We start from the raw sequence: 144,179 nt of genomic DNA on the forward strand, positions 1-144,179 counted from the left end.
ACCATTGGATGATATAGAGTCGTGATAACGACCAGTTCGTCATTATAATCAATTTTGACTGTATTTTAGATTCTCCTATAACATTATTTATATAATCAAGAAGAATAACCAACCCTATGCTATATGTGTTGACAATATTTTTGACATAATAATTTGTAACTGTTTTTCTTTTTGCAGTTTTTTAGGAAAAAATACTAAAAATAAATAGAATAACCTTTAGCATATTATGTTCGTTTGAATTGGCACACATTCATTTTATCATGTCCATAAACAAAATACGAAATAACAATACGATAGAAGATTATTTCCCACCGCCGTTGTATTTATCATATCTATAATAAATAATAATATCAAATGTCCTTTGTAGGTTGAGTTGGGGTGATTCGCCAGTTTATCTTTTCTTTTTTTTAGATGAATATAATTTTATGTAGAAGCTATCTTTTCCTATTCGTTAGAAAAATTTTATTCGAATTTTTTTAGAAACCTTTACATTTGGATAACCGTTCCACTTAAAAATCTGTATTCATAATGTGTATAATTATCTACTAAAAGCGGTCACACATTTTCAACTTCGTTGACATTCTTTTAAAAGGTATTTTCTAATTAAAATTTTTTTTTTAAATCAATATTCTTTACAGATCCGGACTATCATATTTGGAGAATGGCTTTCGTTGAAATGTCGCCATAATTAAAGAAAATATTTTGCTTGTCATTCTGACCAAATGTCTCAGAAATGTCTGCATAAATTTGGCTAACCGTTTTCGAGGTGTTCCATTTTAAATTTATCGATTTCCATTGAATTTCAAGAGGTGCTATATCATCTTCAATCGCATAATTTACGTCTGAAACGATGACAGGAATGAATTGGTTTCTGTGAAAGTTACAGATGAGGTTACCCAAAACTATTCAAGCTATCCTCACGGCTATTAATATGTTGCAACAACGAATAAAATGGATTTGAATATAATAGCTGTTAAAAATTTTTGAATTATGTTTGCTATCCCATCAACTAACCAAATTATTGAATAAAGTAATAAATGTCCAAAATCATGAAAACGGTCCTGAGGGCAGCAAAATGTCAAATGCACTTTTTATAAAAATTGACCAAAAGTGTTGCATATATGTTAACTGTTTTTTTTCGAAATATTAAATGAAAAAGTTCTCTTAATTATTTGATGAGTGCGTCATAATCTCTTAATGAGCTGTAAATTTCACCAATGGCACACACAAATCTCGTTCATTGACCTTTCAGTTCTGTACACGGTAAGAAATGTGGGGCGTTTTCCACAATGTTGGTATGGTATAGAGAAACTATAGACAGATACATATATCCAATTGAAAATAGGCTCTTCACCAGAAGGATTATGGGTATCGCCAACCATTATAGGCCTGACGCCCATACTGCATTGACTTGTCCGCCATAACTATTGCTAATGTTACAATTCCATCAACAGTCAAATCAGTAAGGCATTCACACCGATACTGACCTAGGGATATCCACAAAAAATTTCTTATCGTGTATCTGTCATAGTTGGCGTAGCTTTTAGAAAATCTGAAAGCAAATATTTGCATGGGTCACTTAGCGATTTTCAGCTGTAAAATCAACAGAATGAATAAAAATTACCCTTGGTGAAATTGACAGACCAACAAGTCATTCATCAAGTATGTCAAGAAGTCATTCATCAAAACTCAAAAGAAAACCGCTAGATTAACTGGCGAGCCTAAAATTGCCGAGTCTCTGATTTTTTTGTTATTTTAATTCAAAATAAATTAAGTGAAAAATATATCTATCCAACATCAGGCAAAACCGATGCCATTTCGTCGAGTATTGGATAAAAGAAATTTGCATTTGTTTTCGTTTTTTTTCTTTTAATATACCAAAAAAATTGGAAAATTATCAATTTTAATCTTTCTCATTAAATACTCTTGGTAAAAGTGTATTGGGCTGCTTTAGTATTACGTCAATTAACGAAATCTCAAAGAATGTAAAAAAATTTATAAAGCCCTCGGAATTAAATCATTAACTGTACTGGTCGATTTAAAATTAAAGTTTCCAAAATAGATATCCGTTATTGTATTATTATCTTTCAATGATTCACATCGGGAGTATTTATTCTATTCACTCTCGACTTCAATGTTATACATTACTTTCAAAATAACAATGTTTTACGGAAATATCAAAAAATGCTGATAAAAAAATTCGTATTCATAGAGAGAGGGTTGAGGGTTGAACATTAGTTGACTTCTTTATCAATTGAATAAAAACTATTGTCATTTGTGAGTTGAGTTCCACATCTATTTTTTATATTTCGCTATTATTATTATTATTATTATTAAAATGAATGAATCGAAAATTTGGAATGAGATGAACATATTTGAATTGATCTATGCATTAGAGTGAAATAATATTATCATTTAATAGTACCGGATGAAGGAAATTGCTCATTGAAGTGTATTCATGACATCGATTTGATTGTCAGAAATGGCATCGTATATACATATATACGATTGTTGGTCGTTTCCCTTTCCCTAATTTCAAACTTACATTATTACAAGTATAATTTTTTTTAACTTTTATCATCATTCTTTGTGCATGATTTTTTTATCTGTTTCTTGGAAAATTGATATTTTCCATAATTAACTTTATAAACATATGACATTGCAAGCTTTAATTTAAGGATGTACGAGCGCTAGGGCAATTTTGGATAAAAGGCTTGATTTTTTTTTATGAAATTGTACAAAAAAGTTTAAATCAATTCTAAAAATTTTAGGAGGATTGCCCGATTATTTAAATAAATATATAACTTTCAAAATGACATGGCATATTTATAAATCGATGTCGATGGAAATTTAAAACAAAAAAAAAACAATTTAAAATAAAATAAATTATTGAAAACAAATGAAACCCGTTGTGTCCGACTAATTAACGATGTATGAGCACGGTAGTGGGGACACAAATTTAAAAAAATACCTATATATTTTCATTTTTGATGGAGAATTATGTTATAGCTTGACAATATGAGACGAAAATTAGGAATTCAATTTTTCGATATTTGGAGTAATTTTTAAAATATCGAAAATTTTGTATATTTATTTAGCTTTCGATATTTCGAAAACCAAGATAGATATTGAAACAAGTGAAAACAAACAATTGACTGAGTTAATTGTTGAAATACCATGCATAGTCAGTGTTGATTTCTGTATCACATTACACATACAAACATGTGACACATACATAACTGATAATCAAGTATAGTACATATTATAAAATTTCCGCCTAATTGGCGCCCTCACGGGTTAACAGTGATGTTTACGAAAAATGTTTCAAACAAAAATTGTTTAATTTTTGATAAGGAACATTTTTTACATTTAAACTTTTGTTCTATCTCTAACGGTTTACACGATGGGTCCTACGGACCGAAGACCCAGTTGACCTATGATGCTCATTTACGTACTTGACCTCACTTTCGTCCTGAGTACGCTGTAAAAATTCGATAGCATCATTATTTTTAAGCGTTACAAACTTGGGACTAAACTTAATATACTATGTATATTTCATATATACATGGTATAAAAGTGTATTCTTACTTTTCGTCTACATTCATGAAGTTATAATAAAATTCATCCTCAAAGTTGAAAATGAGGTACAAGAAATTTCAACCACATGTCTAAAGTTGCCTTGGCGCTCCCGTACTATCTTAATTCACTTTGTTGCTAATGTTTTCTTTGTACATTCAGTTCAAATTTTTCAAAAGCTCAATTTTTTTCCTTTTCTACGACCTTTATGATCCTCTACACATTCAACTTCCAAAGTGTGTTAGAAATACTTTTCATTAACTGCCTAAAACACTTCAATTATGATATTTTTATAATTATTTTTTGTAAATTTATAATAACTTCTTAATATTAATTAATGTAGGTAAACGAAAGTGTGTATTGTAGGTAGAGGTAAAATACTCACCGTCTACTAAGATCAAAACCTATAGCCTGTGAATTTTTGTTTAAATCCCGTTAGTCCGCAGTGCCATAACCTTTTTGTTAAATGATTAATACATACTTAAAACTTCGTGAGTGGCTTACTTTTGACGAGTCAACCAAAGTTTCTCTCTACGAAGATGCTGCGTTTTCAAATGAGCATGATAACGTTATATTTAAACTATCTATCTGAAAAAACTATGACCAATTGATAACATAAATTATTAAGCAATAAAATATTTTCGTCGACAAAAATACTGCACCGATAATCTTGATACCACCTCGAACATTTCGTCATTAAGTATCTTTGTTTTTCATTACATACATAGTTCACTTTTCTGAATTATTAATGTTATGAAGTGGTCATAGTGTCCGAAAAAATCCCTGCTGTGTTTTTTTAGATCGATAGCTAAAATATTATGCTCATTAAAGCCACTCGCGAAGTTTCAAGTATGTATTGATCATTAAACAAATAGGGTGCTGTCCCGCGGACTATATACAAGTTTATAAAATCAATAATCGTAAATATTTCTGTAAATATTACTTTTATAGAAAAGCTTTTCGTTCTATAAATTATTGTTTAAGTGATTTTCTACAACTTTACTTATTATCAAAATTTCCTGTTTCTTCTCCAAAAACTAAACAAATAGAATTTACTCTACCAATCTGCAAATATAATTCAATATTTTAAAAGTATATAACTCGTTTATGATTAATCTCTGTATCCCAGCTTAGTAAATTATTTGACAGGTCTTTACAGTGTTTTAGCAACAATGACTTGTCTTATAAAGCAATTTATATTTAAAAGTCGATGATCAAATATGAATTCAGTATATTGTACTGTATCAAAAATATTTTTATAAATTAAATATAATTAATTATGATTAAAATTATAACCACTGGTCATTAAAACATCTTGAATAAAAGATTAAAAAAAAAAACCTTTTGGGCTACTTTTTATACACATAATAAAACGGAAGTTCTTGGTGACTATTACAATAATTCGGTATTTGTAAGCATCATCAATTCAAAAAGGTGTTAAGAATAAGACCTTAAAAATTGTTATTATTAAACTGGGTGGCCTGAACTAGTCTCATTCAACTGTTAAGTGTGTGGATCCCAAGGTGGATTCATTATGAGTGAATCATTTATATGACTTATATAATAGCGTTCGGAGATCTATTGATGTTAATTTCATCTATTCAATTTCAAAACTTAAAAAATGAAATATGATGTTTCTTTAATATTAATTTTCATTTAATTTATTTAATAATCTTTCTCTTTTAATGGCACTACGTGATGATCTATCCGTAGATTAGTAAACGAAAACGTAAGAAATACAAATGTCTTAGCAGTTTAACGTAAACTGTATCGAAAAAATCGTTAAATTGTCAATTCTACTCTATTTTATCTATTTTTTAGCTCTTAATTATCTGTCTGAATAAACTATTTTTTTCGTAAAAGTTAAAATGAACATTTAAACACAAGCTTTGAGTCACTCAAGGAACTAGGAATAAATGGACCGCTGCTGTTTGTAATAGTATTAGAAAAATAATTGTAAATGTAATTGTAATAGGCCCTTACTTTTGACAATTTGTCACTCAAAATTTCTGTAATTTTACCGTATTTTGGTGGTTCTTAAGAGAAGAGCACAAATCTGTAAAAAGGGAAAATTCACAGCAAGAGTTTTATCAACAAAAGTAACTTGCAAAATAGGAGAATCGAAAAACAAGATTCTATCCATAAAGTTTTCGATTGAAAATTTTTGTTCCATGTATAGGTAGTTTAGTTCCTTCGCTTGACAACTGTAAAACCCTCTTTTCGACGGAATTTATCGAAGTTTGTTCACTGTAATATTCACCTTTTAAAACACGAAATAATTAATGCCTAATATCCCAGTTTTTACCAATTTACGTCAAAATTACGAACTTTGGCATTAATTATCTCGTGTTTTCAAAAGTCAACATTTCCGAAACTTTGGAATTTAATAGTAATCCCTATTCTTAGCCTGTGAAAAATTCATTAAATTCTGTCGAAAAGTGGGTTTCACAGTAGCTCAAATAAAGGAACTATCTTGATTGAATTTTTTTTTTGTATTTTAAATCGAATTTTTTTGAAATTATGAGCCAAACAGGTTCCTAAAATTCTTTTTCTAATGAAAAGTAAAGAATATTCTTGAATGTCATAGATCATTAATTACACAAAAATAACCGAAAATTATATGAATGGATGAGTTAAAAATTTAATCAAAAAATAAAATACAAACAACGAAAGAATTTGAATATACTTTACTTGAATTGAAGGTCAATTTAAGTAGCATTTTAAAGACAGCTCTTAATTAATTATCTATTTTTAATGTTTTCTGGAATTCGTCATCAATCAGTATTTCAATATGATTTCAGTGTGGTGGTAGAAATCAAAAAATGTTACTCAAAACACAAGAAAAATATGTAAAATATAGTGTTTCTCAATTCTATCATATCTCTTTAAATTATGGCGAATTTATAGCAATTATGTAGGGGCTTTGCATCAAATCTCGGCAAGAAACATTTTAACCATTAAAAAAATACAAAATGCTACAATAAGTTTTGTTTAGTCAAAGCTAATTAAAATTTTAACATCATGCAGCTTTGTACGTATTCATTAATAAGAAAACTCTGGATAATGTATATTTTCTTAAAAACTATACTTCCTCTATTTTTATTATATATAATATCACAAACCCATTCTATCATCAGCTAATTTAATGATCCACTGACTAAAGTTTGATGTATAAAGACTAAACTGTGTTTATTCACTCGCTGTCGTGTTGTATATCCTTGCCCTCATACTATTATCCAATTTTTATCTATACAATATCGAAATTTATTTTCTGCTTTAGACCCCACGACTGAAGTAAAACTTCTTTAGCTCCATACATGTTACAAAGACAATAAATATTATTTATAAGATCATTGAGTAATAAAAGAAAAAAAAAATTTTTAATTTACATGAGCTGGTTTTAAACGATGGACTTCGGTATCGGATTACAATGTGCTGCCACTAAGCTACTGCGTCTCTCAACACTTTTCTAAAAAAGCTTGATCACACATTTTCGTAACATTCTGATTATACATTCTAAAGTTTACTCCCCAAGTCAAGAGTGCCTAAAGAAGTTTTTCTTCAAAAAGTATCCAGTAAAAGAAAGAGGAAACAAAAAAGTTATGAATTATGAATGAATTTTGAATCTTTTTTAATTTTTTTGGTCAAGCTAAGGTATAAATAGTCTCGATGACCTCCGATGAACGGAATTAAAACATGTACAAACTAACCAAATAGTAATGAAGTCATAAGCTGAGTATAGTTCTCATAATGCTTATATTTCTATCAAATATCGCCGCAAGATCTCCGATGGGAAGTCTCTTTTACTCCTCCTGCTACTTCTGCGTCTTCTGAATTGTCTGCAGTTGTTCTTTCCGACATAACAGTTTCCTGTGATCATTAGTTTTTCATACATGATCATTCTTATGTTTTAACAGTTGCACAGTTTCGTAGTATTCATTTTGTACTAGAGGGTAATTTTTGGTATGGTAATTCATCTCATTTTCTTGTTTTACCATATCCAAAAAAACAGCAATGACTCTAAATCACGACAGAACTTCCCGAAAGCTCCTCAGGGTCCGTGATCTTACAGAGATTAGGATAATGGCTGCCTCTTTTACAGCTACTATTTAATTTTATGGCTGCAACCATCCTGTAATCTGTATGACTTTGAGATGTTCCGCTTTTGCTCTGGATACTTGGTATAGATTCCGCCAAACTATATGATTGACTCACCTATGAGCAAACTTTCCTTCCAGTCTTCGGTAGGAGATTTAGATATTAATATTAACTTTATTGTCACGCTTGCGTGTAAATGGGTATGATTTAAAAAGAACGAAATAAATAAAAGGGATGATGCAAAGAAAATACATTTATCAAGGAATTAACACCCTGCAGTGTGGCTTGCAACTGTGTTACACAAACACAAACAAATTCCCATCAAATATTATTGAGACATTGTATTAAAAAGAGGTAAAATATCATATTTTTCATGAGTAAGAGTGAAACAAATATAAAATTATATTATATATTTTCTCGCGATACAAACTAAGCATTAACCGTCCTAAACTGTCCAATGCAACAGTTGAGATTAAGGGACATACACAATCACAATTTAATTTATTTTTTCCGTTTCACACATTTTACGATCTTAATCGTCGTCAGTTTTGTATTTTATATATTAGACCGTGAGCCTATATTCATGTGGATTAAATTTAACAAAATTTTTGACAGTATAAACGTGAAAAAAATAACAGTAATTGTAGAAATGTTTGAAAAATAAGGTATAATTGTAAAAAACAAAACGGTTTTCCAACACTTTCGATAGTTTTTGGCTTCCGGCTAATTGCTTGTATCTATTTTGATGTCAATAAAAATCTAAAACACGATTTTCATAAATTCAAATTTAACTTCATTATGGGCTCAAGATCCATAATGTTTTTATCGTCACTGTATACAGTTGTAGACAAGTTTCTGTAAAATTTAATTTAATATGTTTGTTATCTTTTTAGCTAGTAAACAACTTAGCGGAGTGGAATGAATGCTATTTTCGATAAGAAAATATAAGATTTGTTTCAAAAGCTTCTTTATTTTCAATTGTATTTTAACAGAACAATTTTTAAAAGTAGAGTGGGTTCACAAACTACAAAAAACTTGTGGAGAATATGGCCTTACATGCCTTCCGATACAAAAAGCTTTTATTTAGGAGCGATTCAGATTACCTGAAATATGTTCCTCTAATCGTCAAATGAGCTCTCTTAATATTCTTTAGGGTTCTAATTACCCTAAATAATCCAGACATGATAATGTGATACCATTTGGATGTATCAAAAGCATCCGATTTTTGTATTTTGTAAGTCAAAATTACCTCAGTAAATAATTTTTATCCAAATCAAAGATAGACAACTTTTCTTAATATGCAATTTCCTTAAAGAGTACCCCTTGTAAAAAATCGAAAAAATAAAAAAAGATTAATTTGACCCAAAGGGTACAAGAATTGAATTCAATTTTTGATTGACTGGATATTTTTTGAGATATGACCTAAAATCCTGCGTAAAAAGCCTTTATTACGGAGTGATTTTGAAAATATCTCACTAATAATAAATATTCATCTAATCGACATGAGATCGTTTTTTATGTTTTTGGGGTCCTAATCACTCGAAAGAATCATAGGGTGCAAAAATCTGATATATTTTGTTTTTGAACGACAAGTTTTTGAGATATCGATTGAAAAAATTGCTCCAGGATGCCCACTCTCGAATAGGATTCTAGTTGATTTCTTATAAAACTGTCAAAAGATTTTTGTATTTTTTGGGTCAAAATTACCCTAGTAAATGTTTTAAAAAACTTAATTTATAGAAGGAAAATTTAAAAAAACTTGTTATATAGGATAATTTTGATCCAAGAAAAGCAATAATCGGATTAATTCAACGATTGAGTGAGTAGTTTTTGAATGTTTACCTAAAAATTTGTATACAAAATTTTTTTTGGAGCGATTTTGAAATTGTTTCAAAAAATACACACCAAATCGTTAAAAGGACTGAAATTTTATATCGTCCAATCATTAAAGGGGAGAATTCTGTATTTTTGAGTCAAAAATGCTGTAAAAAATGATTTTATCGAAATCGGAGGCATTAAAAATTGTTGAAATATTTCAGCTATGATCTATGCTACTACATTATACATTTTTTTTAGAATCTTCGAACTATTCGATAATTACTTAAAATATTTAAAATTCTTATTTTTTGAGAGGGGAAATTGCCACAATTTCTTCTTTGTGGATCTGAGTTTGTATTTGTAACTATAAATAAAAGCTTGTACTTTGACCACAAGTAATTGTTAATAAAAGAGACTTGACTTTTTAGACAGATTTTTAAGGGTAGATTTTTTTTAAACATTTTTTTTTCTTTGAATATTTATTTCTGTTATGTAATCTCTAACTGTCATGTTTACAAATTTTCAAGAGTGTAATCAATAAACAAGTACCTAACTGTCGAAATTAAAGTCAATGAATTTTTTGTTGAATATTTTGAAGTGAATAAATAAAATACACTTCAAATTACGCCTCTTAAACCGATTTTAATAATAAAATACATATATTGTTAGAACATTAATAAATTTTCTTGAAAAAAAAATCATGAGTAATTTTCAGTCTCTTAAAAATATTTGTACAATTCAAAATTCTTAGAAATAATGAAAAATTTCTATACATTAAATTTTTTGAAACAAAATACTCCAAGCAACCTCTATATATACAAGGTCAGTGGCAAACAGCATATAATACAGCCTTTATAAATTTAAATACTTAGCATTGTAATAAGTGCTGCCTATTTGTAGTTGCTATCGTAATATAAGACTATAAATTCTTACTCTTCTTGGGGAACTTTCATGTTATCCTCATATTTCTACACAACAAGACATCATAATGCTATCTAATCTAGTACAAATTATAAATTTTTACTCTATTTTCTCTCGTTTGATCTCTAGTTTTGAGCGTTTTTTGAATTTACAACCTTAAAATATTTTGTTCCGCTGACTTTTTTTAACTCAGTGACAGAACAGTGCGAAAATTACAAGACATTACCTCCTCAAAAGTCAACATTGTGCACAGTAAAAACTACTGTATTGAAACAAGCGCATTGACCTGTTCTGTTGATGTTCTTATAATAAGTAAACAATTCTTGAGTCAACGATCTTAATACTACTTAATTCAAGAAAATAAGTATTTGACTGTTTAAAATTTAAAGTATAGCATGTAAATATTTTTTTAACCAAGATATTTTCTTGCAACTAGTAGCTTTTTTTTCAGTGTACATGGAAGTAAAAATAGCTTCTTTATGAAAAAATAAATAATCTAAATACCATTTATAATTTTTGTGTACACAAAAAATTTCAAAAAAAAGAGCAATTTAAAAACTAGGCGTTCCTCTAAACCACTAAAAATTTGTAGTACAAACAAACTTGAATATTTTTACAATATTTTTGAATTCATTGATAAAAGTACCTCTCACAAAAACACTCTTCTACAATAGCTTATGTTTGACAAGGATTGCATTGCATATATTCTTTCTTTTATACGTTCAATGAATATCCAAATATTTATTTTTATTTATGAATGAAACACACGGTGTTAGGTATGACTCTCAGTGACTAGATCACTAATGCCCTAAATGTTACTTATCCTAAAATTATAAATCTTGTATCATGCAAGGTATACTAAGTTTAGACCAAGTTTGTAACGATTGCCCGTCCGTCTGTGAATACGATAACTCAAAAACGAAAAAATATATCAAGCTGAAATTTTTACAGCGTACTCAGGACGTAAAACGCATCTCAATTGGGGCTTGGGTCCGTAGGACCTATCTTGTAAACCGTTAGAGATAGAACAAAAGTTTAAATGTAAAAAACGTTCCTTATAAAAAACAAATCAACTTTTGTTCCATACATTTTTTCGTAAACATCACTGTTTACCAGTGAGGGCTCAAATTAGGCCTAAATTGTATAGTATGTATTATATGGGAATATCAGTTATATTAGTTATATATGTGAGGCATGCATTTATGTGTAATGTGACAGAGTAATCAACACTGTAAATGCATGGTATTTCAACAATTAACTCAGTCAATTGTTTGTTTTCACTTGTTGTATTTAATGTTTATGCATAAATGCTTCAGACGATAAATGATAGTAAAAATTTATTTTTAATTCCCGGATCTCTGTGTATCTGTGTACCTATTTGTGGAATCGTAGCTTCTAAACAGATAACCCTATTTTAATTTTTTTTAATGGTAATTAGATTCAGAGTTTTCTTAGCTAGGTTTCAAGTGCAAGCTTAAGGTTTCATGCGCGATAAAATCTAGAAAAGGGGTGTTGATCTTCAAACGGCTCAGCAAATTTTCTCGAAATGAAGCTAAGAACACTGCGGCCCAAATTTGTTTTAAAGCAAACCAAAAGCAAAATTGGTTCTTCTATTTAGGAGCTACGATGCCACAAACGAATAGATGAGATATGATTTTATGTTGGAGGTTTCTTTAAATTTTTAATTTAATATTATTTAACGTTTGCTTATGAATTATTTTCATTTTTTAACAATAAACGAGAAAACCAAATAAGCCCATTACTTTAAACCACCTATCAATGTCTCAATTTTACAGTAACGATTAAGAGTCAAAAATTTAACCGAAAATCGGCTGGCACGCAGACCGAGTCAGAATTTTGCACTCATAAATTTTTTAAATTGTGTTTTATGCCATTGCAAACTTCTCATAAAAATATTCTAAAATTTTGCTTTTCGTTATTCATGCTGAATCCAATAATTTTCTATCAGGAAATTGATAATTGTATACAAATCAAAGAATGCCAGTAAGGCCCCTTACGTATTCCACCCACACTTTTACTACTTATGAGCACACTGTTTCTTATCTATTTGTGTGGTTTTTTTAGGTGACAAATATGGTTTTTTTGGGTGATATGACCGCTATTTTATCGTGAAAGGACAATTCAAATATTTGCAATTATGTTTATAAATTATTACAATAAAAAAAAAGGTTTTGTTAAGGCAGTAGTAGGCAAGAGTATGATAGTTGGGATCATCTTATTCATAAAAAATTTTGTTATCTTATCTCATTCATAAAGTCAAACTTTATTTTGAAATAGTCCTGCGGCAATTTCATTTAACACTGAGTTAAAGTACTATTAAGAACACTTCATAAACATTTCATAGATGACCGAAAAGTCGAATTCAACACCAGTAATTCTGCGAGAGACAAGGAGACGTGGCGATTCGATAATACTTCAACGGGGATAGACACAACCTTAGTAAGAATCCCGATTTTTGATAATTATTCAAAAGAAAAACAAAAAGCATTCCAGAGATAGTCGATAGGTAAACGGTAGATTTTTGGTTATTTTCAATTTTTGTTAAAGGAATAAACCGATTTTATTGGGATACCAACATGGTTAGGTTAGGTTAGGTTATATGGCCGTCCACGAAGTACACACTTAGGCTATATATGTACTTTACCACCTTTCCGCTGATAATTTCATTAATCAGCTCCTTAATCTTAGAGGCTGAGTGCACCTACTTCATACATATACCATGCACTATACAACTATTAATTAAATTAATTTTGTTGCGACGACAGGAATCGAACCCACTACCGCGGACGGAATTGGTAACGCCTTAACCATCTGAGCTAATAGGGCGACAAGAGATTTTACAAAAAAAAAAGCGATACGGCAACCAGGGCAATAGAAAACATTCAATGAATGAAACGAGGCGAGACAAAACGATAGCAAACTTTTAATAATCGATACAATATAAGAGACTTGATACTTTTGTCTCGGCTCATCCCATGTTATCGAACTATCTAAGGACTATGTGTACAAATAATGTTTTGGTTTCTAAAGTAACCAAAAGTCGCCCTATTAGCTCAGTTGGTTTAGGCGTAATTAATTCCGTCCCCGGTAGGCTTAGGGTAGCCAGTTCGATTCCCGCCGTCGCAACAAAATCAATTTAATTAATAGTTGTGATGGGTTGGTGTAGTGCATGGTATATGCATGAAGGAGGTGCACCCAGCCTCTGAAATTGAGGAGCTGATAAATGAAATTATCAGCGGAAAGGTGGTCAAACACATATATGGTATCACAATGGCCTCTATAGTCTAAGTATGTCCTTCGTGGACAGCCAATATAACCTAACATAAAGTATCCAAATTGTAAAAAGACATGAATGAGTACATGAATATAAAAAATCTTTCATTATGATTAATATTTTCTGGCCATATTAATCGATTGTTTTTTTTTAACTATATTTATAAATACTAAAGAGATATTTGCAGATGTTTTAATAGATTTTCAGGATGTTTTGTGGTAAAGTTACCACCCACGTTAACTATTGATCTAATTGATATTGCTAGCAAACTAACTAATCGATCTTTTTACAATGCCAGGTGTGAAATATTTCACAATATACAGACAACAATATCATTTATTTTAAAAATATTGAATTCGGTATCAAACTGTGATTTAGCACGAGACCAATAAAACTCTTATTATTGATAATATAAACCAAATATTCTATATTAATAGTCGATTTGATATTTTGTGACTCCGTACCAAAAAAATAACTTTCAGTTTGTATACGAATCATAGATATTACTAAATTTTGATGACGATATATTAATTGTATTGAATAACACCGTGAAACGACTTTGATCAGAGAAGCGACTTTCTTATTGGAGCTTGTAATTCCAGTAGAGATCTTGTGTGGAAAGTGAAAGCTAAAAATTTTAATAAAAAATTCTTTTTAAGGGACAAACTTTTATTGTATTAGGAAGTAGAAAATAATTTTATCAATAAGTTACTCATACCCGACTATTTGTAAATGCTTGAGGTGGTTAATTTAAAATATCAAAAATGAATCGGAACGCCTCATCTACTCCACATGCCTAATTACTTTTCGACAAATAGTCGGGTATGAGTGACTTAAACTATTAACTTACTTACTTAACTATTTGGACCTCTTTTTAAAATCTTTTAAGATACATTTATTCCATTCCATTTATTCCACTCCTTCCCCCCAACAGCGCAGGGGTTAAAACTTAAAAATTTTGCTTTAAACCATACAGACCTCTTTTAAAAATAGTTTTCTGAACCCACAGCAAAAAACACCCCCCAAAGCCAGTCCATACACCCCCCAAACAATTATTTCCAGAAAGTGTTAAATTTTCCGTTTTTCGCAAAAATATGGAAGAAGGAGTCATTTTACGAGTAAGCCACTTATTATAAAATCAAAAGATAATAAAAAATGCTATAATTTAAAAAATAAATTAACCTCGTAGGACAAAATGGCATAAAATGGCATAAAATTCACTAAATTGGAAATTTTGGCCGAACTATTTAACGATTTTCGCTAAAATTTTAACCGACAGTTGTAAGTAATAAAATCAACTATTGATATTAGTTTCATTAAAGTCAATCAAATATTTTTCAAGTTACAGTCAATTGAACTGTTTCTGTTTTACCATATGTATGTATACATATATATAACTGAGAGGGGAAGGGACAACCCCCCCCCAACCAAAGAGGGGAAGGGACAACCCCCCCCCCCCACCCAAATATGAGGAGTAGTTCTTAACATTGACTAGAAACCTACCAAATTTGGATATGCACCGATGTCTCCTTTTGCGAATATAAAATAAAAATGATAAACTTTCTGAAAAAAATTTTGACGCCATTTTGTTGGTTAAACATGTTGCACCACTCCGGGAAAGTAAAAAGTTTCAAAAAATACTAATTTTGATGTGAAAAGAAAAACCCCATAGGGTCGTTGCCCGAACTTTTAATCCATACACAAGGCGTAATTTTATTCTACTAAAAACTTTTCAATAGCGCTGAGATCTGAGATTAATAATTGCTTTTACCTCGAAGCTGAAAAAGATCCTAATCAACGTAAAAACAGTAATGATTCAACTTCAAAAATTTCCCAAACAAGGGCACATTGTATAAATAACAGAACACCTGGCTCGATAAAAGTTAGATAAAAGTTAGAAAGAAGATGTTAAAAGGCAAGCAAATAAGTTGGAAAAACTTTGTTTTGCTAAAAGAAGATAGGCAACCTTTGAATGCAATCTTTGATTGCTTATAACTTCTTTGTTTTTTAATCAATTTCTAAATCTGTTTTTACTAATACTTGTAATTTATTGAAAGTCGCAATACATTTGTATAGTATAAAGCATGTATATTTCATTAAATGAATAGTAAGTGGCACATCGTATCGTATGATATTGCTTTCAAAAGATAATTTTTTTGGCGTGATGTCGCACAGCAGTCAACCAAATATTGATTTATTTAATTTTATATGTGTCATCAATAAAGCATATTATATTACTGTAAATGGTTTTAGAACATCCATAATACCTTTTTTTCCTTACATATATAGCATAATATATATCCATGTATCTATTATCTACAATGAAAAAAATTCTTAATATCAACCGACATGAAGTTGTCTCAACCTCATCGCTAGATCAAATATGGCGAATGGGGCGACGAATGTGATACAAATACCTTACGAGGTTGAGGGGTGAAGTTGACACAAACGCATAAGTTGTTCGTATGAAAGTTATATACTGTCTAACAAATTTCAAATATTGTTGTTTTGAAATGCAACAATCTTTTTTAGATTGGTTCTACCTCTTATAAATATTATAACAAAATATTGGTGTGATTGTCCCAACCACATGAGCAAATTATAATTTTTATTTTAAAAAAACAATTGGATTATTTCGAGTCGGATTTGAACCAGCGACAAATTGATTGCTATTGATTTTAGTGTCCACTACTGTATCGACTGCTCAACTGATGGTTGATACATAAATATGTTCACAAATATGCTATATATTATACAAATGATCAATACGTTTATATTTTTTCAAACTCACTGAAAGTTAGTAACAACAATCTTCGTGTAGTTGTTACAATCACATATGAGAAATAACAGCTATGTGTTAGTAATAAACAAATCCTTTATTTATAGCAAACGCAAAGAAATTTTCTTTTAAATCATCGATTCGCTTCATTTACACGATTATATTTTCCAACTAAGTACAATTTTATTTTCCATCAATAAAATGCATGACTTTATTTAACTAAAATCAATCTCTTTCATAGAAGTAATGATTTTGTTTATTTAACTTCAGTGATTTTGTATCAATGAATTCCTATTTTAAATTCAATATAAATATTTAGCTGTACTTGTTCCAATCGTTAGGAAAATGTTTGAAAGTATTTTCTTTATTTCAATATGAAACGGCCAACTTCGGGATGAGTGGTGGAAACGCAGATAACATTCCATAATATGATTAAATATAATAGTAAAACTAAAACTTTTGTAGCTAGATGAGAACAAAATCGAGTTTTAGAAAAAAAAACCTTATACTGTAAAAAAACGTGGGGTGCTATTTGATATATTTAATAATGAGTCTATAAGATATTTAATAAAGTATTTCCAATGATTGAATTCTAAAACCCCACGATTTTTTACGATATAATGCTTAAAAGTAAAATTAGAATAAGATAAAACAAATTTAAAACACAAATAGAATTTATTTAAAATTACTTAACGACACTTACATATACAATTTTTTAATTATCTTAATTATGTTATCATTTATGAATGCATGCATTACCTAGTTATCCAATAGATATCTCTGTCGAGTCGTGCATACACCCAATATTTGTTTTACTTACAAAGTAGCTAATCATTAGTGACCTACAATTTTTTTTCTTTATCTTTTATTATAACACTTATTTAATTTTAATCCAAATGCAAATAATAATTACAAATCTTATAAAAAATATGTTTTTTTTTATTATAATTATGGCTTTGGGATGTTATTTATAATTCTATTGATTTTAAATAATTTTTTTTATCCGAAGTCTAAGACAGTAGAACCAGAAACTTGATCTGAAAGATGTTAAATCTCTTTATTGAAAATGGACTTGGAAATGAATAGAAAAATCCATGTGAGGCCCCCATTATACCCTTTCTCATTTTAATACCAGTCAAAAATACCGTCATACCTGTCGCTATGTACCAGGAATTGATATCGTACCCCCATTCAAGGATCCTACTAAATTTCGTTCATCCACCTTCAGAGGAAATATATACAGAATATTTTGAAGGTAGATGGATGAAATTTGATCCATGGTGGTTGATTGGTCCATCAACATTTATCGGCCCATGTTTCGTGACGCAACTATGATGAAAAAGTCGCCCTGAAATTATTTTGGGAGATTATAGCTCCTCCCTAATTGGGGCTACGAGGGCGAGTGTTGATGCAAAACGGCAGATAGGACGATATCTTTGACCGACATAAAAGTATCGCACGAAGTGAGTGAAATCCGCTCATAAGATACCCGATAGGTACGCCACTAGAAAATTAAAATACCACTGAAAAAGCGTGGTAAAATTTACTTTGTCCACATTATAATGGCAAAAGAAAAAATTTAACGATTTCGTAATAATCTTAAACCACAAACTTAATAAATCATTGCAAGTTTGAGTTTGTCATTTTTGTTATACTAATGAGATTCAATTTTAAACTGTGCTTCCAAAAATGAATGTTTAAATTTAAGTCAATGATTTATTTATAATTCGACGTTATATTCAATTTGAACAAGTTTTGAACCACAGATAAGTAAAGACGAGTATGTTATTAGTTGTATTAAAAATAACAAATGGAGTTGTTTTAAAAGAACTAAGATCAAATTCTTCTGGTATTTATAAATTTGGCCTTTCAAGCTCTTGAGTACCATAAATTATCATCTAGAGAAAACATATAAGTAAGACGTTGCATGCCTTTTTCGGTGGGATTCATTCTTGACAAAGTTTGTGAGCCTTTATTTTGAAATTAGTTTTTAATAAATTAAATATAAATAAGCTAGTAAAATTGTAAATTTATTTCCCTTGGAGAAACGTGTGACTTATGATCCTACATCCAAACGTTTTTCTGTGCGTTCATAGATAAGCCTTCCTACTTTCATATATAAAAGTATTCCTTCCACAAAAATTAGTCACGCCACCTTCTTTCAAGGAATACTTTTCGTATTATGTCTAACTGTTATCCTAAGTTACAAATAAAACTAAAATTTAAACTAATGTTTCTAATTCCCTGGTTTACGCAATTGTTTCCTATTTTTATCCAAATAAAATATTACGAACAATATCTGGACTGTATAGATTATACGTTTGGTATTGTTGCTGCTGTTGTTGTTGTTGCTGAAGGTCATATTGTTGTCGTTCCAATTGTTGCTGCTCATATTGTTGCCGCTGAATGACATATTGTTGTTGGGTATATTGTTGCTGTGATTTGTATTGTGGATTGTTACCATTATCATAAGATGATAGTTCTGACAACGATGGTGATGTATAAAATGTAGGCGATTGTTGTATTGTAGTAGTTGGAATATATTGTTCTTGAATAAATGGTGTAATTGCTGTATATGCATGCCCTTCAATTGTACTATATGCAAAATTACCACCAATACGATCACTTTGAAATACAGCACTATCCAATGATGGTGTACGTATTAATGTTGTTGGTCCATATGGTGCACGGCGTCCAGCAAATATAGGTAAAACTGCTGTTGCAGATCGTGTACGAGCAAATGATGTGGATGTTAAATATAAAACCACAAAATATGCAATTATCACTAATTTATTAAATAACTGAAACAAATGACAAAACTATTTCAACAAAAAACTAGGGCTTAGGATAGATTATCTCTTGCGAAGAAGCAAAACGAATCCAAACACAGAATAATCCAACAAAAAAATAGCCTATTAGACCACAAGTCGATGTTGAAATTTTTTGGGTGAAATGACCCACCAGGAATCATGTTAATCAAGATGCTCTTATATGTAAAAGTAAGTTTAAGCACCATGGCGCTATTTTTGCGCGGTATAGGTAAGTACAGGTAAGAATATGAACGTCACACTCCTTGCAGTCGCACCCTTGCGCCACCAAATATGTATGGAGTTGCTGGATATTCTTATTAGGTATTCGAAGCAAATTACATAAATGCCGTACAGAAATACGAAGCCTTACATGTTTATTTCTGTACGACATTTATGTAATTTGCTTCGAATTCCTATACAGAGATAGCATCCAGCAAGGGGACTGAAACTTACTTTTACATATAGGAGATCTTTTTCAACATGATTACTGGTGGGTCATTTCAGCATGGGCTTGTGGTCTATATACCAAAAAAAATTTTTGATTACAATAAGCTTATCAAGAACATATTTTTTTAAATTGCCCGTAACATAATAATCCACGAACTTTGTAAATTTGAAATACCTAACGCGGCGTAGCTGAGCCCAATCATAGACAAAATATTTTCTATAGGTCTTTGTTACAAAGCATGAGGCAAATTACCTAGGCAACAAAATCAGCAGCCAGATTAAACGAAAATAAATCTGTAGATAGTTCCTTAATCTCTAAATATAGTCAGAAAGCTCTCTAAAGGTGACCTATAAGGTAAATGCTTGAATAAATGTAGATGATCGATATCTCTACTGAATTTCGGAACATAGGTTTATGCGGGGCGCGATATTACGGCAAATGCCAGTTAAAGTGTTCATACTTGCCGAAAGGAGAAAAACTACTTCAGTTAATGCGGATCAATTAAACAACTACTAAGCAACGGTCCTTCAAACCAAAGGACTATAAAATAAATATTGGGTTTTATGAAAATAAAGATAAGAGGAGTGGACCATAAGTACATTTTGCTCGGCATTGGATAGTCACAGAGAGGCATAGAACCCCCGCGAGATTATTCTGAATACGAAACTATATCAGATTACACGGATACTGTCACGTATTCCGAAAATCATGCCATTTTTGACCGGAAATTTGAATTTTCTACAAAAACGGCAAACTAAGTATATTTATCGCCCAAACTGTGCTCTAAGAAATATTTTTGGTCGCTGATTACGAATCCGGTGTCAGATTAGCCACGTCTTCCGAAAATCGTGCCATTTTTGTCAGTAACTAAAAATTTTATTCAGCTACCAAAAGTAGATACGAGATGACAATGTGAAGCCAAAATAAGGATTTTCAAAAAAATTTTGGGCTACATATACCCCCCTTTTCCAATGACTAGTTAAAGATGGCTGAATGTTTCTTGGGGTATTTCCTAACTTTTTCGACTTGCGAAGAAGTATAAAACCTATTATAGCTTTAAATGTTTTAAATTCAACTAATACGGACGAACTTAAAAAGATTTGAATGCAAATAGACCTTAAAACTACAATTTCAAATATTTAAATTTACCTTCATATTATACCAAAACAAATACTGAACAAAAAACTTTAATTATTAATATTCAAAAAACTTTAATTATTAATATTATTTTAAAAATTAACATTTAATAACTGTTAATCTTTATTATAAATAATAGACAGTCACTGTTTCAAAATGATAAATAACTAAAAATGGGACAATCAACTTAGACATCCTTTTATTTATAATGCTCTGATGTAGAATTGTAGATGTAGATGAAAACCTTTTTAAATAGAAAGGTTGTAAACCTTCACACTTTAATAAATTTACTTACCTTGTCTGGTCACTAGGTATATAGATGGGTGAATATTTTATTCTTTACAATCTAAACTTGTTGCTTAAGTTTACTGATATAGACCAGTCTTTAACTGGAAAAATGGGTCGGAAATCTTATGTAGATACCACTATATAGTTCTCAATCATCTTTAAAATTTTTTTGGACTATGCTAATCGAATCTTAACGCCGCACCGTTTATAGTGCAGGAGATGGTATAAGATAACCAAAGATAAGATAAGATAAGACCTTCACTCATCTGATAACCAGATGAAACATATTTTTATGAAATTTTATTAATTGACAAGTACTCCTATGATAGTTTGTCTATTAAAAAATGTTCATGGCTATTTTTTTTTGGCACGGCAAGCCTATGCTGTTATTTTCGAAATTAAATGACCTTTCTTCCAATTTCGATCGGTTAACATTCATACCGCATGAATAAGGTTTGCTGCAAAAAACCTTTATGAAAAAAAATTGATTAAATTTTATTTTATTAAAAATAGCCATGAACACTTTTCGGTAGACAAGATATCATTGTCGTGTTTATCAATCAATCAAATTTCATAACAATTATATCTCATCGAGTTTCAGATGGGTGAATTGATTAAGCAAAAGTTTATGTATTTACTAGAGTGATACCCACCCGCTTCGCTGGGTTTAAAAGAAAAGATTGATAAAGATTGCTCCCGCTTATCCATTTTTTATAACACTCGAAATAATGGTGGGGATTGTTTTACACAGGTAAAATATATTATATTTTTAAATGAATAATAGTAATTATTCATTGAGTATATCAGAGAACATGTCCTTAAAATATTTTATATTGACTATTTTTACAGAATGTGTTATGTGTTATTCTGATATATCAGCTATATTGCTGCACAGTTTCATTAAAAATCATTCGCTAGTTTAAGCGTGAAAGCGTAACAAACAAACAAACAAACATGCATACTTTCGCATTTATAATATATATGGAAGAGATATAGAGATATCACATTCTCTGCTCTTTTTCGACTCGTTTTTAAACTAACACATATGGCGTAAAAGAAAAAGTGGCGTCTTGGTAAGAGCCTAGACCAATATTTTGGGAAAGGGACTGGTCTATACAACTTACAATTAGTTGAGTTTATTGTATTCTCAACTGATTCATTTTTATTTCATTCGTATATACTAAGATAACAGGATCATTAAAACAAAGCATGTAATACGAGATTACCCAGTTAAAATAAATTATAGTTTAAAAAAGTCTAAAAAAACACGCTTTATTGCAATAAAAAGTTTATTATAATTGTGTTTGTAATGTAAAATTTAAAGCGTGGGGTGTTCTCTACATTCATTATTTAAATTAGCTGATTTGACAAATACCGATCATCCCATTTTTCAATTTTCTAGAGTATATTATTAGAGTAATAACAAGTGAAATTTACAAAATTTATAAAACCCCCGACAAATGAGATTTATTCCTTGTAAACCGATTATTGGAAACTTAGCTACAATCAAGTTCTCAATCAAGTCGGTTCGACCGTTTAGGGGCTACGATGCCACTGAGAATCACATAGACGCGCAGATAAACACTTTAAACTTATAACACTTCTTCTTAAATCAATATCAAAGTGATTGTCCAGGACATTAGATGAGATGAAAAGGATACTTAGAGATCTATCATTTTTTGAGAATAATTCATGGAAATATTTTAATTAAAATTGAAATATTTGAGTTGACTTTGTTCTTTTGGCATTTTTGAAATGAATTGAGCCAGGTTTATTTGATCATTCATTTCCATAGTTATTATTTATATGTTAAAATTATACGTCATGCCTTTTCGAAACTTAAATGATTTTGAAGATAATTGCCAATTTTTAAGTTTTTTCGAAACCTAGCTTAAAACACTCTCCATATCCATAAAATATGTTCATATTTACGTGTTTACGCGGCTGGGTTCAGCGCCAGTATATTTTAATAACTTGTGTAAGAATAAAATCTCCAGAATAGGAAGATATTATTTTTATATTGAACATTTTTTATTGTAATTTTATAAACTACGATTGAAAATGGTGACAATCAAATAAAAATTCCGTGACTAAATTACATTCAAAGAATTTAAATATAATCAAACAAATATATAGAATTGTCGTATATCACGCAATCTTATTTCTAATTATTCGATGAATTCTACTTTTTTTTTTTTACTAAACTGAAATATTAAACTTATTATGTTTGTTATGAAATATAATAGTTCGTTGGGTATAATATAAAAAGTCGTTTTTATTTGTACATGTTACGACACACCCCTGTAATATTATAAATGAATTAAAAGTTGTTTCATTCGTAAAAGAATTTTCATAGATTTTTATACCATGTATATGAAATATACCAAGGTATACTAAGTTTAGTCCCAAGTTTGTAACGCTTATGCTCTGAACAAAATTTTGGTATAGGTGTTCATAAAATCACCTAATTAGTCCATTTCCGGTTGTCTGCCTGTCGTCTGTCGTCTTTCGTCTGTCCATCTGTCATCACGATTACTCAAAAACGATAAGAGATAAAGATATATCAAGCTGAAATATAGATATTATAGCGTGCTGAGGACGTAAAAAGTGAGGTCGAGTTCGTAAATGAGCAACATAGGTCAATTCTGTCTTGGGTCCGTAGGACCCATCTTTTAAACTGTTAGAGATAGAACAATAGTTTAAATGTAAAAAATGTTCCTTATAAAAAAATAAACAACTTTTGTTTCAAACATTTTTTCGTAAACATCACTGTTTAACCGTGAGAGCGCATATTATGCGCCAATTGTAGTATTATATGGGTACTAGCGGCCCCGACGGACGTTGTCCCGTAAAAACGTAACTCCAATTCATGAATACCTATACTACGTTTAGCCTGTCCGCTAAACCCATCCCGCTAAACCCCAATTTAACTCCTATTTATTGGAGTGGCCTGACCTTTGATAGTAGAGCTCGCTGCGCTCGCATATGGCTCTAATAAATGCCTATTGACAATACCTGAATACTATTAAAAATTCATAGTACACATAGTATACATAATGTGATATGATTTATATGCGCTCCCACCATTTAATGAAATTTCATTTTTTTGGTACGGAGCCCTCAAAAACAGTTGTACTGGACCAAATTGTAAATCTAAACCATCCTCGAATCCCCTGGAACTCACACAAAAAATTTCATCAAAATCGGTCCAGCCGTCTAGGAGGAGTTCAATTACATACACACACACACAAGAAATATATATATTAAGATATCAGTTATATGTGTGTGACATTTATGTATGTGTAATGTGCCAGAGTAATCAACACTATCTATACATGGTATTTCAACAATTAACTTTTTCAATTGATTTTTTTCACTTGTTTTTCTATAATGGTTAATTTGTATTGAGATTGTATAGTTTGTTTAAAACCCCCAACATTATGCAATTGCAAACTTCTCTAGTAGAAACTTGAGTTTCATTTCAGCAAATAGAAAGTTCCTTTACAGCCTTTCTTTATTATAAGTTCCATTTGCTGCAAATAGAAAGTTCCTTTGCCACTTTAAATGGGTAGCAGCTTTCATCTGCTACAATATGCCTGATTTTGGCAGAATATCTCAATTCAAAAAGTGTTGTTAAATGAAGCAATATATCAAGGTTTATCTCCAAAATATAAATTGCCAGGGATTTCAAAACATGTTGAGCTAAGAATATTGTCGGCGACGTTTTTTGTCAAAATTTCTTATCAACTATTGTCGAGTAACCAATCACATCCTTCACACTTTACGCTTAGGCTACATTTTGGAATTTCAAAAGTTGCATTTTTTTATCAGATTTATGATTTTTTCAGTGAATGACTATTTTGCGTGTGTTTCTGTTCTCGAAACATTATAGCTCTCTGCATTACATACCAGTAAAATCTTTCAAAAATCCAAAAAAAAAAAAAAAAAATTAAAAATTATAATCGCAAAACGCGATGTAAAGCTGCATTTTTGTGTGCAAGCATCTTTTACATCGCCTTTCGACCGCCATTTGTACCAGTTTTCGAAAAGTTTGAAAAATATTCGAAATGTTTTCTAGAAAATTTCTTTTTTTTAGGTACAGAAAAATTTTTATCTCTGTACCTTTTATATTTTTGGAGAAATGGACATTAAAGTTTTGCCCTTATTTGCCCCCTCATGAGAAAACAATGATGTTTACGTATTTACGAAAAAATGCTTCGAACAAAAGTTGTTTATATTTTTGCAAAGAACACTTTTTACATTTAAATTTTTGTTCTATCTCTAACGTTTTAACAAAAGCAAAACTAAAAATTTTAGCATAGAACAATTTAAATTTTTCAAGTATCGTATCTCAAAAACTATTAGACAAACGGAGCTGTGAGTTGGCTTCAATTGTTTCGCCATGCGCTTTGAAGTGAAGTGGTGAGTCCAATGCCTGTCATGCTATGATCTGGAGAAATTTCTAAGGTCAAAGAAATCAAATTAGAATAGAAAATTATTTTAGAGCACTTAATTTGATTCTGGCTAGTCGTGAGCTTCAAAACTTGTCTAATTTGCTTGTGCTTTAGGTAAACATAAGCTGCCATATCATACGACTAGAGTGTTGTTAATTCCAGACTTATTATATTAAAATAACAACTCGTGGTGTAACCCCCTTGAAAGGTCTAAATATCCCAATCTTAGGCACTATAAAACCTTTAAACCTACCATCATCACAATTTTATGAATTCATACGTTCAAAAAACATATTGTTTAAATTAACAACTCAATCTGTAATTTTGGGTAAGTGAAAATTGCCATAACATATACTGCACCCTTTTAAAGACATTTACATAATTTTCTTGGTAACAGTTAAAATTATGGGGTAAGTGATAATATATCATCATTATTTAATATATTAGGTAAATTTTTTGATAATATTGTTTGAAAATCGTCAAATGAAAAAAAAAAAACAAGTAATTTAAAAAGAACTTCCCATAGATATAATTAACATTACAAAGGTCATGAGAATGTAGTATATTTTAATGTTATATACATACATAGACATTAAGTGAAAACTAATAAACACGAATAAATGTATCATCTGATAACTGCTTAAACATTTTAACGTGGATATTTTTTTTTCAACTTTGTGTTTATAAAATAAAAAAATGTTTTTATTTTTGATTCTTACCATCTCACAATGCCGGCAAAGGCCAACTCAAATGCGGTCAAAACTCGAAAAAAAGACCAAATGGAATCTGAAGTGCAATATGTAAAAAATTTATGAATATCAATATTGCAACAGAAAATTGGTAGAAATCAAAGTATAAACTTTTTTTTTTAAACAAAATTGAACTTGTTAAGTGAAACAGTAATAACACGCTGTTGGATGCTTCCTTTAAACTTATTGAAGGTTACTGAGAGAAGCATTAACCATGGAATAAATCAAAATTCAGTTGCAAAAAACCGCTACTTGAATTTCATATTTTACCCCAGGGGGTGGGCGATAGGGGTTGAAAGGGGTAAATTTGCATTAAAATTGGTAATCAGCGACCGCAAAGACACCTGCGATTTAATTTTGGAATGAATTACTTTCGAATTTCGGATACTTCTTTGGCCTTTGGCTGCATCTGCTTTTTATAAATTTTAGCCCCAATAATCGGGTACTTTTTTCTGCAATTTATTACTGAACAAATTTTGGATAGAATGTGTTCAGGGGTGTCCCCGAACGTAAACTCAAGTTGGCGGGACGGAAAGCGTAAGCATCTTCTGCCATATTGGAGATCATTTTCGTAGATAACAACATTTTCTATTATTTTTATTCAAAACTTTCCTGTATAATAAAACCTATGTTTAATGCATAGTTTTTTATTTATAGCACCCCAAACTTTTTCAATATGGTAATTGCTAAATATATAGTTAAGAGTTCATGATACATTAAAAATGGTAAGATAAAACTTGCACAATGAAAGTAGTTTATAAGTATATAACGAAATCGGATCCTCTCTTCTATTTTTGTCCATATTATAATATTTGTACTGTATGTCAAACTACCCATATTACAAACCAAATAAATGTAATTTAGATCCATCTATACGCTACCTAACTAATAATAAATATCAAATATAAAAATCACAAAATTAAATACATGTATTAAAAAAAGTGGTATTAATGTGTACATGACGCGTGTCATTATGTACAGCCACAGTCAATGTCATATGACAACAATGACAAATATAGGAGATACAATATTTACTAACCCTCTTTTAAATGAACTAGGAATATACTCAGAGCATGTAATATTGTGACTATTACATAGTTTCTATGTGTATATAGTTAATTACTACCAGGGTTTGTTCAAAATTAAGACCTTTAAATTTAGGGAAGCTGCAGATTTAATATCAGAGCTAGAAACCAGCGCCTTGAAAAAATTTATTTTAAGACTACTGAATTTTTGATTTTTTTCCTCTTAGGGATAGGGAGGGGATAAAGTACGCCTAGAACACGAGGATGGCTACTTTTACTGTGTTTATTCATACTCTTTTCGAAAAATGCTGCCGTATTTACTGATTTTGAAATAGTTTTAAGGCAGGCAGTTTTTGTGCAGAGTACAAAATTTTAAATTTCTTCTAAATAAAAAAATTACTCTTGTGTTTTTTTTCTATACGCTTAGTTTTCGAAATAAAAATTTTTGAAAAATTCAATTGCAATATTCAATTTTAGTTCATATACCGACAAGGTTTTTAAATAAACTAACATTTATTTCAAGTAGGCGCATGAAATTTTTTTGTTTACTTTTATTCGATTTAGATGAATTTTGAATAAATTTTAATTGCTTGGATAAGCTATCGAATTGGTCTCACATGAATTACATTTCTGATCACAAAAAAAAATTCGAAAATAATGAAAATATTATTATGGTGAGAACGAATTTTAATATATCTATACTTAAATATAAAAATGGTGGAGGGTCTGGGAAACTTAATTAATTTTTTTTTAAATAAAAGATTTCATTTTAGGTAAATACAAAAGATATTTATTTTTTAACTCTTAAAAAATCAGTCTTGAAAAAACTACGCCAAAAGAGTGAAAAAGCTTATATATATTACGGTTGTAATTTGTAGCTCACCAGATATTCAAAGGTAAAGAAAATCTGTTCCCGAATTCCGAATTAAACAAAAAGGTGTTATAAAGGGTAACCGCAATGTATGTGTGTCTATTTGTCTGTGTATGACACCGTAACGCCTAAACGGATTAACCAATTTTGATTTTTTTTGTTCGGTTGAAAGGTAATTTAATGGAAAATGTTCTGAGCAATGTTTCAAGTGCTAGTTTAGGGTTTCGTACCCGAAAAATTTTTCGGAGGTTTTTTAAATTTTGTAAATTTCACTTGTTTCCGATAAATTCGGAAAATTTAGTATTCCCGACTTCAATACTTAAAAACGATAGAATAAACTACTTTTTCTGTTTATAAACAGCATTTCATATGTAATATTTTGATACATACCTCATACAACTATAATTTATAATAATAAAATAAGTTTTATTTTTAATGATTTAAATAATATTTTTAAGTTATGGTTATATAAATCAGTTCAACAGAATAACACGTAAAATTCACATTAAAAATTTATTTTAGATAGTTTGTTGTTAGATTATTAATTTTATGTATGACAATTAAAACATATATAAATAAATTGATGGTAGTTTTAAAAAGAAAATTTTAATTTTAATTACCACGTAGTTTTACGTATAGTACGAATAAAAACTCAACTAAATGTTGTACAACTACCCTACTGTAGAAAATGTTAGATCTTAATAAAATATTCATACAAAGTTAAATTTAAAGTTTTTAAAGGCTTTAAAAGCTCCTTGAAATATTTAAACGAAGCAGGAATATCTTCCCATATTTAATTGCAATTATACAGGGTGGGTTATTTTAATCCATACACCTAAATATCTAGTTTTGCAGTTAACCAATCAAAAAATAACTTAAACATTTATTCCTTTGGAATAAGTTCCTCGGGTTTCTTTAGTAGCCAATAAAACGGTAAAGGAGATAGAATAATACTTTAAATTAGAAAGATGATCCTCATAAAAAACTAATAATTTTCGTTCAGAACATTTTTTCGAAAAACGTGATCCATAAACTTTAAGTGTATTTTCTTTCGATTAAATGCAATAATGACATATTTTTAAGTCGCATTTCCTCCAAAAGATTACGTTTTTCAAAAAATTATTAGTCTTTTTATGAGTATCAACTTTCTAATTTAAAGAATAATTCTATTTCTTACCGTTTAGGCATTAAATTGGCTATTAAAGAAACCCGAAGAGTCCAATCTGATGTCAGCACATGATGTATCCTAACAACCGCTACAACTTTTGTTGAAGTTATTTTTTGATTGATCAACTACAAAACGAAATATTTAGGTGTACAGATTAAAATGTCCCACCCTGTATATGGTCTAAGAGACCGTATAAAGTCGATTCTCACCTATCTGATGACCAGATGAGAATGTTTTTTATGAAATATTGATTTATATACAAGCCTACTTATCATACGTTTTTTAAAAGTGTTCATAGCTATCTCTATATATTATTAATTGCGAAAGTAAGCATGTTTGTTTGTTTGTTACGCTTTCACCCTTAAACTAGCGAATGGTTTTTAATGAAACTGTATGGCAATATAGCAATATAGCTGATATATCAGAATAACACATGAACTATAATTTATTAAGACATATTTAAAAAAAAATAAACAAATTTAATTTAATTTCACATTTGAAATTACCATAAATTACAGATTTCTGTAAAAATAGTGAATATAAAATATTTTAAGGCCATCTTCTCTGATATACTATATGAATAATCTGTGTAAAACAATACCCACCATTATTTCGGGTGTTATAGAAAAGGGATAAGCGGGAGCAATTTTTATCAATCGTTACTTTTAAACCCAGCGAAGCTGGTGGGTATCACTCTAGTTTTTATATAAATTAATTTTAATCAATTTTTTCCATGAGCAGTTTTTTACAGGCAAGTCTATAACATTTTTTCGTCATTAAATTATCTTTCTTCTGATACCAATTTCGATTGATTAACAGATGGTGTTAATGCCTTATATACGAATATGTAAATATTATCTTATTTTTAACAGTATTGTAAAATATATTCGATATAAGATAGTTTAGAGAGACACATAAAATTAAAATTATCGTCTACAGTAAGTAACTATAACGGGTATCTCGTTAATAATTTAGTCTAGTTAATAAATTAAAAAAGCTTTCAAAAAACTTTTATAAAATCGTAATCATAAAAAGTATTCTAATAAATTTTAACTTATAAATAGACATTAAATAAACCTTCAACAAAACAATTATAAACATAGAATAGGTGTATTATAATATAGCTTTTTATTATTTTAAATAATTATTTTACTTACTTTTACATGTTCTTCTTTTTGTTTTTAGTTGAAATTTTTAATTATAAAAAGTTTATTCATAATTTATTTAGATTTAACTATCATTAATGATACTAAAACTTTTAAGCAAGTAAAAATGTTGGAACACAAAATAGCCTAACCATTCTACTTATAACTTAAATAAATTGAAAAAAAAATTTTACTAAACAGTAAAATTAGAAGTGGTCAGCATTTTAAAAGACTTTCTTTTAGAAACTCTAAAAATCGAAAAGCTATATTATTCAATAAACTTAATCCATGGTTATAACTTCAATTATATTTGTTAACAAACTTACCTTTATCAATCCTGCAAAGCGCACGAATCAGAATTTTCGCTTCATTATAGACACACGGTCTATATAATAAAAGCGCATAACTCTGATTTAGTAGGAAGATATAACGTAGAGTTGTGAAGACATGGGCGCCGAAAAAGGGGTGCACCTGCACCTCCTGTCTAGGGCAGTAATAGAACAGGAAGAAATTCGTTTCAGTCGTATTTCTATAAGTCAAATTCTCCATAGATCTCGACATTTTGGGGATGAAACTACTTAACCCATGAGCTTCAAAATCAGATTCAGCTTTTCCTGAGTTCATTTGAATGGCGTAAAAATAAAATTTTCCTCACTTCTTCAAACTTTCTCCTTCAATATCTTTTAAATGTGGAGCTTTCAATTTCATACAATAGTATGGGTTCAGATTCAATTAATTAATGGCAAGATACGAATTGAGACTGAGGTAAAAAAAGGAAAACTTGATGAGGAACTTTTCGATACCGGAAGCTTAAAAAAAGACTAATTTTTTGGTACCTCCCCCCCTTCTGTGGTGATGCAGATGTATAGGCCATATTTCAGCGACCGCCTTCTTGAATTAAAAGTGACATTACGCTCATTAAATAGTAAAATAATTTAAATTTAACTCGTAGAACAATATTTTCTTACACCATTGTTTTTTATGGGATGCTATATTTTGATGACTACCATATTGGGTTATAAATGACAATGGTCGTAAGATCCTTTTCATTCTATACTCATACCAAATATGTCCTAATTAGAGAGATAAAGAAAACCAAGCATTTTAAATATTCACTTTATGTTTTTCTATGGGTCGGACAAATTTTTGCTTAGGCACCCAAGCTTGGTATTTAAATTTCTGATACCGATATGAAAGTCGCTGGTGTCATGATGGGTCTTGCTCACTGAAGAAATTGTTTTGAAAATTAAACTCACCTAATGAATCCGAATTATATGGAGGATTTTGGACAGATGTTACTTACGCATTTGATTTTCCAAAATTTCATTCACTTTTCTTTTTATTTCGAATTCGAAATAGGTAGGTTATTTAAAAGAAACTATGATTTCAAATTAATTTATAATTTTATTTTTTCATAAATAAAAATTTCACATTATGTTTTTTTAATTTTAATTTTTTTTTTTCGTTTTTTTGAATACGATATATTTTTATTTTTAACTAACAAATAAAAATTTATTTTAATAATAATTGTTAATAATAATAATACATATTTATAATATTATACAATTGAATTATTCTAATATTTTACAAAATTATCTACAATTTATTTTATTTTTTATCTTTACATTTATATATTTATAATTTTTTATATATAATAATTTTTTTTATATAAATTTATTGAACACATTTAAATAAAGAATAACATTTTTAAATCTAAGATCAAAATGTTATTTTACAATTAAGGTATTTAAAATAATATACAACTTGTAAATAAAATCATTTGATAAAGCAATTTTTTACATAGACAAAAAATTTTAATTGGAAAAGAGAAGAGAATTTTAGGAAGGAGTTCCTCATGGCACAAATACGTGTCCATTTAAAAAAAAACTAAAATATAAAGTTAAAAAAGAAACACATTTTGTTATTTTAAAAAAGTGTTATGTATAAAATAAAATAAATTTTGTATCTTACATAATCAAATGATTTTGTTCACAATCTATATGTCATCAGGCTATTCGTCAACAGGTTTGAACAGATTGTGGGCGAGTATATTAAAGAATTACCTATCAACTCAAAGTAATATTCGAAAAATAATTGAAATATTTCATTTTAAAAAAGAGTTCGAATTCTCTTAGTTAAAAGGTGTATTTTTTTGCATTTTAAATGTAGGTGCAATTATGAGACGATTCATTTCAGTTAAATTTCAAAACTATTTCGAAGTGGATAGATAGTTCCGAGGGTTCTCACCAAAACTTGTCAATTTAAAATTATGGATTGCATTAATACTTGCATTCGAAATTTGATTAGCTAAACAGTTCAATAAAACATAGAAACTTGATAACATTAAGTGCTCTCTCACTTTGAGTAAAGTCCGTAACCAGCAGTTACCCAGCATGGACAGAGCGAAAATTAGTATACACTAACTATCAAGTGAAAAGTTTAAAAATTTCTCACAAAAACATGAATATTCTAAGATAATTAGAAGTCTACAAAGTGCAAACTTTCGCAAACATACAAGACTCTCAGGGTATTTCGAGAAAATGAATATTGAATCAATTGCCATGTAGATTCGCCAAAGTTTTTTATCTTCTCTAAATCAAAATAAAATCGTCTGTTTTTTCGTAGTTTTCTATGTTTGTTTGAACTATTCAGTTCGTTATAATGACCAAAAGCGATAATTTTGAAACGGTTAAAGTATATCAAAAAATATTACTTAGGAACTTTACCGTCGACTGTGAGGTTGGAATGTTAAATTTCAATTGGTGGAGATCAACCATTAACTCATCAAATACTTCCATTTTTATCCACCTCAAAATAAACTCACTTTGGTCATTTTTTTAACAACATTTTAAACCATTTTGTTTTTAATAAATATTGCATTATTAGTACCGAGAAAATGTCTTTTTTTAATGGAACCTTCATGGATTATACCACCAACTTAATCGAGGTTGTCCATGCATAACTGCATGACTATATGGATTGACTAGCGATGCGGCTCCAGGTGGACCTGGTGGCATTGGACCTCCAGGTACACCATGAGGTAGATGATCCATGCCACCAGTGGATGATGTTGGTTTATTACCACCAGAACATGGTTTTCCATCACGAACTAATACAGGTACAGCAACTCGCCGTGGTGATGGTTGCATACCAACACCTGTGTTTCCATGTTGAACATCATGGATGCCTTTTTCATGTTGGGCACGTTTTGTCTTATACCTGAAACAAGTGGAGAAATTTTTTATTAGAAAATATACTTTTATAATAAACCCAGAAAGGAGGAAGTTAGGATTTGAATGAAGTTCTCGAAGTTCATTCGCAAATTAAAATTTAAGATATATTTACGAAAAAAAAAAGAAGTAAATAAAACACAAAATGCATCGATCACTGAAACCAAGGGGATTATTTAAACGAATATTAGAATCTAATATTAGAATCTATTAAAAATTTTTATCATATTTAAGAAAAAATACAAATTTTGAATTTTTCTTAATATGTACTGTACTTTATTTTGACGATACAATTTTGTTCGAAAAACTTATAGAAAACAGTTTATGAAGTCAAATAACCAGAAAAACAAAAGATTTGATCTAAAAACACAATGACGTTAATCGGAAACTAACTATATTGCACAGAAACTTTAGTGATGGCGTCGGAAGTTGCATTGTGTTTTGTTAAAAGTATATTTCATCGGTCAAAACATACATCTCAGTTGCAAACATAGGATATTGTAAACGTTTTTAATACAAAGTGTCATCCTATTAAAATAATCTAAGATGCCCTAATATTCCAGATAACTATTACAAAAATATCGCAAAATAGTTTGAGTCTTTTAAGGATGTACAAGCACCAAGCAATTTTAATTAAAAAGCCTGATTTTTTTATATGAAGTTTTGTTGTCCCATTATTTAATTTTTTTAAATTGCTTGGTGTTTGGATTTATGGTAAAACAGTAGATGGATGATATGTTTTCATAGATTTCTCCAAAACTAGTCGATGTTAATGTTAAAACCTTAATAAATTAAGGAAAACAAAAAAAAATCCGTTGTGCCCGACTAATTAAGGATGTATGCGAACACGATAGTGAGGACACAAATTAAAAAAAAAATTTTTTTCTATTTTGATGATTAATTATGTTATAACTTGAAAATATAAGACGAAAAGTAAGAAGAAAATTTTTCGATATCTGGGGTAATTTTCAAGATATTGAAAATGGAAAATTTTATTTAATTAATTAGCTTTCGATATCTCGAAAACCAAGACAGATATGGAAAAATTTTATTCTTATTCGTCTAAAAAATAAGGTACAAATATTTTCAACTCTAAATCTAAAATTGCCTTGGTGCTCGTACTACCTTAAAATAAAACCACAGAGAGTTTTAATAAATTTTCTCCATAAGCTTGAAATTGGAAAAAATACAGAGATAAAAATTTAAGAATATTCTCAATTATTATAGATATAAAACTAAATCTCAAATGTTAAGGCCAATTTAAAACCGATCGGGACTATATTCTAAAAAGAGAAGGTATACCAGAATTTTTGTGTACATACCTATGATTTTGGAACCAAATTTTTACTTGTGTTGGTGTTAAACGTATCAGTGATGCCAAATGTTCACGTTCTGGTGCCGATAAATAACGTTGTTGTCGAAACCGGCGTTCCAATTCATAAGTTTGTGCTTTTGAGAATAATACACGTCGTTTACGTTTCTTATGTCCAGTCGTTTGTTGTGTACCATTACCACCATTTGTGCTCCCGTCACCACCTCCTTCCCCGCTACTATGTTCATTTTCATCATCATCGATTTCCTCTTCGATACCATCCTCAATTTCACCACCACTATTTATTGATGATGGTACGGTTTTCGTTGAATCTGGTCCGGGTGATATTTGACATTGTGGTATTTGGTATGATGAATCACTAGCGGCGGGTGATGTACTATCGGGACTAACTTGCTGTAATACTACTGAAACAAAAGAATATTCGATATTTAGTTTATTTGCACTGAAATATTTATCTAAGTCGGAACATAGAAAATTTAATCGCCTCGCAGAAACATAGAAATAATATATCAAATAGTACAATTATTATATTCAAAAAATTTATTTGCTAAGAGTTTAGTCGTTTTGGCAACACCAGAATTTAACTTCACAAATTGCAGATTAAGAAAAATATGCCTGATAGTTTGCATTGAGTTTGCATGGTTTTCAGAAATGCATGATTTTCAGAAAAGTTACAATTTTGAGTTTTGCTTATGTTAAACCGTTAGAGATAGTATAAAAGTTTAAATGTAAAAAATATTCCTAAAAAAAAAACAGTTGTTGTTTGCAACGATTTTTCGTAAACATCATTATTTTCTTGTGACAAAGCAACCTAGGCCAAAACTAGGTTGTCAATTTTCTCCAAAAATATAAAAGATAGAACAATGAAAATTTTTAGAAAGTTCCAATTAGTAAACCTTATAAAAAATTTTTGAAAAAAACTAAACAAAAGTTTTCTAGAAATAACTAGTTCGAATGTCGGCCGGAAAGCGATGTGAAGCTGCTTTTTTGAATGTTACATCGCGTTTTGTGATTTTAGTGTTTTTTTTAAGGTTTTACTGGCGTATTATATTAAAATTATATTTTTTAAGCACTTTTTGTTTCAATTTTTTGAATGATAATTTTTTTTATAATTCCATCCGTTGTGACGAGAAAGATTATTAGAAACTCTTGTATGATCCTTTATAGTGTATCGATGAATTTTTGAATAATCATTGGGTTTTTTTTTAATCTGTTAAAATTTTTACTTAAACACTGATCAATCATTTAAAAAAATTTAAATCTGCGCGATATTTTTTATCCTAAGGTTTGTAGAGATAGCTTAATGAGATTAAATTATGTCTAGATTATAAGCATGAATTTTTATTGAATTCGAGCTAAGTAAGTTCGACATAGTTATTGAAATAAATCAAAACAAAATAGGTTTAGATTTTTTTAATTTTAGATTTATTCTAAGAGCTACGAAGATGAAAAAAATAAATATTCTATTCCTGACTTGTATCTCAAATTTAAGCTCTTTATATATTCGAGTGCAATATGGATAACATTTTTGTCCTTACCCCCTAGCAACTCATATCAGCATTACAAAGTATATGAAATAATTTCTATTTTTTTATTTTACAAGTAAATGATAAAAATTGTCAGCCATTATTATTTAATTCATTTGTTTAATTTAATTACGTTATCTCCTAATTTTTTTTTTTTTTTGGTGATTTTAGTCATTATTACAATGAATTTTAATTGATAAATGTTATCAAAACATATAATATTTCCTCCAATAAATTGTAATTTTATTTGTTCAATAAAATTTAAATTTTTTATCTAATTTAGTTTTTATTTTATTTTTTAAATTTGTAATTAGATGAGTCAGATAAAAATATTTTGTTGTTTATTTATTACACATCTCGAAAAAGTATTTAATAAAATGGTCGTTTATCAATACTTTACAGGCCAAAGGCATTTGCAACAATTTATCGAAAGACAATTAGCATTGTATACTAATCTTTCAACTTATTTAGACCTCGTTTTGGTTATATTAAAAACAAAAGGAAATTTTAACAAGCAATACTCGCAAATGCACTACGAAACACAAAGTCATTGTTTTTACCGAAATAAGTTTTTCATTTTATAGATGAAAACTTGAGGAATATTATTAATAAAAGTTTTTTATGTAAATGTTAACATTTTTAAAAGCACTTATTGACTACAAACCAACATTTATTACGCTTTCTTCAAAAAGCGCAGTTTTTAATAATTAATTTTTCGCAAACCGTACAGAAAATCGATTTGAAATTTATACAGAAAGCGTATTAAGCTTCAATTATGCAGATGTTGCTCAAATTAGCAAAACAACAATCTAAAAATTTTCGGTTGGTATATTTATTTAATCAAATTACCCAAATTGAGTGTATCATTATTTTGGAACCCCTTCCAAAAATGTGAAAAATTTAATTAATTACGATTATAAAAATACTTTACATCCCTTTTCCATTTTATTCAAAGCGCACGAAATAAAAAGAGACGATAAATAATATTTAAAATAAAATTAAATAATAATAACTGTCATAAAAAATAAAAAAATTGTCATCCATGACAGATAACCTGGTGACAAATTAAAAAGACAAACAGCAGCTGGTTATTGAATACAATGTCCCCATCCATACACATGAAAAGATACATCTGCTGGAGGAACCAATCCTTAATATTGAATTTGGTACAGGCGGAGTTATGTATGTTTTTGTTGGTTTCAAAACAATTATTTAAACATTTAAATGTAGGGTTTATGTTTTTAAATCAAGGCGTGAGTATCTCTCACAAGGCTCAATAATGATAGGGTAATGTATAGTACCTCGAATCATGTCTACCTTGAACAAGTCATAGTTTCTTCAATGATATTAGAACCTTATGAGTCGACAACTATATGAAGGCAAAGTTTACTAACTAAAATATAAGTAACCCAGAGAATGATTATCCATGTACATTTGTTTTCAAGTAACATAGAAATATCATTTTTAATGTTCGGTGTCAACTTAAAGAAATTTGCTTTTTCTATTCATTTACTTACAAGTAGACTAGTTAGTTAATTGTGTTTTTAATAAAATTAGATTCCATCTAAATTACTGCTTATGGATGGCTATTTTATTATGCTTTGGGTGAACATAACATAAAATGGTAAGGAGGCAAAGTTTAAAAAGACATACGGTCATATACCTTGGTTCAAACAATGTCATTGAAATAAACAATGTAATTGATTTGGTATCGAAAGGGATTTCGATACCGAAAAAATGAAAGTGATCCAAGAAATTTTATTTACCAATTAATCACTCTTTTATACATCTTTTGCGAAAAATTCATATCGAGTCTCTGAACGATTCAGGAGAAATTAACTATCTAAGTCACTGTTTAAACCAAAAAAAATTTCATTTTTATGCACAGTTCTTAATTTTGGTATGACTTCAAAGCTTAAAATTTGAGGAATATTGATAAAAGATTTTTATATAAATGGTAAAACATTTTTAAAAACACTTATTGACTAATAAACCAACATTAATTACGACTTCTTCATATATCACGATATAAAAAAGGCTGTTTTATATACATTCCATATATTCAAACATTTTTTTTTCTTTTCGTAGACTACCATGTATATGTTAGTAGGAAAAAAGAAGAGAGTCTCTTTCATTCTATGTCACTTATCTATGATTCTGTTCCTTAGAGGAAATGTTAAGAGAAATTTTGAAGAAGACTCCCTCAGATACAGTCGATGAGGATGATCCTAAGTTCACTACGCTGTGATCCATGGTAAATTATTATCTTCGAACATAGAACACAAATCGTGTTTAAAATGGCGTTAAAAATGCATAGATGATGATTACTGGTACTACACTCTCTCCTATATGTAAAATCAAGGCGTGAATAGCTCTCACACGGCTCAAGAATATAATATTACCTAATTCACAATATATTTAATTGTACAACCCTGATTGATAGTGTAACTTATACCCTTGTATTGTTAATGTTACAGAGTATCCCTTTTTATCCCTATATTTATTTATAATACTGTTCAAGGTATTATTTGAGGGGTTAATTTGTAATTCTTCAATTGATAAACAACTTGATTCGATTGACTGTGTTATGTTGCTTTGCGAAACGTTAACAATTTGTTTATTGAAAATATTTAGGGGATTGTATTTCGACATAGAAAAAAATTCTTTGTCATTGTGGTTATGTTCAACTAAAAATGTTAAATCATGTTTAATTCATTCAGAAAATATTCTGATTCTGATTTAAATCATGCGTTGGACTTCTTGTTTTAGATAATTTGTAAAGGGTTGTATTACAAATTACGAAGTTCGACAACTATATTAAAATTTGAAGTTCGTTACTTGTATCTTCAAAATATCATTGGTCGCCTCATTTAAAATAGCACTCATGATATTCAAAAAGATTTCAGGGATCGCTTCGAATTTTATAGAACAAAAATGATTCAGAAACAAATCTATCGAAATTAAGACGAATATATAACCAAACGATATTTTTAAGACACATAATACTCTTATTAAATGGCAGGTCAGGCTTTTGGTAAAAACAACGTTGATACCTATTTGTTAATAATTTGGGTTTAAAATATGGAAATTATAAGATGAAGAATAGAAAAAAACGAAAACTTCAATTTTCCAGGGCACTATTTATAGATATTTGCATGGTTTCAAGTAATGCTTTTAAAGTAACTTTATATATTTCCCACTCTTGTAGTGTAAATTTGATATGTAAAGGAAAATTTCCGAAAAGTTTTCTTGCTTCAAAGTTCTTTTTAATTTTTAATTGATAGACTCATTTTTTTGGTTTTGATGAAGGACATTTAAATCGATACGAAAAATTGATTTGGATAGCATCATTGTTATAAAAATTTGACATTGAGAATTAAAAATAATTATTCGTGATTATTTTGATTGATTAAAAACAAATCAAATTAATTAATTTTTTATCTAATCATATAATTTTTTTGTTATAAAAAAAAGAGACGCATATTTTGTAAAAAAAAATGACGCCTCAATATAAATGGGACACAAAGAAAATAGGTCGTTTGGTGATATTAACGGTCGTTTGGTATAATTAATTTTTTTATTTTTATTTTTATTTTTTCATAGCAAATTTGAGTCACATACAGCTTTAAAAAAAAGTTTCTAAAGATAAACAAAAACGCCGGAAGAAAAGGTTTTCGTAAAACATCGTTTAACGTAATAATTTTAATTTTGCATCATGTTATTTACAGACTTTTTACTACCAAATAACGTTTGTAATCTGTGAATTCTTTTACATATTTTAATTATTTTAATTAACTTATAAATAGCTTTTAAACAAGTTTTCTTGGCGAAGTTCAATATTGTTTATAATAATGAATTGAAATAAAATACAATAATTGATTATTTTTTGTTCAAGAACCCAATTACATACAAAAGAATTATAAGTTGGCCATACTATACGGCGGAAGAACGCTTAATGGGAAACATACCTGAATCGGATGATGGTTCAATTGGAGAATGATTCCAATTATTTAATGGCAGCCTTGAAACGGGATGTAATAATGGATGTTGTGATAGTGGATCTGTAACACCAGGCGCACCGAACATCATGTGATGTGGTGTGGACGTGTAACCTGGATTGAAGTCTGTGGTTGATGGCGTTGATGATAGCATACTATTTATTGTACCTAGAACAAAGAAATTTTCCAAAATATTATTATAATTCAGATAATAAAGTTAAATTTTTAAGAAACGTGGACAAGTTTGTAAATGATCCGAATAAAGGACGTAAAATCTGGTTGATCGGAGGAAGACTTGTATGATTGAAACAGAACTATTTATTTGTTCATGCTTGGGCGGTATATCCGACGGAAATAATAACCGTAATTCCGTCCAAAGGATAAATGCAAAGTAAACGTTCTTATAACGAGTAAATATTTTTCAAGTCAACGATTTCAATATTAAATTCAAAAAAATAAGTATTTGATTGCCCAGACTATTTAAAGCATTCAAACTTCTTTTCGGAAATCAGGATTAATATTTTATGTATGCTTTCAATAATTCTTTCCCCAAGTTAAGAAAAATTTCTTAAAATTTTCTTGCTTTAAACAAACTAATTTTTAGAAGTATATTAGTTTACCTAAATTTTTTTCACTAGAAAAGAGAGCGGAATTTAAATTCACATCTCTGTAATAGGCAACCAACTCTTGCATTTAAATCATAATCGAGAATGAATTTTTCAGTAAATAAAAACACAGATATTAGGAATTCAAACTTAGATCTAATTGTAAACAAAAATAAGACTTATAAACAAAAATTTTTTTAAAATTAATACAATTAGAAATAAAACAATTTCAAGTAGGTATACTTGAAATCTATAATACTGAATGCATTCTTTAACCGCAAATCTTGAGTATTTGTATTTGTAATCCAGAAAATCATTCTGATTTATTTACTTGCAAATTTTTGAAAAAAAATGTTAATCATTATTAAATAAGATAACAAAATTCATTCGAAATAGTTTCCTCAAAAAAAAAAAAAAATTATTCGAGTGGACAAATTTGATTTAATTTAGATAAAAATTTAATAATTCTGTGATGCCATGAGCTAGTAATTTTTCTTAAATTTGAAAGAAAAGGATCCAGAATTTGATCGACTTCGGTACAAGAATATTTAACATCCCGCTAGTGCTTAGTTTGTTCTTTAAAAAGAAGGCTTTTGCTTTAAAATTATTATAGTTGTAAAAATTGAATGGTGCAATAATTTATTGCAGATTTGCGAAGAATCATTTTCGAAAAACTTAAAAATTTTCGTATACAGAGTGAAAGAAAATATTATTTAATATAGTCAAAGAATGATACAGTTAGATAAAGATTTTCTTTTTTCCAACTTAATCAATGAAGTTTGTAGGCCAAAAGACTAGACTTGAAATGTTGGAAACTCATTACAATCCTTTTCGTACGAATTACAAAGTGTGTCAAATGTCTTCAAACAAAATCAATATTATTAATAACAATAAATTTTTTAAAAATAATCTTTGTTTATTTTACAATCTGTTTTCAAACGTATATAATTTCCATGTTTTAATTGTAACAGCGCCATACACTTAAACAAACGGTTTTTAATCAATAATATAGTAAAATATTATTGGAAAAAAAATGATATAATATTTTTTTTATTTTTTTAAATTCTATATAAACAATAAATTATCAATTATTTATTTGCCCTAAAAACCGTAATTTATTATCTAATATTGTTTGTTGAATAAAAAAAAAAAAGTTATTAATATAATGTTATGATTTGTTTCTCGATTGGTTTGAGTAATTTTATGCGTAAATATAATTAATAAAGTGTGGATATGTCAAAGTAAATATCTTTTTAATCCAATGATTTACATGGAATTTTTTTTTTCAAAATGACTCTTTGATGAATTCTTTCTCTACTTATATTATGCATTCAAAAATTGATTTGTTAGTCGGTTTATACCAAAATGAAGCGAAGAATTGATGTAATTTTTTATACAAATTTACCTGGAGTGCAAAGAAACTTTTTCTCCCAGGAAATAGGCTGGGCAAGTTGATATAATGAAGAGAAAAGAAAATTCCTTGATTCTTTTTGGCTGCCCTTTTGAGAATTGGAATAGGATTCAACTTTTTTGATTTTCGTGTTTGTTTTTTTGCCATATAAGTTAAAATAAAATAATTGATAAGAGATGGAATAAAATATCAAAAACTTTGTAACTGTCAAATAACTTTCATGCCTTAAAACTTTGTTAGATATATTTTTTATAAATCGAAACTTAAAAGAAAGACTTGCAAATTTTGAATTACGTAATGATTTCTTAACCGAATCGAATAGATCGGTATGTCATCCGAAAAATTATAGAAAAAAAAAATAAAAAACACGCTTTTGTAACTAGCTAAATTCAAAAAAATCATGTTATCGTAAAAAAGCGTTTGGTGCTAAATTTCAATTATTGTAAATATTTGAAAGACAGATATTACTAAAAGTAAAGTAATTATAAAAAATCTTAAAAAGCACCCTATGCTTTTTTACGATAAAATTTTTTTTTTAATTTAAAGAAATTATTTTCTACCTTCTAGTTCAGCTAGTTACAAAAACGTGTTTTTTAGTTTTTTTAAACTAATATCTATTTTATGTTTTTTAGTTTTTTAGACTATTATTTATTTATCAAAAATTCAGTATAGATATGGTGGGAGCGCAAATAAATGTGTATTTTTTCAGAAATGTAAATCGCTAATCCTGAAAATCGTGATCAGGATAATCAATTAAAATTATTAAATTATTGTAAAGTCAACGGTTCTTGATAAGTATGCCAAATTTCGAGTTAATCCACCGTTTTGAAGGGGGTCACAACTATGTATATATGTACGTATAAAGCTAATAAAAGCGTGTTAAAAATAGAGCGGAGTAGCAATCAAATATTGAGAAGAATCAATAAATCGAGATACCTACATAATAATTATGATAATTATAAATTTTAGATTAAATAAATATTTCATAATTAATTATTAAGAATAATAATTAATGATATAGATATTATATGTAATTAAAGAATTTTCTTTCAAGTAGTTACCTATTTTACCTACATTGTTTAATCATTAAATAAATCTACTTCATGTTATTATATTAAATAAATATCAATAAAGAATTTTAGTCGGTAGTTTAGTCACAATTATTAATCAAAAACATAAAATTCCATATTTATCAATTATTATTGTAATCTTTACTGATACGTAAGCGTCTAATAAATGTTTTAAATCAATCAATATTTCAATCCGCTTAGATTTTAATTGTTTGAAAAAAAGTTTCAAGAAAACTTAAACTTAATTTTAAGCAATTAGTATAATTTTATTAAAATTTTGTAGTAAAGTTTTAATCTTTTGCTTTTAAATTAATAGTAAATTGCAAATTAAAGCTGATGTAAGCTGTAAAGAAACGAATTTTTTTTTTTTTTTTTTGTAATAGGAAAGCAGTCAAAACCATATACAGAGCTTTGAACTTGTGGAAATATTGCTATATGTGTGTTAAATACAAAAAAAAATTGAATAGAAAACTTACCATTTGGCGATAGACTAGTTTGTTCTGCATCATTATGTGTATTGACACCTACTTTTGGATCATTTAAATCTAATATATCACTAATATGAAATCCTGATGAACGCTGAACACCAGACATTTTCATTGTATCCAAAAATCTGGAAATAAATTAATAAAAATTAATAAATTTGTCATAATGTTATTATAATGGTTAGAAATATTAATGGCAGAAAAATCTGTTTGTCTGTGGAAGCGCGTAACATTAAATTCAAAAAGATATATTCGTAAAGTTTTTTGCCTAAAAAATATATTTCCTAAATCGCAAAAGATACCAAAATAAAGTGTCAAAGACAAAAAAACAATTCTTAAGCAATAAGTTATTTTCTTATAAGGAAATTCTTAAGCAATAAGTTATTTTCTCGAATTAAGTATCGGGATCATTGACTCAAGAAATATTTACTAGTTATGAGAAAATAAAGAGCCTAAAAATCTTTACTAGGTACTATGAAAGATATGAATGTCTAAAATTCCTAATTAAACAAAGAGGAAGATACCCACTAGTGACGTCGTACGTGGGTATCGCTATAGGGTTTACATATAAAACTTTGTTTTGCTAAAAAGAGATGGGCAACCTTAGAATGTAATCTTTGATTGCTTATAACTTCTTCGTTTTCTAATCAATTTTAATTTCATTTTCAAATTTTGTCATGATATCAAATCTAGTTTTATATTTTTATGGGTAATATGGCCAATTCGACAGCAGAAGTATCCCCTATTCAGTAGTTTTTTTTTAGCATGTATCTAAATTAATTTATTCTATACCTCTACTATACCTTTTACTACGCGTAGTACACATACTTCACTCAGTAAGTAATTTTTAAATGAACGCGTCAAAAAAAGTTATAAATTTTAAGTGATTGTATAAATATAAAAGTAGGTATAAAAAAAGCTTCAACCACTCCTTAACGGAAGTCAATCATATTGATGTAATGATGAAGCCTGGTAAAATGTTTTCATCAAATAAATGACTATGATCCACGTATTATATATAGTGAACAACAACATCAGGATAACAAGAAGGTAAGCGAACTGTTGGTATATAAAGTGCAGGAGACGCTTTATAACGGAAATTAAATAAATATGTATCTAGAGATTGATTGAGTAATTAATACATGCCAACAAAGATATTACATACGTTCATAAAAATATTTTTAGAGGTTCAATATTTTTATACCCTGTAGATACGTAATATACACAAGTTATGCTAAGTTTAGTCTCAAGTTTGTAACGCTTAGAAATATTGATTCTATTAACAAATACTTGGTACTGGTGTGTATAAAATCACCTAATTAGTACATTTCAAATTGTCTGTCTGTTTGTAAGTCTGTCTGTCGCCACAATATTCAAAAACGAAAATATCATCGCTATCAAGCTGAAATTTTCAATGACAACATATTAGGTCTTGGATCCGTGGAACCCATCTTGTGAACTGTTAGAGAGAGAGCAAAAGTTAAAATGAAAAAAATGTTTTAACAACTTTTGTTAATATTTTCTCCAAAATTATGGCGTTGAAAATTTTCCGATAGCTTCGACTAATGGTCTTGTGAAACATGCTTGAAAAACGAAAAAAATTATAGAACATACTTTCGAAAATTTTCGAAATTTTAGAGAACCAAATAAATGGCGACCGATAGACCTCCATGTAATTGTGTTGATTTTCAACTCTTGTAATTTATAAAAAAAAATAATGCAAGCACTGACATTCAACACTTTCTATACAGAGTGTTTCAACAATTAACGTAGTCAATTATTTATTTTCACTTGTTTAAGAATATTAATTTTGTAATTTTTTAAAAATTAATTCTATTGATTTAGATTCGATAGTTTTTCTCACTTCTTGATTAGAACGCGAACTGATTTTTCACTAGACGGAATGGTCAAGACGACATAAGAAAGAAGGTATTCTCTACTGTAGTATAGTACAGTAAAAGATGGTATAAATATCGGCTAATAAAGGAAAATAAAAGAAACCTAATGTGTTTCTTAGGATTCAAATATCATTAGTAACGCATGAGTGGCGCAAATGTTATTATATTTGTTAATAAACAATAAGTTTTTTTATTCCATAAAACGATCAATGTTAAAGTTCACTTAAAAAATTAGTAAGTAGGCAAACTTGTATGGCGGTAAATCTTAAGCGTTTGTCAAATAATCAAAAACTATTATACATGTATAACGTATACGTAATTCAAGTTGCCTATTTATTAATTTTGTAAGACAACTTTAACATTAACGAAACCGTTCCATTACACCTACAAATATAAATATTTGCGCCACTAACTCATGCGTTTCTAATAATATTTGAAATCTAAGAAACACATTCCATGAGGTTTTAGCAAAATACGAGCGGTTTCTTTCATTTTCCTTTATTTCTAACATCATTAACTGTACTAAAAAAGAATTGAAATGTTATTTTCGGGAAATGATCCAAGACTTTTGTTCCAAACATCTAGACGCTTTTAAGCAAAATAGTAGAAAAACTCAAAAAGCCTTTTATAAACAATATCAAGTTGTTAAAATTTAAAGAATATATACAGAGTGGTTAAACTATTTCGTATGTTAGTTATTTCAAGACTTTAGCCTATATTTTCTAGCTTGTATAGAGTTAATATTGAATACATTTTGAAGGACTTGTATGAATAATAATTGTGTTTGTCAAAAAGGAATTTCCTGCGGGCAATTGACTTTATAGTATAACAGAAAAATAACTACTAATATAAACATATAAAAAAAAAAATTTTAGAAAAAGGTAAAAGCAATATTATTAAGTGTACAAAATACTTTAACTAATATAACCTATCACCTGTTACCTGTGTACCAAAAACCTATCATTGACAAAATCTGAATCTTGTATTGTTTGATCACGTACAAAACTCATTATTTGAATCACGTATTTATGTTGTAAACTAATTACGAACATAACACAAAATACTTTGTAATTCTTTAAGGTTCACTTATATTTATTTATAATATGGGCTATCTATGAAGTTGAAGTTTTTATTCAGAAAAAAGGTGACAATATAATATCGTTTTTTTTTTTTTTATAACTGTAAAGGTGTGTGTAATGTAGTTGTATATCCTTTCTTTTTTTTAAATTATTTTCAAAAAAAAATTTTTTGAGTTTGGTTTTACAAGTTTCTAAAATGCATAAATTTGACACGATATGGAAATTAAAGTTTTGTTCTCACTGAGATGATTAAGAACCTTTGCAAGTATGGGCACTTTCAGAACAAATTAGACCTTAAAGCACTAAAATTGTTCTGAACCAATGTTTAAGAACATGACATGAAGTAACATTATAATAATCAACGGAAATTCCTTCTATAAAACATTCAGAACAAGCGAAAACAATTGACTGAGTCAATTCTTGAAATACCATGTAGAGACAATGTTGATTACGTTATCGTTTGTTTTTTACGTTATGTAATTAATGAAAGATAGGCACACACATTGCTGGTATTCCAGTAGAATAAATACTAATTGTGATTAGTTTGATCCCTCACGGGTTAACAGTGATGTTTATGAAAAAGTGTTTCAAACAAAAGATTTAATTTTTTCTTCTATCCTTAACGGTTTACAAGATGGGTCCTACCGACCCAAGACTCAATTGGCCTATTTTGCTCATTTATGAATTCAACCTCACTTATAAGTGATATGAGCAAGCTATAAAAATTTCAGCTTGATATCTCTTTTCGTTCTTGATTTATCGTGTTGTCGGATAGACGGACGGACGGATATTCAAACGGATAACCGGAAATGGATTTTATGAACACCTATACCAAAATTTTGCTTGTAGCACTAATAGTTTTAAGCGTTTCAAACTTGGGACTAAACTTATTATACCTTTATATATTTTATATATACATGGTATACAAATTAATAGAGTAAAATTATGGTGGAAGAGTTGAGAAATTCAATTCTCTTTATTTTTCATTATATAATTCTTTTTATTCTCTTTATTATGTTAAAAATCTAGTACACCGTGAGTTCCATCGCCTAATAAACTGTACGAATACCGTGAAAATAGTTCAATTTTCCTCTTTTTCAAGCGGTAAAAAAACTCGCTATCGCGGCTTAAATTAAAAATTTGTATAAGGATAGTAATTTTTCAATTAAAAATATTTGCATTGTATAAAGGAGATTGTACCTACAGTAAACGAATTAAAAGATGGCAAAATAAGTCAACTGAAGAAAACTAATTGAACGTTATAGGGGGTAAGTTTGAAGGGATTCTGTTAGGATATAGCATTTATATTTTTGATGGATAGAAAAAGAATGTTTATAAACTTCGGCTTCGAACCAAAGATTTCGTTACTTATATTTCTGTTTTATCTTTCCTTTTTCAAATAATTAAATTTGTTCTTATAAAGTCTTGTATTTACATCAAATCGGAAACTGAGTCAAAATCCAGCAATAAAACCGCTTTTGATTAAAATATATAAACACGTATAAAGAATGTTTTAGAAAAGCCTTGAAGAAAAAAGGTAATAAATTATCTTAATTCTAAAAAAATCTTATTAAGCATTTTATACGTGCTTTATAAGTGGTAATCATTAGGGAAAATAACTATGTGTCTTTTATGAATACATCAAATTTAAAAAAACATCCTGTATATGATATATCAATCAATTAATAATAGTCAGATTAAATATTAATAAAAATATTTCACAATATAATTTTTTTTTTTTGTAGTTATTTACCGACAAAGTTTATATCGAAAATTAAACACATCATACTTCATTGATCAAGTCACGTTCGATATTTCACGCTTCACTGTGTATACTTTAGAAGACAAGTGTTTGTATAGACTTCTGTATTATATACGGAACCTGTAGATTTAGAGAATTTATAATCCCTTTAATTTCTGCTATAATAATAGCGCTAAAAATTAGATTATATTTTTAATCCTTGAATTAAAAAAAATTTGATTGATGAATTTTTTTTTCTTGTTTATTATTTTCAAGTTTTTTAAAAACTGTGATTTTGAATTGAAATTATATAAAAAAGGATTTTGCTTAGATTAAAATTAGTATTGTAAGCGAAAACGAAACCGATATATACCTTTGTAAAATTTGTCCGACGGAATATTTAACATAATGCCACGCGGCTTGGCTTTAAAGGCTTAAAAACACTGTACGATCGTTATAATATGCTTTCTATTAGATAAGGATTAAATTAACAAATCAACCTTACAAATAGCAAGGCTAATCTTGAATCAATAATTTAATATACGCTAATTTTGATTTTGTGTTAATAATGCCAGAATACAATAATATCATCAATAAATATTACAAAACAAAGTAGCTTCCCATGTCTGTCATTTTGCTTTATGTATGCTTATATCTTTAAGACTATACAACGAATTTTGATGCGATTTTTTCTAATAGAATGAGTGATTCAAATGGAAGGTTTTTAAGTATAACATATGTACAATATAGTAGAGAAACACTAATAATTTAAAGGTTGAACGAAATTTTGGACAAAAGGAGAGTAAGTGACGGCATATGAAGTGAATGATATTGCACAATAATCTTTGTATTTAGAATTAGAAGATACTTAGCAAAGCGGGTAGTTCACACCTAGTATATAATATAAAATCTAACGATAGTTTATAAGGTGTGTTCACACAAAAAGATCTAAAGAAGGTGAAATTCAAAACAAGCAAATATTTTTGCGTCAGGTGTAAAAAATTAATATGTTAATTATGAAAACGACCCAGAAAGGAGGCAATAATCTTTAAAAGATTTTATTTCCCTTAAAATAAGAATCCGATTTAACCGCAGCAATAAAATTCATCAGAATATATTAATTTTATATTTTTTATAGTTGTTAAAATTTACATGTGATTCAAGCAATGACGTTAATTCAATCAAATATTCGAATTTTCCAGTTTTTTGATTAGAAGAAATTATTTTCTTTATAAAAAGTGTTTTAACTGTGTTATTTTCGTTCAAATAATTTTTCTGACTTCCGTTTATTCTAGTTTAAGACACAATACATATTTAACGCACATGTAATATTAATTGCATAAACTGACTGAAAAATAAAATAAATACGGACGAAAATGTCATGTAGAGTTACTAAATTTGGAAATGTCACGATTACATCAATTTTTATGCTCTCGGAATCTATAAAAAGTGGATTACTCTATAAAACTTGAGCATATCATTTCCAAATAAATAACACAAATGATATATATAACAATTACACAACAATAATATATGAAATAAACATAAACACAAACCCAGCATTTCCGAGTGCTGTCCTAATCGCAGCTGGATTACACCAGGAAGCTGATAATAATGCCGGCGCCCATGGATGTATTAATAATGGGGACCATGCTAACAGTGGCGCAGCGGCCGCTACTGATACAGGGGGCATGTTTAAAGGGATACGATGATCCCCTTTTCGCCCCTGTGTTGAAGATTTTCCTTCGGCCACGATTATACTGTTTATATCAAAATTTCACTTTAAATTAATCTTTTTTTCAAACACCGCACAGAATAGTTATACACAGAAACACTAAGCACAGATAAAAAAAAAAGTAAAAATTTTCTCAAAATAAAAATTACTTAAATTCACATATAAATCAGTCCAAGTGGCTTATCTAAGGTTGATGATTAAAAACTTGAAATAGAATTAAGTAAGTGTGCTCTCAAAGCATGATTTAAATAAACTAAAGTGTTATAATGTTGTAAGGCTTTTGAAATATTCTTCAAAAACTCTCGTCAATTGTGTGAGGGGTAATGTTATTCAAGAACAACCCCTCTTGAATAATATGATGTTATTTTGTATTTGCACCCTCGAACATTGCCAGAGCATAAGCATACATAGTATAAACTCTTATAAAAGAGTTTCGTTGTAACCAATCCGGTGGTAGTTTTAACAAGGAGGAGTTAATATTTAAACCAATGGTAGAACGCTGGATAACACCTTTCTATTGATCTTGAAGAACTTCAATACACTCTAGAATGTGAGTGGAACTACTTTTGAACAACATAGGTAAAACGCTTATTATATTGAATTGAAAGTGGCGGATCTTCAAACATTACATATATACCAGAAAAAAACGTATAACAAAGCATTATTAAAAGTTTATGGATCTCATTATTAGCTTGTATTCAGTATTATCATTATTATCGTCAACGATTTATACTTCTAAATGGGATACGAGTTTTCTGGCTCACATATTTTGTGTTTGAATATGTGTATGTGGGTGTGTATGTGCCTTTTTTTAATTTTCTTTTGTTTTTCCTTCGGTTCTAAAAAAAGTTTTCCTATTTATAACTTTAGTTTAACAATAAATTAGCTTCTCTTACAAAAATTAAAATTCTCCTTAATTTCTAGAAAAATTTTGTGTTGTATAGAAGCGTTTAAATTACAATGTAGCCATCATCAGCAGAATTTGTCAAATCGTAATTTTTTGGCAGATATTTTATTGACTGTTCCCAAATAAGTATCGAGTAAAACATATTTCCCGCCTCTTCCACCAAATATATTTTCTTAATGTATCTATTTTAGCGCTTCTGATCATATTTGCATAAAGTTTGATTTATTATTTTTTCCTATTAATAACTTTAGTTTTGCAATAAATAAACTTTTCTCTTTTAATATTTCAAATCCGTCTCATTTTCTAGAAAATTATTGTGTAGTATAGAAAAGTTTAAAATACAATATAATCACAATCAGCAGAAATTGTTTAATGGTATTTTTTTGGCAGATATTTTGTGAGCTGTTTCCAAATAAGTATCGGGTAAAACATATTCCCCGCCTATTCCCCCAAATTAATTTTGTCAATGTATCTATTTACGCGATTCTGATCATATTTGCATAAGTTTTGTTTTATAACTTAAGAGCATAGATTGCGTAGAATACGTCTTAAACTATAATAAACAGAATAACTTGATTAGTTTATTAAAATTTAATCAGCAACTTTTACTGATTCGAAAATTTGATTCAATGAACGTCATTCTTAGAAACAGATACAAATTTTTAGAATACTTAATAGAAAATATAAAATATATCGCCAATTTTCAAATATTATTCTTATGAGTTATGATATTAGTGCAAATTTACAGATGAAAACTCAGTGCAAATGGATGAACAATCAACAAGCCCAATTTTTCTACCCTTAGAAACGAAATTAAAAGGAGTTTTCAAACTTATATGGTTTAAAATATACCCCATCTTATAAAAAAATGTCGAAATCGGACTACTCAGTAAAAGGTTATGCGTAGTCATATATAAAAAAATGCGGGTTGATTTGAAAATCTTCTTCTTTTTCCGTCGGTTCAAAATACAAAAATATCTCACTTTCGTTTCATTATTAATTTTGTATTAAATTATTTTTCTTTTATAAAACATCCACGACGCACAAAAATCTTGAAAAAAACATTACTTTCAGAAGTTTATGTTAATTTAATTAATTCTGGTTTCCTGTTCTGGTTTGAATACAGAATCATCAATTTGTACTTTTCGCAAATACATTAACATTTTCTAGTAGTGTGTAAAGCCAGAAAATGTGCACTTGTTTTTTCATATACGAAAAATTTTTTAATAGATTCGGGATATCAATCGAATATTATCTCTTTTTCGTATATGAAAAAACAAGTTCGAAAATTTTAATTTCAATCTATTTGTATTAAAAATTTTTTAAATTTAAATATGTTTTTCTGGTTTCCCGCCGCTTCCACCAAATTTATTTTGTTAATGTACCCATTATTTTCTTCTTATCATAATTTTAAGAGTAGTGAATTTTTGTGGATTACTTAAATTTTATAACCAATATATCCGGCGATTATTGGTCGACAAATTGCTACTGCTAAAATTCTGACAGAAGAAGAGTAAATAATTAGATATCATGAAATCTTAATAGACATTGTTTATTAATTTATGAGTAAATCAGAATGTGATTAATTTCTCGTATAAGTATATCATTTTTTACTCTTATAACAACGTATCCGAATTTCTCAACTTCCTTGCTTACATGCAGAATATAAGTGGGCTCATATGTACTGCATATCTTGTTATAAATGTGTATTAATTTTCTAACGTTTAAGACGCTTAGAAATAAAAGCAGTAAATTAATTACAAAATCTTTTGTTATTTAAACACATATTTAACCGTTAAAAAATTATGAAAATTTGTAAAATTTGAAAACAAATTTATATACTTAAGTGCTTTGAATCGAATCATTTAGAATACACTAGAATTTGTAGTGTTTGATCAAAATATGTTGATCAAATAACCATTTCTGCTAATATGATTTTGGAAATTCCCATTTATTTAACGATTATGGCTCTAAATCTAAAGTAAATTCTGTAATTGATTCAAAGTATTTTTTATCGATTTTATACCTGTTGCCAGCACACAAAGTATTTTAAGTTCTATTGAAATGAACTTAAATAAATGAAGCTATTATCCGATTTAATCTGTATAATAACCCACCCACATCATAAAATTAGAAGAGAGTTAAATATTGTAATAATTATATAGGCGTAAGATATCCATAGTTTGGCAAAAAATATTTTGGGAAAAACCCAAGCCCTTAATTATATTGTTATTGCGTAAACAGTTAAAATATATAGTATTTGATACACTGAATTTATAGTAAAGAATTCGGTTACTTAAACCAAAATATACTTAATTTTAAATGCATTTGTGAAAGATGATTATCTCAAGACTATTGTCACTGTACTTTTTGTTATTCGTGAGTTTTCATGATCTGTTATGAAATTAATTAGAACATTTGTTGATCATTTTAATTAAACCAATAAAAAAATCATTTTTTGACATAAGATGAATATATATCGGTCGGCGAGCATATCGTCACGGTAATTCAAAAAGATGGTTAGATAATTAAATCGTTTTATCCCATTTTACATTCCTCAAGAAAGTAGCATGGTAGTTAAAATCGAACCCGTTTCGAAGAAAATTGTGAATGGCTGAAAATAATTTTTTAAAGGATTATTTTGTGCGCTGCTCATGCATTTTTATTTCATTTTGCTGCCCGAGATGAAGATGAAAAGATACGATCATTTTTAAGCATGTAATTTGAATTGAACATGGAAATTTCGATTTTCGTGAACTTTTTCTTGCTTTGAACAGAGGGATAAGATCATAAAAGTTTTCTGCAAAGGTTGTAGTTAGAACACATACGCACAATTTTCTGCCAACTAAATGCCATTTAAAGTGTTGGGGGCCAGATATGGTCTCTTTTACCCATTTTACCGTTCCGTTTTTTTCAAGTATGAGGTTACCTCTAAATATAAAATAAAACCCCTGTCCCCTACTATTTAGAAAACTAAGCAGGGTTTTGAGTAATTTATAATTTTATACTTTTCTTGCTAAATTTTCTTAAATCTAGCTTGTTTCGTTGGCTGATGAACTTGGTTCATTTTTTTAAAAAAACAGCACAAATAAATCAAGTTCTTCTTGCCATAATTTGTAAAATTTCGAATGAAATTTCTCCGAGATATATCCTTGAAGTTCGGTTTTCGGTGACATGTCAAACTACATCTTCAAATGTCAATAGGTCCAATTTTTCACCATTTTCTTAAGGGATAGGTGTCCCTTTCAAAAAGTCGAGAAAATGACAAAAAGTTTTTTATTTCGGAATTCGAGGAAACTACTAGGTATACATCTACTACTACGCATATAGGGTAATTTGTACACAAAAGACACAAAAAACGGTTTAATATATTTAATGAAATGGTGAGTAGAACTTTTATTTCGAAGTGATTCTGGAAATGGATCGAAATTTTTGAAATTGATCATTCAAAATATTTGACTTTGTTTGTAGGAAAAAGAAATTGCTTCGATCATTCAATTTAGATCCTGACGAGAAGAGGAGAGTCGGATTCGATTAAATAATCTTGATGGAATTGTGTTGGGTTAACTTTTATGTATAAACCTTTAAAATTTTTTTCTGTATTTTTAAAATCAATCTACGGTTGAATTATTCCAAGAACTTAAATTGATTTTAAATTTACACGGTAAGAAATGCATGGTGTTTACTACAATGCTGATATAGTATAGAGACCTGTACGTACGGTTTGCATAAGTAATATTACAGTATGTTAGCATAAGTAATATTAGAGTCTTGAATAGGGCTATCCTCCAGAAGTATTGTGAGTATCACCAACCAGTATGGGCCTGGTGCCATTGACTCATCCACCATAACTCTTGTTATGTAATGCGATAAGGTTTGCAATAAGGCGTTCACATCGACACTGACATAGGGAAATCCACAAAAATTTCTAGCCGTGTACGAAGGCACCTAAACCAAAGTTATCATAAATAATGTTATATCCTGTCTAATATATGCTTTAATATGCTTTAATTTTTATTCCATCAATTTAACGGTTATTTTTACAAATTCAGTTCGTCTACAGCCAACCCCATTTCTTCAATTTAAGTAAGTAAAGGTATCGTAAAGAACATGTCAAATATAAAGTATTCACCATATTTTGTTCTGTTCGAAGATTATATGGATTGTAAATGCGACATTTCAATTATTATTCTTGATACAAAAACATCCATAAAATATCATAGATTATTATTTATAGGTATAACAAAAAAAGATAGACTATGATTTTATATATAAAAAATTTATCGTCTGTCTTATACTATTCTAAAATAATTTCCACGGGCCTCACATGACCTCTATGTATCGGCTTGAATAATCCTTCGCTTAAATATCGTTTCGGGAAAAAAACATCAAAGTTTCGTCAGTTAAAGAATGACACCTAGATATAACAACATCGGCTATAACGATATATCTGTTATAACCTTATAACGACTAATATTCATTGAAAGTATAAGCCCACATACAATGACCAATGCATTTACAAATATACTTTTGTTTCATGAACTTTTTTTTCGAGTGAATGTATTTCGATACCAAAAAAATGCAAAAGATAACAAGGAAATTTTTTTTTTCGATTCTATATACGGTTTAAGAGAAATTAACTATTAAAGTCAATGTAAATGGTAAAACATTTTTAAACGCATTTATTGACTAAAAACATTTATTACGACTTCTTCATATACCACCATGTAAAAAGAGCTGTTTTTAATAATTAATCTATCGTAAACCGTACAGAGAATCCACTTGAAATTTATACAAAAGGCCTACTAAATACTCATTAATTGACACACAAAATTTCAGTATTTTGGTAACACGTTCGCTTTGGCATCGAAACACCTTGAATAAGACAATATCATAATACGATTTTGAACCTTATAAACTTTATTTGGAGCCTTATGAACTTTATTCTGGATCTTATCATCGCATACATCAATTATAGGGACCAATTGTCATTGGAATAAGTCAGCAATAAAGTTCAACATGTGTGCTTTCACTTTAATATAAAAATATACTTTTTGATTATAGCGACTGTCGGTTATAACCACCAAAATTGTTGGTCCCTCAATGTTTCTATAACCAATTTTGAAAAAAAGAAATGCATTTTTCGATAAATTACATAGAAAAGTGACTTTTTTTTAATATTCTACAAGACAAAATCAAGGAAATAAAACGCACTCGACTTTGATCGTGTTTTTATACCATGTATAGAAATATATCTAGGTATACTAAGTTTGGTCCCAAGCTTGTAACGCTCGAAAATATAAATGCTACCAACAAATTTTTGGGATAGGTGTTCAAAAAGTCACCCAAAGACTCCATTTCCTGTTGCCCATTTGTCCATCTGCCTGCCTGTCTGTTATCACGATATCTCAAAAAAGAAAAGAGATACTAAGCTGAAATTGATATAGTGTTCAGGACGTAAAAAGTGAGACCGAGCTCGTAAATGAGCAACATAGGTCAATTGGGTCTCGTGTCCATAAAACACATCTTGTACAATTTGATCATTAACATGACTGTTTACCTGTGAGGGCGCAAATAATTACAAAACTTTGGTGATAAGTTTTCCAAATTTGCAAGTAGCTTCAACTAGTTATCTTTTGAAACATTTTCGAAAAACAAACAAAAATTTTAGAAAACAATTTTGAAAATTGTTTTCATTTTTTAAACTCTTGTAATTTTTATTAAAAAAAATGCATGCACTGACATTCCACCTTTTCCATAGATGTTATTTCAACAATTACCTCAGTCAATTGCTTGTTTTCACTTTTTTTACTATGGGTTACAAGTTTTCACAATTTCACCGCTCAATAACATCTGATTTAATACGTTCTTATCTGATTAATTAATAAAAATGCGTTAATACTAGAAACTTAGGTTTATGTATTTTTACTTCGAAATGTACAACGTTACATTTATATAGATGTAGAAATACACACACACACACACAGACATGTATATATTTAAAAGCTTTAAAGCTCTCTTCCATACATTATTAGATAGGTAGTTGTTCGCTTTTAGCTTTGACCATAATACAATGAATGTTTATATATGTTATATATGTCATACTATAACTACATACCATATATTCGGTAAACATTGCATGTTATATATGATGTCACAGTCTAAACGTGACATAGCTCTTAGCTCGCTCATTGGTTGAAAGTGCTTTACAAGTATAAATACTGATGTTTTCTATTGTAATATGCTTGAAAGAGTACTCAGATAAATCAAGAATAGAAGTTAAAAAAAAAAATAATACACGTATTTGTGTATTTGTTGTTGTAGTCACTGATTACAAGCTTGTAACTTGTAGGATATTTTATATTACACTTATACATACACGCATATATACAGGATGTAATAAGAATTAATAACAGAGATCACCCATTTCATTATACTTAACTTTGCATCCATTCATCCTTTAATTATTCATATATAAGGACTATGATGAATATAATATTTTAATAAAAATTTATAGAAACTTCCGACTTAAATCAGATCTGTTCGATTCGTTTCTGACATCGTAGCTATTAAACGGATGAACCGATTTTAATTTTTCTTTGTTTGAAAGGTAATTTGATCTAGAGTGTTTCAAGAAAATGTTCTCACCCGTTAGAAGATTATTATATATTTCCTAGTTTTTGAACTGAACCCCCAATTCGCACTTGAAACATGGCTAAGAAAACTTTCGATAAAATTACATTAAAAAAAAAACGAGGGGTGTCGTGGGACCCCCGGTAGAAACAACCGGGTTCCTTTCATACAAATAACTGCATTAGCAATTAAATATAAATATTAGTTTTGTGGTGCGCTACCTTGCAGGTAAAGTGCAATCTTGTAAATGGTTTTTGTTATTTTTTCTCTCGAAAAGTTACAAAAATCTACAACAGTTACAGATCAATCTATTTACCGTTAACGTGAATTATAATTCGAATCAAAGCTATGTGATTAACAGGCTAGAGCATGAAACGTTTGATACTGACAAATCAAAAAATACTTGGGCATACACACGAAAACGACTTTGCAGTAAAACGAGCACTTGTGAAAGTCAAGAAAAATTTTTTAGAGATCCCAACCTAACTAAAGAGACTCTTCATCAAATTTCAATTTAATCATTCCTTAAGAAAACGAAAGCTATTGAAACATATGCTCGTATTCTGTAACTATTTAACAGCGACTTTCGATAACTTGATCGGTAAAGGCTTAGTCACAATACTAATGCTTTTATGATATTTCTGGCATGTGGTTAGCTAAAATTAGAGATAACGATGAGTGTCGTTATGGAATTCCACAACAGAAAGAATTGAGACTGATTTATACATACATTAAGTTTTGAGAAAACGCGAGTTATAGGAGCTTTTGAAATGTGCCACTTATTTTTACATCCTGTATAATTATCCACATATCGTGTATAAAAAAAATTCTGTCTATATGTATATTTATTTCCTTTTTTAATGGGGTCACAACTCACAACGTAATAGATTTTAATGTCATGTATAAAAAGCTTTTATTTTAATAATGATTTTATGGCAATCGTATTATTATTATTATTATTATTCTGAGGTAATTTAGATTTCTTGATGGTTTTCATGTCTTTTTATATTTATTTTAGGATATCGAACGTCCTGTTCAGTTTACAAGTTTTTATTTCAATGTACTTGGATCTAGACAGTTTAGATGACACTTTCCAATCAAATTTTTGACCAATTATAATTAAGGTAGTGCAAGCGCTAAGACAAGTTTAGGCTTGTGGTTGAAATTATTTGTTCCTTTTTTATTATTTTCAACTCTGATGATTAATTTTGTAATAACTTCATAAATGTAGACAAAAAATTCGAATAAAAAAACATTTTTTTGATACGAAATTCGATACGTATCATACGATTTGTTACGAAAAAACAATTTTGGGTAAAACTTTTTAGTTCGTTTTTGCCTAAACTGTACGGCTTGCGGAATAAAATCTGACCTTTTTAATCAATAACAACTTTCAATTTGAAGTGTTCATTTATGTATTACCAGTTATGGAAGCGAGTAAGCATTTCATTGAGCCTGAAATCCTAGGTCAAATTTAAGGCCTGCGTAAGATGTGCCACTATACACCCAATATTTTTTGCTTGAAGCATTTTTATCAATTAACTTTTTTTTTCAAGTTTCAAGCATTTGTCAACTAAAAAAGCAGTCAGTATATAAACCATAAACTTATATTAATAAAGTAGTTATGATTTCCATGGAAACAGCTTGAAATAAAACTCATGCACGGTGCCAATACCAGCACTTAGCTATTATATCTCTGAACTATTATAAAGATGAATAGAATTATTTAATTTTTATTATTGTTTGTATGTTTTTTTAAATAATTATAAAAATATTCAAAAGCTTCGTGCTGCCAACACCTTTTATTTCATTTACAATAATTCATCAAATGAATATCCCCACCCATTATTAACTATATGCACAGAGTAACTTCCATGTTAAAGTTGGAATTCGTAAGTAACGAAAGTTTAAGACGGTTCTATTCACATTTTTCAATAGCGTGAAATCTTTATTTGATTTGCGTGAAACCTTATAATTTTAAATGGATAGACTTCTCTTAAATATTAATTGGTGTAAAAAAATATTTATAAAGACAAGCGGTTTTCCAGATAAGAATGCTTAAAGTTACAATTGAATTTCAAGCACTGCGATTTTACCCTTTACCTACTCTATCGAGTTGAAATTTGGATATGTTATAGGTACTCATATTCTACCTGCCCCGGTCTATTTTTCGAAAATCCTGATAATTTTCACAATTTTCATTGTTCGCACATAGGTACTTTTTCATATTCCACTATACCTGGGTGTGAACAATGAAAATTGGGAAAATTAACAGGATTTTCGAAAAATAAAAGTAACCAGGGCAGGTAGAATATGAGCGACTATAACATATCAAATCGATAAAGTAAAGGGTATAATCGTAGTGCTTGAAATTCAAATGTAAATTTAACCATTTTTATCTGGAAAACCGCTTTTCTTTACAAAATTTTTGTTTCCGCTAATGAATATTTAAGAGCAGTCAAATAATGATTTCACGAAATTGAAAAATTTTTAAATTATAATCTGATAATCATCAAAAAAACAAATCAGACTTCCATATAAACATAATTGAGAATTATCTCGTTTAATGAAGATGATTGAGAATTATTTCGTTAAATGAAAAATCGATTGTAAAATGTAAAACACACCATATTTTGTTAATCTTTTCATTATATTTTTTAATATCCAGAAGTTTACTTGTAATCCTCGAATCAATTATCCATTTTTTCTTTTACATTAAATGTCTTTATCGGCGCTATAAGTGGTAATAACTTAGCAAGGGTAATTGTACACTTTACTCTGATCCATTATCCTTATCATATGTTTGTTATTAAATATTAATAGTTGGTAGTAATACATTTATAAAAGGGATTTATGTATAAAAATTTTGGAAATTCCCAAATTTAGGGCAATATATTTAGTTGTAGGTATGCCTGTATACCTGTGTTAATTTTTTTTGGTCAGGTAAAAATAAATTTTTATATTCTTCACACTTGTGTTTTTAAAAAAAAAAATGTGGGAAAATACAGAAATTTTAATAAATAGTAGTAAATTTTAATTTTACTTAAGTAGGATTATCTTAATAGATTTTATTAAACAAAATTATTTGTTGGAATTTCAAAATTTGGTTATTTTTGGTACACCGTTAGAAAAATTGAAAATTTGACGGTATATCTATATGAGTGTATTATCTCCTCGTTTCGAGAAAAAATCCTTTAAAAAGTCCTGACTTTATTGTAAATACAATAACGTTATGTAATTCCAAATTTATTTGGCGCAATGTGTGCTAAATTTCCATTTTCTTTAAACGGCTGTTTAGATAATATTCACAAAAAAACCATTTTTTCTATTTCAACAATTTCAACAATCTGTGCCTAGAAAAGGACGCTATCCCGGATAAGGATCTAGAGAAATTGTCAATGCCAGACTCATCACGAATTGACATCGAAAACTCACACTTCTCTCAAGTACGAAATTCTTAATGTGAACATTTTATCATAACAGGCCAGAAATGCTTGTTCTGATAAATTACTTAAATTTCAAAAATAATTATTAGATGTCATGTCTAATCACCTATACGTTAATAAAATTCAACCTTAAACTAATCCTTTAAGTAAACATAAAGCTTTCTAAACAATACATATGTAAAAAAATTTTTTAAAAGTTCGATAAGTAAATGATAATAATTATTGACGTAATAAATTATGCTCAATTTTTGCGTCATATTTTTATGCATTATATGCAATTTCATGACTCAACATTTACAAATTTATCTAATTATGATTCATTTTAATGTTTATTATTAAAAATTATTAAAATATAATGTTAATTTAAAAAAGAAGGTATTGATATAAACAGGAAATTAATTGTAAAAACGGGGTGTAATCTAGAAAAAAATGTTATGTTATCGTAAATTTTATATATTTTGATAATGAATTTTTGATGGAGAAAATTATATTTTTCTCTTCGATGTTAAAAATAATTCTTGGAAGCCATTTTATATCATTAATATGTTTGAATAATTATATAAATAATCGCAAGATATTGATATGAATTTCGTGAAATTATACGTATAACCAAAAATCGTATATGTTAAGAAAACGGGACTTGTACGACTAAATAAACGGATTAAATTGTGTCAAAAATATGTACAACTATATTAACTTGTATAATATCTAGAAAGTTTTCGCCCTACACATGAATCCCTCCTGTTTCTTTGCAACCCATATTTTGATGGATTTAATGTCTCCAAAAATACCTCTTATGATTTAACGATCGATTGAACCAAAAGCTCAATTTTGGCATGGAAATGAAACAACCAATTTCAACGTGGAAAAATTACAGTTTTTGTCTTTTTAAAATTGTTCCTTGATTTAAGAAAGTTGCAAGGTTTATGTCTGAGAACATTAAATTTAAAAAAAATGCATTGCGTAGACTTTGAGAGAAGAAAGTTAAACAAAGGCGATGATGTCCAATTCGAAAACTTCGATTCTTATACGTTTTAGACTCGAACTATCGTCACAATCTACATTTTGCTTGTATTACCAGTTTATCTTTATTCAAACTCAAATTGGCACGATGAATTTGGATAGTATAGTAATATAATATTTTGTCCAGAAACGAGAAATGACCTTATTTAGAAAATTTGGTACATCTTTTAAACTTTTTAAGATAAAATAAAAATTGAACTTAGTGTTATATTAGAGAGCGTTTACTACGATCGACTTCTTTTTCCTTGGGAGTAAAAAAATTGGAGTTTAATAAACTAGTTTGATGCGAACTCATTCAAATTTAGAATATTTAAAAATATTGATTTCAAATTAATTTGTAGGTAGGTATAAATATGAAGTGTTTAGGGATCAAATAATGAGTGGATTGGCTACTTCAAACTAAAGAGTTATCCACTTTGTCTAACAGTCATAGATCACTAAACAAATTTATAATTACGATGTTGATGATACTCTATTTAAAATCGAATTTATCTAATTCTATCTAATATCCATTTCTAATTATGATATCTCATTGTAATACAGATTTATTTTTATTAATCACTCCCATAAGACAAATTATATTTACCCACCACATCCACAAAAAATATCAACAGATGCAGTTTTTGTCAAAAAAGTACCTACTTTTTATTTTATCTTCTTTAAAAATAGCTACATTTGACACAACTCTGACAATTTGAATTTCGGAATGAACAGTCATTGGTAGATTAATGAAATTTGTTACGTTTTTTGGTCTCAAATTCAATCATAACTGTACAACCCACGAATTGTAATTACCTAATTCAGAAAAATTTTGAGGAATTTCCTCAAAAAAGGGCTCCTATATGGCCAAATGATATTGTATTTTGATCGCTTGATCTTCTAGAATAAAGTATAATAGCTCAAATCGTAAATTTCAAAGAAAAAAAATAAACATCCTTTTTACTTTGATGCAATTTTGTCAGATTCTCTATTAGAGTTTTATAATTTTATAACGGACTAAAAAAAAGCGAGGAGGTTCTCAATTCGACTGTATTTTTTTTTTTTAATGAATGCGCACATTGAATTATGTTTACAACAAAACTCGAGAAATTTTTTTTAGCCCTTGTTCAATCTTCGCGTCTACTTTGTTTACTTCTAGGCTTTATGTATCACTATATATTAAAATTTGTATGGAAATTCAAGGAATGACTAAAGGTCAAATTTTTCATTTTCGTCATTTTCCTGTCGAAATAAGATGCTGGAATTCGTTGCATCTGTAATTTTTGTATGCCTTATAATTCAAAATGTTCATGTACAAATTCAAAATGATTTGAACATTATTGAATCTTTTAAATGAATATTATGAGTCAAACCTGGGTGACTCAGACCTGGGTAGTGAGAAAACTGTACAAGTGAAATTAATTGCTAGATTTCGTTATTTTAACTCCCTAAAACCTTTCTAATGAGAAAATGGACCTACTATAAGAGAAAGTCGTTTTTCCCTCTTTTTCCTCGCACACAACTATAATTGAAACTATTACTTGCTTGTACATCTATAAGAAACAGTCGTGCGTATTTAACACGCCATTTTTAGCCTATTTTTCAATTTTGTGGTACTAACTAACTTTGTTTTTGCCTAAAACTACAAGTGAGAAAAATCACTCCTGAATCTGAATAAGCGAGAAACTGTTTAAGCGAAAAATTTCCATGAGCGAAAAATCGCAGTCATTTGAACGTTCCACTGTAAATATATACAAATATAATGAAAATATAAATACATTTTTGATCCCCGACTAAAAAGAAGGGTGTAGCTTCCAAACGGATGAACCGACTTTGTTTTTTGTTAGTTTGGTAGGTAATTTGATGGAGAATTTTCTAAGCTATGTTTCAAGTGCTAGTTTACCCGATACAGAGGAGTAGATTTTCTTTAATTACTTTTCAAACAAAAAAACATCAAAATCGGTTCATCCGTTTAGAAACTACGATGCCACAAACGAATCAATCAGACATGATTTTATTTCGAATGTTTTAAAAAATTTTTACTTTAATATTATTGATAAATATAAAGCTTATTGCTCCATTTTCATACACCAAAAAAAAAAAAAATAATAAATAAATAAAACCTATTTAAAATATTATTACAAATTAATAAATGGTATTAACAATTTTTTACAAATAACAGTAATTTGTACAAAATTAAAAATGGATCGATTTGCATTGATCAATTATTAAATCTTCTTATGTACAGAGTTAAACGTTTTACATTAATAAGTTACAAACTTTTTTTGGTCAGTAAGTAAGTACAGTTTTAATAGTTTAATCGTCCATGTTAAAAAATTAACACGCACCAAAGTTAAATTTGACGAATTTAGTTTTGAAAAAAAAAATTAAAAAGAGGATGATCTTATTACTTCCGAAAGACTTTTAAACATTATTATAATACGGATCTTTGACCAAAAAAAACTTTTGTTATACAAAGTTATATTTATACTACACCTAAATAACCATATAACGTCCAAAAAGAATTCACTGACCTCATATCTTAAATCTTCACACCTGTGCAGGTAGAAAAAATAAAATGAAATAAAAAGTAATATTGATTTGAGGAAAAGAGAAAGATAATCAAAGCTATATGGGCAGACAGCTTGGCGACATACAGTCTACAAGAATTTAAAGGATTTCTTACTACGATATTTATCTATATATCAATGTGATCGGTAACCTAAATTTGTAATACAAATAAAGGATTTTATACCTTAGTTAATATCCGTTTTCCTATGGTCTAAGTGTGTCCCACCCAAGGACAGCCACTCTAACCTAATCTGACCTAACCTAATATCCGTTTTTGTCTAAATAATTTAGGAAACCTTCATTTTCACGTATCTTACACGTAAACACCCGTTTAAAATTCCGAATCATTTTTTCTAAAGAATACTTCTAAACAGAAGAAAGGAAGCTCTGCTGAATGTTTTCACGATTCCTCAAGACAATTGATCCATATTGATCCTACGACTTCCGACCAACACGATTCAATTGCCCTCGGCTCAACGGTCACGCCACTGTTTTCATAATTGACAATGAATTCTAAGAAGGTTTGGATGGTATGCTTCCAATAAAGGCATAAAATAACTCAAGTTGATTTCTCATTCGATTTTTTTAAGTTAAGATTTTATCATTTTAAACAATAAAAGTTCATTTTGTTAAAAGTTGGAGTAACTTTCAAACAGACGGACTGATTCCAACACTTTTCTATTTCATAAAAATCTGAACAACATTATAGAGATTATTGTCTCTTAAGAATTTGAATCCTGCTTGGTCGTAAAAATGTAAAATACTTTAAAATGCCCTATTTCCCCAAAAGTGCTTCTATAGTAATTTGTAATTTCCATCGTAAAAACATTTTTTGTTTAACGTCAGAGGGATTTTAAATATTTCATTCACATCGAAAAAATTAGAAATTTTAATTAAAAAGTCTTTAGAAGTCAAAAATTGGCAACCAAGAAGATTTTGGAAACTTGTCAATTGATTTTTAGACTGTATGCGTTAATTGCACTCTTGATAAAACATGTTAGTTTGAGAATATAAAAGAAATCGATGTAAATTTACAAGTGGGTCCTTCAAAATAATTTCATTTAAAATAATATTTACAAAAAAATAAAAATATTTTTATCCATTATAATAAAGCATCCGGTCTAGTGTCAATATAATAAACTTTTTTATTAATTTCTATTTTTTTTTTTTTTTGTTATACAGGATTCAATCCAGTCAAAAGTCATAAAGATAGATTGTGTGTAAGATCCTTTAACAAATTTTGAGTAAAAATTTATTGAATGGACGTTAAATAGTTACACAAAATTCACACACACTTTAAAAATGTTGTAGTTTAAAAATTGATCTTTTGATGAATCATCCCACATCCGTTTCTTTTGTGTTGAAGCTATAATAACTTCAAATTCCGTATCATTATACAGTTCGGTAATGTCTGAAATCACTTGTAGTAAACTATGACGTGAATCTTTTCTTTGACACTCAACCTGTTTCTTAGGGTGATCAAATACAGGGTGGCAAACGACCATGCATTTCAATGCAGTGACACACTAGAGAATTTGAGAAAGACGGAACTTTTTGTTTCGATATTCGAATAAATGATACATTAATTTACTACATTACTACTACGCGTTATATAGTCTGTGGGACAGCACTCTTTTTGTTAAATGATGAACAGATACGTACCTTCGTGAGTGGTTTCCTTTTGGCGAGTCTACTAGACTTTTTCTCTACGACTTTTTTCGAAAATGCTGCATTTTCAAATAAGCGTGATAATGTCATTTTTAAGCTATAGATCTGCAAAAAACGCTGCAGGAAATTTGTGTTTGTGACACTTGATTACATAAATAATTTATTAATAAAATATTTCGTCCGGCAAAAATACTGCACCGATGAACCATTTATTTGCAACCCTAAAATTTGATGACCGAACGCAAAAATTTGCCGGAACGGATTCTTCTTTTCAATTGTATTTTAGGTGACTTAATTCGAAGAATATTTAAAGTAAAATTTATTTGTTATTTTATTAAGAATTACTTCCTAACTATAACTTGATCACTCTCTATTATCAGTTTTGAAATTACAAACACAAGTAAATTTTTAGGCCATTTGGGTCAGATGTCTAATAGTAATAGTAATAACTTTTACTTACATAACTTTTTATAAAAACATTCCATTTCATTTGAGATATATTCAGCTGTGGAAATTAAAGTGGTACACCCTGTATGATATATGAATAGCTAGAGGCAGATCCAAGCACTGAAGCTAGTGAACTCTATGAGCGAGATCGCAAAAGCGGGCTGGATTTTCTTTCTTTGACTGACAAATTTTGCTTAAATAAGTAGCAAAGAACCATCTTTGTTATATAATCACATTGAAATCAATCAATTTGTTCAAAAATCACAGACTGTTAATCGCATTAAGCTTATCCAAGTCATTTTTGCCGAAAATCATAAAGTAACTCTTATTTATATTTTATAAAATAACTCGGAAAAGCCGACAATATCCTAAAAACTATGAGAAACTAGGAGTATAAAGCTGCACCATGCTTCATTCAAAATGTGTATAAAGCTCTAGGTAAATACTGGAACAAAATCAGAGCTGTATCAGTAAGATTTCGATAAACCCATCGCACCTATAATTTTGTAATTGGTGTATAATTAGCAATGATAAATGGTAATTAAAGGGTAGGTAAAACAGTGAGTGGTAGTAAATATTCGTATCCAAAAATCAAATTGATTGAATGAAATTATTGAGCTCGAACAGATGTTTTTGATTGATGTTACTTTCAATAATTTTAAATACACTCAAAATATTTTCATATCAATCTAATAAAATAAACCATATTAGGTACTATACTGTAAATAGAATTATTATATGTACATTATGTTTACTGAAAAATCAGTCAGACTGTATAGGTATACGATAATAATTCCATAAAAAAATCATCGTAGTTGAAATTACCAGCCTTTGAAGATGAAGTTTAAAATTTAACTTGATTTAGAACTCCAAATTCTTGAAACCTATTAGAGCTAGGTTAATTTTGATCACAAATTTGAAAAAGATGAGCCAAATTTTGTAGGATGACATATTTGGTTTATCAAAATTGGATAAAATTGGAATGTGATAGAGCAACATTAAATATTTTGATAACGTCATAAAGTTAAAAAGTTGGATTTTTTTGATAACACGGCCAAATTTGATTCGATCTTATTTGAATTTTTTTGAAATCCACTAATTTTGTGCCATTTTTTTCATCTGTTATGTCGGTTTTGCGCTAGCTATCACTTGAGTGCATAATTCTGGGACCAGGAATCCAAATTCTTGAAAGATTATTAGATTTAGGTTAATTTTGATCACAAATTGGAAAAGTATGACCCTTTAGCCTGTTTACATACTTGGTTTATCAAAATTGCCAAAATGGTAATTTTTGATACATTTTAATGAATTTTAAAAATATGTTATGCTCGGAAACGTAGAGAGAAATCCATACTTTAATTTAAGGTAAAATGACACGATTATGGCTTCTCTCCCCAATTTTGCCTTTACTCTTATGTTAAATACTATCAGTATACGAATTTTCATCAAAATCGTTAGAGCCGATCCCGATATATATAATGCGCAACCTAAATACTTGGCAACGGCGCTATGTACCCCCATTACGGCCCTGTTGGGGAACTTGTATCAAATGCCTTCAATAAACCAAAAACAATCAAAGGAGAGAATCATAGGAGCTAACTCCCGCGGTTGGATGATGAAATGTAGGTAATAATCATATTTTGCAAAAAAGTGAGTTTTGTTTAATCAAGACGAAGTGCCCGGTGGTACATTCAAATTAGTTTCTGCTGGACACTATTAGCCAAATTCAACCCCTTTGGATTATTATTCCTTTAAAACTTAATGGCTTTAGTTAATGGCTTCCAATATATTACGAAGATAGATGGTGTTCACTGGCAGGGGATCGAAGGTATTGCATATCCCTGTGTAAAGTGCATCAAGTTTTTTATTTTTATTATAAAGTTAAAAGGACATTATGTTGAGAATTTTAGACATTTTTCTCAATTTGTTGTGTAATCTTTATCATAGATACTTCCGAGACTATTATTGTTGAAATGGACTCTTTACTAATGAAACAGGCTCACTCATAGATTCCACATATAGGTATTACAGTTTCTCAATTTTTATATCCACATAAAAAAAAAGCAGCCAAAAGCAAGGCAGTTTTTACAGTGAGCATTATGTATTGAAGTAAATGAAATCATAAATGAACAAGGCAGGGCGTGCGATCGCAACAATCTGTCTAATTATTAAATAAGGGTTAACAACATATAAAACTCATCCCTTGATAGATCTATTAAACACGCTAAATATATCAAACCTCTAAGCTACATATAACCATTACCATCCCTTCACAATTATTTGGATAGTTTAACACGCAATCAAACTATACTAAACCATCTGAATATTGTTATTATGAATAATAAATTCTAAATAAACCTTACCACATGGAAATGGATAAAACCAAGTTAACACGATTTCAGAAATTTTATCATGCGTTTTACATCCTAACGACTTACAAGTTGCAAATTTTGAAAAAAAATTTAGTTTCATAGAAAATATTCAATACCAAAATTAGTCGCATCAATGCATGTTTTTACTCGGAAGTCTTCAATAACAGCTCCAATTTTGATGATTTTTTTTAAAAATTATATTTTTTTTTTTTTCTGAGAGAAGAAAAGGCAATGTCTCGACTGATATGTGAACGTCATGATGCCATAAGCATAAAAATAATTTTACTCTACCGCATGTAAATTTTATCCTATTTTAACAAACTTGGTATGTAATTCTACAAAACTTGAATCATATTTCTCAAATTTTATGTTGTACTTTGCATACTGCATCATTTTTTCAAATTTTTTTCTTAACTTTTGTGTATTGTTTTAAATTTGGTCATAAAAATTAATTGATTTGGCTCTATCATACATAATTTGATCCAATTTTTCACTAAATATGTAAATATACTAAATTTGAATTTTTTGTTATATTTTGCATAGCGGTTTTTTTTTTGCATCTTTGACTAAATAATCCAAAAAATTATTTTTTTATAGTTTATGAATTCATTAAATATTTAAAAAATTGTTTTGCTTTACCACACATCAATTTTATTCGATTTTAATAAACCAAGTACGAATTTTTTTTCAAATTTTTTGTGCTGTTTCAAATTTGGCTAAATAATTCCAAAATCGATTTTTTTTACTTGGTGGCGTCATCAGAACTTAAAAACTTGCTAGACTACACGTAATTTTTCTCCAATTTTAATAAACCAAATATAATTTTACTAAATTTAGATGATAAATTTTTTTATTTTTGATTTAAATATTGTGGCTCTGAATTTAATAAACAAAAACAATTGGTTCGTTTAAATTAAGCACTAGAATTTGATACACCATAGTAACCACTAACTAAGTTTGGATAGATTGAAATAATAAACAAGAGAAGATGATAATGTATTGTGAAGTAGCGGCGGGCGGAGAGCGAAGAGCTGACATGACGGACGGTGCTAAGTACTAACGATGGTATACACGTAAATTATTACGATGGTACTTAATGGTATTGACTTGTGCAGATGTTTTGAAGTATTAAATATTCAGCTGCACAATACACCCCCCAATATTTCATATTTCACCTGTACTTAAACGGGTAAAATCAAAATTCATATGTACCCATCTATACCTAAAAAAATTAAGTACTGCGATTAGGTCAGCCACCATCTGGTGAAATTTAACACATCGTAAGGTTTGTTCGATTTGTGACCACGTTAATTTGAACAGAATATCTTGTTGAAAGAAATCTCAATATTAGACGTTTTCAATAAATTTAAGAAGCCGGAGTATATTTTTATTAATCATCCACAAAAGATCAAAACAATTGAAAACAAACAATTGACTGAGTTAATTGTTGAAATATCATGTATAGACAGTGTTGATGACTCAATCGTTTGTTTTTTAACGTCACGTAAATAATCACATTTTTTACATTTAAACTTTTGTTCTATCACTACCGGGTTACAAGATGGGTCCTACGGAAGACCCAATTGACCTATGTTGCTCATTTACGAACTCGACCTCACTTTTTACGTCCTTAGCACGCTATAAAAATTTGATATATTATTTCGTTTCTGAGTTATCGTGTTTACGGACAGACAACCGGAGGTAGTCCAATTAGGTGATTCTATGAACACCTATACCAAAATTTTTTTCGTAGCATCAATATTTTCAAGCGTTACAAACTTCGGACTAAACTTAATATACTATGTATATTTCATTTGCTGTTAAGAGAACCACGTTTCTCAAGTTTTAGGCCCAAATTATTACACCATTAGCTTAAAATTTATGAAAGTCCGTTTTCCTTATTGTTCTAATAAATATATCATTTTCACAATTTAAAATTGCACAATTTATTTAACTTTCGGGGAATTTTTCGCATAAAATAATCATAGTTTTATAATAGTTTTCCTAATAATTCTAAGTTATTTATTATAATCCTTCAATATAACAAAATATTTACATAATCTTAACAAAACTAATCCATCATATTGCGAAATAATGACAATTATTAATGAGTAATAACCGAATTTATAATCTAATATAGTTAAGCCGAACTGATCGCTTAGCGAGCGTTCGCTTTTCCTCTGTCCATCTCAAGTGCCATCTTGTAACTTCAATATACAAAAATTTTATTTAAAAAATCGCTTATTATTTTGAAAACCATTGATATTATAGACTAAGCCCTTCTTAAATTAAATTTCCAATTTGCATATATGCATTATATATGAAGTGGTGCAGACCGTCACCAAATTAACAACGAGTAACATACACAATAAGAGTAATTACGATTAGATAATCCGTACTGATGATGACTACTTGGTAGTCAAAATACATACTTATAAAAAACAAAAATTTGTCTAGGAAATTGGGGCAGAATTCAAAATATCCTAGAGTTCTCATTTATTATCTTTGATATTAATATTCATATAAACTCTTAAATATTTCAATTTCATTTACAATAAATATCATGGACACTTTTTATTTTTTCCAACATGTGAATTGCTGATCAGTGCTTTTATAATAGTGATTCTATAGATGAGCTTTTAATGACATGTTATAAGACCAAATCAATTGAACCTTTAGGTTTTGCAACAAAATTTTCAATTCCGACGGCCGCTGAACTTCAATTTAATGTAATTATACAATAAAAGGAAAAAAAGAAAAAAGGAAAATTAATTTTTTATTAAAAGAAAGTTTTTATCAATTATTATTAGCATATTTTTTTTATTATTTCCATTGTGAATCGAGGGTAAATAATAATTATCAACGTTCATATGTCATTAAATCTAGCAATTTTGGTCTTCGCAAAGCACAAAGGCAGAAGAATAAATATTATCTTTTGGGCAAAAATTTTCAGAGAACCTGAAATTTTTAAAATATTTGATTTTGGGCAGCATCAGGCTTTTGGTTTTAGGATAAGATGAATTGCGTATTTCGATCTCATAGTTATCTGGGCCTGAAGGTTTTGGAAAAGACACAAGTCCTACCATTGTATCTTTGTGTATGAGTAGGTACATTGCAACCCGTTTTACATATTTTTTTACATATTTAATTTTTATATTTCAATTTTTTTTTTTTTTTTTTGAAACATCATCCTAAGAAAGCATAATATTTCCATGAATAATTAACAAAAAATTTTTTATACAAATACTTACGGATTATATCGATAATCATCTTCTGGCAATGGTGCATAATCTGGTGGTATTAAATGCCACCCATTATCATAAACATCATCATAACCATTCGCGCACATTTTCGCCGCGAAACAAAATTCCGTGTCTAGTTTTTAAAAAAATAAGCACACGATTAATACTAAATACTCGAATTTAAAAAATCAAAAACATTCACTTAAAATATTAATATAGAGCAACAAAAGTGGCCTCTTCTAATTAAAGATTCTCAAAAATTAAGTATATTTAATCCTAGCAATAAAATCAGTACTCCATATTATTATAACTTTAAATTTTAAAGTGGAATATACTTTTGTTATTTCCTACATTTAGGTAGTAGGGTAATAAGGATTGTTTATGAAAAATAATAATTTTAATAACTTTTTAATTAATAAAAATATAATATATAAAATTAATAATTTTAATATTCTCTTCTTGACTAATAATAATTCAATACTGGTTTAATATTAAATAATGGATTCAATATGTAGATACTTTATTTTGTTAAAAAACAGGTTGTTTGTAAAATTATTGATAAAATTCTATTTATCAATTTGATATCAATATATATATATATATATATATATATATATATATATATATATATATATATATATATATATATATATATATATATATATATATATATATATATATTACCTGTATATAAACTAGGATTTTTTTGTGTATTATTATCATACATTTATTTAGTAAACTGCGTACAGAGATATTATGCGAATATAAAGGAGATATCTTGTACTTGGGCAAAGACCGTAAACCAACGCCTATATAGCTGATTGATTACATCAAAATTGACAATTTGTATTATATGTGTTTTTTTGGTCTTACTGAACAATTTTTTATAAAATAAAATTAATAATATAAGTAACGGAACGTTATATTTTACGGTCCCAGAATGATGAATATCGGTTTTTTTTTTGTTTTTTTTTTGACAGGAATATCATCGAATAATAAATGAAAAATTCAGTTTCACTCAACTTCGAGATATTTAACCGAACAACTTGCTGAAATTAATGATTTTGTGTCGAGATCTGGTTCGTGTAGGTACCTGAAACAACAAAAAACCAAAGGAGAAATCAAAAACTGTAAAGATTTCCGCATAGCTCAAAGATTGAAGATTGATTCGAGAAATTAACTAACAAAGTCAGTTATTTACCTAAGGCACAGGGCACATTTCTCATAAACCGTACAGAGAATCGATATGAATTTTTCACAAAAGTCTTAAGCAAGAGTGGTTAATTGATAAATAAAATTTGAATTTTTTTTTAATCATTTTCATTTCAACTCTTTAAGATAATTCTTTTGTGAAAAATTCATATCAATTATCTACAGTACGGCTTAGGATTAATTATCTATCAAATTCAGTGTTTTTACCAAAAAAAGTTGTTCATTTTTATGTACAGTTCTAAATTTTGGTATGATTTTAAAGCTTAAAGCTTGAGTAACATTTTTAAAAGCAATTATTGACTAAAAAAGCAACATTAATTACGACTTCTTCATATATCACCATGTAAGAAGGGCTATTTTTAATAATTAATTATAGTACAGAGAATCGACTTGAAATTACAGGTGTATTAAATAATCTTTAAAACATAGCGAATGGACTGCTTTACCCATTCGCGTTTGTTTCGGACAATCCCTATCAAACTATTATAAAAAGGTATTATAAAAAAATAGAATTTTTTTACGGGCATACTAGCAAAACAGAATCTTTTTTTAATAAAAAAAAGTCTGTCCAAGAAAATTATGTAGTCTGATTAAGCCCCCAATAATGGATGTTGGTAAAAGACATTAACTGAAAATAATGTTAAGTAATCAAGAGAAAAAAGTAGAGATAAAAATTAAAATATTAATGAATTTCCAAATATTAACGAATATTTTAGCTTAAAGCACATTGAATTTTCTTCTTCTTGTCGTCGAGTGAAATAATTTGACTGAATTTTTAAGCCTATAACAATTTTTTTAACCGGACGAAAATAACTGAAATACCGTTTAAAACAACAACTAATCCCTACTTTGCACAAATCGTATGCATAAATCCTTAAAAGCTAGGAATACTTTTCAGAAACACTCTGTTTATTCTGCATGTGTAGATAAACACCTAATATTTTTAATCTTATCTTATTTATATAACGTATAATATAGGTATACCTATTTGTGTATATATAATTTCATATTAGAGGAATCAAATAAATAAGTTATGATAGTGTTTTAAGGTAATACGATCACGGTAGCGAACAATCAGCCCTAGATTCTTTATCATATTACATACCCTGAATAGAATATATATTTTAAAACCAATAGTTCCAACCAACAATACATATTATTTCTGCAAACTTGAAAACATTGTTTATGAATATTATTCATAAGTAGGCTTAATTATTAATAAGTAAGCAGTCATAAGTAGGCTTAAATTAAATGAAAAAGCTTATTCAAGAGGAAAATGAAAGAAACCGCTCGCATTTTGCTACATCCTTAAAGCATGTGTTTTTTTGTTCAATGAAGCGATCAATGTTAAAATTTACATAAAAAATTAGTAATTAGGCAATTTGTATGACGTATATGTGTTTGTCAAATAATCGAAAACTATTATACATGTATAACATATATGTAATTCAAGTTGCCTATTTATTAATTTTATAAGTCAACTTTAACATTAACCTTTCAATTAAATTAACAATTAATTATTTAATAACAAATAGAAACATTTGCACCCCTAACTCATGCATTCCTAATGATATTTGACACCTAAGAAACACATTCCATGAAGTTTTAGCTAAATGCGAGCGTTTTCTTTCATTTTCCTTCATTTGTAACATCTTTATCTGTACTACAGTTTGTTCGCACATTTTAAATGTATTTTGCAAATTACTACGTTTTCTTAATATTCGTCTATTTATGCGAGGCCTTCTGATACCCAGTTTGAACCCTTTATCGTAGTTCTATTCTAAGCAAATATTTTAGCTGTGTTAAGCAATTCTTTCGAGTGTTATGGAAGGAGAATAAGGGAGATCAAGAGAGGTGGAAACTATAAAGCGATGGTTTTTACTTTTAAGCCCAGAGAAGCGGGCGAGTATCAAGCTAGTTTTTTAATAAAATGGAATTTTCAAAACTATCTTGTTATATTTGAATACATGGAATTGATTAATGGGAATATTTAAAACCATTTTGGCTCTCACAACAAATTCGTCTATCTCCCTCTGTAACATCATCATCCTGCTTTAATATAAAATTTTATTTTAAATCAATTAACATAAACTATTTGTGTAAGTTTATTGTCAAAGGTGTGGTTCACAAATAAAAATAAAAATAATTAGATTTCATGTATGCCATATCACTCGGTCGTCTCATCGCCATCACAAAACACATGACAGGACATTTATTTTTAGATTTTAAGCAGCCACATCTCTGACTATTTTTCAAAAAAAGTAAGAAGCCAAAAAGGAAGGTCGAATATTTAAATTCGCATTTTTAATTTTTTCATTATTTTTAACGACACTCATAAATTACAAGTTTAATGAAATATTTGAACACATAACACTATTAAATTATGACCAATTTGTCCAGTTTTTACATTGCATATAGTACACAGTTATAAAATAAAAAATACACTTTTATAACTATGGAATGTAACAACTGGACAAATTGATAATTTAATAGTGTTACGTATTCAAATATTTCAATAAATTTGTAATAATTTTGAATAACGACCAAAATAATGAAAAAATTAAAAAAGCGACTTTTGTTATAAAAATCGGTATAAAGGAAAAAATTCTAAGCAACTTTTTGTAATAGTTTTATTCGATATCTCTAACCATCTGTGACGCTAGGCAAAATATTATGAATATACAGACGTCGGAACATCGGAGGTTGACTGAAGGGTCCTAGAGACTAAGGAGTATCAACTTTGATATTTTCATAAATTAAGAAAGAGTTCATAATCCTGTGATTTAATCTGATAAGTTAATAACATATACTCTGAGTTTTACGGTTTGTATTCGTAATATTTCCTTCTGCTGATTTTATGATTACCGACAAATAGCTTAAAATCCGGTAATAAAGTCATTGCTAAGTCTTTTCAGGAATTCGATTATTTGAATACACTATTAAAGTTTTCATCTAAACAAACAAATCATTAATCAAAATATTAAAAATAATTTATGAATAATTAATATTCATAAATAATAATATTACAATTATTATGGATAAAAATTAACATGAAACATTACTCAACTTAAACATTAATTTTTACTTTAATAGTATTGTATTTATTGTATTGTTATCTAGTCATATGCTTGCTATATTTTTAATAAAGGGTCCATGATAATAAAAAGTCCTGATGTGAGCTCCATATAACCTCCATGTAAATACGAGCTAGAACGTAATATATAACTAATAATTTTGTGTGTTAAGGGTAGAAAATTAATGATAGTACCTATATGCGCATTCTCAAGTGAGTATATTTGTAACCATCGAGCCAAAAAAGTGTTATGATAAGTTTAACCGCTATGTGTGCTTGTCTGTAATGTAGAGTGTTCTTAGATATGTTTCAAGTGCGACCTTAAGGTTCCGTACCCAAAAAATTTGACGATTTTTTAAATTTTATAAATTACACTTATATATTCAATTCTTTTATCTCGCTAAATGTTGATTTTATGAAGATAATTGACTGCATACTTACGATGCAAAATGACGGACACTCTTTTTTGAACCTTGGGTGAAAAACCAAAGGGGAAATAATAAAGAAACGCCGCTTATTTTTCATTAACAGTTCCCCGGACTTCAAATCAATAACTTCATAGCAAATATTGATGAATTGTATGATATAGCAGAAGGAGAAGAGCATATAATATAAGGATTAAAGGGCAAAACAATTTCACTTAGTCTCCACATATCACATAATAATTTGTATATGGATGTGAAAACTAAACAACAGATATATTGATAATTTTCCATTCCTACTATATTAACGTGCTTTTCTATGGATTTGTTGCAAAGAACTTTAAAGGAAGCTTCTTTTAGCAGCCAAAGATCGTAATAAAAACGTAAACTGGCGATTTATAATGCTTAAGAATTTTTTTCTCGAAACTATAATATCAAAAAATATCTAAGATTCTTAAATTGTGAGTAACTTAAAGCAAAGTCTGTTTGATCCTAATAATTTTAGGACGATTAAGTCTAATTCACCTCCCGAGAAATATGATGAAAGTGGATAAACTGTAACGTTTCCAGTGATTTTTTCTGAATCTGGCTAATGCTGCTAAATTTCTATACTCCACGTCTTATCATAAAGCTGCAAATGTATAATTCTTTATGTAATTTTTACGTCAAGTTATTACCATCATTTTGGGATGAAATACAACGTACTCATAAACTAAGGTATAAATTTCGATTTTTGCCCCAATTTCCTAGATCAGTTTTTGTATTTTATAAATACGTATTTCGACTACCAAGTAGTCATCATCAGTAAGAATTAGGTAGTTGTGATTGCTCTTACTATGAATGCTAATCTTTGCTAATTTGGTGGCGGACTGCGGTCCTAGAATATCTAAAATATCCTAGAGTTCTTTATGAGAGATTATTTTGACATATCCTAAACTTCTCATTTATTATCTTCGATAATATTTATAATAAACTAAGGTGCTCAACGAAACATTGACCTAATTCTGTGGAATATGAAGACTATCTTGAGTTAGAATTATTTGAAAAAAGAAGATTTTCGAACATTTCCTAATCAGCTTTGAACAGGTACATCATAAATCAAATTTTTTATCAAATATAAAATACGATTATAAATAATTTTTTTTACTAATTTTCAAAAAAATAATACCTAATTTATCATTAATTTAAAAAAAAAAAGGATAAGATTTGAAGTAAGTCGTTGAAGGACATTATTGATAATTTAATGTGTATTTATTACATTTTTATCAATTTTTTTTTATAATTTTGAAACTGATCCTTATTTAATACCTCTTCTAATGACATATGGGAAATTAAAACTCTTTTTAGAGTCTTGAACTTGATTTCAAGGTCGTTATCAAAGATTACATGTAAAAAATAATTTTGTAAACACAGATTAAGTACATCAAATTTATATTTAGCTTATTAAATTACAGTTTTGACTTGAAACTAACTCCATGCTTAAAGAAAATTAAAAGAAGAATATTTTTCGCTTCCGCTTCCTTTGTAGCTGTGAAGTGTTAAATTATAGACCGGTATTTTAGCTGTATATGAGGGTTAAAACAACCGAAGCTCACTTGCTGAATGTTTGAATAATAGATGGGAGCTAGTGACAATTACTAATTCATTATAACAGTTGGGAGTCGAAATTTCCAAACAATATATGTAAATTGATGTCAAATGGCGTTTCATAGACCAGGAAGCTAGAATGAAGGGAGGTTCGAAATATGAGTTGTTAGTTTGTACTGATTCTCAGAAAATATAGACTACCAAAAGGTTTTCATAATTACCTACTTGGATGTTCAAAAACATCCAAGAATTCAATTATGCCTAGCCATAATAAGCTATTCTTAGACTTCTCCATAAAATTCAGAAGCATACATGGCATTTCAGACTAATTAAAAATAGTTTAAACTATTCGTCTTAAACGTCTTAAACTGGCATGTGGCTATATCAGTTTTGCTTGATAGATAGCTGGTGTGATATAAGTATATCGTAGTTAACGAAATAATGTACTTTACCGAGACCTTTAAATTGGTATTTGTGTGGACACATTTTAATTTTTAACTTCCTAGAGGAAGTTAATGTAATGCGGCCGATTTTAAAAATCTCCAGTTTTAAATATTTTCACGGTTTCAAGACCTTAATGTCCGAATCAAACCTTTTCAATGTGATGTCGTGTTTGTACGTATGTGCTTATGTGCGTATGTGCATATGTTCGTATGTTCGTTGGGATTCTTTCACCTCGATTATCTCGTGAATCAGTTATGCTATTCACATGCGACTAGGTGCATTCGACGCGTAATCGCACAGTTAAGAACTGAAGGCGTTTTCAACAGAATTAGTTCAGCGGTTTTTTAATAGAAATAAAAAACTACGAAAAACCTGACCAACGAAATTGAAAATTGGATGAAATTCGACATTATGTATAAAATTAATGATCATTTCAGCATAAATTGCAAGACATGTTCGTAGCATGATCTATAAATGTCATTGAACATTTCTTTTTTTATCATTAAACTTTTTTATTGTTTGTGTACTTTTTTCCTCCTCTGGGAAGTTAGTCGTGTGGACTACAGGAGTCGCACTCACACGACTTCAGCACCAAACCGACTATGTACTGATAATTTATTTTTTTCTTATATTAGTGATAAAATTTGTGTCTTTCTAACTCAAAAAATACCGAGCAAAACTCGATTATCCAGGTACTATATACCCCAATTGTTTAAATATTTTGGAACAAATACTTGACAAAACGATAGCTAATTATTGTCTCGTTTTGCCTTTTTTATAATGGAACTATTATACTTCTAAGGCTTTATTTTACTTAAAAAAAATCAAAATAATATATTTTCCAACTTATCATTATTTTAATATTATAATAATTTTGATTAATTTTTTTTAACTACTTGTCATGAAAATACAAATTTATTTGTACAATAAAATGATAAGATAAACATTTACATTTACTTTTTACCAAAAAAAATTATATAAAAATCCATAGTGTGTTATCAAGTTGCACACTACTCTTTGATTTTGATACTAGAATTTTTTCCAATATGGCAGCTTTGCTATTGTTTAAAGTTACCTTGTACGTGTAACTACACAAGCATTTTTTTTTTTATACAAAATAAAGGCCTTTTTTCAAAGATCATTTTAGACATTTATTTATACATTATATAAGCCAAGATGTCTTTGATCCATGTATAATATTATTTTCTTTATAGACTTTTTTCTAGGAAGCACATTGATAATTTTTGTGTCCTTAGCTTTTAGTCCTTTCTATCTTTTAATGCCTTAATTAGAAACTTTCTTTAAAAATACGTGTTAACAGAGTTTTTGGCTTAACTACTGCGTTATTTAACTACCAGACAGTTTAAAATGGTCACTACTTAAAATTTGGCGACTGGCTTCTGGTGCAGTCCTTTTAGAAACAAATTATCATATCCCTATCCAAATATATACAATTTTATTTTATATCTCTATATATATTATAAATGTCAAAGTAAGAATGTTTGTTTGTTTCTTTGTTTTTGTGTTTGTTACGCATTCACACTAAAACTAACGAATGGATTTGAATGAAACTGTACCATAATATAGCTCATACATGGTCTGAGTACAATCGTAGGCGTTCCGAAGATCTTATATCACTTCCAAGGGCTTCTATTAGCAAAGTTGTTGCGGCTATTATATTGTTGGGCGGCAGGCAAGCTGAACGCCTGGGCCTGGCAGGGTATCACGACTACTGCAGGAGCTGTCACGGGTGTGTATAAAGTTAGTTTGATCATTCAAAAAAAGTGGGCAACTTTGAATCAATCAGCTGGCTTACCGAGCGTCGATCAGGGCTGCTGTTCACCTTTTATTCTTTATAACTCAAAATTTAATTTCATTCTGTAAAAAATTTTGTTTACGATTCTACCTTAAACGTATTATTTCTCTATTTCTATGTAGCTAATATTTTTAAAGCAATAGTTCAAAACGATTTTTAGCCGGTGTCAAGTTAAAATTGCCCAAAAACGAAGTTTTAATTAATTTAAATTTTAAAGAAATTATTTAGATTATCTGTGAAGTAAATATGAATATCACGAGAACCATATTGCGGAACAGATTTATGTGTATAATGGTATCGTTTCCACCAGATTCAAATTTGCCTGAAATTATGTTTAGAATTTTTTTAATTTTGTTTTGACTGATTCTTGAAGGGGCTATTCAATTTCAGTATATTTGATATATAAATCAATACAATACATGAGTCAATCACAAAAACAAAACAAACAAACAAAAATCCAATCACAAAACAGAGCAAATAGTATAAACAATAAATTTCGAAAAGAAAGAACAATTAAATAACAAGTAAAAGTTAACAAAAAATGAAAAAGGGACTATCTACGTTGATGTTGAACGATCAGAAGTTTTCTATAGGGTATATTTCTATATATTTCCTTAGCGTATGTGGACTCAAAATATGATTCAAACAACTTCCAAAACAAACTTTTTATCGGTACAGACAGACATTAGTCAATGTTGGGGACATTTCTAATAATTTATCATATCATTTACTAATATGGATAAATTTTTTTCTAGTAATATCAATTTTGTTATTTTGAATATAGATTTGCAAGTCACGTGTACATCATATATTTTTCGCATGCAATCAATATAATTTTGATAAAAATTTTTACAAATAATACTAAATTAAAATTTTATAAAATAAATAACAAAATAAATAATTTATTAATTATTATTATTAATTTTTATAATCATAACTTAATTAATAGGTAGGTAATATACCGTACACACGTTTTATAAAACAGCATCGGATTTAACTTTTTGGTGTCCTCGATTTTTATAGCAAATGGTGCTCTAGTTTTTCTTCTATATTATGCACTTCTTGTGGATAAAAACAGGCTAGAGAAATAATATAATGGGTGGGCCATTTTAATCTATTATGGTTAATAGTTCGTTTTGTAGTTAACCAATCAAAAAACAAGTGAAAACAAACAATTGACTGAGTTAATTGTTGAAATACCATGCACAGACAGTGTTGTTTACTCTGTCACATTACACATACATACATGTCACACATATATAACTTTCTTCCCATATACTATAAAATTTACGCATAATTTGCGCTCTCACAGGTAAACAGTGACATTTACAAAAAAATGTCTCAAACAAAAGTTGTTTAGTTTTTTTATAGCAAACATTTTTTACATTTAAACATTTGTTCTATTTCTAACGGTTTACATGATGGGTCCTACGGACCCAAGACCCAATGGACCTATGTTACTCATTTACGAACTTTGCCTTCACTTTTTACGCCCTTAACACGCTATAAATATTCCAGCTTGATATCTCTTTTCGTTTTGGAGCAATCTTGATGACAGACGGACAGACAGACGACAGACAAACAGACAGACAGACAACCGGAAATGGACTAATTAGGGGATTTTGTGAACACCTAAACCAAAATTTTGTTCATAGTTTCAATATTTTTAAGCGTTACAAACTTGGGACTAAACTTTGTATACCTTAGTATATTTCATATACATGGTATAATAACGTAAACAAAAATTGGAAAATTTAACCTATTTCTTCGAATTGCTTTGATAGTCAATTTAGATCCTAAAAGGAAAAAGATAGAATAACACTTTAAATTAGAAAGTTGATCTCCATAAAGAAACCAACATTTTTTAATTAAAACACATAACGAAAATCTTTAGCTTTTGGAGGAAATGCGACTTAAATATCTGTTACCTTATAAGATCTAAATTGACTATTGAGCTATTAGCCATAATAGATTAAGATGGGCTACCTTGTGCAAGTGAGTAACTTACTTTCTTTTTATTAATAAGCAACTTTATGACAGAAATGATATACAAATTGCATAATAAGCAAAATTAAATCATAATAATATTATTTCTCTAACCTGTTTTAGAAGTAAATATTTCAGAAGATTTCTGTCTATCGAAAGTAAGTCAATGGATATTGCGAGGTCCACAAAAATATAGACTTGTGGTCGGCAAATGGTCAGATAAAAATAAGGGTCTGAAAAATTTAAAACGGAATTTTCGATTTGAAATCAACGGGAAAACTTCGCATATTTTTTTCCATTCTCATACAACTTTGTTTTCATAACAATTTTAATAAGATAACAAGAGAAAAAAAAAACAATTGACTGAGTTAATTATTGAAAAACCATGTATAGACAGTTTTGATTACTCTGTTACATTACACATACATATACTCAATGTCAAAAAAAATGCTCGTTTTAAAACATTCTAAGTGTTACTATTATAACATAACATATGATGAGTACGCTTAGAATGTTTTAACTGTGGCATTTTTTTTGACAGTGAGTGTACATGTCACAGCATCAATATTTTCAAGCGTTACAAACTTTGGACTAAACTTAGTATACCTTGGTATATTTCATATACATGGTATAATAATCTATCGTCAAGAATTACGCTTGGCGTTTGCTTGTTTAAATGTTTACTGATGCCATCTAGTGATTTATTACAAATTTCTTTATTTGATTTTCGCTATGAACTGCATTATCGATATGGCCATCATCTGACGATTGACGAACCAAATGACAATTGACATTTCTAATAAATACAGCTAAATGATAATTTGACAGTTCATAGTTCTGTCATTTTAGTTTTAAAATATGAGTCATAATTATAACATGAACAATATTATAACTATATTTCATAAATTATTTTAGTATTTATTTCGTTATAGTTAGTTTATCTTTTTAAAACATCAATCAAAATGCATGAGGCATATGAAGCATCGCAAATATTGAAACTTAGTGTACAAATTGAATCTATAGCAGCTTATGGTGAGACGTTTAAACCGAAATTTCACAATTATCAATAAATTTTAATTGGGATAAAAATGTTTTTAGATGATAATCTACTGGTAGGAACACGACAAGGACATCTTTTAATGTACAGTGTCACACAACGTTCAATTGATCAAACTTACGATGTGAGATTGTTGCGATATCACAAAACATTTAGTAAAAAACCTATTCAACAATTAGAAGTCATTCCAGAATATCAACAATTAGTTTGCTTAACTGGTAATTTAACATAAATATTATATAAATATCCTCCCACTGTTTGGGGTTTCTCAATCACAGTTCAATGAATCTTCAAAAATGTGTAGCAGAGTAACGACAAACCGGGAGAATAAGCAATTGTTAGGGAATATTGGTAACTGTGAGTGTGCCTTTTTGGTCCATTAGAAACATTTTAAATTGAAAAATTTGTATCGCAATCAAATGAGCCGTGATTGAAAGAGCCTATCAATTATAGAATGCCCTTTTATGTATCGACATACGGTCTATATTTCTAATAATATGAATTTTGTTTTCTTACAGATAATACCGTGTCAGTTCATGACATAAACGCAATTAATTTTAATTTAGTATATTCGATACCAAAGAGTAAAGGTCCTGCCACACTTTTTACATTAGATATTAAGGTGAGATATCATTTTTGTTATTGTAAAGTTTGTTGAACTAAACGACAAAACAAATTGAATTGAGTTTCAGAAAACAAGTTTTATTTAAATTTTGAGCATGTAACAGATCATTTCAAATTTACTGATATATATCAGAGATCATTTTAATCAATATTAAGTGAAAAAATTTTATAAGGTAGCTAAAAGACAGAAAATGTTGAGATGAAAGCGGGGTATATTTTAGAAATTTTGAGTTTTAAGCAGATTTGAATTAAACAATTAGGCTCCTCTAAAATATTTTCATATATTTTCTTTATTCTTATTAATCACCACATTTCTTACTTCCAATTTCCTTCTATATCTTATTAGTATCAGGAAAAAAAAATGTATTTTCACTTGTAGTTAGATTTTAAAATACATTTTAGATTTTCGTCTAATCCACTCGATTTACGAAAAAATGTTTAAGAAAATGACGTTTGCTTTTCTATAAAAAACAACTTGCTAATTTAAAATGTTCCTATGTCTCTTAACAGTAACGAACTCGATGTGAAACTTAAATGAACCTGTGGGTCTAAGTCAAATTAAAACTTTAAAACATTTATGAAACCAAATTGTACATTTGTTTCAAATTTTTTTATATTTTAAATGAGTCTCAGTCCTTCATACATGATATTTTAATAGCTTTTTCTATCTCAACACATTATACCACTTAACATATGAGGATGAGACTGTACACTTCAATGAAAAACGCACTTTACGTATTTTCAATTGAACAAATTGAAAGAAACAAAAAAATTACCTAGAAACCGGGACTGATTTTAACATTTTTAGATATCCTACAATATTTTCCATATATTGATTAAACTGGTCTACCTTGTATATGTGAAGTTTTTTGGAACATAAAAGAAAAATTTTTTTATATTTTTAATAGAAAAATTTTTTATGAACTTTTTCATTTAATTTGTGTTTAGAGAAAGACATCAATGACTGGAGAAATTTCAGTTCTTGTACGATTATGTGTATCTGTTAAACGTAAATTACAATTATATTATTGGAAAAATAATCAATTCCTTGAATTAATGCAAGATATTTCATTAAATGATGTACCACGTGCAATAACCTGGTGTGAGGAAACTGTTTGTGTAGGTTTTAGAGGTGAATACACATTATTTGAAGTGAGTACCTTAAATCCTACTAATAAATCTAAGGCCAAACTTAATATTTTACAGTACTTTCAGAAAGGCTAGAAATTTGAGAGGCTGTAGTCAGTGTCATGTCTAAAAATGTTTTTGTCTACGAAAATTTTCATAGCGTAGAACTTTGCGCGGCTATTCAAATAAGAAGATAATTGGGTTGTTGAATAAAAAATAATAATTAATATTGGTATTTTATTCTTTAGCATAAATAATATTGAACTACGCTAAAAAATTTTCTTTTTTGAAAGCTATGTATAATTAAATATAAGTGAATTAAATGAATAAAATATATAAAAGAATTCACAGATTACAAACGTTATTTAGGCATAGTGAGTTATATTCGTGACGCAGAAATGTTAAAATACAAAAACCTATGTATAAACATGTATATACATAATTAAAGTTATTGCGTCACACGATGTTTTGCGAAAAGTTTTTCTTCGGTTGTTTTTGTTTCTCTTTTAAAAATTTTTTTAAAACTGTATGTAATTTTCAAATTATTATGAAAAAATTAAAAATACAAACGATTTTGTGATAAAACTTATATGCGCTTTCCATTTTTGTCAAAAAAAATTTATTTCACAACTCAAGTTTCAATTTTTATTATCGTCTAATTTGAATATAGTCTGTCATCAATGAATATTCATAATTTTAAACTTACCGTCTTTTATATGGCCGACTAAAAGATAAATTCTCAAGCTATAAAACTTTCCAGCCGTTCTAAAATGATTGCCAAATACTACGCTTGGCTCTAGACTTATAAGTATTTAGTAGAAAAGTAGTATTTTTATTTATATTAATTATTATAGCTTAGCGGTAAACAAAGTGAATTGTTTCCAACAAGCAGTAATCGATCGTCAGAACCATGTATTACAAGAATTTCAGATAATATTATAGCGCTTGGTAGAGAAAGTCAAACGGTTTTAGTTAATAATCAAGGAAGTGCAGAAACAAATAAAGTTTTAAAATGGAGTAGTATACCTCTTGCTATGGGTAATGGAATATTTATCTATTTTTTAATATTTATATGTATGTATTATTTTGTCTTAAAAATTCGAAATCCAATTATTTTGACGATTTAACAGGATTCGAATAAACAGGATTTTTCATATAGAGCTCAATTTTCATGTATAGGGAGCTATTATTTGTGATCCAAACAAACGGCGTAATATTTTTAAATGCTCTTGTAATTTTATATACCTGGATAAGATATCCTGAAGAAGCTGGACAATGTTTGCTTGAATGGCTACTGCAGGATTAACCCTTGTAGAGACTCCTAGGAAATGTGAAAACACACACTCACAGGCAACGCCTTTCTTTTCAGTCTTCGTGATTACCTTGGCGCCTTCTTGTGCACAACCTTATCATAAAATTTGTCTTCCCACTTTTACTTTTTTTTTAGTCTTTGTAAATCATTTTGGCACTCCCTTTAGTTCGACCCTTCACATAAAAATTTCCCTCCCCTCTTTTTTTAGTCTTCGTAAGTCAAATGTGTCTTTTTCTCTTTTGACTTGTTAATCCGTCATTGGATTGGGCTATCACAGGTTAACCTTTTTTTGACAGTTCGCTTTAGAAAAACGTTCGAAGGATTTTTTTCCTCAAGGGTATATTTTTAACTCTTAAACAGATAATTTTTTCGAAATAATCTTTTGTGAAGGAAAAAAGTTTTCTTGCAGAATTGTATTTCATTATCCATTTTTTTGCCATAGCGTATGATTTTATCACTTACAGAATTCCGAGCCATAATCTTATAATATTTTCCAAAGAAAATCCTAGAATGTGTATATGTTCCCAAACTTAATTATTTATTTTAGAATTGTGAGCTTGACTTTTTCTTTTTTCAGGAAATTTTTAATTTCATATAATTATTATAATATTACCATCAATTTTATAATTTTAGCTTGGGATGATCCTTATGCGTTAGGATTGTTGGGTGAAACTGTGGATATCCATACAGTTGAACCATGTGGCTTAATACAAAGTTTAACTGGGCTACCTAAGGCCCGTTTAATAGTGCGTTGTAAACAAGGATTCTTATATGCAGCCAGTGTTACTCATGTTTGGTGTATAAAAGCTGTTGATATTGCCAAACAACGCCAAGTTTTACTCAATAATAAACAATTTCAACTTGCATTAAAATTAACGGTACGTACTTTAAAATTTCTTCGGGAAATTAAATCAGATTTTGTGAATAATAATACTAATCTTTTTGCGCTACCGTAACGAAAATACAAAAAGCGGGCATTGGAGGGATCCAAAAGTTTAGAAAATAGGACTAATTTACCTAGGAACTGACTTTTTTGAATTGGACAAAAACACGAAGCCGTACGATAAAAACAATTTCGCTTTATAAATGAACTCAAAAAATATATTTTCACAACTTTTGAATTGTCAATCTTCGAATTTTTAACATGCTCATAAAAAAAGTTGAGCGCCTTTTTGGTATTTTTTATTTTTTACATCTGATAAATCTATTTCTTCAAAAAAATACTAAATAATCCTTTCTTTATCTGGTATACAAAGAGTTTAAAATTTAAAATTCTACTGCTTTTCGTAAAAAAAATTTGTTAGTAATCCTGAAATTTCTTTAACGACTTCAGAATTTCGTAGATGTGTCCCTGAAAAGACTTTTTAATAATATTTCTAACTTTTAAATATTGCAGAGTATATCAGATGAAACTGAAGAAGATAAAAAACAAAAAATATATCAAATACAAACATTATACGCTCATGATTTATTTGCAAATAAAAAATTCAGAGAATCAATGGAGGAATTTATAAAATTAGATACAGATCCGTATGATGTGATTCGTTTATTCCCTGATCTTTTACCACAACAACCAAATGATCCAGACACAACGCCAGCTGTTAAATTACAAGACAAAGATTTAGAGAATGGAATACTTGCATTAATTGATTATTTACGAGATGTAAGACGAAAAATATCGGTACCAAATTCTACGGAAAATTCTAATGGTAGTGGATCAGCCTCCAAATCTGCTTTACAACTTCAACAAATTATTGATACAACTTTATTGAAGTGTTTTTTGCAGGTAAGAATGCAAGATAATTTTCAAAAAATTGCTTTCTCATTAAAAAATATAGGCAATATTATAACATAAATTATTTTGTAGAAACTCATAGTATTTAGAAATATTTTATTGATTTTTTCACTCGTAATAATTACAATTATATATTGGACAAAATTCTTAAAATCCTGCTTAAATAATTCTAAATAAAAAAGATAATGGAATATGTTATTATAATACATAATACAGTGCAACCTTAATATAACGTACCTCAATATAACAAATTCTTCGATTTAACAAATTTTTCGTAATCTCCTTGAATTGTCAATAAGAGTCAATGTTAAATATACCTTTATATTGCGAACAACCTCTTTATAACTAATTTTCAACTATAAAAAAAAAGTGTAAAAAAATTTTCGAACATTTTTTGCGAACAACCTCTTTATAACAATTTTCAACTATCAAAAAAAAGTGTAAATATTTTCAACTATCAAAAAAAGTATAAATATCTGTAAAGAATTTTGTCAACCCAAAGCCTTTATACAACGTTCCCACCAATATATGACTCTTAATTCCATGGTATGTGATTCATGTTGACATGTTTAGACACGTTTTTTTTCGTAAAACAATCATTGTTGTTTGATAGAAAGTAATGTAAAGCAATGGCTCAGAAACGTAAAAGGTGTTCCTTATCATTCGAGGTTGCTTTGTATTAAAATTTTTGCGAATCTTACAAATATATTTAATTTAGTGTGAAATCTTCGGCTAAGCGTTGCTTCTAAATTCGGTGTTGTACGCTTTTCAAACTAAAAATATATCTGATTGTTTGTTATCACTTTAAACGCAAGGGCAGACAATTGACCTATATGACAAAACAACTACTTTTCGTCTGGTTAATTTTGAAGTAAATTTCGTAATTCATTTTTATAGGTAAAAAGAATGACTTCAGTAATACCAAATTTTTTCATAAACATTTCAAAATTTACGTTTTTAGAAACCGAAATAGTATGGTCGCTCAAATATTTATTTATTCATAAAAAAATTATACAGCGGTTTAACCACAAACAAGTAATTTACAAATGAAAACCATTAACTAGCATTAATAGTAATTTATAATAGTTATCTTCAAGAAATTTAAATCTTTAATTATTTGCATTAGTAACCATTTGCATTTCTAAACTTTTAGTTGCCACACGTTTTATTATTTTTTCGTTTTCCATCTTCGATTCTGACAACACTCCTGTGCTTGCCATCTCTACATCATGTAACGAAGTGGCATCATTTTTAATAGCCGTACTATTAGTTTCCAGTTCTGAATTTACCGCCTCTTGTTTTTTCCCTGTTTTTTTGATAATTTTTTCCGTTGATATATTTTGTTTTGAAATACTATCTTCGTTAATTGAAAAGGTGACCTTTTCAACATATTCATTTTTCATATCATCGTCTTTAAAATTTGCTTCTTCTGAATCAATCGTAGACTGTAAATTTTGTATCATAATTGGTTTTTCTGATAGATTTTCCGTATTTTGGTTTGAATAATTTTCTTCATGAATTATATAAGTGATATTTCCAATACCATCACTTGCTATGTTTTCTTTATCCTCATTTTTGTTTTCTTTACAATCTGCTTCTTCCGTATTTATTTTATCACATTCTTTTAGAATATTCTCTTCATAAAATGAAAAAGTCATATTATTTACAGTATTTTCATTTTCCACATCCTCATCGCTATTTTTAAGCTCTGCTACTTCTGTATTCTCATTAAAATGAAGAATTTTCTTTTTTGGTTTCTCATTGAAGAAAATTGAGTCATAAGCTAAACTTAATAGATCTCCAATATCTGTCTCATCTAATGAAACTTCATCTAACAAAGTTTTTCGCATTTGTTCACGTTTTCGTCGTTTCATTTCTTTCAACAATTTCTTCATTTGTCTTTTATAATCTAATTCATCAATTTCATCTTCTTCTGAACTTGAACTATTTGAACTATACAAATTAATTTTTTCATCTATTTTTTTCTGTTTATGTTTCTTCAATAATTTTCCACCACAAACGATTTTCGATTTTTTCTTTTTTTCATTATAAACCATACGTATTGCAGGATTATAATTGAATTTAGGATCATAAAGTTCAAATTTATTACACTCCTCAGTATCTTCGTTGTCGGGCTTACCTTGGATTTTTATGTAACTTAACGATTGGTGCATTTTGGAAAATTTCTTTCGCATTGTTGTTGGTACAGCACTCGCAAAGAATGAATCGAAATTTTCTTTAAATTGATTCATATCGTTACGGATTTGTCGAATAGCTTCAGCAGTTTTTCGACTATATGGTATTTCTTCCTCATTTTCATCATTTGATGTAGTTGTTGTTCCACTGTTTGAAGTTTTTGTTTCGATTGCATTAGCTGTTTCAACTTCGGTATTATCAGGTTCAGCATAGAAACTTCCATATTTTTTATATCGTTCAATTTGTTCCATCGTTGGAAGAATTGGATCCTTTTTACGTTCTTCGTCAGGTGATTCACAGCAACTATTGTAAGTAGTATCATCTGTTTCAGTCTCACTACTTGCAGTTAAAGTATCTGACTCACTTCCTCTTTGTATGACCCAATCGTCACTTGACGTCATTGGCATTACTTTTTCTATATATCTTCTAAATGAACTCGCAGGCCTGGAATCTTCAATTGTGCTATCAAATTCAAGATCTGACTCATCATCAGCGGACATAAATTCAGGACTGCTGACAGTTTGTGTACAGCTTTTTAATCCTTGGTATAAATTATTTTCATCGCTACGTGGAGTAATTTGATCTGAATCGATAAGATCATTCTCTAGGGTGCTTGAAATTATCGAATGTTTGTCCGTGCTGTTTTTCAAATTTGATTTATTTTCGTCGTTTAATGATCTCGAATTCAAATTATCTACTTCAGATGAACCTGAAACCATTATCTCTTGTTCTTTCTGGGTAGGTTCTATAATGGATTGTTTCACTATATTATCATTTAATTCTTCTGCCTCCAATAATTCTGGATTCAAATCAACTACTTCCAAAGAACCTAGTGATGAGCTAGAATTAATGGAACTGTTTTCCATTTGTATGTATTCAGCATGCTGTGACAGCGATGAAGTAGAATTACTACAACTCTCACTATTTTCATTGTTTCTTTCATCAATCGATCGCGAATGATCCAAAGAAGAGGGTGAATTTAGCGAAGAATTTAAGCTCGATGAATTTTCTACGACCTTATTTATTACGGGGTTTAATATATCATGAATAATTTCTTCACTCGTTTTCATATTTCCAAATTGTTCTTCAATTAATTTTACGTTGTCGAAATATTCGTCGAGTTCTTTAGAAGTAAACTCATTGCATTGGGTGTTATTAGTAGCCTCTGTAATATTCAACTTAAACCACTCATGCTCTTGTTTTTGTTCGACTTTTATGTCTTTATCTCCATTTTTATTCTCTTTGGAATCATTTTCAGTATCCTTATTTTCTAGACCATCGTCACCTACTTTAATTTCTACTTGTGCTGCCTCTGCGTTTTCAACATTAACTTCTTCAATTAAAACTTTTTTGTTTATATTTCCAACACTTGGATAATTTTGTTCCCGAATTGTCCAAGGAAGAAGGATACCATCGTTATTTTGGTTTCTAGTATCATCATTATCTGAACTTTCACGAATAATAAAGTCATCAGAACTTTGATCCTCGACTTGCTCTTCATCTTCACTTAACTGCTCATTATTTCTATCACCCAAGTCATTCGCTTCAGATGATACGTAACTCATGTTACTCCTGGTTACATCATTATCAGTGTCATCATCATCAAATTCTTGAGCTGTTGATACACCAATTCCGCTGTCATGAACTGATATGTCATTATTGTTATTATTATTGTACTCATGTAATGGAACTTGTTGTCCTCGAATACGCAGAACTAAATCAACACTGTCTTGGATTTTTTTACGATCTCTTTCAATCCAACGACGTCGTTCTTCAGTTTCTTCTTGTACACCACCACGCTCCCATGCTTCAGCACATGCACGATCCCGTGGAAATACTGGACGATCATCTAAAAATAATAAATTAGTTATAATTATTTTTATTAAGGTACTATGCTCATTGCAATCAAGTTCATAAAAACATGATCGTACACATTTGTAATTTTTGTGACAATAGCATGACTATTCATAATACTTTGATGTAGTGAGTATACATATACTCAATACTCACACACACACACACAAATTAGGGTATTTTATTCTATATAAGAACAAAATCTAAAAATATAGAATTGTGATAGCTTAGGAAAAAATCAGTCGGAAAATTTTAGTTTTAGTTCATAAAATAACAAAATTAATTTTTTTCAATTCTAAGTTTTCAGTTTTTTAATCTGTTTTTTAAACCATAAAATAGCAGCCACCATGTTGTTACGTCATACGGCTGTGTAAACTAAAAAAATTTAACTAAAAACGTTTCGTGTTTTTTTGGTGGTTTATTAGCACTATAGAATCAAATTGAGACACTCAATAAAAATGTGTGTAGTACCCTATCGCATATTTATAAGTTTGTTTTTTTTTTATATTTTCAACAAATCGATTAAAATAAGAATTTTCATTCCTGTTAATTAAATGTTGTATTAGACGGCTGAATATAATTCAGGCCGCTAATTCTATTTAGTAAAAAGGCTAGGCTGTTAACTGAACGGCTAATTAATCTAGTTATCTGCGACATATATATATGCATATATACAAGAATTACCTAAATATGTTAGCTGTTTACACGATAACGTTAATGTTTTACGATACGCTGGTATATTACGTATAACAGGATTACCCATCAACGATAATACACGTAAATTTTCCATCTCCCCCAATAATCCCACAATCAACGGATCTGATATACGATTAAATGATAAATCCAAAATCCCAATTGACGATGTACGTAGCGCTTCCAAATTTTCAAGTTCACATATATAATTATGCGCTAAATTAAGCGTATTCAAAACTGGTAAACAATCAATGTTTTCAATTCGATACAATTGATTGTACGATAAATTAATCGTATCCAATAATGGACAATTCTCCAAGTTCTCAATTTTCCGTATTAAATTATGATGCAAAAATAAACATCGTAATTTATCCTGTTTTGTTAAACCACTAATTTTAAGCAAGCCATTATTCTCTAACCATAAACATTTTAAGCCAGTGTACGCTTCCAAATTTTGTATTTCACCAAATCCTTTGAAATGTAAATATAGGACATCGTTTAATTCTGGTGTGGAATATAATCGATGTTCTCTACAATGTTTTAATAAATATTCTTTAGTCATTTTTGGGAATTTTGATATTTCTTCTTGTAGAAATTTATTTCCAAATTTGATTGGTCGATTCGTTACATCGGTACCCATTTTGGCAGTTAAGTTTAAAAATTAATAATATGTATTTGCCACAATCACTACTTTGTTGTAAATGGTATAAAAGTCAAGTAAATAATGTTTACGAATAAAATAGGTGCACTGTGTGTTCACGATGGATACACCTGTCACTTGTATCTGATTATTGATCAAACAAAATAATAATATAATAAAATTGTTGTCAAATGTCGTGTGTATTTTATCCAATAATACAAAATCTGTACTTGCCATAGCAATTAAATATAAAAAATTTTTGATATCATAGGCGTCTTTTTCGAAAATAAAGTAACATTAGTCCAAGAGTCGACCATACCTATCGTACTAATTCCGTCCGAACAACATTAAAGTCAGTTTCTTTAAATTTATATTTCATATCAATATATTGAAAACATAAAAGGTGATAAGTCCTAAAAGCAGATCAAACTTGCAAAAATAGGCCATTTATCGGAAAAATGTTTTAACGATTTTCCATGTATTAATTGAATTAAAAAATTAATTTAAATGTTTTCATCTCTTAAAAATTGTTCGAAAAACTAGAGCTTATAAGATTATGACTAAAAAATGGATCTACTTTTGGATGAACATTAGCTTATATACCAAGATTTAAAGCATTCGTTGAGATAATTTTTCCCCCGATTTTTTGGAATTTAACATTTTACCACTTTTAAAAAATCGAAAAAATCATTTAAATTTAAACAATTTTTGTTTTGGAATTTGATCAAATTCAATTTATAAGGTAATATTGACCCAAAAAAATTAAAAACTCGCATTGACATGGCGATTGGACCATTAGTTCTTGAAATATCGTTCCCCGTGTATAATTTCAAGACACATTTAAAAACCTATTCATTCAATTAATACTTAATTAGCTGAGATTTATCGTTTTCGAAAAGACAAATTTTTTATCGAATTTTTTGGAATTTTCTTAATTTTGTCCCGGAATTTTATAAAATCCAAGGTAATTTTGACCCAAAAAATAAAAAAATCGCTTTGATTTGACGGCTGAACTGATAGGGAAATACCGGTTTTACGCGGAGAGTGATCAGTCGGAGTGAATTGTGATGTTTTTTGAAAACAATTCATCCACTCGTAAAAATCACCAAATGTTTAGTACTTATCTCGAAATAATTCATAATTTAGGTAATTAGGGTTCCATCAAAATACGAAATTTACTTAATTTGAAGATATACCTAACAGATATACATAACATCCGTCTTTTTTCCGGATGATAAAAAAATAATGTCACCGCACATGTAGCGATATACACGCTTTTATTAAGTGATATACCTAACTCTCACCAAATTTTTAGGCATCAATTTAATAAATTGTCACGAAAAGCAAACTTATAAATAACTCTTTAATTTTCTCTTCGAATATCTTTCGAAAGCTCTCCAACATTCCCACAGCAACCCACAATATTCTAGGTCAAATTCATATCATATTTTAATTATTTGTGTAATTTAACGAATTTGTTTTGCAATTATTTTTGTTTATAATTCGATTTATTAACAAGTTCAGAATGTTTATTCAATCGATAAATAGTAAAATAAGCTTCATAGTTCATCAGCCAAAACATGATATAATAATTATTAAAAATATATATAATATATTTAAAAAACTCTTCAGTAACTGGCTAGGAGGGTTTTCATTACGCTTTTGAATGTGTTACTCTCTGAAAAATTTAATCGTAAATTGGAAAAAGTGCATCTAATTAGATTTAAGTCCGGAATCTCTATCATGGAAGTCTGTGGCTCTTAACTAAATCATGTTGAATTGTAAATTTACTTGACATCTACTGATTCAATTATGAACCCGCGAGCAGTATGAACACATTATCTAAGCACATATAATAAAATAAGAAAGTGAATTTCGTACTAGATAACTTATGAACTAGTGAAGTTTTGCTATTAAAAAAGCTACATTTTAATAAATTATTGCAGAAAATTATATGAATACAATTTATTTTTGTTTCAGACCAATGACGCACTTGTTGCCCCTCTACTTCGTTTAAACAATTGTAACTTCAGTGAAGCCGAGAAAACATTAAAAAAATACCAAAAGTATAGTGAATTAATAATTTTATATCAACAAAAAAAGCAGCATAAAAAAGCATTGGATCTACTAGAAAAACAAGCTAATGAACCAGATAGCAGTTTACGAGGACATCATAAAACTGTGCAATATCTTCAAAATTTAGGTAAGACTACTTTAAATATTGTGAATGAATCTAAAGCAATAATCTTTTCACATATCATGATTCCATATGATTCTCAAATCGAAAATTTTTTTCGAAGTGTAAGTCTTTGCAATCAAAATCTGGGCTTTAAATATTACCACCATTTTTAGTCAATGTAGTAATAAACTATAAGAAAGAGACTTTTTAATATTTTAGGTAAAATTAATTGTTTTGTTACAGGGCGATCTACATATTTATATTTTTTTAAATGTTATTATGTTTTATTTTATTTTGATTTTAGTTTTAATAATTTAATGCTACTAAAAAGGATTGCAAAGAAATCGAAACCGGTCCAGCTAATTAATAATAATTTTTTAATAAATTTAGCCAAATATTTTTATTGTAGGTTCTAAAGGGGATATATATTTTAACAAAATACATAAAACCACCCACAGAAATGCTCACCTTAATTTGAATAACATTTCATGTATATTTTTGAGTGAACATAACATTTGTTTGTGGGATATGAACCTCGATTGGCTATGGTAATATTCAATCAAGCTAAATTTTTTACGCTAAAATTAATTCGCATTTGTTTTTTTTTATAAAATAGAAATTGTTTTAGCAAATAAATAATTATTTCTCTTATATATTCTCTTATCTCTACTATTTGTGGTTTGGTGATGTGGATATTAGTTTCAAATATAAAGATTTACTGAAAAAATTTGTTCAATAAATCATATTTGACTCCATTTTTAATTATAACACATCTAATCATTTACTGCGTTTCATTAAATCCGACGAATTCGATGGTAGTTTTTTTTTATTCTAGCGTGATCAAAAAATTATTATCAATTTTATTTCAGGTGCTGAACATATTAATATAATATTCGAATATGCTGGATGGGTATTGGATACATGTCCTGAAGATGGATTAAAAATTTTTACTGAAGATTTAGAGAAAGTAGAAAATTTACCACGTCCAAAAGTACTTGATTATTTGTTGAGGACTCATAAGGATTTAGTGATTCCATATTTAGTAAGTATTATAATTAAATAGATAGATCCTTTGAAAAATTTATATTAACTTTCCGAACAAAGACACTCTCCAAGTGATTTTAAATTTCATATATGCCTTTGAGTTGTTCTCGAGATATCGTTCTACAAAATATTTTAATTTGCTAATCTTAAGACTTCGAATATATTAATTTAAGTATGAAATATATTAATTTCTTATATATTAACTGGGCTTAATCTCGCATCACAGTAAATTTTTATATAAAAACAGAAAAATCATTTGTTTTTCAGGAACATGTAGTCCACGTATGGGATGACACAAATTCCTTGTTTCATAATGCTTTGATTCATCAATATCGTGAAAAAGAGCAACTGTTATTAGCAGAAAATGCTACTGCTTCTGAAAAAAGTGCTGGTCAACATATTCGAAATAAACTTTTAACATTCCTTGAAAAATCAACACACTATACACCGGATACTGTGCTTGCACATTTCCCATACGATAGTAAGAATATTTTACTTTATAATAGTGCCCGAACCGTATTACTCAATTTAAATATTTTTTTGCAGGTTTGTATGAAGAACGAGCAATCATATTGGGGAAATTGGGTAAACATCAGGAAGCATTGTCCATATATGTACAAGTACTTTGTGACATTCCACGTGCTATTGAATATTGCTGCAATGTTTCAGAACAGAGTGGAAATATGAGCACAGATGAAAATATATATGTTATTTTAATAAAAATGTTATTATCACCAACAACTGAAACATTAGTGAATGCTGGTGTTGGCGTTTCAGGCGTTATACCTCAAAAAACACACACTCCAGATATAGAAACTGCGTTATTGCTGTTAGATAAATATGCACATATAATTCCTCCAGCTAAAGTATATTCATATTTTTATTTATTATGCTTAAGAGCTATAAAATTGAATTACGTATCCCGTAAATTTGATTAAAATGCTTCTTGTTAATGAATATGCCATTAATTGCTATTTTCACTCAAAAGCGGCGATTTAATCGATTTTTATAACAGTTTACCATTACCCTTGTTACTTGTTTACCGGATAAAAAAAGCGAATTAAGCTTCACCAACTCTCTAGTCATTTAGCAACATATATAACGATTGACAATTGATGCCGGGAGGCAAAGCCGCAGTGCAACTGTTGGCCAACAATGTGTTTCTTTTACCCCAATTAAGTGCGATTAGACAATAAAATCGCTTACAAAGAACACTTCTTAGCGAAATTACCACCAATGGGTGTAATTTTCAACATATTCACTGATCGCCGTTTTGCTTTAGAATGCTTCCTAGCCCTTGTTTAGCTATAAGGACACAGTGATAACGATTTCTAGGATCGCAAGAAAGTAAAGCTTCTATAAATTTTGTCTAATTAATCAAGAAATAAAGTATTTAATTTTTAAATATCTTGTGTTTTCAAAGTATATAACTTTTCTTCGAAAGCTCATCCATGATTACAATTTTATATACAGTTACTATACTAAGATCAATTCCTTTCGAATTGTCGAAATATGGCTAGATTCAAAATAGTTTAAGCTGATTTTTAACCAAAAAAAACTTATATACCTACATTTTTTAAGTCTATGAATTATATTTGTAGGCATTAGAAGTTTTACCGGACAAAGTATCGTTATCAAGAATAAGACATTTTCTAGAAACATCACTGAGAACAAAATTAAGTGAACGGCGACAAACTCAAGTTTTAAAAGGTTTACTTTATGCTGAACATTTACAAGCTCAGGAACTTCGTATTATGTACGAAAAACAAAATATATTAATCACAGAATTAAATGTTTGTACTGTTTGCAAGAAACGATTTGCTAATCAAAGGTAAAGTTTAATATTTAAACAACTGGTCAAACAGAACGCGGACAAATTGTGTGAATTAATTTATATTTCCCCTCACATTGATTTTATAAGATATATCGAATATTGCATTTTCTAAAAGAAACAATATTTATAAGCATAGATTGCGGAGGCTGTGGAATGAGAAATGATTAAAGAGACCGTACTATCATATCGTTATTGTCTATATTTCTCCGCATTCTGTTTGATTATCGCTCTGCAGTTGTTGCGTCCACGCGGATAGAAATTCGTTTAACTAATTTATACAAATATATTAATTTCTTTCGTTTATTACAGCGCCTTTGTGAGGTATCCAAATGGCGATATCGTCCATTACTCATGCCAAGACAGAAAATCATAAAAATTGAGCCAAGCAATTTTATAAAAATTATCATTTTATATATTTAATTTGTTTGTAAATATTATTTTAATAATATTAAATAAAATCATAAAAGTTTTGTTTAAGCTATTTATACATAAATAAAACTGATTTAAAATTAATTTCAAAATTTATTTTATTTTTAATGAACCTTATTGGACAACGCCCATATCATTTGAATTTACCGGTTAAAATTCATACAGAACTACTTTTCAAAATATATTTATTTTCATTATTATACTTAAGTTTAATATTAATAGAAGCAAATAATTATAAGAAATTTATATGAAAATTTAATAAAATTAATAAATGAAATGTAATAAAATAAATAAATTATTAATTTACTTTTATTTTGGACTATTTGTAGTGGCGCAATCTTGGTGCGTGTAAAAATTTTTCACGGTAGTGTCAGAAAGCGTAAAGACTGGTGCAATCCGCAGTCGCGTATCTGCACATCGGTATTAGTCGGGAGTGTGTGAGAGTCTTAATACAATATAGTTAAAAATTTTGACAGTTTTTAAAGTGTTTTTAAGTGTGTTTTTTGGTATTTTAAGTTGGAGTTTATACTTTTAAATAAACGTAAGTAATTTTTCAACCATATTTATGTTAAGTTTTCATTATTTAAACGCTAACAGTAATTGCAGTTAACAAAAATGGCTGTGTACCCCAGTACACAGAAGGTGTAACCCATTATTTTGAATAGATTTTTTGATGTATTTATAATAAATTTCATGTATTTTTATATATTACATGAATTGATATTTCATATGAAATTTATTTTATGTAATTGATACAATTGTTTCATTCAAGATCATATTTATTTAACCTTATTTATATGTAAACGATTTATTTGACTGATTGTATTAGTAAAGTGCCCTTATTTAATAATGACATCATGATTAGCGGAATTAAAAATTAACTCTTCCTTTTTATATTACATGTACTTTTAATTTAAAGTACACTTTTTCATCCATTCAAAACAGGTGTAAAGTCTAATCAAATCTCTGTTTTTGTTTATTCAATAAATATAATATAATTTAATTTTAATTAATTCAATCTAGAATTAATATACATTTAAAAATATGAGACCGGCCGGTTTTTCAATATTTATCTCATTGATAAGAAGCAGTTATCATAATTTTAAGATAAATAAGTTGAATCGTCTTATTTGTTTTAGTTATTTAATGTAATCGATAAGTAATTATCAATGTTATAAATTAAAAATTTGGTTAGTGGGTGCTGAAATTAATTTTTTGGCTGGAATCGTAATTACATATCCATCAATTTTTGTAGATTAATTTTAAATATTTAGTTACTATTATTGCATTTCCGGTTATGAATGAACTACAAAAAATTTTAACCCAGTGCAAAATACATTTACTACTCTAATGACCTTTTTTGAAACAACGATCAATACTTGATTGTATAACTTCCAAGACTTGTGTTAATTTGTAATTGGTTAAAATTTGGTATAGCCAGAAAACAGCAATTTTGTTTTTCTAATTTGAAGAGTAAATTCAACTGAACTTGCAATATCAAGGGAAATATGTTGTATTAAATGATTATAGAAGAGTACTCTAAATACATTGTTTATTTTTTTGATATAATTCTTGACCTAATTTATTAAACGAATTAAAGATACCCACTTCTAATTTGCACTTCCGAGATCTGATATTATTTTCTTAAATACTAGTTTTATATTCAAATTTATCTTACATAACAATTTAGACGAAATACCAAGTCGCTAAATTGCCTAAACAGATAAACGGTAAGCCCAAAATTCGCATATGTATGGTTATTTAATCGAATATACCTTTTATCCATTTTGTTTTGCAACATCAATGTTACCGCATAATATTGCAGTCAGTAATTTGCATATTCCGTATAAACTGCTTTTTATTTATTTTCGCATTCTATATGCTTTAATTAAAAAGAAAACTTCAAATTTTGAGAGGGAATATTGTATGGTCGTTACACAACTAGGTACAAATTTGAATCTTTTTGATATGTTGTTAGTTAATAGAGAATAAACTTTCGACTTTTTTGGCTGACTTTTTGATTTTGTATAATTATTTGGGCATGAAGTCAATAAGAAATTTTGTTCAAACGTTCATTTTTCAATTAAACCAAAGGAGTTCTGTAAATATATTTATTAATGCTTACATTTCTCTTGATCAGCTGAAGATTGCCATAGACGGATACAAATCATTTAAAATTCGTAATTTACTTTAGAAATTAAACTCAAATTAAAAAAAAATTTAAAAAAATAGGTAATCAGTTCTTTTTTTAAAACAATTGAATTTTCAAATTTTGTATGAGAAAATCTTTGCTATACAGAAAAAAAAAAAACAAAAGAAATCCTTGACATTAGTTTTTTGCCGGAGTAGGTAAATGATGGAAAATGTAAGTAGAATATATTGGAAAAATAAGTGGGTATTGTTTTTGTCGTATCAGATGTTAGGTTATTTTATTTTATAGATGTAATATGTAACAGCTTACTTCAATTTTCAGCTTACATGAGTTTTTCTTAAATCTTTTTATTGTAGATTCATTTTCGAGGGAAGTTGATATGATTCGGATGATTTTTTTAAAAGTATCCATTTATTTTTTTCAAATAATCGGATTGGAATATCTAAAAACGGTAAAATACTGATTTTCGAAGGGAATTAAAAAAATGTGTTAATAATAATAATAATGAGGGTTTAAGACTTTAACCTCCGTATTTATGACATGCGCCTTATCACAGAGATCACCCACATCATTATTTGTTAATCTTTATTTATTAAATTACATTCATATTTACAATTACGTTTTTGATGTGGGTGGAATCGGTTACTTCGTTCTTATCCAAGCGTCGACAATGTGATCAATTCTGCACTCCCATTAATTATAAATTGTTCACACTGCCGCTGCCTGAATTCGAACCCGCAACCTAAGTTTAAATATTCCAACGTTCTAAGACTAACGCCTTAGACCGCCCGGCCATTTAGACTCTTAAAAAAAATGTGGTAATTTCATTTTCCGAGGTCGATTTCCAAGGGATAGTAGTATATGTTAGTAGTTCTCACAACTTCTACGATCACTGGGTTGGTTATCGGAGTAATAGAAGCTCTCGAAGTGCTGCAGTAGGATTAATTTTAATTAACTGCCTTAATTTTTTTTTCATGGACCGATTTTAAATGTACATTCTAGTTCAATTTTATTGAACGACACCGTACATTAAATAATATATGTATATATATAAATGAACCCCTATTTGTTCTGGTCATTGAATTTCGCGTGAACAGATGGAACTTCGCTAATTTTTGTTTGTTTTGTTTTGAATTATTGTCAGAAGAAGGTTTGTATGAAAGAAAAAATTAAGGAAGTTGAGCGGAACATTAGAAAATTTAAGAAAACTTTCTTAAATGTAATAAATGGTGGAAACGCATATAAATAGTGCATTATATTACCTTATTATTATGCTATTATGTATTTACTTGCGCTCCCACCATATTTATCTAGAATTGTAACCAGGTATTTGTATAGTATTGTGGCGGGTTATTTGTTATTATTCAGGTATTGCGAATAGGTATTTATAAGAGCTATATGCGAGATCCACTGCTGAAGGCCTCAGCCAAGTCGACGGCCGAAGGCCTGTGTAAGAGATAGTAGTAAAATTTGTGTTTGGCGAACGGGCTAAGCAGGGGGCGAACTTGCGAGTGAACTTAACGGATTTAGCGAGCGAGCTAGTCCGTTAAGCATAGTATAGCTATTAGTGAATTCGAGCTGCAGGTTAATGAAAATTAATCTTAGGTTAATGAAGATTAATAAGAAGTTCACCGACTCATCTAGAGGTATCGATATCGAATTCAATATTTATAGTTAAGACAGGATGTCTGTCGGGTCAGCTAGTATAATAATTATGTAAAATCCTTACTACAAAATAAATATTGAATTAAAAATTGTTTAAAAAAATTAATTTTTTTAAAATGTATGTCAGTATATTCATAAAATAAAATAAAAAGTTTGAATTGGAGAATCATCACTTATTTTTAGCATAGTGATGTGATTGGCCTTGTAAATGCCGTAGTCCGTATGCTGTAACGCGTTTGGACTAAGTGAATTTTACATTGTACGTACTGTTTGCTAGTTAGTTATATTGGTCTGACTGAGAACTGACTCTATGTGTTTGATTGTGTGGGTAGCTTTTTAATAGTCATAAGGTTGTTCTTTTTTGACACTGAGTATAAGTAAAAAAGGATAGTATTATTACAGTGTAATAAGAAAGTCTTTATCTATTTACGCTCAGTGTAAATAGTGTTATACTATTGTACAAAAAGAACAGACTCATGCATGTACTTAGTCAAACTAAATTTTATTATTGTTGTTACGTATGTCATAGATGGGAAACTATTGTTAATTACATGACGTGCTAAATAGATTGTTGTTAATCAGCCTACCGGTTGCGTTCGCAGTATGTGGACAACATGCAGATAAAACATCATTTAGTGTTCATGAAATTTATCAAGTATATGTTTTTTGCTGAAAATTAGTTATATCATTGAATAAATTCATGTGCTCGTTTTTAGCCATGGCAATGATTGTTTTGAAAATTACCGTTATTTTAAAAACCCACTTTAAGAGAGTGATTTTGTGGCAGCCAGAATATTTATCGAATGTACAGGGTGTACATTACTACAAGTTAAAAAAGTTCGATAGGAATGTTAACGGTTGTTTAGAAATGTAGATTTTTTAGAACATATAATAAGGGAAAAACGTTGAGGCAAAAACGAATTGAAGCTAACTGCTGTTACTTACGTCAACAACAGTAATTGTATTTGTAATATAATGTATGAAAAATGGGTTTTCTGTATTAAATATTTGGTTAAATCAGCAAATAAACATTTGAAGAACGACTTCTTTCTAATTGGGATAACAGATAACGTGTTATATTAGTAAGATTTGAAAATTTTATTTTAAAATTGAAGTGGTTAAAACTGTCTCATCGTTAATAATTCATTCCTAAACAGTTATCTACAGTTATTTTTTGCCTCAACGTATCCATCTTCGCGTTCCATACATGTAATTGTTCTTTTACAAAATTCGTTTGTTTTCCTTATAATCTGTTCTAAATGGTTTACATTTCTAAAGGAACATTAACATTCCTACCGAACTTTGTCAATTTGTGGCCACCCTGTATATTAGATGTCGAAAGTAAATAGCTGAATATAAATATTTTCAAAAGCAGAGGTTTTTATAAAGAATAACTTTTTTTTCGTAAACCTTATAATAAAACAGTTTTCCATTATGTAGCCAATTTAAGTAAACACGCTGTATAAAACGGGAGAGATCCTTTTTGTAGTTTATATAGATTTAACATGATTTGTCAGGTTGAGGGATATATTAGGACTAATTTACACACTTTTCTGCTAGTGTTAGTTTGTACGAAAAGTTGAAATAGGGGCGTCAATATAGATCAGGGAAAGAATTGAAAGTTATGGGCTGGCTCAGGTGCCTGTAGACGGCTCGTCATTGAGCATTAGAAATACTCTTCTGTACTGAGAGCAGATTATTTTCCACGTGATCTAAAGTATTCCGTATAGCGATACATAAGGAATTCAACGCTTCCGTTAATTTAATTAAATGTTAAGTGCTACTGTACTCATTATTTTAGAATGAAGTTTTACTGCAATTGAATGCACAACAAGTTATTCGATGAATGTTATTTTATAAAGAAGAAGTAGGCATTAAAAAATGAATTATCTAAATTTAGCATTTCCATTGAGTCTATTCTTATTTTTATTATGCAAATTTTTATAAATTATATTTGAACAGTGAGCACGATGACTTCATCAATTAACAAACTTAAAGAATATTTAAGAATTATGTAATCAACTTATTCAATTGACTTCAAAATTAGCACTTGTTGTTAAAATTTAGATATATATTTGTAGTAATTTGGGTTGAAATAAAGAAATTGGATTCCCTGAGGAAATTATCTACCTATGCACTAGAAGAATAAGTTCAATAATTTGAAAAAAAGTGCTTCTCTACATGATGGGTGATCGAGTATCCTCATTATTAAATATTTCTCCTTTTTCAACGAAAAAGTGTTTCTGAGCGACAGACTTCCAAGTGCTTAGCTGACTGAGTCTTTCAACCTAACCTAACCGTTTTCTTGTTGAATGATTTCTTAGTCCTCTCTTAGAGTCTTCAATGTTTTTATCGCAAATTACTTCAAGGTAAAAAAATTTTTGTGGGTATCACTATGTCAGTATCGGTGTGAACGCCATACTGATTGGACCATTGAGGGAATAGTTACACCAGTAATAGTTATGGCGGACGAGTCAATCTAGTATGAGCATACTGGTCATACTGGTTGGCGATATCACAAAACTTGGGATGGATTCAATAATGTAATACTAGCAATTTTCCGTCCGCTTCTCTGAGTAATTTCAACTTTAAATGAAAGACTACTGAGTTATAGCCTGTAATTTAAATCAAAAGCACTAAGGAGTACTGATATCAACTCGAGGCCAAAATAACTTTCTACGCCTTTTTAACCCCGTTAGGTGATGAGTTTCAATAAAATACGAAACACGTATCAATTCTGTTAAAGAATGTTTTTGCAAAATTTGACGTAAATTGGACCAAAGAATCACGTTGTTCCATACAAAATTGGCCACCGTTTTTCAATCCCTTAGGGATAAAATTTCGTAAAATCCTTTCTTATTGTATGTTTGCGTTCAATTCAAAAAACACATCCTCCAAGTTTCAGGTCTCTACGATCAGCGGTTTAGGCTGTGCTTTGATCCGTCAGTCAGTCAGTATTCAGGATAATGAATTTTATATGTATACTAGCTTGATACACGCCCGCTTCACTGGGCTTAAAAGTAAAAGCCACCGCTTTATAGCCTCCACATCTCTTGATCTCAGTTACCCCCTTTCCATAACACTTGAAGGGATTGTTTTACGCAGCTAAAAGATATGCATAGTTTTCAATTTTTATTTATGCATAGTTTTCAATTGTAAAATAGTCATAATTTATTTGGGTATATTAGAAAGGATGGCTCTGAATTATTTGACATTTATTATTTTTAATTTTTATAGAAACCTTTAATTTAAAATAGAAAGTGTCAGATTAAATTTAAGTTTTTTTCTTTTTTTATATATATCTTTATAAATTATGTCTCATGTGTTATTATGGTTGCTATATTGCTGTACAGTTTCATTAAAAATCATTCGCTAGTTTTTGCGTGAAAGCGTAACAAACAAACATCCTTACTTTCACATTTATAATATATAGGGATATAGATTACTTATACTAACATAGAGACTATAGTATCTGTCTATATACCATAACCGCATTGTAGTTAACGCCATACATTTCCTACCGTGTATTGCAAAAAGTACATGTACTTTTACATTTAGTATTTTGAAAAGTCAATATTTTCTTTCTGTAAACGTTAACTGAAGAAACAAATATTTTTTGCACTAAATTCAGAGATGGTATAAATAATGAAGAAAAATTATATACGTAAAAAAATTTGTATAGAGTGATCTTTCTCCCTGAACACATATTTATGCGGGCATTTTGACCTTATAATAACTAACGTTCGTTTTTAAAAATCCTTTCTCTATATTCTTTGTACTTTGCTAGTAATTCGTTTTATACTATCTATACCTAAGGTGCTGTAAGTACATTTACTGATTTTACAAAAAGAACATATTCAATAGTTATGAAATAAGTATCTTGTAAATAAAACTTATAATAATATTATATTTTTTATTAATATGCTATGATAATAATTTGTACAAAACTTAATTTGTAAGTTGTGTATTTAAATGATAAAAATATTGATATAGGTATATTATTTTTAAACATTCATTTAAAAAAAGAGAACCGATTGGGTTATCTATATTACTTACTCGTAACTTAGTACTCAGACATAAGTATAAAAAATCAACCTTAGTTGCCATACAATTATTATTTTTTTATGCTTTGAAATTCAAACAAACAAAAATTAAACATAAAATGTGCTAATTTATGTATTATGTAAGTTTTTATTTTTATATATATTTAGAAAAAATCGATTTGTTATATATGTTTAATATTTGATTCGTTGCTTAAGTTAATCGCCTTTGTCCTGATGTCGATTTGAAAATACCTTTCGTTAAAATTTGAAAATAGATAACAAAATCTGAAATCAAAATTAAAATCGATTGATAAACATAAAAGATATAAGCAATTATAGAATTTTTTCTAATTTATTCTTGCAAAACAACTTTTGATATGTACCACCAAGTGTTATTTTCCTTTCTTTCTATTTGTACAAATGCTTCATATTTTCGTAGTTATTGATTTTACCTAAAAATTGATTTCACACGATGTTTTGGCTCGATAACGAACGTTTTTTGAAGCAATCCAAAAATTTTAAAACCTATAAAGTGGTAGGTTTTAAGTCCAAGTCCAGCGAAACGGGTGGGTATCAAGCTAGAGAGTAAATGAATATTTTATAAAAAAATAAATGACTGGCTGGCATATCAACGTATAGTCCAAGCGCTTGAGACTAGGACCGTGAAAAAGGGTTTTTTTTTGTATTGTAGGTGAGTACTAAGGAAGGAAATTTAAGTCCTTACGTGTTGAAAGTTTCTGGATTACGCCTGTATATTATTTTCAAAAAAAGTTAGAAAAATTAAAACCTATAAAATTGTGAACAAAAGAAGAATATAGATCAGGGCAAGGAAGTGAATGCCATAACGCGATAGTCTTAGTATTTAGAGTTAAAATTTCTCAGTGAGCAGGCCGGTAACTGCTTGTAAATTCAAATTATTCAATACCCACCGAGCATAAATGAACAAACTAGGACAGAAAACGTTTACAAAATGTTGAAAATCATACGGGAAGGAATTAATTTCTGAATTTTATTGCACTAGGCAGACTTAATGATAATTTTATTTGAATAGATATATCTAATAGGAAATGAAATTATGATATAATTCCATTATATCAAAGGTTAATTAAATATAATTTTAAAATCTTCAATGTCAGTCAGTCTTGACCACAATCAGTTTAATTTTAAAACAAATTCAAAGCTAGCTTTAGAAATGATATTTTTCTCATAGAATAAATTTTTTTTAAAGTCGTTTTAAATTTGTTTCTATTATCAATCTATTATCTAAATAAAATGCAGATGATTTTTGAAATATATAAATTTATGTGTATACCTTGCAAGCAAGTGACATCAGATTCAAGGCTATTTCAAAAAGAAAAAATAAAGAATGATGTGTTGTTTATGAGAACAAAATATGTAAATACTAATAAGTATGAATCATACATCTATATAATCTTACAAATCTTACTACCATACTAAACCATTTTTATATCAAGAAAAAAAAAGTTATAAAAATAAAATATATATGTTATATAATAAAAATACACATATGTAGTTTGTTTGGCTAGGATACCGTTCTTAATTAATTGTCCAGTCAAGGTAAATAGCTAAGAAATTCAAAATTTCTGTTACTTATGTTTTTGGAATATTTAGGTAGCCTAGCCGACAAATTCAAATTGATTCCAATTCAAACGCTTCTGGCACATTTTTCTTGACATCATACCGAATTCAACGAGCTATCATACGTATTTTACGATCATTATTTCTATATATTTCACCAATAGGGTATTCTACTTTATTTGAAAAAGTACTTCAAAATGTTGATTTTGCTAATAAAAAGCCACCAAAAATTTATTTCGAAAAAATACACATGCTTTCTTGCCAAAAACTTAAATTTAATATCGGTATCACTATACGAAATAACACAAATAAGTTTGACAGATATATTCATAGACAACTAATTATAATAAATATAAATATTTATTATCTATGGATATATTATACCCAATTGTCTACACTGAACTAACTGATGGTCTATGATACTATACCGATATGACATCACATCAGGGCTTGACCGCGTTTTAGGTCACGTGATATACAGTTTAAAAATTGCGATTTTTAATTTTAATACTATAAAAGAAAAATGTGCTTTTATGGCTCGAAATCAGAATATATAAGTATATTTTTACATAAATTTTAACTTTTTTCAAATTTCATATTTTATTTTTCACTACCGAAAGTATTGAACTTGTTGACTTGACTATTATAGAACTCCTTATTGTCTAGATTGTTTCACACTTAACCACCTTGATAGATATTTTTTAAATATTTATTTATACATTTTAAATTATTAAAGATACAAACATAACATAATTAAGTAATTATACTTATTGTTTACAATATTCACATCAAATAAATAATTATTTTATTATGATTATTATAAATATCTAATTTATTATCCTTATGTAATAATAACAACAAATTCAATGATACATGTGTTTTTAACGTCTTATGCTGACTTATTTTTTATGAGACGTCTTTATCTCTAAAAATATAATAGATTCAGGTCCGGATTAATCAGGGTACTAGAGGTGGTCTTAACGAATTAAATGGTATGTATGCAATTTTGAAACAAAAAAACGTGGCACATCAAGGGAACAGTCGCCTATGGTCTCAAAATTAGGATCCAAGAGTCTCTCAAAGTATTGCTCCTTAATATATGTTTGAATGTTTCATTTTATCACATGGTTCTAGTAGATTAGAATGCCTCGTTGCTCCCCTCGAAGGGGATTTAAAAAGTATCTTGGACTGAACTGAGGGAAATACGTGGAAAATATTAAAAAATTAGTTTTTGAACTAAAACTTCTTTACGCACGCCTATGAAAATTATATTACAGAGAGTGAATTTGAAGTGACGTCATCAGTTTGGTATGCACAAAACCTGCGTTTAATTTCGTTTCCGTATTAACTGCCCTTCTTCTTACTGTTTCACTGTAAATACAACATATTCACTGGGTTAACTTCATTTCCTATTCACAGATGGCGATCTTTTTCTAAAATTTAACAATATTCCTATTTACCATTTACAGATGATAATTTATTGCCATTATACCTATTCCCAGTCACATTTTTTTAAGACTAATACCTTTATTTGGCCACTCGCATTCCTTTTTTAGAAAAAACAATACTAGGAGCTTCCACAAATTAACGCTCCTTACAATTAATAATACTTTATATCAATGTTTTTTGTAAACCTTATATCTTTTATCTCTTTTTTTGTGAACCTAACAATATCCTTGATTACTTACGAAATCAAGACAATATGCCAACCCTTATGCTTGCAGTTTTCATAGAATTTATCCAGTAAACATGGTAGTGCCGTTTAAATTGTAGCTGTTTTCTTAAAAAGGGAAACATTATTTTTCGATATGTTAGCTAGAAACTTGAAAACTTCCTTTACTTTTAGTAAAAGAGAATATATTTTACATTCGCCTTAGACGTAGAAATTTGAAAATGGACCACTTTGATTTGTCTTCATCTTATAATTTATAAGATTTCAAAATGTAAGAATCGGCGTGAATAACAGTTCATGTTATAACGGTTTTACTATTTCCTCTTTTTTACAGCAATTTGCATGTAATACAACTTCGAAATAGTTTTTTTTCGTTTATGTAACTGTGTAAATTGTAATATTTCGAGACAAATTTATTAGAGAAATGCAGGGATGGATATTTTTTTCTAACATTAATAATACAACCATAACCACAAAACACGCAAACAAGAATGAATATAAGTGCGAAGGGTTTGGTTGAATGTAACAGTAATAAAAAAAATTGGATGTAGATAGAAATAGAGAAGTGTGCTCACCCTTGTCAAATTTAAAATATTCATATTTGTAACGTAAATATATGAATACCAGTGGACAATTGACTTTTTTATGTTCGTTAATGTTCTGTAGTCATACCAACGTAGTCGTCATTAACGTCGATCTATCCATTTCAGTGACTAAAATGTCGAAGATTCTAAGATTCTAGTTGCTAACATTTTGAAAAATAAAATAATTTTTCTCTTTTAAAGCAAACAGCTACAATTTACCCTAATTCTTAGTAGAAATCCATTCTCTTCTACTAAGTTTTCGCTCTAAAGCATTCCTAGCTTATTGCGAAGCTCATTTTTGACGATCTTCCAGACAGTTTACTACGTTGCTTTTCCGGTATCCGGCATTCATACAGAAAATCGTTCCTTCATTATCTTATACCTTAAGTTTGTTTACTTGACAAAACATACGTTCCAATATTTTTTCACGGAATTGAACTGAAGTTACTGCCCTGTCACTGAAATGGACGGATCGATCTTTCCTGCAGCCTATAACTCCGGGAGATTGTATTTCAAAGACGGTCAAAATTGAAAATTGTAGTATCAACCAGGATAACTATCTTATTTTCCAAGCTTTAGAGATATTTAGGATTATTACGAAACCCTTTCTATTCTGCGTATCCTAACGACAACACGCATTTCATGAATTATTTACACTAGAATGTATTCTTGGGGCTTAATACATAGATAGCATAAGTGTAAATGTGATTTTTAAAATTCATACTCGTTGACAATTGTTACAGATCCCTTGTTTTGGTTATTATCTATTTGACTTTTGGTTTTCGCTTAATATATTCTTTTCTTTTATGGTTAATGAATTCATATGCTGTTTTTTGTTTTTAAGAAATAGGGGATGTTTTTTATAGTTATTTTATTCCTTTAAGGGTAATTTTTTTACTTTTCTTTTATTATTCTTCAAAAATTTGTTGGGAAGCTAAGGTAGATTAGATTTGAGTTATCTATTATTGTACCTCCTTTGCTTCAAAAGTTTTCCAAAAGTCCTACAAAAATTAATTTTGGTATTAGGATAAAAGAACTTGATCGGCAATGCCAACACTGACTCGAAAGCCTGAGACCTGGAAGTATCGGAAGCCTGTATTGCCTTTTGTAAAAAAACCCATTATCCTCCACTCTTCTTCGCTTTAAAGAATTTCAAGCTTCGTCTTCGCTTTAAAGAATTTCAAGCTTATAGCAAAGGTCATTTTTTGTGCATACTCGTTTTTGCCCATATTTCAAATCATTTAGAAGATACGGTCTTAAAATTTCCCGGTGCCAGACATTGATATAGCAAAACGTTCCTTCATTCTTTTCGCGTTCCCTGCAGAAGTTGTCATTTGCGATCCTCGATTTTATTTCCTATATGCCCAGCTTAAAATTTCATATATGGCGGTTAATTGATACCGTGTGTAACAAAGAGATCGTGACGTGCAAATAATCTCCAGGGATTAAAGTTTTTGGATTCAAAAGAGGATACTGTATGGTAATCTTAAAGTTATCCTTGACTTTAGGAATCCTTTAAAATTCAGTCCTGGTTCATAACTCGAATAAATTTAGCAGAAATGGGTAAAATTCTAGATACCCAAAAAAAACAATCTTCTATATAAAATTTACAAAACCAACTTTACCATGCTAATTCTACGATTTCTTCATTTCCAATCGAGTCTCAGAGCAATAAGACATACAGGTTGTTTTTTAAGTTGGCATATGCTGACACATAAAGACCATTTTTGGTCAAATTGAATGAAGAAACAAGATATGATATAGATAGAAGTGCAAAAAGATATGATATGTAGTTTCTTATTTTTAAGAAGAACTTTCTAATTTAAAGTGTTCGTCTAATGTTTGCCAGTTATGAATTAGAGGAATAAGGATTAATTTTTGTTGACTTGAGTTGACGAGTTGAGACATAGTTATTGAAATAAATACCACGATACTCGAAATAAAACTTTTTATATATAGAGGGACGTTTTAATTGAACCGGAAAATTTTGATTTAATTAAACATCCGTATAAGACGTGTGCCTTTGAAATTAACATTTTTCGTTTGGAGAATTTTCCTCGATTGAACTTATTTTTCCAGTTTCACGCATATGTCAAATTAAAAAAAAAGCACCCTATATATATGGCGATATTTACGTAACGGCGAAGCCATTTATGTTGTTTTCCTACTCGCATCTCGATCTATAATCCTTGTTTTAAATATGGCTACGTGATTCGCTAAAACAGTAATCCATATCCCGTTGTAGTTTACTTAATGAATGAAAAATCCACAAACTAACTGAATAAAATTGTTACAATATTGAAGTTTTCAAAGTATTTATTCAATGTTGAACTATGACATATACTATGAAACTAACAAACTCAACCAAACACAGCCACTCTAGTAGTTAGGTATAAAATATTGCTTTGCAAGGTCACTAGATAATTAGGCTGATTAACTGATTACCGACTGTTACATATTAATAATGGATGTTACACTAAAAATGTTATTTCATAATAACTGAATCGGTTCGGCAGCGGCAGACAACATTGGATCGGGTAAACTAGGCGTAATGACTATTATTATTATTTAACAACATTAACATTCAATGACAAATTTTTTTTCCCAACTCAAATGAATAGATTTGACGTCATTAAAGATTCTGTGATATTTATGTCAATTAAAAATATTTTGTTAATGAATGCATTACAGAGTGGTGACATAATTTTTTATACTTTATATGTAGAAAAACTTGTGCAGCGTGCATGAGTTGAACATTGATAAATAACGGCTCAGGGCGAATAAAAGTGTTAAGAAGAAATTGTTATTCCTATCGCCTTTGGATAGAGTCGCAGCATCATCTACAAATGAATTTGTAGCGTTTCTTTCGAGGCTGATAAATTTGAAGTAAAAATCAAATAGCCTACAATACTGCCCTGAAATACTGCAAAAAAATAGAAAATAAAATCTAAACAGCCTTTTTTACGAGAAAAAAATTGTAACATTGCCGAACTTAATTTGGTACGAGAGCTGGCAATGTTTTTCGAGAGTTTACTTAAACAAGGAGATCGCTTGCGTTAACTAACGTTGGATTAAAATAATATGTAATTATAAAATTAAATTATATTAAAATTACAGCCATACTAAAATAATTTGAAAATGTTTTTATTTTGATAATTATTGGAATAACATCTGGTGCGGTATTAACAACTGCAAAACTACCTAAGTGCTACAATTTATATTGCCAAAAGAACATGAAAAATGATTATTAAAAATTGTCTCAAAATCATTTTAAAATCAGCAGTTTTTAGCGAATTTTAATCTCTTTCAGGTGCCAGACTCTTCATCGCTATATATAGTGAAACCTGGTTAAGTGAGACATCAAGGATCCCGAAAATTTGTCTCAGTTATAGAGGTATGTCACTTACTCAATGTCTCAGATTACCAGGCACTAAACAAAATACTACTACTTTCTCTACAAAAATTATGAATACCGAGCCTTCGCACGAAACCTTGTGCCTTTAATCATCGGTCCACTTACCGGAACGTTTTTGTAACGAAGTTGCCTGTCCCATGTTTGCAAACACTGTTCAAGTTCAGGATATTCTTATAAACGTACACGTTTTAGTTTTCCTTGTCTTTCAGAACATTGTCATTGAATTTTATTTTTATTTTGAATTATTCTGCAAAGAGTAGGTTTTGGCACATTAAATTCGACACAAATTTCATTGCGAGGCTTTCATAAACGGATATTAACTACAATTTTTCACGTACTGATAACGATTTGAGCCTTTGTTTCGGCATTTTTCAAATAAACGATAAAAGATAGTAAAGCAAAACTAAAAATGAAGGTCATTGAGGCTCAAAATTAAATAGACAAAACGATTTTATCTCAGTTCTCTGTTACAGAAGTTAATGCATATAAAATTCACTCGCTGTCTCAATTATAGAGGTAACTAAGACAAGAAAATCGAGGAACGAATCCTAGATATAGAGGTTTGGTTCGTCCCAGTAGTAGAGGTAATTCAGTGCCAAAGTGTTAGGATCTTAGCATGAATTTTAGTTATAAAGATTTCTCACTTATTCAAGTCCTCACTTAACCAAGTTTCCTTGTTATTACATTCAATAAGAAAAAAAAATCCAGTCATTTGGTAAACAACTTTTCCGTGACATTGTCTAACTCTTATGCCAGTTTACGGACACCTTTTGGTAAGATTATAATCGTGTGATCGTTCTTATATTATATTCCATAGAAAGCGATATCGCTATAAATGGCTTTGACTATAATGTCAATGCATAGCAACAGATGGCAATAAATTATAATTTAATTTCCATTTCGAGGATTTCGTATTTAATATGGTCACGTACTAATCTGTGCTCGCCATGTCGCGCTATCTACATAACAATTACAAAGCTTATGATAATATCGTATGCATTTTAAATATAATATTTCAATATTTTAGATACAATAATGATTAATGACTAAAAGTATAGTTCTCGAATCTATATTTCGTGTGATGAGAAATACAATATTTAATTTCCTGGCTAAAATTTTAACGTGAATTTAAATATAGAATTTTTCTTAATATAGCAAGTTGAATAACCATTTAATGCGTTTTTGAAAATAATATTCCAATAATCGAAGTAATAAATTACCCAGTTAGTTCATTGACTGATAGAAAATCTAATATTTTCAGTTTTCTTAATGTCTTTGCTAATTTTCTAAATAATGCAACAATATTCAGATTTTAGATAGTACGAGCACCAAGACAATTTTAGATTTAGAGTTGAAATTATTTGTGCTTTGATAATAAATTTTGTTATAATTTCATGAATGTAAATGAAAATTTTTCGATGTCTGTCTTGGTTTTCGAAATATCGAAAGCTAAATAATTAAACAAAATTTTTGAATTTTCGATGTTTTGAAAACTATTCCAGATATTGAAAAATTTTATTCTGTATTCGAAAGCTAAATAATTAAACAAAATTTTTGAATTTTCGATGTTTTGAAAACTATTTCAGATATTGAAAAATTTTATTCTTACTTTTAGCTTATATTGTCAAGCTATAAGATAATTTACCATCAAAATTGTGTCTCCTCACTACCGTGATCATACATCTTTAATTAATCGGTCACAACGGGTTTTTTTGTGTTCAATAATTTATTAAGTATTTAAGAAGTTTTTTTTTTTAATTTCCACCGACTAGTTTTGGAGAAATTTATGAAAACAAATCATGCATCTACTGTTGTACCAAAAAACCAATGTCATTATAGATGTATACTTTTGAAGTCATTTATTTATTTAAATAATCGGACAACCTTCCCAAAAATTTTCAAAATTGATTTAAATTTAGTCCAACTTCAAAAATCAAGCTTTTTGTTTAAAATTGCCTCGGTGCTCGTACATCCTTAAACTTTACTCATAACCTAAATCTAAGGTTAAAAACTACATTATTTTTTCTAAAGTTTCTCTAAAGGTAAGTATTATATTATTTGCTTAAAAACGTCGGAAAATTCTAACAAAACAAGAATAAAATTTGGAAGAATCATAAATTTCCGTGAAAATTTTGTTTCATGTGAATTAGAAGTAAAAAGTGTTTATAAATACTTTAAGCAAAAACCCAATGTTGATTTCATTATATAAATTCACTATTCAATTATTTATTGTGTTATCGAATTTCTAGAGACAAAAATTGTTTAATATTCTTCCTTCTGCCAGTATATTAATGACCATGCGGATAATATAATTGATAAATAAGAACACTGCATATGTTAACTGGTAATACCTATTTAATGCAGGTTCATGGTATGATGTAATATATAATATTGAGTGTTTAAAAATTTACATGGGCTTACTAGTAATAAAATATTTGAATTAGTACTCGTTTAATAAATATGTTTAATTTTTATTACATTTTCGAAATTACTTCGAATTACATGAAACGTGAAATTGGTTAAAAATGAAATATTTATGTGGACATTATTTACTTGATAAATTTATTTATTTATTATCCTGCTCATTGCTTTAATCTGTGGGCACAACGCCAAAAAACAGAGATAAAGCTTATATGCATGGTTAATTAAAATTGATAAAAAAATAGTTTTCATAAAAAAATCTAAATTTTATTTTTACCTTTTACCTGTAACGATAGTACATAAAATAAATTGACTAACCATTTTTTTCTTTTTAATCGTTCTCTTCAATGAGAACTTAGATTTTATAGTTAACTTAAAAAATAATTAGTTTTATATCTTAAAACTAGTTTATTTTTATGAGTTTACTGTCTTAAAATTAAGACATTCTTCCTCGCCAAATAAACTTGAGTATTATTATATAAGCGATACTAAAATCTTTTCTTTTTATACCATGTATATATGAAATATACATAGTATAGTAAGTTTAGTCCCAAGTTTGTAACGCTTAAAAATATTGATGCTACGAAAAAAATTTTGGTATATAGGTGTTCATAGAATCATTTAATTAGTCCATTTCCGGGTTGTCTGTCTGTCTGCCGTCTGTCCGTTAGTCATCACGATTACTCAAAAACGAAAAGTGATATCAAGGTGAAATTTTTTAGCTAAGGACGTAAAAAGTGAAGTTAAGTTTGTAAATGAGCAACATGGGTCAATTACGTCTTGGGTCCGTAGGTCCCATCATGTGAACCGTTAGAGATAGAACAAAAGTTTGAATGTACAAAATGTTCCTTTCCAAATTTCCCCATCGATTTGAATTTTCGTTGTTTTATTTCAATTTAAAATCCTATACCTCTAAATTGGTCACCTCTTATATTAAGGATGCAGGAATAATAGCATACAAGAAAAATTAAATTAAGATATAGAAATGATAACATTTTATGTAGGGCAAATCCCATAGATTCAACAAATTCATAGCATATATTGGAGATTTTCATCTTTATATTAACGAAAGAAAATTTATTACATTATCGATTGGAAAAAATATCTACCATATAAATATTATACATTTAAAACGTTTCGCAGAGTCAATAAAAAATTTTGCCTTGGCACATTTTTGTTTAAAAACTATCCGTAAGGTTTAACTAACGTTAAAATCTAGTCCGTGAATACAGGGTGAACTACTTATAACGTGTTTACTAAAATTACTAATGAAATAAGGTTTTATTACTGGTAAACGTCATTTGATTTTATTTCCAAATTTAAGGTTTCCTGTAAAAAAAATTAGCTGGAAAAAAGGTATCCTGGAAGGTATTTCCTAATATGTAAAAAATACCACCAGTTAGTTAAGTTCAGATAGAATAAAATTTTTTTCAAAATCTACAATTTTTAAAGGTCTTTGAAAAATTATTATCTATTATTCATTATAAAATAATTCAACGTCAACGTTAATAAGAAGCAGTGAATGTAAAAATAATAGAATTTAATCATATACGTAACAAAAAAAAAAGTGGTTACGAAAAAAAAATGTACTTGTCAAGATTTACAAATTGTTTTAGCGAAATTTTCGATTTTTAATGTTTGTGTTTTGTGTTTGTCTTTCTTCAATATTGTAAAATCTTTTGACTTACCTGTATGCACGTTAAGAGTATACAAGCTTGTATTGAAATAATGTGTAATTTTTATCTCTACTGTACGCCCTAAAACTGTTTGTCATACAATAATTAAATGCATTCTACTTGTTTCTGAGGTTAGCTTTCTATATGATTTAGATCGTGGGACAGAAAGAAAGAACGCTTTTTAAATTGATTAATACATACTTGAAATTTCGCAAGTGGCTTCCTTTTGGTGAGTCTACCATACCCCTCTACGACTTTTTTCGAAAGTGCTGCACTCTCAAAGGAACACGATGACTTCATATTTAAACTATCGATTTGAAAAAACGCAGGAAGGAATTTGTCGGACACTATAACCACTTGATAACATTTATAATTATTTAATAAAATATTTTGTCCGACAAAAATACTGCCCCGATAGGCTTGTCTACGCCCTCGAACATGTTCACTTAAGTATTATTGCCTCTCAATACATACGTAGTTCATTTTTGCTGAATTGGTTAGTAAATTAATATGTAGTATCAAGCAGACATATGGTCCGAAAATTTCCCGCTTCGTTTTTTCAGATAGATAGCTTAAATATGACGTCATCATGGTCATTTGAGAACGCAGCGTTTTCGAAAAAAAAATCGTAGAGAGAAATTTGGCAGATTCGTCAAAAGAAAGTCACTCACGAAATTTCAAGTATGTATTAATCATTTTACAAAGCACTCTTTCTGTCGCATGTTCTAATTCAATTTCATGTTCAAACGATGTTTTAATTTTTGTTAAGGGACACTCTATATTTACTATGATTACTATGTGGGAGTGGTCGATGTGTTTATTTGAATAGTAAACATAGTCGTCCGTCCGTGGTCTTCTTGTATTTATATTAATCATAGTGATGTGATGACTACTTTAATTTTAATTTTATGAGTAATAATGCTTTGCATTAATTAGTTATTTAATACATTTCATCAAGTTAATTGAGATGTAAATAAGAAACGTTGTTGTTTTCTTTATTCAATTTTTATGACATTCAATAACAAACTAAATATGTATTTTTAATGATTTTTAATTGAAATTATCTATGCATTTCTTAAGAGGACAATCAATCAAATTTTGATTAAATATTTCATAGATGTCTTTATTTCATCATCATACTAACCGATCATATTCTAGTCCGGAAAATTATTACTCGGGACTTTGATCTGGACACCACTTACATCAATTGTTTAAATAAGCCGGAAAATTTGTGTAATTGTAAATGGCGCCCAGATCTGATTCCACAACCATTTTTCTAAATGGGATTTCTCCATTATTGTAAATAGTTTTGTTTTGAATGATTTTAAAAGTTATTTTTCTAAAATATATTTTATTATACCATGTATATGAAATATACAAAGAAGGTATATTAAGTTTAATCCCAAATTTGTAACGCTTAAAAATATTGATACTATGAACAAAATTTTGGTTCATAAAATCACCTAGTCCTATGGCACGCCATTTTACTATTTAATAGGCTAATTTTTATCCAGAAAAAAATTATTTTTTTTCAATCAGAAATTTTATATTTTATATTTTATATTTTGTAAAATAATAATAATGTATTATTATTATGATGATACATAATAATAATACATTTTTATTATGTTATCATCATAATAAAAATGTATTATTATTATGATGATACATAATAATAAATCAGTTAATTTTATTTGAATTAGATTAAAAAAAAATGATTGAATTAAAATTATGTACATAATGGAAATAGAGAATTAAAATTATGTACATAATAAAAATGATTGAATTAAAATTATGTACATAATGGAAATAGAGAATTAAAATTATGTACATAATAAAAATGATTGAATTAAAATTATGTACATAATGGAAATATATGGCACGCCATTTTACTATTTAATATGAATTAAAATTATGTACATAATAAAAATGATTGAATTAAAATTATGTACATAATGAAAATGATGATTATTATGATGATAACATAATAATAATGTATTATTATTACGATCATTTTTTTTCGGACATTAAATAGTAAAATGGCGTGCCATATAGTCCATTTCCGGTTGTCTGCTTGCTTGTTTGTCGTCCATCCGTCTGACATCACGATTACTCAAAAACGGAAAGGGATATCAAGCTGAACGTGCTAGCGTGCTTAGAACGTAAAAAGTGAGGTCGAGTTCGTAAATTAGCAACATAGGACAATTGAGTCTTCGGTCCGTACATGGTATTTCAACGATTAATTCAGTTAATTGTTTGTTTTCACTTGTTCATTTTAAAACATTTCAAAATAAATTAAATACAAAAATAGGTTTAAAATTTTCGCAGTTAGACTTAAAAGTGTACGTTCTCAAATTGATGATATTTTCATAGAATTACGACGGCTCCAGAACTATAAATTTTGTTAAAAAATACAACCAATATTTATATTTTCATCCTCAAATCTAGGGATTTATCTATAAACAACACGAAAACCCATCTGCATTATTTGCACTTAATAACGGGAATATTTTATATAGTACGCTCCGTTGCTATAGAAACAGTCGTTACAAAGAAAATGCATTTCACATCGTTACAATATTCGATGTCGAACTAACGCCTATCGACAAGTGTTTATTATTGAAACAAAATAGTAATTTGATCGAAATATTCCAAAGCTCAATCTATTTTCTGTGATGGAAATTTATATTATATTATAATTGTAAATTAGCTTTTAACGAGGCTTATCTAGAAAAACATTTATACAGAAACAGAAAAATTTCTTACATTCGAAATTTTTCATTTTAGATTAAGAAAGAAAGTTATCTTGTTGTGAGAAAAAATTTTCTTGAGACCATTAAAATTTTTTTTCTATCAGAAATTATTTTCTTGTTACAAGACACAAATTTTTATCTTTCTTTGAACAAAAAAATTAAATTTTGTATAGTTGATATCTTCAAATGATGCTTCACAAAATTCGTGTGCATGCACCTTGTAAGGCTCTTTTCGAACAAATAGAGGTTTTAGGAGCTATTGCTTACATATTTTGTGAAATATTGCAATTTCGACTGAATTTTGTTATTTTTATTTATTATAATCTCCTCAATAGTAACTGTTAATATCAAGTTTAGCTATTAAAGAGGTATACTAACTAATACTTAAAATTTCGGCGATGTTTTCTACAACAGAAGTTTTCTATAAAAAATTATGGTATTTGTTCTACTTGCTATATAAATTTTATAACTTTAAAATAAGTCCACCTTTCTTAATGACAACCAACGATAAGAGGAAATATTTTTTGATTTTCACGTTCAATTTAATAGTAAATGAAGTTTCAAGCTCCCCTACTGAATGTATTTTATTGACTTCCAAGTATATTATTAATGATACATACGTGCGTTTACTCACCATACATTTATACCAAGTGGTTCATCAAAACTGTGTTTCATAAAAAAAATGTTTAATGCATTCTTTCACCCTTTAGGAACTTAAATTTTATGTTTTTTTTTTTTATTTACATTTTGACCTTTAACTTTTAGGTTGAGTATTTTTATATAATTTAACGACATAATGACCCAAATTAAAATAAAAACAATTATTTTAATGTTTAGTATATAATTTTTTAACAAAGTTTGTTTTGTCAAAATTGTTACATTAACTTCTTTTATATGTGTATGGTATACAAGATTGTAAACATTTCCGATAAATATTATGTATCTATACAAGCTAACACTTATAGTTATTTTCTATCGCTAGATAGAGTCTTAGTCTTAAAGTTTAACAGCGATTTCGGAAGGAAATATTTGGAGTGATTTACAGTTTTGTAGGATTTTATATTCTGATCGAAAAAATGATATTCTTGATGTGTTTAAACCTTGAATATTAAATACATTTCGAAATTCCCCAGCTCTGAAAATTTGTTGGAATTGAGATCTCACTTACATCAACTGTTAAAATTCGTATAAAATATGTACAGTAGTCTCAGTAATACGAAAAGTCAGTAGACTTATACGACCAGTAATCCAAACAGTTTTAGTTTTTTATTTTCAACACCGCTACCTACGCCTGTAAGGATACAACCATTTAATAATAATATTTGTGCAATGTGCATACATGCATTTTTCTATTCAATCCCAGTAATTGGACAAAAATTAGGCTAATTGGTTCTTGTCTTCTTATACAACATGTTCTGTTATTGACTGCAGAAACCTAGTTTCCGAAAAGCTGATCAAGAGAAATAAGTTGATCCCTACCATTATTAAGTGAAACTTACTAATATCTACTGATTATCATTGGCTACTGGTTATCGAATGATAGTCAGTGAATGAACAAATGTATCAATTTTTGTCATACCCATATCTCCCAAATTTGGCTTCAGATCCAAATTTGGAAAAGAGTTTTTTGTTGCTCTTAATCAGCTATTTTCGGAAGCTAAGTTTCTACAGTTAATAACAGAACACGTTGTATTTGTGAACTTTTTTTTAGTCTTCTCGTTATTTAGCCTGGGGCTAAAGGGCCCCAACTGCGAGGGGCCTGTAGCATTTGCTACTCTTGTTGTATAGCTAATCCGCCACTGTAGGTATCTAATCTGAATTATACAGAAGATAAGATTGCAAATTTAACATAAATTTATTTAGTATTGAGTTTGGAATGACTCAATTTATAGAACAAGTTGAAAGTTTTTAATGTTGTTTTCGTTTTTAATATAAAAATAAATTTGTCTCAAAAGGAAAACTTGATAAAAATGAGTGACATCAAAATTATACGTAAAAAAAATGATATAAAAAAATTAATTGAAATGTTTAAAATTATAAATATTTTACAAATGGACACATCGGATTATAATTTAATGAAAATATTAATTAATATCGGTGAATTAGCCGGTGAAATATCATTCAACAGCAAGGATTCTGAATGTATTCGAAACAAATATGGATACATTCAAAGAATTCAGGTTGTAAGGAAAAAATTTAAAAAAAATGAAAAAAATAGTTCAGAAACTGTAGTGAAAATTAATGATAATGGAATTGATTTCAAGAAACTTTATCATTTAAAACATATATTATCAACAAGTGAAACTGAAGAGGAATCAGTATTCAGTGATAGTGAATTAAAACAAGGATTAATAAGTGATGTGCGTAGTTTACAAATGAAAATCGCAGATATTCTATGGCAAGAGAATGAATCTGTCATCGAATTTGAAAATCAAATAAACAATTTAAAATCTAGTTACAATCCTAAGGAACATAAAATTCTTAATATTCTTAAATTTTCTGGTCAAAGATTTCAACAATTGATTTTCAAGCGAATTCATGAAGAACTCACTGCATTTGAAAATGTAGATTTAAGAATAAGACATGATTTGTATTATTTTTGTAGAAAATTTACGATAATTGGCGAGCTCCTGCATGAAATTATCGAAGACCATACAATTCAGATTAATGATGAATTAAAGGGTGCATTTAGAAACTTATCTAAGACACGAACTCTCTTAATTCATGACCATAAACAAATAGAAACATATACAGAAAATCATGAAGAAATAGAAGGTATTATTTTCAGTTTAAAAATATTTTTATTGAAAGTTATTAAGAGGAATACAAATAACACATTCTCCTTAAATAATGACGATTTAGAAACAGCAAAATTATTACAAAATGAGTCTGGAAAATTAAATACATATATTAAAAACAAATCTATAAAAATCGAGGAGCTTAATGTTAGTAATAGAGATGTTGAAAATAAGACTAATTCCATTGTTATTGAGATCCTAAATACAAAAAACATTTTAATACATTTAATAATACTTCTTGCTAACACTTTGAAAAGTTCTCAAGATCGTGACAAGTCATGGAATGTATTGATTTCAAAATGTTCAAAAATTAAACAATTAACTATGCCATCAGAACCTTACACTGAAGAAAATATGAAGAAATTATTGACACGACTAGAAACTTACTACAAAGATGAAATCGAGAAAAAAATAAACAAAGAACTTGATTGTCAATTATTCGAAGAACTAAAGCCTATACGTTTTATCAAAACTATATCAAAATGTGAAGTACAAGAAATAATTAATTTTGGTGAAGATTTGTCCGAAAAACGTGATCTAGATAATCTGAATAAAAAAGAGAAACTTGAAAAAAAATCTAAAAACAAACAAAAAATAAAAATACGCACTGATATCCAAAACCTTTTGGAAAATATTAATTTTGAAATGGATTATCTTAAAAAAATTGAACAACGGAAAATAAAAAATACAAAAGATGAATACGTTATGGATCATATTGTGGCTTTAATTGGCCAATATATGCGTGATTTGGATGAAGCTGAGAAGAAATCGTTACAGCTAGGTGATAACATTATTTCATCAAGACCAACAAATTCGTGTATTGAGGCTAGTGTTGCAGCAAAAACAGCAAGATCTTCTGAATTATGCCATGATATATTTTCTTTAAATCGACACTCATTATTAAAAAGTATTCAATATTCCATATTACCAGCAAAGCAAGAATTTCTTTACGTAGATCAAATATTTAAATATGAATGTTGTACATATGAAAAGTCATCTAGATCCGTTCAAATGTACTATCGTTTAGGGTTATGTTATTCTAATTTGTGTATGTTCAATAAAGCGATCATTTATTACAAGCAGTGTTTAGGAGGTATTGTTGAAGGTATCTATATATTGCAAAATTTAATAGATATTTCAATAAAACAAACTATAAGTGGAAATAAATTTTGTATCCATCCGAAAACGAATTCAAAATTAAATTTAAATAATGTGAATGATTTATTTTTGTTGGTTATAGATGGTTTATCGAGGATGTTCCTCGTAATTGACGATTATGATCAAACCTATGAGTTATTAAAACCGATTCATAAACATATTCAATCGATAAAATTAAAAGATGCAGATGATATGTGTGAAAAGTGTTTTGAAATTTTGTATTCCATAAGTACATTTATGACACGATGTTTAATTTCTAAACAAGATAAAAATTCTGAAAAAGCTTTAAAATCAATTGAAAAATTATCAGAGTTAAAAAATAATATTGAATATAACATTAAGTTAATGAAAATTTATGTTGAATTAAAAAAGGATAAACAAGCAAATAAATTAATTAAAACACTTTTAAACGATTCAAATTTAAAACCATTACAAAACATAATTATTTTAGTTTGTAAATATTTAATATTATCATACCAAAAAAATTCAAAAAATCTTTTAATTGATATGAATGAAATTGTGTCAAAGTTGAAACTAATTGATTTGGATGTTTTTGAAGACACATTGGGTTATGATTATGTGTGCTGTGGTTTAGATTTTATTGCTTTAAAACTTAATTTTATCTGCAGAAATATTGAATTTACTAACGAAAATCAAAATAATTTTAAGGTAAAAAAAGACTTGAAAATGGAATTATTTCGACTTGATGAAGATTTTAATAAATTATTTCAAAAAATAAAAATAATTAATGATCCAAGAATTAATTTACAATTGATTAATATTTATAGAAATTTAACATTTTGTTTTAATTTTTTATGTTTTGAAAATGATTTTGAAGAGATGTTTAAAAAAGCAAACTATTATTTTAATAAACAGAATTATGATTTATTTAAAGAAAAAGCGGCTTATTCTTTAGGACATGCTTGTGTGTATTTGGTTACTAATCATGCATTGGAAACTGAACCTGAAAAATTTATAAAATATTTAAAACAAGGACTGGATATTATAATGCCATACAAAAATTCAAAAAATGTTAAATCTAATGATTTAATTGCTCTGCTTTTAGTTAATTTAGGTGCTAAACATTTTGATTTAGGGCAGAAATATAATTTATGTGATAAAACAGAGGAAGCATTAATTAATTATGATAAATCAATAAATTATCTTCAACAAATTGAAGATGATTCAAATTTAGAATTTACAAACAAACTTAAAATCTTCGAGTATTTGGCTTCGTGTTATAAGAAAAAAGGAATTATAAATTACTTAACGGATTCCAAATCCATAAAAAAAGCATTTAATTATTTGGAAAAAATTGAAATATTAATTAACATACAAACACAATTAATTTACAAAGAAGCAAATAAGAATGATGAAATTCAGAAATTAGAAACATTAAAATATAATAATGAAATTAATAAACAAAATTTTTTACGAATACAATTATCAAATAATTTAGAGTTTGAGCATACATTAGATGTAATTCATACTTGTATTGAATTAAATAAATACGAAGATGCAAACGAATTAATTGAAACTGTTTTAAAGAAATCAAAAAGTATTGTATTAGTTAATTTTCGAGCTTTGGAATTAAAATTCATTTTAGTAACGAAAACAATTAAAGAATCAATTGAATTAAAAAATGAATTTAAAAAAATATTATTAAAAATAAACATTTTAGAACAAAAGGAAATAAATGAAAATATGAATGACCAATACAAATCAATTTCTATTTTTAGTATTTTTTTAAAACTTTCTTTATTCAATATAAATTTAGTATTTAATATTGACAACAAAATTAATTGTAACGTAAAAGATTTAATATTAGAACTGTTTCAACTTGAAAATGTACTACAAAATTTAATTAAAAATTCAGAAATAATTAGAGTAACAAATATTGAGCAGTTAAATCTCGTTTACAGGCAATTTTCTCTTTATTTTTGCTACATTACTAAAGTTATAAGTTCTGAAAATGAATTTGACGAAATGTATAAAAAAGCTAACTATTATTTTAATATACAAACTAATAATTCGTATAAAGATGAGATTGCTTTCACTTTAGCACAATCTTGTGGGTATTATGCTACTAATCATGTTTTAAAAACTGAACTAGAAAAATGCATAAAATATTTAAAACAAGGATTAGATGTTATAATACATAACAAATTAAATACAACAAAAGGTAAATTTAATGATTTAATCTCTAGTTTTTCAATTGATTTAGGTTTTAAACATTATAACTTAGGACAGAAGTATAATTCATGTGATGATAAATCTAAGGAAGCATTAGAAAATTATAATAAATCAATAAATTATCTTCAACAAATTGAAGACGATTCAAATTTAGAATTTACACAGAAATTCAAAATCTACGAGTGTTTAACTTCTTGTTTTAAGACAAAAGGAATTATAAAAAAGGATCCAACATTTATACAACAAGCATTGTCATATTGTGATAAAGTTACTGAATTAATAAATGCACAAATAGAACAAAAAAGTTTAACTATTAAAGAAGCGAATAAGAATGAAGAAATTGAAAATTTAAAAAAATTAAAAGAAGATGTTGAAAATTATAAACAAAATTGTAAAATAAATTCATTTTAAAATTATTAAAACATGATTTGATAATATTAAAAAAAAAATTAATTTATTAACACTAATTCAACCATGTTATTTTCGAACATTATATTTTAATTTCAATCCGACTTTTAATCCCTTATCCCCGTTATCTTTTTCTCCTTTATTGTACCCCCTGGACACCAAATTTTGGACCTTATATCTCGTTTCATTTGCCTGTCTTATAACAAGAAACACGCTTAATAATAGATTAATTATTTGAGCCCCTCAAATAAGAATTCGATCTTTAGTTTCAGGGTCCAAAGAACAATATTAAAGTATAATTCATGTTTTATTAATTATTACAACTAATTAATGCTGATTTTAAATCTATTACAACTAATTAATGTTGTTGAAAGTAAAAACAAGTGAAAACAAACAATTGACTGAGTTAATTGTTTAAATATAAATACATGTATAGACAGTGTTGATTACTCTATCACATTACACATATACCTATTCATGTCACACATACATAACTAATATTCTCATATAATACATACTATATAGTCTACGCCTTACTTGCGCCCTCACGGGTAAACAGTAATGTTTATGAAAAAATGTTTCAAAAAAAAGTTGTTTATTTTGATAAGTAACATTTTTTACATTTAAACTTTCGTTCTAACTCTAACGGCTTACACAATGGGTCCTACAGACGCAAGACCCAATTGATCTATGTTGCCCATTTACGAACTCGACCTCACTTTTTATGTCCTGAGTACGCTCTAAAAATTTCAACTTGATATCATTTTTCGTTTATGAGTTATCGAGTTTACAGACGGACGGACGAACGGACGGGCAACCGAAAATGGACTAATTAGATGATTCTATGAACACCTATACCAAAATTTTTTTCGTAGCATGAATATTTTTTAAGCGTTACAAACTTGGGACTAAACTTAATATAGGTAGAGTTCTATCAAACCGAAGTGGCACCGAGCAAGAGAGATTGTAGATACGAGTGCACATACATATACATCATACACTCTCTCTTGCTCGGTGCCACTTCGGTTTGATAGAACTCTACTGTGTATATTTCATATATACATGGTATAATAATTAACTTAATTTATTCAGGTTGTTGAGCAATACAGGTACAGATTAAGTATTTACAACAGAAAAATACTGCAAATGTCGGGCAAAAACTAAAAATTTATTAACTTTTTTTGCAAAATTAAATTTTGAATGATTCAGTAAAAAATAATTTTTGGAAGTGTTCTTTTCGATTTTCGGAAAGAGGGGAATTGCGTTACAAATGTTAAAAAGATAATTTTGGGGATGTTTTTCCCATTTTTGAGAAATTATTTTTAATGTCTTATTCTGATAACAAGTAAATAGTCACATTCGCATTTACACTAGCTATGATACTATGATACCATTTTACTTTTAATACGAATGGCATGAAATAGGAATTCGTTGGAAACAACATTTACGTTTAAGAAAGTTCTCAAAGAGAATGAGAAGCTAATAATAATACTGTAATAGAAATAAAGACTAAATTTCTTTGAATATTTTTTTGTGTGATGTGTACGTTTTACAAACCATTCAGTATTTGTAAGAATGTTTATACATTATTAGAATGTTTATACTGTGGAGGGGTGAAATAAAGCTCATATGAATAGTCAAGCTTTTCCTGTTTGAGATGAACAAATATGAAATTGCGTTATCGAGACGATGACTCAGACTTTTATTAGTAGTAGATTATCATTTGAATGATGATGCTATATTTTTTTGATCATATTTTATCCGATAATATAAAATCTATAAGAAATGTATTATTATAGTCTCCTAATGTTATTCTAATATTTATCATACTGGAGGCAGACATTGTCCTTAAATTTTCCATTTCCTGTTCAGGGAATAATAATAGTTTTTATTCGCTTTTTTTTTCAACTTTTCTTTCTTTAGATTGTATTCCTCGTCATTTTTATTGACGGTATTTGTGTCTTTGGATCAAATTTTGAAGTTGAAAATAAAGGTACACGGAGAGTAATACCGACTCGAATATAGCAATTTTTATTATGCCTTTGACTAAACTTGAAACAGAAAGCCGTAGCTTCCAAAAAGTTATTAAGCTGCTTTCCAATTATTTATTATTAAGAGAAAGTTAATTTTTTTATTATAAATTATCACTATCTTGTTAAATAAAGCACAGAAATTATATGAAAAGCTTGAAAAAATTATGATTTATTTGATAACAATTGTAAAGCAGTATATTAATTTTTTGGAACTACGACTTCCTGTTTCTTTACTTCCTGATGAGATGATACAAAGCTAATTATCATTGAGAAGTTGTAACTAGAATGACAATGTAACTAATTTCAAAAGGTGCCATGCTTTGCTGATATACATGTGATATATACATGCCATAACTATTTGGTGATATACCTATCACCAAAAACTTTTTTACTGATTTAATAAATGTAGGTTTTCAACTTGTGCAGATTTTGTGATGCATATAACAGCAGTATAAGTAATTAAAAAAAAAAAAAAAAAAAAAAAAAAAATAGTAGGAGCATATAGCACAAGCTATTATTCATCTAGTAGTTAAAATTTCAAATTTGTCCCACAATTTCTCTCTAAATTGGTGTTCTTGTAAATTATCTTTGATTATATTACATTCATTTAGTAATTTGTTATATTTGAAATGTTTTCTTTAATTTTCTTGTATCTTAAGTTACTACATCCTAATGAAATACAATGTTAAATAAAAATTACACCCACTAAAATTTTGTGTAAAATCCCCTTACGAACTGCGATTTTGAAATAAAATTTATTTTGATAATAAAAATAAGCTACGCAGACAAGGTTACAAAATTACACCAAAAACTTTATGATTAATTATTGTGTTTATTTTTAAAATCATAGTTAAATTTATTTTCTACAACTTTGCTTATGATAAATATTCCTTTTTTATTAAACAACACAAACATTACACAAATTTTACACAAACATTAAAATTTATTGAATCAAAATTTTATTTTTTCGATGAAATCAGTGATTGGTAATTTAGAAAACTAGTAAACGACGTGTTTGAAATAAAATAATAGGGTAAAGTAGCCATAACCATACCACCTTGATGATTTAATTTTTTTAATTTTATAAAAAATTGACAATAAATTTTTATTATTAATGTACAGTAGAACGCCGATTAACCGAATCGCCAATTATCCGAATCAGCATAATAAAAAAAATTAAAACCAAAATTTTTGTTTTGTTGTAACAAGTTTGAACTCTTTGGAGTCCAGATAAAATTCAATTGTTATGGTTGGAAGAGGCTTTTGTATGTTCAAGTGAGCGTTATTGTAGAACTGTGTTTGTTAAAATTAATAAAGTTTATTCTATGTGTGACAGTTTATTTTCTTTATTACCAGTCAGTCTATTTCCGTCCGATTATCTGAATTTTCGATTGTCCGAATCGACTACGGTCCCAATTAGTTCGGATAATCAGCGTTCTACTGTATTCGCTAATTCCCTTTCTATAACACTCGAAATAATGGTAAGGATTGTACACAGTTAAAATATATGTATGGTTTTATTTTTTTAAATGTATAATAACCGTACTTATTCATTGAGTATATCAGAAAAGATGGCCGTGAAATATTTTATATTGACTATTTTTACAGAAATTTGTATTTTATGGTAATGTCAAATGAATACTTTTACAGAAATCTGTAATTTATGGTAATGTCAAATTAAATTAATTTTTATTAACATATCTTTTATAAATTATATCTCATGTTTTATTCTGATGTAACAGGTTGGCTGATAAGTCCCTGGTCTGACACATAGATGGCGTCGCTAGTATTAAATGCATATTATTTTTATATAGTACCAACCTTCAAATGATTCGTGTCAAAATTTGACGTCTGTAAGTCAATTAGTTTGTGAGATAGAGCGTCTTTTGTGAAGCAACTTTTATTATTGTGAAAAAAATGGAAAAAATGGAATTTCGTGTTTTGATAAAATACTGTTTTCTGAAGGGAAAAAATACAGAGTCCGGAAACTCATTATCAAGCCAAGTTTTTGCTTCCACTGTATTTTTTCCCTTCAGAAAACAGTATTTTATCAAAACACGAAATTCCATTTTTTCCATTTTTTTCACAATAACAAAAGTTGCTTCACAAAAGACGCTCTATCTCACAAACTAATTGACTTACAGACGTCAAATTTTGACACGAATCATTTGAAGGTTGGTACTATATAAAAATAATATGCATTTAATACTAGCGACGCCATCTATGTGTCAGACCGGGGACTTATCAGCCAACCTATTATGAGCTATATTACTGTACAGTTTCATTAAAAACCATTCGCTAGTTTTAGCGTGAAAGCGTAGCAAACAAACAAACAAACAAACATGCTTACTTTCGCATTTATAATATATAGAGATGTATTGTATGGGAAAATCAGTTAAGTGTGTGTGACATGTTTGTATGTATGTTTGGCAATCTTTCTTGACTTATATAACGTGAAAAGCAAACGATTGCGTAATCAACACTGCCTTTACATAGTTTTTCAACAATTAACTCAGTCAATTGTTTGTTTTCACTTGTTTCATTTACATTATCTAACATTTTTTTGTCCAGATTGCCGATTTATCATTCAGTTCATGAATTTATTATTTATTCAGTTCATAAAAACTAACACTTTTGAGAGGAGCGCGTGGTACGATTTAAGCACCGATACGCAATAGGCAATTCTCCTCTATTTTCAATTTGTCATGAAAACTAGCATTATAATAATTTTTAAACGACAAACAAAGGAGGTTCTCAATTCGACTGTATTATTTTTTTTTTAATATTTGTTGCCTCAGAACTTTCGACTGGGTGAACCAATTTTGGTGATTCTTTATCTATTTGAAAGCAGGTGCTTCCCTTGTGGTCCCATTTCATTTTAGTCCAATTCCGACAACGGCATCCATGAGAAAATCATAAAAGTTAAATTAACAATAAGTATGCACGAAAAGAGAACAAATAACTCAATACCGCGCCTACCGGTTTCGATGATTCTTTTTTTAGTGAAAAATTAGTTAGTGTACTTCAGATACACTAAAAATAACATTAAAAAACTTTTAAGAAAAAGAAAACTGACTTAAAAAAAAAATTTTTCCAAAACAAATTAAAACGCACTAAAAAGTAAAAAAAAATAACGATAATATAATGTAGTACGATAATTTAAAATTATTGTTATTTTTGGAGTCGGTGTCAGTCAAGCTAATGCAGCAAAGAGTTCTTTTGAAGTCGGTTTTCTTTTTGTTAAAAGTTTTAATGTAAAATATACTTTCTATAAATAAATATTAATGTGTATAAAAGTTTGAAAATTATAACAATTCAACATTAACCTTGACTCCTAGCATATTATTTTCAAAATAGTTTATTTGTTGGCAAAACGGATAAACAAAAATTTTATAGAAATATTACAATTTCAAGATTATTTTTATTATGTTTTTCTTAAAGAATTTGCTCATAGATGACACTAGTTTATTTTGATCACGTTACTAAATGCTTCTCGTTATTTCATTCTCGCATTTCCGTTTGAAACAATTTACTTAAAAATCCAAATAAATTTTCCAAAAAAGCTTTTTCTACTTTGTTTGGCTTCATATTCATATTTTAGTATTAATAATTATTTAAAAATATGTACTAATTTTTACTTACTCTTTGTTTCAGGTACGTTCACGCTTCATATTTCAAAATAATTTAAAGGTTTGACTGAACACTTAATTAAACATGCAAAAATGCTCGATATTTGAGATTTTCAAGTAAAACAAAATACATTGTAAATGACTGCCCAACCTGCGAATTTTGGAAGAGTACCAATTCTCGACTAATGCACTTATGAAATCACTGATTTCAAGATATAATGCTTTTGCATATTTTCTGGAAAATGCATTTATTTGTAGAATATGGCTGAAGTTTCCATGTTTGAGTCGTTATTAAAAATTTCTACAAAATATTTTTGGGTCACATTTATTGTATTTTTAACCCCCGAACCAGAAAAATGGATGTTCTAAAGTTTGGCCGCTATGTGTGTGTGGCTGTCTGTTTATGTGTTTTTTGTTTTGTATGAAAGTTAATTTTATGGAGAATTTTCTTAGCTATGATTCAAGTGCAAGTTTAGGGTTCCGTACTCGAAACAACTAAAAAAAGAGGCGATGATCTGTTAATCGTTTCTGTTAGTGAAAGCAATAAGAAAAGTTAATTTAATGAAAAGTGTTTTTAGCTGTCTTTCAAGTGTGCGTTTGGGGTTTCGTAACCGAAATATTTTGTCTTGATACTTGTCTTTGATAATGGTGATTCTTAACATTTACCCAAAATATTATTATGTAAAAAACTGGGTTTACGAATATTCTAGCTTAAATTATTTTTATCTTATATATTATTAGGACCCTATGGTCTAAGTGTGTCCCACTCCAGGATGGAAGTGTGTCCCACTCTAACCTAACCTTACTCTTATCTTCCTGATTCCTTTATCAAATTCCATGTATCGCTTAGGAAAAAAGACGCTAGACAAATAATTTGAACGAAAAAATATCATAAATTCAAATAATAAGTTTATTAGGCAAACATGTTAGCTTTTACAGATGCTCTCCTAATACTCTAGATATATAATACTCAAAACATTATTAATCAAACATGTTAGTTTTTATAGATACTGGAGAATACATGTTCTCCAAATATTAATTTAAAAACTTTTCTACGAAATTTGTTGTTTGGGAAGCCGAATTCTGCACGGGTCGAACTATTATTCATTATTTTCACATGTAAGAGTTTGGGATTTCTCAGGGAAAATAATAAAAATTGCAATTGAATGAATGTACTTCATGCCAAAATTTTTATTTTAAGAAAAATGATACTCGGATTACTGTTTACTGATATTTTATGTGATTAAAAAACAATATCGTTTTTCTTTTAATTATATGATAATTTTTTATTAATCGACAATTAATGCACACAAATTGAAGGGAAAGTAATATTTTATTTCTTTCTTCCATATATACATAACTTGAAGTCCATGTCTTCCATTACGGTATTGTGAAGTGTTTACAGTTGAATTCGTATTATGATTATTATTATTATTTATAATGGTATTGTTGTTTGTAAGGTCAAGAACCTTTGCAGTTTAATTAATATAATAAGTTTGACGAATGGTAGATTGACGACTATAGACATTATGAAATATGTTCTTTGAAAAGTATATCATTAGTCGAGTCATCACTATATTATCGGATTCGGTAGGCTATTTTGGAAAATCCAAATTTTTTACCTCATAAATATTATCGATAATTTTTTTCAAACCAGCTGTTATTTTGGCATTTGAAAATTCATGAAACTTACGATAACTTTAATCGTATTCGTTAAAAAAAAAAAATGGTCTGAAATCGAAATTAACTGAGATTTTGGGTTATTTGACAGAAAATACCCGCCTAATCGTCAAATGAACCTGATTATTGTATTTTTTTAGGTCAAAATAACCATTTATACTGAGTTTCAAAACGAGAAGTTGTTAGCTATTTTTTTTCGATTTTTTCTAAGGAATTATTAGAAAATTGCAAAAAATTTATTTTGATAAAATGCAGTATAAGATATTTTTGACCGAATTAATTGGAAAATCAGAATCATTTGATGAATTGATGCTAATTTTCTTATATATCGCCCTAATTCGCATCCGAAACAAACTTTTCGAGTAATTCTTAGAAAATATTTGTAGAATCATCAAAAGAACCAAATTTGTTTGATAAAATTTGCCCTATAGAAGAAGTTGTATCAAATTTTGAAAAAAAAATTGGAGTTTTTTCAATTTTTCAGAAAATCACAAAAAATGGGGACAATTTTGCTATCTCCAATTTCAATAAAACTTGTCTAGTTATTTGGATCAAAATTTGTTTTCCAATTTGGATAAAATCTCTACATATAGTCTGAAATTTTGTGATAGTACAAAATTTGACTTTATATTTTACACAGCTAAAATATATACACAGTTTTCAATTTTTAAAGTGTAAAATAGTCATAATTCATTGTCAGAAAAGATGGTCATGAATTGTTTGACATTTACTATTTTAAATTTTTACTGAAATCGTTAATTTATGGTTCAAAATGATGATTAGAGATGGAGTAGTAAAATGTCAGATAAAATTTAATTAAAAAAATTTTTTTTTAAGTATAGAAATTATAGCTTATGTGTTATTCTGATGTATAATCTATATTGTTATACAGTACAGTTTGATTCAAATCCATTCGGTAGTTTTTGAGTAACAAACAAACATTCTTACTTTCACATTTATAATATATAGGGATACGCGTCGAATTGAGAACCTCCTTAGTTTTGCTTTTTTGTCAGGTAATGAATATCTATTTATACAAAAATCAGCTTTATACTCAAACTTACGTTGATGATGATGAATTTGTATTTAAATAATTGTTTGCATCACTTGCAAAACTAACAATTTTCGAGATATTTTCGATTTGAAAATAACTTTTTTACTAATATAACAATTTAAAATCCAATAAATAAATTGTTTTTGTTTATTCAATAGGGCGTTAACTCCAATTAAGTAGATTGAATTGCATAAAATTGTTTTGGCATTCAAAAATAATAAATTTTATATCTTCAACAGACGTTCGAAATATGAATGTCATAGTTGGCTTTTTCAGGTTTTAATTAGAACATAAACAATGTTGTCTATTTTGATAGTGGAGAGAGTATTATGATAATAAACTGGGAAGTAGCAATCGGGAACAGAGATAAATATACAAAATATTATACATTTTTTATTGTAGTAGTTCTTTCTACTACTCCACTGTTGTTACTGTTGGGTCCGCTAGTACGGTACTATTACTACACATAGATGTTATTGATCTGTACAGTGTACAGTGTACTGGCAGGCATTGTGGCGCCGGAGCGTCGCGACTTCAACCCCATACCATTGTATTTCCATATGTGTGTATTATTATATCATTGTACAACTTGATAAATTTTAAAATTATGTCATAAGTCTCCAAGTAAAATGGGTTATTAGTTTTATTGGAATGTGGAAGTGTATTTTATCGGAAAGAAACTTGAAATATTGATAGCAAATTATTTTTTAACAAAAAACTTAAAAAATAGATCAACCTAAAAAAATGCATTAAAATTAAATTATAATTTGAAATTTATGATACTGAATTTCTTGGTTACCAAAATTTGTGTACTTTTAAAAGCTCTTTAACCCCCCGAACTAAAAAAGTGTTATAAGTTTGACCGCTATGTGTCTGTGTCATCGTAGAGCCCAAACGGCTAAATTTATTTTTGTTTGTTTCGTTTGAAAGGTAATTAAAGGGAGCGTGTTCTTAGATACGTTTCTACTGCGAGTTAAGAGTTCCGTAGCCGAAAAATTTGTAGGTTTTTTTTTAGGTTATGAATTTTACTTGTTGTTTAAATCATTTTTATTTGGTTATATTTTATGAAGCATCGAAGGTTATAACAACTTTCCGCTCCTATTGCTCGGGTGGTTTTAATTAATTCGTTGGTTAACTAGGAACCATTCATTTATTACGTAAGAATGATTTTCAGGATTTTAGACCCATTCCTCCCTTATAAGATTTCTTGATTCCCATTCCTTCTCTTCTTACGTAAGATTCAATCTCGTTTTGCTGATGTTGTTAGATAGGGATCAGTTACACTAAAACTCACAATTAATGTATTAAACCCCCCCCCCCTCCTCAAATTAGGTTAAAATATAATTATTGCTTTGCGATATTGAAAATGATATTCACGAAGTGAGTGCAAGATCAACGCGCATGACTAAGACTTGTTAAGTTATCTATTAAAGCAATTATCTATACACATAAAATGGTTTGTCTTGAATGACTGAGTGACTGACTGACAGATCAACGCACAGTCTAAACCGCTGATCGTAGAGAACTGAAATTTGGAGAGTGTGTTTTGTATGACATAGGCATCCGAAAAGAAATATTTTCCGAAATTATACCCCTAAGAGGGTGAAAAACGGGGGCAAAATTTTTATGGGACAACGTGAATCCTTGGTCCAATCTATTTCAAATTTTGCACAAACATTCTTTAGTAGAATTTATGGAAGGCGTGTTTCATATTTTATTGAACCTTATCGCCTAACGGGGTTAAAAAGAGATAGAAACACTATATAATTAGTGTCCGACTAATAACGTCGATATTTGGCAGAAGCCGAAGCCATTTATTCGGCTATCGCCATAACTTTCGGTCGAAGTCGAAGATTCAAAAACGTGATTTTCAAACTTTTAATATTAAAGTTGATCTAGAGATTACGATCTCTAGAAGTTGATCTAGAACTCAATCTAAAGATGATGAAAAAAATTACTTTGATAGTTATTTCAAAATAATAACATTTAGAAATAATTAAAATTGAATTATTTTTATATAAGTAACATTTATTTAATTTAATTATTTATTATGAGGGTAACATTTGTTTGGCCGAAGGTGGTCGAAGCCAAAGCTTCGGTCGGGCACTAATAATTATACAGATTGCTGTATTTTATAAGTATTCAAATATTTTAACATAATCACTTATATGTTATAACAAAATGACGTAAAAAATCATTAAAAAACTCGATTTGAATCATTTTCGACATAACAAAATGACGTAAAAAATCATTAAAAAATTCTATTAGAATCATTTTCGACTTCTACGTGGACGAAGTCGTTGGAGGCAAGGCAAGTACAGTTTAACACTCGCTCGAAATTTCGAATTAAGCTAATTTTTTTTTATTGCATTGGTTTGATAATAATAGTACAATTGCAATCTATTGAAATAATTAACAAAAGTCAATTATTGTTGTCATCACATGTCGTTAAAGAATTTTTGATAAAAATGAACATTCCTTGTTACAAACATGCCACATTGCATTTGTTCGCACACACACACACACAAACTATATCAGTAAAATTGATCTAACAATAAAATAAAATTACTAATAGTCTATTATGACCAGTATATATATAGTCAGTCTGATTACATGTTCTATGTTCACAATAGCACGGTAAAAACTTTGGAAACATCTGTTAGTTTTTGAGTATAACTTTCATTTAACGTAAAGCTTTCAGTTATGGTTCATACGAAAAATTAATTTTATTGTTTTGACTATGAATCGGTTAGTTTTTCTATTATGGCAGATGTCTTTTTTGCTTACACTTGTAAATAGAGAAGGATAGTTGCATTTAGTGTATTTTAAAATATATATTTATGTATTCTTTTCTACTACTACCGAGTGTAAAAAGGGGAAGGAAAAAGAACATTCAAATGGTTTTACCAAAACAAAGTTTCCTAACATTCTAAAATAGTACGGCAATTTTCTATTTTACTTCGTGAATTTGATTAAATTATTCTAGGATATGGTGTAAAAGAATCCATGAATCCTAATTTTCTGCTGTGTGTTTAATAAGCTCCTGAGTCAATGTGGAGCATTTTCTCTCATAGGACATATATATGACAGAGCGGCCATTTTTGAGATAGAGGGGAAGGGATAGATAGAAAAGAATGAGTAAAAAGTTTCTGCTCCTTGCCAAATTAGTTCCCTAACGACCGCACAAATGTTACGTAATGCTAGCAGACATATCCCTCTACCTTTTCGACTAATATCAATCAAACCAAGGAACACTTTCGAGCGTTTGGGAGGAGGGAGAGGGGAGATATCTGCCAGAAGTATGTAACGTTTGTGTGATCATTAGGGACCTTATTTGGTAAGGGATAGAAATTTTTCTCTATTTGTACTAATTTTATTTCCCCTTTCCTCTTCTATCTCGAAAATGACTGCTGTGCCATCATATATATGCCATATAAGAGAAAATGCCATATCCTGGAAAATATTTCTATCATTTCTTAATTATAGGACGATTCATTAGTTTATTTGTTTCAAATCACACATTTCAGGAAAACATAAGTAAATTTTCAATCACGGTTGGAGAAAAGTAGAGTAGAGAGTTAACTTTCTGTCTTGACACTATGACAGCTATCTGCTAGCTTATATAGTTTTCTGAGTAAGACAATAGTGGTCTTTGACTTAACCAAGTTCTTGACTCATCTTTGCTCAAATATATTCTTTCCGAAAATTTATTCCCGAATTTAGCAGAGGATAGAACATAGTAAACATATTTTGAAAGTTTTTATTACTTCTTGGGATTCATCATTTGAATCGTACATTTTATATATGAGCTGGCGCGCAAAAATTCGAAAGATCATTTCTAAATCAAAAGTACTCCCAATAATCAGCTCCGATTAATTGCCCGGTAGAATTTTGTGTCTGAGCATCAAGTAGCTAAATATGTTGACCTTGGCAGCCACCCTAAATTGCCTGTTAAAATATTAAACTTCTCAAACAGGCTACTTAGTAATTTTTATCTTTATGTGGTACTTTTTATAAGAAATTATAAAAATAATTTTATCTATATTGTATTGTTTCAATTATTTAAATAAAATGTAAAATTCATAAGAAGTAATTGACAAACATTGAAGTATGTATGTTTATAATAAACAGTTCTCAGAAATATTAATCGATTGTCATATAATTCAGCAATTTTTATTTGATTGCAATACAAATTTAAAAATAAAATCAACTCATGATATTCTTGCATGAAGAGTCTAATTATAATGTATTTAAAAGTTAGCCAATTATGTTAGTTAAGTAACTTGTGTCTTTTCCTTCGTAAAACATCGGTGAATGGACTGTCAAGTAGCGTTTTGGCGACAGAAAATCAGTTTGTTTTAAAATATTTTAAATGGTTCTAGTTCTGTTCCGTACTAGAACAGAAAAGTATTTTACCATATTTGATTATTAATTTGTTATATTTATCTGAAGTTGGTAGATTATTGCTGTATTTGGTGTATATAGGTTACTTTAGGTTAGAGTGGCTGTCCTGGGGTGGGACACACTTAGACCATAGGGTCCGTTGTGATATCGAAAAAGGGTTGGCCCATCCCCGGGCAAAAATTCTGCCTTATAGGTGTAAACGAAGCCTGTGAATTTTCATAGACCAAATCTGGCTAGAAACTGAATTTTGTGCTTTAAGAGCGAATCTTTCGAAAACCGGGACTTCATAAAAACCCAGGGGTACTGCAATTATAAATAAAATATTGCATTGCAAAAATAGCATGGGAATATATGTTTAAATGAGAATCATACTATATGCATATAAACATAAACAATATCATTTTCGAGGGAATTGTGATGAATGATATGGAAAGTGCGGGCGGATGAAAAGTGTCTCGATTACTGGACATTTCCGATTATCGAGACTATTGTAATTATATAACTTTGTGAAATTACTACTTCCTTTATTCTTTGACAAAGAGTGTTTTCGATTTAAAAATGTTCAAGAACTACGCTCTTACAATTAGCGTTATTCATGTTGTTCAAATTTGCTACAAAAAACTGCCGCAAGCCTCTTTACTACATTAATTGAATCAACATCAATAGTATATCATTGATATTGATTTTTGACCTTGATTGATTGCATTCTCATTTAACTTTTATCAGTTTTAATTATATTTTTAGTTTAATTGTGAATCATAAACTCATCTATTCATTTTTATCTACATAATAAAATTTTACAGTTTTGAAAAGCGATTGAGCAAAACTTGGAAATTACCAAGTAGTGTTTTTTAAACAAATATTGTAAATTGTTTAAGGTCTCTGTATATTCTGTTAAGTTTGTTAGGTAGTCTTTTTCCCTTTTATCCTTTTTTTGTTCAAAGGACAATGGATTATATTCAAATCACAAATAATATACCTTTTTAAATTTTTTTGCCTTAATCAATGCTTAATTTTGAAATTTTATGGATAAAGATTAAAAAATATCAAAGTTTTAAAAATTGTTCTATATTTTGTAGGGTAGAAAGGCTTAAAAATTCCATTCGTTTGCATATTAGGTAAATTATTCTCGAGATATAGCCGAAAATCTTTCTTAAAAAAATGAAAATAACTTTATGTAGTGTATTTATTTGCGATTTTTCCGATTTCTTAATTGACTTGCGTTTAAAAAAACTACGAAAAATCTAGAAAAAATTTTTTGCTTGCGATTTCGATAATACTCAGCACATTAGTTCATTTTGACCCAATAAAGACAAAAACTCATTTAGTGATTGTGCATAGTTTCTTAAATGTCGTCCAAAATCGTATACGAAGACCGATTTCTCAGAAAAATCGCGATTCATCGAGAAATTTTGAGATTTGTTCCTTGTGATCACATTAATCTAATCTACATCATCCCGTTATTCGGCATAAAAATAGTAAAGTTTCAACTATATCGCTCGATATATGGCAAAGTTATTTTCATTACCAACAAACAGTTCCATGTCCTTTAAAACTTAATAAAACCATTTTGCCTTGAGATATATTGTAATCACATTTACATAATCAAAAAAATCAGAATACAATGATGACGTAACTCACAACAATCGTATATTGTATAATAATTTATCAAAAGTATTGTTACGTGTATATTATTATGTAATATGCATAGTAAGTACATTTCATACGTAAAGGTGTACCAAGCACACGCTTGTGGACTGGTCAGTGCTTTTAAATTTGCAGCTTCATATGCAAATGACTGTAACTGCAGCAGCTTTTTACTATTATTTACAGCTTACTACTATATTTGAAAAAAAAAAACTTTGAAATAATTTTTATTGAGTCAGTGTTTATTCCTGTATACTACTGTTTACTCCTTCTATGAACATAAATGGGAAAGCTTTAATTTTTACTTGGTCTTGTATATTATGTAACCATAACAAATGTTGTCAGATAATTTCTTTAAAAAAAGCAATTTTCTTGTTTGGATATTTTAGCTCTATCTACATAGATTCGATCCCTAAAAAATAAGCTTTCACTCTGAAAATCTTCTTTCAAAAAAACAATTCTTCTAATGCCATTTTAAACAATATGAAGGTACCAATAGTTTTAATATTAATGCATTGATTTATTGATCGATTTAATAGATGCATTTAATAGCTTCTCAATGACAGATGGCAATATTAACAGTTAATTTCGTTGCTTTAATCAAATTCAATACCTTACCTTAGGTGCTTAGGTAATTCACACAATTATGAAGAAAGATATCTGAAAATTGAAGACTGCTCTTGTAGTTATAACTAAGACCGAAAGCAGGACAGTGCTTGAGTACTTTTGTTTACCATATTTAGTCTTTCGAGCATTTCATATTTATTTTACAAATTATTCTTGATTTTGCAAGTCTTGTTTGGTCTTGCTAATGTGTAAAAGCCATACCAAAATACTAGAACGAGATTACTTAAAAAGAAACAATGGAAGGACCAAGATCTTTGTTTAA

General features: G+C 28.6%; 3 protein-coding genes across 4 annotated transcripts; 2 read left to right on the top strand and 1 right to left on the bottom strand.

Moving 5' to 3' along the window:
• Positions 1-32,398: 32,398 nt before the first annotated feature.
• On the bottom strand, positions 32,399-73,225 carry LOC123291953 (homeobox protein Nkx-2.2a-like). 2 transcript variants are annotated; one of them, XM_044872426.1, is made up of 5 exons: positions 72,991-73,225; positions 44,232-44,368; positions 40,640-40,837; positions 35,135-35,549; positions 32,399-33,801 (listed from the first exon to the last, which is right to left on the bottom strand). In XM_044872426.1, the coding sequence occupies exons 1-5, from the start codon at positions 73,086-73,088 to the stop codon at positions 33,501-33,503; spliced, it is 1,149 nt and encodes a 382-aa protein (XP_044728361.1). In that variant the 5' UTR covers positions 73,089-73,225; the 3' UTR covers positions 32,399-33,500. The 2 variants fall into 2 exon arrangements, with proteins under 2 accessions (XP_044728361.1, XP_044728362.1); XM_044872427.1 differs by having other exon boundaries at positions 35,135-35,546; positions 72,991-73,224.
• An 11,091-nt stretch (positions 73,226-84,316) lies between these two features.
• On the top strand, positions 84,317-100,265 carry LOC123292199 (vam6/Vps39-like protein). Its single transcript, XM_044872765.1, has 13 exons — positions 84,317-84,553; positions 84,620-84,796; positions 85,097-85,200; positions 86,151-86,354; positions 87,185-87,368; positions 88,276-88,520; positions 89,039-89,428; positions 96,801-97,023; positions 97,869-98,041; positions 98,311-98,524; positions 98,590-98,909; positions 99,645-99,874; positions 100,187-100,265. Exons 1-13 carry the CDS (start codon positions 84,484-84,486, stop codon positions 100,248-100,250), a joined length of 2,598 nt encoding a protein of 865 aa, XP_044728700.1. The 5' UTR covers positions 84,317-84,483; the 3' UTR covers positions 100,251-100,265.
• A 24,072-nt stretch (positions 100,266-124,337) lies between these two features.
• LOC123292883 lies at positions 124,338-129,135 on the top strand. The gene is made up of 7 exons (XM_044873597.1): positions 124,338-125,061; positions 125,419-125,616; positions 125,779-126,189; positions 126,325-126,471; positions 127,138-127,465; positions 128,450-128,739; positions 129,116-129,135. The coding sequence occupies exons 1-7, from the start codon at positions 124,338-124,340 to the stop codon at positions 129,133-129,135; spliced, it is 2,118 nt and encodes a 705-aa protein (XP_044729532.1).
• The last annotated feature ends 15,044 nt before the right edge of the window (positions 129,136-144,179 follow it).

This window comes from Chrysoperla carnea, chromosome 2 (assembly GCF_905475395.1).
Source record: "Chrysoperla carnea chromosome 2, inChrCarn1.1, whole genome shotgun sequence".
Taxonomy (NCBI): domain Eukaryota; kingdom Metazoa; phylum Arthropoda; class Insecta; order Neuroptera; family Chrysopidae; genus Chrysoperla; species Chrysoperla carnea.

Bases quoted from the DNA above. Each gene is read 5' to 3' on its own strand.
- LOC123291953 (XM_044872426.1), bottom strand. From the start codon at position 73,088: ATGTGCGCGAATGGTTATGATGATGTTTATGATAATGGGTGGCATTTA. The intron at 35,550-40,639 runs GTATGTTTCCCA...CTTTTGTTTCAG, and splicing joins TGAACCATCATCCGATTCAG to TAGTATTACAGCAAGTTAGT. The intron at 33,802-35,134 runs GTATGTACACAA...CACTTGTTTCAG, and splicing joins ATTTGGTTCCAAAATCATAG to GTATAAGACAAAACGTGCCC.
- LOC123292199 (XM_044872765.1), top strand. From the start codon at position 84,484: ATGCATGAGGCATATGAAGCATCGCAAATATTGAAACTTAGTGTACAA. The intron at 84,797-85,096 runs GTAATTTAACAT...GTTTTCTTACAG, and splicing joins ACAATTAGTTTGCTTAACTG to ATAATACCGTGTCAGTTCAT. The intron at 99,875-100,186 runs GTAAAGTTTAAT...CGTTTATTACAG, and splicing joins AAACGATTTGCTAATCAAAG to CGCCTTTGTGAGGTATCCAA.
- LOC123292883 (XM_044873597.1), top strand. From the start codon at position 124,338: ATGGACACATCGGATTATAATTTAATGAAAATATTAATTAATATCGGT. The intron at 125,617-125,778 runs GTGATCTAGATA...AAAATACAAAAG, and splicing joins TGAAGATTTGTCCGAAAAAC to ATGAATACGTTATGGATCAT. The intron at 128,740-129,115 runs GTTTAACTATTA...CTTTAGTTTCAG, and splicing joins TGCACAAATAGAACAAAAAA to GGTCCAAAGAACAATATTAA.